The following is a 128,768-nucleotide window of genomic DNA, read 5'->3' as shown; positions in this document are numbered from 1 at the left end:
TGACCCATTTTGACATGCTGGCCCTTGAAAAGCACTGAGCTGGGAAGTAGAAAGTTGAGCTGGAAGCACAGACAGCTTATACAATAGCAAAGCTGCTCCACTACAAATGAGTCCAGTGACATGTCTGCAGTGGCACCATCCCAGCCAGACTGGTGCCATTGCTTTTTTTGCTTAATGAACGTGGATGTCCAGGCTCTCTCAGAAGCCACTGACTGCAGCTGGGAACTGGTGTGAAGGCAGTGGAGGCATGTTACTGGTTTCAGCGTGAGGGGTTTGTGCAAAACCAAGCCTGAGAGCCAGGGAGTCAGAGCCTGCATGGCTATTCCCTGTGATGTGCTGAGAACCACGGAATGGCTGTTCCCTGCTCTGTCTCATGTCCTTGCTTTGGTTGGAAAGGAAGGCAGAATACTGTATGTGTCAGCTCCTTGGCACTCATCATTCATGGAGCCTCAGCTCTGGGTTGCTGCTTCACTTCATCCTCCCGGACTGGCTTCCTTATAAAGCTAAAATGCCTCAGTGCCAGAGCTCAGGGCCAGCAGCTGGCTGGAGTCATTCGGGCAGCCTAAGACCGAGGCTGCCTGCTACCCACACTAACCTGAGCAAAACGCCTCCCAAAAACGCCTCCAGTGGGGCAGGCCAGACCTTTCACACACTTGGACTGGAGGAAGAGAAACACAGGCAGGGTTTTTTTCCGTAGATTATAAAGCAGGGAGGCTGGCCAGGCTCGCCAGTGTAACTTCCTGCATGACACAGACTGCCGTGAATTAGTTCTTGTTGAGCACTGTTGTTAGGAAAACAGTTGATCTTAAACTGATATGTCTCTGCTACAGTGGCTGGTAGGTTGTTCTAAAAACTTTTTTTTTTGTTGTGCCTTAGATTGAAGCTGCATTTCTTTAATTCCCTTCAAGTCAGTGGATCTTCTCAGGAAGGGACTGAGCCTCTGAGTTGATAGTACCAGAGGAGTCATGTTACGATCAAGCTTTCCTGATCCTTTTTTATGACAGACTGAACTGGTGAAAGTCCCTTTTGCTTTAAGGCATATTTTCCATTTCTTGACTCACATCCAAATGTCCTTATGCATCTCTGTCTTTTGGGACACTGGACCGGGACACACTATTCTAATTGTGGGAATGGGAATTTCAGATGTAGAGTGGCTTTAACCTCTTATCCAGTTGCTGCCAGTGCTAGAATGTTTAAACAGGGAACAGGAGTAAGCCTTTTACCCATAAAGTCACTGTGGAATTCATGGTCCACTGCTTGTCACTGTGGTCTGCAAGTCCAACAGGGATTCACCATTCCCAGTGCACTGTGTCAGAATAAAAGTATGATTCTGCTGTGCCAGGGCAAAGGCTCAGGCTGTGTTCTGCTGTGGCAGGGGCCAAGTAGGTGGCTGGGAAGGACACTCTTCCTGTGAGCATGGGATGTGCTGTCATTCTGAGCCCTTGTGGTTTTTCCCTTGCCTTATCCAATCCCTTTTGAAACCGTCTCTTCCAAGATGGGTGATTTCGACAGGGAGGAGGCTCAGCCCTGGCATGGCAGGTGCTGCTGGACTGTCTGGGCTCCAGTTCAGGTGCAGAAGAGTGATGGAGAAGGACACTGGTTTGTTCTGGTCCCCCAAGCCTCCCCTCAGTACCTGTTCAGGCTCTGCTGCAGACAATGCTTTCTCTGCGTGGCCCCACTGTCCCAGGGATGCCTGGGGCTCCCAGGACAGCAGGCTGTACCCATCATGGCTTCATTTTTTTCCAGGTAACCAGCTTTAGACTATTTAGCACTCCCTGCTGCAAACATATGCTCAGTACCAGCTCCACAGGGAGCAGCTCCTCTGCTGCCTCGCACTTGGCCAGGTTGCCCGTGTGCTTGTTCCTTGATCGCACATGCTGCTGTACCAGCTCTCTGATACCTAAGAACATACAGTGCCAAAAAAATGATCATGTTAGTCTTACAGGCCGATTGTCTGTAATCCTTGTTGATTGGTATTTATATTTCTCTGCTTTAAGTCTTTATCAATATGATCACATTTTTTTTGGTCATTATTTTGCATGGAATGTCTGTCGAATAGACACACCTGTTTACAAGGCCATCCTGTTTACTTTTTTAAAATGCTGGCATAACATCAGCGTGCTTGTTCTCTGGCGCTTCTCCAGGTTTCCTTGTGTTACTGAATCTCAGCATTAGTAGTTTGGATTTTTAAAAATGGATTTTATTTTTTTAGATGCAGGATACCCAAACTGTTGAATTTTCAACATTTGCCTTATGCAACTGTTGTTTAACATCCTCCTGAGTTACTGTTAGAGTGGAAAGTGTTTCACCCTCGTGACAGGAATGCTTCATCTGGCTTCCTCCCAAATACAGGAGAGAGATATTTATTGCCTTTCCTTCCTGCCCAGCTGCCCACAGGCCCACTGTTCCCAGTCTGTATCATACTTGCTGGGGGTCGTGCCTGCCGCCTGTCCTGCTGCTGCCATGGGCCAGATCACCTCTGGGAGCCATGAAGCTCAGAGTGGTGCCACCACTTCCCTGCATCTCTCTGCATCCAGCGATCAGCATGACAAACACCTGCTGCTTGTTTGTTCTCTTGTCCCGTCCCCAAGCAGCCATGTGCACACAGATGTCTTCTTTTGTTTAAACAAGCAAAACATAACACATTTGTTTGTTTTTTTAACCTATGGATCTTTTAAGTGGGTGTCATTAAGCCTTTATAGTGGAAGTGAAGTACATGAGGTGTGAGGGAAGAAGCGACCAAAAACATAGGGGGACAGAGGAGTGAGGGGAACCTCTTCAGTTCTCCACACTCCATACCACAGGTAAGGCAGGGTTTCAGTGTGGGCTGTGGGGTTGGTTTCCACCCTCCTGCTAGGACGGGATCCTTCTGCCAGAAATCTCTGGGACCAAAGGAGAAGTCTTGTGGTGGTTGGGTTGAGAGAGCCTGAGCACTATTTTATGCTAAGAAGCGTCATAAAGGGGTGAGTGCTGCCAAAGGGTGTTCAGCCAAGTTTTGCATCTGCATTGTTTCCAAAGCAGCTTCGCCTGCAGCTCACGGAGGAGAGACAAATACATGGAAACATCAGTAAAAGGTGCGTCTTAAGTGACCTCTGAAAAGCTCAGTGACTGCTTGAAAGTCAAAGGCACAAACAAAGGGTAAATGGTCAAGTCGTGGAAACAGCTCCCCAGTCTGGGTCTGTGCTTTTTCCCAGGCTCCCCACATGAGCTTGGTGGCCCCAGGAGAGGCAGAGCCTGTCTGTGTGACAGCTGGTGCTTACAAATGAATACACAGGTGCTTTCAAAAAATCCCATGGATCTCCTCCTTCCACCCAAGTGCAATAAATCTTCAACTATCTTAGACATAAAATGTTACCATTTTGTGCCTCACGGAGATGCTGTGGTGGTAAAAGCCCGTGCTCAAGAAATGGGATGTTTGTATTTGTAATACATGCCATAAAAATAGTTCAAGCTGATGTGACTCCACAGTTTATTTGTTGTCCCTTTGATACTGCAGCTCTCTGGCTGGATCCAGGAACACTGCCTTGGTGGAAACCTGCACTTAGAAATTAATAAAAACCTTCTGCAATTTCCTTAGGGGTAGCCCTGTACATGAGACTAATGCAAAGCATGCTGGCTGGCTCCTATGAAGAAGAAGCCTTTGTCCCTTTTTTTTTTTGGTGTGTGTTTTTTAAAGAAAGGAAATTACTGCATGTATTTTTCTGACTGAGATGCATATTTTCCAAAGTCAGGAGATCAAGAGCTGTAGTTCCTGCAGCAGCTATCTTATCACTGCTGCTCAGATTCTGTCACTGATTTACCTGCTTGTTGTAAGGCTTCTCCCTTTGCTACCATCATGTCTAAGCAGTCTCTGCACTGAATTAGCAGTGGTGCTAAGTCCTGCCTAGCACATCAGCTCCTTTCCTCTGAGTAAAGGCTGTGCCCCAGGGTACTTTTGCATTAAGTTTTTTATTTGCTGGCCATGCTTTGGGGCAAAGGCCATGCTTTGGGGCATTGCTGTCTATGGGTGTTATTTCAAAGCTGCAGCATTTCCCAGAATGGTCCTCTTTTGAACGCAGACCTCCTCCCTCTATGCCTGTTGCCAGGTGGCTTTGGTGGGACGTGTCTGTCTCCCACTGCCAAGTGCCAGTCTTGGGCTCTGCCCACCTTGGTGTGCAGCACGGAGCTGTGCTGCTCCCATGGGAATTTGGCTTTGAAACGTGCAGGGGATGTTTACATGGAGTTTATTTTTGGTACTGATGCAGTACTGAAGTCGGGGTCCTGCTGTGTGATATGAGAGAGACAGCTCTTGTCTCCTGCTCGGCTGCAGCAGCGTGGCAGCACTTCAAATCACTGCCCTAAGAGCTCACGGCAGTAGCTAATACAGGAATGGTTTGCATCCCCCTGAGAAAGACGTTCTGCGTAAGTGGGGCTGGGGAGCCAATTTTGGCTGTTTTGTTTTTGTACATTTAGGTTCTCATGGGCATCATAGCAGTAGAAACAGTGTCAGTCATCATCATCATCATCATTGTCATCACAGCACAGCCTGTTTTGCTCCAGTCAGCAGAACAATGCATCAGGTTGTGACTTGGTTGCACGGAGCTGTGCGGAAGCTGCCACGTGTGCAGCCCCTGCTGCAGAGCGCGGGCTGGGCAGGGAGCTGGGCAGCGCTGGGGCTGCAGGCAGGAGGAGCCAGGCAGCAGGACCTGCAGCCCTGGGCTGCTGAAGACCCCCTGCAGCTGCTGAGGAAGCAGTGACTCACAGAAAGCTTCTGTGGTTACATCCACCATTGCTCTTAAATGTTGGTATTCGCTCACACAGGGAGTAAAAGCAATAAGAAATTATAACAGTGTTCCAACCCACATTTTGAGCAGGCAGCTCCCTCTCCTTTGCCTCTTTGTCTTGCGCTCTCTGCTGTGTCTTGCTGGAGCTCGGGTGCAAGATGCTTGTCCGCACACACGCATCCAGGGAGGCCATCAACAACACTGTTTGCAGCCCCTCACCATGGCAGCTGCCCAGCTGCTGCTCTCCCCTTCTCCTGTGCCCCTTAGACCTGCCAGGCAGGTGCAGGAGGCCATGGCAGGCCTGCCACAAAATTCTCTTATCCCTCAATTTCCTTTTTCTCCCTACCCACCATGGGTCTCAGGGCACGTACTTGTGCTGCTGACTGTGCCAGTGGACAACCTCAGAAGCAGAGAAGATGCCAGGCAGGCCAGGGAGGACATCATCCCCTGCCAACCCACAATCCCAGACAGGCAAGCAAAGCCCAGCCCTGGCTGGAGCTAAACACAGCCTCATTTAATGGCAAAACAATTCCTCTTTGTGCAGCCTGTTCTCCCAGAACAATCCTCTGCTCTGACAATATCCTTTCTATGGCTTAGTCCCTGCGCAGTGACCAGCAGCGTGCTCGGCCTGACGCCTGGCAGCTCACACCCCGCTGCCCCATGGCCAAGGTACAGCACCTGGGACCCCTGCCCTGGGCAGCCTCTGCTGTGGACCCAGTGGCCACTTCAGGTCAAGGCAAAGTCTTCCCAGGAAAGTTCCCAGCACAGCCTGGAGCACTTGGGAAGGTTTTTTCTTCTACCTTTGCTCACTTCATTCAGCTGCTTGGCACTGCTGTTCTACAAGTTAGGAGGACAGCCCTGGGACACAGTTGTGGAGCGTGACATGTGGATGTCAAGTCACCAAATCTGACTGTAATCCCAACTGCCTGAGTGAAGAAGTCACCCAGTTTTGCCAAGCTGCTCTCAGGCTCCAGGCAGTCTGGGACAGGTTATCAGATATGATCAACTCCTGTGGGCTTTAAATCACAGAGATAAAATGAAATTACTTCATGTGGAAAGGGGTCTCTGGAGATGAACAGGACCAGGGCTTTCTCATCACCTGCATTTTCTCTCTTCAGGAGCATGTGCCCATGAGACAGCCTTGAAAGCTCCCTGAGAAGGGGCAATTTTCAGGTCCCTACAAGAGACAGAGCTCCCAGAGCTCCTGTGGTCTTCTGCCAAGGTGTGTTGCATGTGGGCAGTCACCAATACTCGTACAGTAACCAAGGACTCCTGTTGAGCTGCGTGTGCTGAAACCTTCAGACCTCCTGACCCTTTCCAGCCTCCTGCCAGTCCACTCTGGGCCTTCAGGTGGCCCTGCCATGCCTGCTGCCATGCAGAGACACTGAAGAATGTGCTTCTGCAGGTATTTAGTATCCTCAGACACCTTGCTGTGGCTATGGCTCTGCTTCTTTCCTGCCCTCCACCCCATGATTGGGTGGATTTGAGAAAAGCACCATTATTCTGTAAGGTTATTCTATAGGCCACAGGAACAAATAAGGATGCTTTAACAGGTCTAGAGTGAGCATGTCTGTGGAGGACCCAGGGTGTCCTGTATTGCTGGGATGATGCTGCCAGCCCGTGCAGGTTGGTGTCAGGGCTCACGCTGGAGAGGCTGCTGTGCAGCCAACGAAGAATTCTTGTCCCAGCAGGAAACAACAGTCATGTGTGCTGCCCACCCCGACTGGCAGGCAAAGTACAGCAATTAAACACGCCGGGGTGAAAGTCTGCTGTCAAAGCTCCGGTGCACCACCACACTGCTGGCAAGCTTCTGGGTGATGCTTCTACCTCCCCTTTCACCTCATGGAATGCCTTTTTCCAGGTGATGTTTTAATGTAAAACTACAGTGTCATATTACAACAGGGGTTTCAGCGGGGTCATTTCATGCCTGCTGGCTACAGAAATGTTGTGTGTTGTTTGCTGGTAGCTTGAGGGGCTTATAAGGACCTTGAATTCCAGGAATGAAGCATTTCTTTTGGCTTAAGGGGAGAGGGGAACAGTGATGGGGTAATTGGCCTTTACTGACACTACAATGTAATCAGCAGAAATAACACACAAAATTTTGCACAAGGTGAGTCACTTAATCTTGATATCAGCCGTGGAAGGAGGCAACACATCCGCCTGAACAACATACACCCAGGCATGGCCTACCTGGCCTCCTCCAGTTATTGAAATTGCGAAGTGACAGGATGGCACTTAATGGACCTTCAGGTGCCGAATAATGTAATCTCTCACCACTTTTAGTGGTTATGAAAGCTTTTTTTGATTCTCTCAGTATAGACAGAGGTGTTGAAGGAGCATTTCTTGGATGTTTTGCGATTGCAAGCATAAGCAACTTATAATTTTTTTTCCCATGGAGCCACAGAGAAGGTGTACAGCAATAATTTGTGGTTGATAGTGCTTCAGAGTCCACTCTCAGGGAAAGGGAGAAGGGTAAAACAACATTAGAGAGCCGATTTACATTCAGATCACATGCAAAATCGTTGGTTTTTCAGAAGTAAAAAGAAAAGGATGGAAGGATCTGTAAATCATCTTTTCACTCCCCAAGTCTAATAAGATGTGTAAATTTACCAACTATGTGTGTCAAATACATTACTGAAAAATTACAGGGCCAATTGTGCATGTGTTTAATTTCACTGAATTCACTTGAAGTTTTTATTTTCTTTTAGATTTTTCAAGTTGAATAATGTTGATGTTTTTCCCAAATGAAACTCTCACTATTCAATTGATCAGTATTTAAAAAAAAAATAAATTCATAGTTATAAATTCACTGAATAAGAGAAAATAAATTTACTATATAAACCAGGTATCATCCAAAAGATATTTTAGTTCCCCAGAAAACAAGGATTTTGAGAATTTCTAAATTCTCTGAAAAATGAGAAACTTGACACCTGAAGAGATTGAAACCTCCCTTTTCCCACCCAGCTGCATGGTGAGCCTAAGCCAATCTTCAAGACTGGCAAAGAAAAGGTGCAACACTGCACCAGCATCTCTCATTACATGCAGAAGAAATTCTCATTACTAATCCCTGAGGTCATAACCTCTCAATGAGCTTCATTCCTTTTCCATTGCTTAGTTCTTACAGACCTTCCCATCTGATAGTCTGGTCATCATCCGCACTGAGGATGGCTTCAGTATTTGTGCCTTCAGCCAGTTACATTAGCCCAGGTCTGCTTTCTGCACCAGGGCAGAGTGATGAGGAGAAAGAGAAGTGCACTTGGCTCTGCAAGGAGCAAGGAGAAAGCAGAAGACAAGGACCAGTGGAGGGAACAGTGAAAAGGAGGAATGTGGAGACTCCCACCCACCTCCATCTCATCTGATCCCTATGTTAAGGACCAGCAAGACCCTCACGAAAGCTTAAGTGGAAATGGTGTGTTCTCCAGGATAAGAAATGGAGGAAGGAGCTTAAACTGTTCCAAACTGGAGCCTGGTGCAGCCCAGGGTGCTGGGACCAAACACACAACAGCTAGGTTGTTTCCTGAACTGCAGGTGAAGAGTTAATGACCTGTAGGGCTTTGCCAGCTGCAGGAGTGGCTAGTGCAGGCAGGACACCCTCCTGCAGGCATGTGACAGGATCATCTCTGGTCTGGTGATCCAGACTGCAGTCAGGGTGACATGCTTGGCTGGCTGCAAACAGCTTCTCTCTCCCAGATTTCAGGTCAGATGGGCAGGATTCAAGATGGAAGCAGAGGATTACCCATCCATAAGAGATTCTCTCCCAAGACACTTTGGGAAGATCAGGCTGTACACAACAGGTCACATCACTTGTCTCCCTCACCTCTCTCGTTTTTGAGGGGTTTTCTTTACTATGTGTTCTTGTGCTACCCTGCTTTCAAAGAGGCTGGAAGGCAGAAACCCAGATCCACAACAAGTAGCAGATTAGTCAAGTTCTTGCTGGAGGCCTGTCCCTGAGGGTTAGGAGGGGACCCCACATCACCCTCTCGGACAGCATGGCACCGGATCCACTTGCCTGCAGCCAGGGTGCTCCTGCAGACCAAGGTCCTCCAGCTTCAGCTGGAGCTCCTGCCCAGGCTGCTGCAGCACTGGGAATGTTGTGGGAAGGGTGAATGCCAAGGAACTGCAGGCACTTGCTGAGCATGAGAGGTAGACAAAGGCCAACATGCAGACAAAGGGAACCCACCAAAGCTGGTGAGTGTGAAAAGAAGAACAAACGGAGGAGAGATAAAATAGTAAAATCTATTCAGTGTGTTGGAGAATTAAGGAGAGAAGCAGAAGATGCAGTAGAAAGGAAAAACTAATGAGCAAATACCACACAGAAATAATGATGGAGGCGGCAGACACAAGAGGGAAATAGAGTACGGGACCAAGAGAGGAGAAATAAATTGCATTCAGAGCAGAAGAAAATACAGTGACCTGGAAATTAATTCCAATAGCAGGAAGAGGCTGGGCTGTGCAATTTGGGGCCCATTGTTAGAGCCTGACAAGCCTGCCAGCAAGGGTGGATCCAGAAGAGAGAAGGAATGCTTGGAGAAAGCTATGAGATGCAGGATACAAGGTAGAAAAGAATCCAGTACTAGGGAGTGTGAAGGAATGCACTGATGATCTCTAATTTCATGACAAACTACACAGCAAGGTTTCCACTGAATTGGACCGCAAAACAACTAAAAATAGAGTAATGGTGCAAAAGAAAAGGAGGACAAAAGACAAAAAAATGTAAAGAGTAACAAACAAGGCTGATGCCTATACTTAGAAAGGGAGAAAAAATGATCCAGACTGCTTCAGCTCTGCCAGTCTGGTGTTAACAGTATCCAATTAAAGAGTAACACAGCACACAGGCAGGAAATGGAGGATAAAATAAAGTTTTTTTATGTCGACTAACTTGATAGTTAAAAACCCCCCTTTCTATAAAGCTATAGCCCCTGCGTGGACTCCAGGGAAGCAGCCCTGAGCTTTGGGACCAATTAGGAACCTTGGTAGAGGTTGGGGCAGAAAAAAGCACAGGAATTTTACGTGGGAAGGAGTGGTTAAGGTCAAGATGAAAGTAAAGCCTAAGGAAAGGGAGCATATCAGGACACAAAGAAGGTTACTACTAAGGTACTTTGTGGATATTTTTATAAATTGATTTCCTTAAGGACTGGCGCAAATATCAGTGTTTAGTCTTCCCTGTAATGGCTGAGAGGGAGGTGATTGCAGCCTACAAATACACTGTAGCATGAACACCAAGGCAGCAGCTGGGTGAGATAAATTACAACGTTGGCACAGGAACAAATGTTTATTAACCAGCCATGCATCAAATTAAGCTGGAAACGAGAAGTTTCCTAACAATTAGAATAATGAATTCTGAAAACGCCTTCAGACCAGACGAGCACGAGTCAAGTCCCGGCCGCTTTTTAGGATGCAGATTGGCATGGCCGTGAAGGCGCCACAGGATGGAAACACTCTAGAAACTGCATACGGTCCGAGTAGGCGTCTCTGGGTTCTGTCCTGTGTCTCCGAAAGCTCGCGGTGCCTGTTGTTGTATCTCTGGGAGTAAACAAGCCTATGAGCCGCCGATTTATGGACTTGTACGGGTCTCCCTCATGCCGTCACCACCGCCCTCGAGCCAGCCCTCCGCACCGCACTCTGACCCTGCCCCAGCCCGCATCCTTTTCCCAGCCATTTTCCATCTTCCCCTCACGCCGCTCGGCCCCGAGCCCGCCCGGCTCCCGGCGCGGCCACGGAACGGGCGGGACGCGGCGGGAGCGCCGATTGGCCCCGGCTCTGCAGGGGGCGGAGCGATGCCATTTCGGCCAATCGGCACAGGGAAGGGGGCGGGGCTTCCCCTTTAATGGCGGGGGCGGCCGTGGTGGCGGCAGAACGGGGTGCGGCTGGTGGTAAGTGCGGGTGGTCGTGGGCACGTAGGGTGCGGGGCCCGTTCTTGCCTGGAGAGGGTGGGCTGGGGATGCCTGGCCTGTCCCAGCTGTCCTTTGGGATGTTTGGGTGGGGGTATCCGAGGTTAGCGGTAGGTCGAGGCTGGTTGTTGGGATGTGCTGAGGGGGCTTTAAGAAGGTGATCGCAGAGCACGAGGGTTGTGGGGAGGCCTCAGCAGGGTTCAGCTGCTTTGGTGGCCTAAGCTTTGCTGCCAGGAACAGCGGACCCTGTGCTAGGGGAGCCATGTGCTGGCTTGGCACCTGTTAACCAGCCTTCAGGAGGAGGTTCGTGTATGTATGTCCATGTTCCCGTCACCTGGGATGGTCAGGGGAGGAGGTGTGCGGTGTCCCCTCACCACAGGGGTGGAGGGGCGCGTCGGGGGAGGCCGTGGCCTGATGGGTGGGATGGGTGTTGTGATATTGTGACGTGCCCTTGGCGGGTGATCACGCTGGGTGCGGCTGTAAAGGTTGTCACCCCCCGGAAAGGGGGTACCCGCAGTACAGTGTGGCAAGTCTACCGGTGTGCAAACCTGCCCGTGTCAGACGGAGGGACACAAGTGGAGTCCGAGTTGAGTTGTTGAAGTGGCTTGTTTTTCTAAAAACCAGCAGGGTCCTGATTGTGTGAGGAGCTGCAGTGCTCCTTGGCTCACAACCTGGTGCCACTGCCCCAGCGCACCCTCTCTGGTACCAGGGAAGGGTGCAATTCCCTTCCCGCAGTCGGGTGCTCTCCTTCGGGGCAGAGCCGCCCCTCTGTGCGAGGCTGGGATGCTTTCCCGGCCGGCCGGGGGGAAGGACTGTCCCTCCGCTCTGTGTGCCGTGGCGCAAACACCCGCCTCCGCCCCGGCAGGTCCCTGCCAGAGGCCTCGCTGGGTCCCGGCCGTGACGGGGCTGCCTCCCCACTGCTGGCCGGTGTCCCCAGCCCAGGGCTCCCCAGCTCAGGGACCGGTGGCTGCGCAGCCTCAGAGACGGGATGGGCATCGCCCTGTTGGCGTTTTGGCGGGACTGTCCCAGCTCCACAGGCAGCGGAGCAGCGCCGCGGGCTCGCTGAAAGGTGGCTGAACCCCCACACATCGCGGCGGCGGCTCGAGGCCTCTCTGGGCCCGCTGCGGCCCTTCCCAGCCGCTCAGGCCCCGCTGGGCCGCGGCCCCGCTTCCGGGCCCGGCCGCGCCACACCCGAGCCGGGCCGGGAGCCGCCCGGGCGGAGGGACCCGGCGCTCCCTCCGGCGGCAGCGGGGCCGGGGCCTGTGCCAGAGGGACTCGTGGGGGTGGCAGCAAGGCTGAGCGAGGCGCTGCCCGGCTCCTGCCGTGGGCACCGGGCTGAGAGCTGCGAATACGCTGAGCAGCCGAGGGCTGTGGTCTGCTGGGGCTTCTCTGCAGCGGGGAGAGAGCAGCCCCCGGCGGCCGGGAAGCTTTCTTCTACCCAGCTCTCGGCATCAATATAGCCATTGAGATGGCTCTTCCCTCCTCCTGCGGGCAGGGTGGCAGTACCAGGCCTCCCCCGCTGCTGCGACACAATGTCAGCTTTGAGTGCCGGCTCGTGTAGGTGCTTGGCCTCTCGCTGGCCCTCTCTCTGGAACGCGGTGGCAGGAGGAGGAGGAGGTCGTCACTGTCACCCCCCTGGTGGCAGCAGTCGCCTGGCTTCGGGCTCACCTGGCACTGGTGTGGTCGTGCACAGGGGTCTGTGCTTCCTGGGCCACGGCGGGCTCAATAACCACTGGCAGTACAGAGCTTGGTCGGTAGATCGCTTTACGTGGGCCAGTTCTTCTGTTGTAACGAAGGGGCAGTTGGGAAAGCTACTTGTTTTTTACGTTGTAACAGACTAAATGAGACAGCATAAATAGGCATTGCAACAAGAGGGGAGGCTTTGGGGGTGGCAATCTATGCCTCAGTGCCTGCTGCCTGCAGGGGGGCTGTCGGGTGCTTTCCCTGTGACTGATCGTATTGGTTCTGAAGTCCTAAAGGCAGGGAGAAGGGGGTGAATACCCCTTGCTATGCTCAGTGGGCAGCATGGGATAACACTGGGTGCTTTACTGACTAGTGCATTTCCTGAGAGCATCTCTTCCCCTCTTGGAAGCAGTGCATCCATCCTGCTGTGCTGTCCCAAGTTGACCACCTTTTCTTCTACCAGAATGCAGCCAGGGCAGATTCCTAGCTGGATGGAGCTGACCTTCCCACCAGACCTGCTGGGCAGCTTCTTGAGTATAGTTTAGAGTCAAACAGCTGGCTGAGCCCTTGGGGCTTGACTGGGATTGCTGTGCCTTATCTCTTTCCTAGGAAGCCCCTCTAGCTTGTAGGTGTGAGCTGCTGCTTATGGCCTGTTCCTATGAGAAACAGGAAGATGCCAGCTGTTGCAGCATCTACTTGCTGCATCTTGCTGTGGCGATTAAGCTGTGCCACCCACACAGCCTGGGCTTCTGTAGTCCTGGCTTGTGCTGTACTCTTATTTTTGTTTCCTGAAAGTCTGTTGGGTGGGGGGGATTATGTGGTCCTTCAGGGCAGAAGTGTAATATGAGAGAAAGCACTGTTAAAACTGAAACTTGGGGAGTAAAAGCTTACTCTGACCTAGAGGTGTCTCATACCATGTGTTAGAGATAAAAATAAGGGAGCTTATTGAAGTTGCACGATGTCTCCTTTCTGTCCTGGTGGAGAAAACTTTGCATCCTGAGGAACCTTTGAAGCTGGTGTCAGAAGCAGGTACTTGGCTGGGCACTGTCCTTGAATGTTGCAGGTGAATGCTTTCCCCTTTTCTGCTGGGGGTTACAGCACAGTCAATACTCAGCCTGAGACACTTACAGGGGACACTGGGAGTGGTGCCTGTGATGGCCCAAGAGATGCTCTGTGTTTCTGTGCTTTTGTATTGGAGTGCTGGTAGCTGTCAGATGGTGGGAGTACTTGGGCTGGAAAGTCTGGTTCTTGCCAGTCAAACAGGTGAGGCAGCTTGGGCTCTTATAGGGAGGAGACTGTCCCCAGGAGCCAGGACTCTTCCCTGCAGGAGTTGTGGGGCTGCTATTGTTCAGAGATGACAAGTTGCAGCTGCCACAGCCTGTTCCCCACCATCAGGCCTGTTGTCTGCATTCTGAGCCTTTAGTGGCTTGAGGATGGCAGAGGTGGTAACTGGGTCTGATATTTCTTGATTTCCCTTAGTGTCTCATAGGGTTGATTCTTCCCTGTGGGATGGATCAGGGTGGTGGGCTGTCGTTGGCGGCAAGTTCTCCAGCTTTGTTGCAAGGAGAGCTCTTGCCCTGTGGATAAGATCAGCTAGCTTGCTCTCATAGTTTAAGATTTGCTCTGTACACACACAGATTTTATAACTCGTGCTGCTTCTACTTAACCCTAAGAGGCTTTCCCTGTCTGTACAGGAGCAGCAGGAGAAGCAAGTGTGCTGACTTTGAGTGTCTATCTACACCTGTGTTGAGATAATCAGGCCTCATGCTTCACTATTTTTGTGCTTGGAAGGCTGTGAACCTGCTTAAAAGTGGTAACCATTAAGCCTCAGGCTTGTTGGGTTCTAGGTGCATATACTGTGCTACTGGAGTATGACATCTTCATACTGTCAGAACATCCTGCTCTCTTATTAGAAGATTGTGTGACTGCACTGCCTTCTTGGTCTGAAGGGTACAGGACCCAAAGCTGATGTCATGATAAGTTCCAGGTAGTGGCCCCTTGTCTTGTTGAGAAGTGGCTCTGGGTTCACACCTGGGCTTCTTGAATAGCCCAAATAAAGCTGTTGGAGGGAATTTGGGAGTCTTCCTTTCTGCATCTTGCTTTGTAGACTTTTAATGTACATCTTGTTTTGATGTACCTAATGAATGCACAGGCCTGAATGGGGCAGAGCACACTAATCATTACTGTATCATGATTACAGCCAGTGCTGTGAGAACAGAGGTGAAGCCTTGTATTGAGGCATTTGCATAGTGATTAAAATCAGAGATGAATGCTGTGGTACAGCCTGTCCCACCTCCAGATAGGGGTACACTGTTTCTTTGCTAGGTGGCTTTAGGAGGCTTGACCTGATTTTGGATGCAGGTGTTAGAAGTTGGCCTTGCTCAATCTAGCCTGGCCTGCCCTCTGTCACCTGCCTAGTTCTGTCCTTCCTGAGTGTGCTCTATGCACTCTAGGAGGCTGCTGGGTGCCTTCACTTTGGAGAGGGAGCTCAGCCATCTCTACTTTCTCCCTTCACCTGGTGCTCTATGAGGGAGTGACACAGATCAGTATGGTTAGCTCAGATGGGAAATACCTTATTTTCCACTTTTGTACTTATCTCACTTTGTTTCTTTTCTTCCTTTGCTTCTTTACTCCTTTGTTCCTTGCTATGTCAGATTTTCTGCCTAATGTTGCCTTTTTTGTTTCTTTCTCTGACTGGTCTCACCTCTACTGGCACCAGTTCTCTGAATATGCAGCCACCAGCTTTGAATGTGATAAGGAGTAAACCTACTCTTAACAGCTTGGGGAGGTGCTGCCCCTGAAAAAAGTATGCTGTGCATATAAACCTCTTGCTGCAAGGTGTGCTCTTGTGGGACCTTGAGGTCTGATTACATGCCTTGATTTTTGTACAAGGTTACCAGTACCCTATTGCAATGGGTGTCCTCCTTCCCCTGAAAGCTTGTGACTGTCAGTCAGAGCTTTCTGCTAATCTGGGTGTCTCCTCTTGCTTTCTCTGCTTCCAGTGAGTATGGGAAGGGGAGAGCTTAATCTGTATGTAGGATGCTATCCAAAGGCCTCAGGGTTTTACAGCCACTTTGTGAGAGAGTGGTACGGTATTAACACACACTTGGTGAAGATGAGGAAACTGCTCAGCTTCAGGCAGGACACTTTCTGCCGCTTGGATCCAGCGTGCCAGGAGCATCACCCAGCTAGTGTGACTCCTACACTGGTTGCAATGGCAGCTCTTGCAAGAGCTGTTCCATATCATGACTTTGAGGGTTTGCATCCCTTCTGTGAACACAGACCTCCTGTACTGACTTCAGAATATGCTGATGTAGAATATACGGGACCAGGTTGTTGGCCGTGTCCTTTGACACTCAGCATGAAGCAGGTGAGCCAGAGGAAGTGACAAATGGATATGATTCAAATAGGAAAACTTATCTGGTGCTGCTAGCATAAAGTTTCCTGGCAGTCTTTGTAGTTATTTTGTGGACTGAGTTCTGGGACTGGTTGTTCTCAAACTCTAGTCAGTCTGCCTCAAGTCCTCAGAGCTAAGGTGTCAGGCTAGGAGGGCTGCTTTACTGCTCTGCCCTAATCTGTTGGTATGGCTTTCCGCACTTGAAATGTAGCTCTGGTTATTCTGCCAGACTTGTCTTCTGTGGCTGGTGAGCTGGTGACAGGTATGTCTTTAGATTGATTTCTTTTGAGAAAAAACATTACTTTAGAAGTATGTGGACAATGCTGTCTTGAGTCTTCAGTGAATGGTTGAAATTATTAGCAGTAATGCAAGTGTACTTGAATACAGCTCTCCTGTTGAGTGGCCTCTGCTGCATGTGTTTGAGCTGGTGTTATAAGATGCTGTGTGTGAAATAAGTGTATACTGCCTGGTTACAGACCTCTCTCCCTTTCACTGGGCACAAAGCAGCAGAGGAGATCCAAATGCAGTTTTCTGTGCTTCACTGTACACTTCAGTCTTCGAGTGATCCCACTGCAGAGTTGATAAAAAAACAGGGTTTTGCAGCTTATGGCTGGCAGGGCTCCTTCTCCCTCTTGTCTTGCTCTGACTGCCTTGCTGCTTGTGTGTTGTTTGGGGCAGATAAAATTTCATGTTCCTCATCTTGCTGTGCATAAGCTCAGGAAAGCTTCTGGAGCTGTGACTGGCAGCTCTTGGTGGTGATGTTTTGAGGTGCTTTATATGTGTAGTACACATCCCTTTCTGTGCCTCGTCTGGGGCCACCAGAGCATGGCTTGATCAGTTCCACTCTTCTGAAGGGAAATTAGTCCATGGGCACATGGGGCTGTGTGCAGGCCTTGCTGGACCCCACAGTGACTTTCTGGAACTCCAGGCAACTGGGCAGGTGCTATGGTGGGGAGCTGGAGGAGGGAGATGCCTCTTCCTGAGAGGTTGTGGAGCTCAAAGCTGCATCAGGCAACAAGCCTTGATGCCAGCTTGTAGGTCAGGGATGTTAGTTGGTTTCACATCTGGCCAGCTGGTTATCTCCTGCCCTTTGAGGGCTGCTACTCCCTTGGAAGCACCCCAGGGGCTAGGCTGGCTTTAGCCAGTTCAGCAAGGGCAGTGTGCCAGCTCTCCCTGGGGTGGCAGCTCTGTGGCCACCTACCAGATGGTTTTGGTGTTGCCTTTAATTAAACTGGTGGGGAGATGAGGGTGTTTGCTTTTGCACTTATTACAGGACTGATTTCTGACCTGAATGCTGAGGAGTAGGAGTGCTGGATGTCTGGGGCAGAGTCTGTTGCTTGCAGATGGTTGTGTGGAGAGATATGTGCTCTGCAAAGCTGTTAACAAAGCTACCTGGGCTGAGCTCTGGTCTCTGCCAGTGTCATGGTTCTGACAGTGCTGTGGTCGGACTGGGGCTGGTCATAAAAGGCCTTGCTGTTGCTGAAGTTGCACTAATTAGCTGTATAGCTTGCTGGAAATATGCAGTGTACACATTGCTTGGTGTAAGCAAGTATTTAATCCTTGGTGTTGGTTACTGGAGCAGATTGTGGCCTGATACTCTAGTTTGCAAAGAGTGGGAACTTTTTGTCTGACATGGGGAAGTGACTCCCTGTTGCTGAGAGATGGGAGATGTGTTGCAAGGTTTCCCTGTATCATGCAGGGCGTGTTTGGGCCCCTAGGGTTCCTGTTCATTTGGGACGCTTGGACGTGTTTGCTTGATTTCTCTTCAGCTGTTCAAGGCTCAGCTTTGGGTTCCTCATCTCCTTGCCTAAGAGGGTCAGGATTTAGGAGGAGTCAGAGGAAAGTAAGTGTCCCCCATGTGCAGAGAGGACAGATCCAACCATTGAGCTGTGAATGCCTACAGTGTGTGATGTGTGGTGTAGTGTGGAGTGCGGTAAGAGCAAGAGCAGATGCTTGTCTGGATGGTGGACCCCTCTCGAAGTGCAGAGGGATGTTGTGCACAGAGGAGGTGGCAGAGGGGAGTTCAGGTTCCTGGACACTTGCTGCTCTGTGCTGGAAAACCCCTGCCTACAGCATGGAGCAATCATGGTTTAGGCAGGCTGGTGCACTTCACACCCCCCTGCTTAGTGAAGGTAACACTTGGGCTTGCCCTGCAACTCCCACTTTGCCGCTCAACTGTCAACACCCCATGGCCAGTGGCTGCCCACTGGGGGACAGAGGAGGGCAAGACGTACCTGCATTGGCTGGCTGAGCAAGGCATACTTTGTCCACTTTGGTGCAAGATGATGTAGCATACCAGTGTGGATGGATGCCAGGTCTTGCGAAGACCTGAAGATCTCAGGGATTTCCCTAGAGCTGTGGTTGCTCTGTTAGCTTAATTTAGCAGGATGTTGTTCTGCCTAGAGAAACTGTGGAAAATGCGTAAGTCCTTTCCATAAGGGCATGTAGCATAATTCTACTATTTCTGCCCCAGGTGCTTGCCCAGAGCCTGTCTTCTGGACAAGTCCAATCCTTCTCAACTTCCTGTGGCATGTGTGGCTGTAGGAGTGTTGGAGGTGCTTCACAAAACAGCAGTAAGAGGTACCTGTTTCTGTTCATGCTGGTGGGGACTTCTGTGCTAGCCCTGGATTGAAATGGGCATCTCCCACTACTTGGGGGAATAGTTGTTATGGACCCCAAATTGTTTTGAGCTGGGGTCCTAGTTGGCCAGTGGTACTGGAGCCTTTGGCCCAGGGTTAGTAAAGTGATCCAAGGTGCCTGAGCTGAAGTGTTTTGCTGCAGTGAGATGTAGCTTTGAGTTCAAAGACAGCTGATACTCTCTTCTCATCCTAGCCTGCCCAAAACAGGCAAGTATTCGGCAGGATTTTTGTCTCTGCCCTGGACCTGTAGTAAGGCTGACTCATTCACCTTGATAAGATAAACACAGCTTGAATAGTCAGGTGCCTCTGCTGGGAACTGACTCTTGAGGGCTCCTCAATCTAGCAAATAAAGGTGTAGCTGGATGCAGTGGTTGAAAGCTGAAACTAGACAGGCAAGTTTGGAGCTTGCTCTTAGCCATTAAAGCAACATAAAGCTCAGCAGCTTTCTGGACTTGTACTTACTGCATTTCCCACAGCTGAGCCTTGAGTGGCTCTTAAGGATGCAATAGCTCTGGCTACACTTGTAGCTGGCCTTTGCTGTATGTGGAGAGTGGATTATCTTGGCAGTGCCCAGAACCTTAAATATTACCTGTATCACGGTGACACTACAAGTGAGTATTACTTGCTATTAAACCCTTTGAAACCTTGGGTTGGGAGGGTGAACAGCTATATTGCTGCTGAGGTGCCCCTGATGTGTGGGGGGATCACTCCTAGCTGGGCTTTGTCCTATTGTTCCATCTGCCTCCAAGATGGTAAAAGGAACCACCTTCCATGCTTTCTGAAACACAGCAAAACTTCTTGGGCTTTGTGCATGGCTGTGCAGGCTGCTGTGGTGCCTCGTTTGGTGGAATGGGTGTTTTGGGGGATTGAGGTGAAGGAGGAGACCTCTTCCTGCCTGCTGGTCTTGCAGAGAAGTTAGGTGGCACTCCCCGGTCTGGAGGAATGCAGAGCATATGATTGTACAGGCAGAGAGCCAGCACTGCTGCTGCACCAAACTGATTTGCAGGGAGCGGTGATCCAGAATGGTGTGTGGCAGGCCCCCCTGAAGATTACTGCCAGCAAAGCCTGGCATGGAGGTGCCTGGTAGCTCTGCACAGGAAGTGTCTGCTGCCATCCTGCCTGCAGCAAAGATGACATTGAGTTCTTCCTCTTGCTGTGAAGCTAAAGGAGCAGTGCTGGTGTTGGCTGGTGAGGGCTTGAGGTGGCAGTGGCTGCTGAGTACTCAGGGACCTTACTGTGAAGAGGGGTACTCTGGCTTCAGCCTCCTGGCTGCTGGTCTGGAGGAGGCTGTGTGTTTGGTGGTGGTGGCAGCAATATACCTCCTGGGGAGACTGGACTGGGGACCCATTTCCCTGGGCTGTGTGTGGGCAGTGACTCCTCTGTACCTTTTTGCAGGGAAAGGGGTAGGTGGAATGTATGATAGCAGCTCTTGGGAATGCCTCCCTTGCAGGTGGATGAGTCAGGTGAGGCTGGGCCTGTGCTCTGCCTCCCTTCCTGCTGCTCTGGTGTCCTGTGGGCTGGGGAGAGGTTGAGGAGCACAAGGGGGATGGGTGAGGGTGTTTCAAACTTGCCTGAGAGCAAGAGCCTGGGCCCTTCCTGCTTTTCTGGAGAGCATCTGCCTGGATCACTGTCTGGTGTGTGTGTTCATAGTGAGGCTGAGCAAGTGTGGGGATTGCCAGTTCTTCTCCCTGCAGCCTTGTATTGTATGGCTTTCCCTTATCTGGAAGGGGAGTGGAAATGCCATTGCCAAGCAGGATGCACCTGGCCTCTGAGGTACTAGGTTACGTGGTAGTAGTTTCTTGTCAGGAAGGTTTTGTGCAAGGATGTGAAACCAGGAACTTTGACACCAGAAACTGATGTTTGTTTCTGAACCTATGGATTTCCTTCCTCATGTAATGGGCCGGCCAGTGATGGTGTGCTGCTTCTGTGGTGGGAATCAGTTGGCAGGAGCCCAAAGATGATAATAAAGGCACTGTTCTGTGGGGATTGTGGGCTAGCTTTGCATCTCTTCACCAGGGTCAGATGGAGCAGTGTGCTGAATAGGTATGGGTGCCAAGGCTGGTGGCAATGTCATAATGCTTGAGCTTGTACAGCAGGAGCAAGATTAAGGGGCTGGAGATACAGTGCTGAGGTTGGAAGCTTCCATAGCTGGCTTGAAATATTGGGTTCTTGCCTCTGAAAGACTGCTGACATTGGATGATGGGGTTTCCAACAGAGTTGGGGGAACAGGGCCAGGCTCTGTGAGAGATGAGGAGGCCTGTGGCTCAACTGGAAAGTGGATGCTGGTGTATGATCAGCTGAGAGCAACACTGGCCAGATACATGACTGTTTCTCTGAAACTAGACTTGGAGTTTGCTGATCTGCAGGGCTATGCGCTGTAGGCAGCCCTCCTGGGCAAACAGCTACCTGATCTTCCCTGCCTCTTTCCACAGAGATACTGCCACCACCATGGAGGGGATTGTGACTATGTATCAGGACTTCATGAAGAAAGCAGGTGAGCGTTTGGCTCTGCCCAGCTATCAGACAGGGAGTACTACATGCTTTACTGCCAGAGGCACTGGGGGATGGTCTGGCATCCCTTAAGCATCCCTGGGTCTAACTGTGTCCTGTCTTTGCCCTTACACAGATGCAGCTCTGGGGTTTTTGTGCTGCCTGTTTATGAGGCTGTCTTATCTCAGTGCCTGTGCAAGTTGTTTTGGGGCACTTGTGCTCTCCTGGGCAGAAGATTTCCAGGCTGCCCTACAGCATGGCTTCAGGCTATACTGTGCTGAGTCTAGCTGACTTCACCAGCCTCTGCTCCCAGACTGCTTTCTACTCGCACTCCTGTCCTAGAACAGGATTGCCGTGTCCTTGCCTCCACTGTGGCAGTAGCACTGCTGGCAGCAGGCTGGGGTGAGGATGCTAACTGCTCTGCACTGTGGCTCTTTCTGCAGACCCCCGCATCGCTGATTATCCACTGATGCAGTCCCCATTCCTTGTGATGGGCATCCTTCTGGGATATGTCTACTTTGTCCTATCCTTGGGTCCCCGGCTAATGGCCAACAGGAAGCCTTTAAACCTGAAGAAGTTCATGGTGCTATACAACTTCTTTCTGGTGGGACTCTCCCTTTACATAGTCTATGAGGTGAGTTGTTGGTAGCTTGGTCAGGCAGGTGTAAAGCAGCGTGTGCAAGCTGCGTGGGTGATGGGGAGCCCTTTCTCTGGCTTGTTCCCTGCCCTTCTGTGCAGAGCTCGATGTGCAGTGGGTGATGTGTTGGGCCTCACCCTGATGATGCTCTTGTTGCAGTTCCTGATGGCAGGGTGGCTTACTGGGTATACCTGGCGATGTGACCCTGTGGACTTCTCACAGGACCCCAAGGCCCTCAGGGTGAGTCCTCATCCCTCTCGTGATAAGTGGGGATGGCCTTTAGTGCTTCTGTTTGGACAGCAGGGTCACAGCTCCTGCCTTTCCTGAGGCAGAGGATTTGCAGTCTCTGAGCCTTGGTTTCATGCTGGGTAACTGTATGAAGCCCTTTGGTCACTGGGCATGTTCAGGCTGAGGTCTCTAATGTTTACCTGTTCTGTTACAGATGGTCAGTGTTGCTTGGCTCTTTGTTTTCTCCAAGTTCATTGAACTGACAGACACGGTGAGTGAGTTACTGAGAAGGCCTTGTCGCCACTTGCTGGGTGGGGAGTTGAGGCCTAGTGTATTTGGGGTAGGTGCTTTTGCAGCCCTTCCAGTCTGACAGGGTGGTGCTTCTGTCTGGCATCACTGCGAAGGAGGCCACTCTGGAATATTGCTGAGGCCATTCTTGACATGCTACAGCTCTGGAAGCTGTGGGGTGACCTAATGTGTGATGACAGTGAGTGTGGAGGGAGGGAGGGAAGCATCACTGAGATCAGACATTGCATTAGTGGCCCACCCAGCTCTAGCTGCTCCCAGGGCTGCAGGTCCTTGATGCTGTTGGGCTTTCATTGCAGGTGATCTTTGTCCTGCGGAAGAAGAATGAACAGGTCACATTCCTGCACCTTTTTCACCACTCTGTTCTGCCATGGAGCTGGTGGTGGGGAGCAAAGTTTGGTCCAGGTAAGATGGCAACTGTCTGGGTGCACAGATTGGGTGGGGTTACCCCAGCATGCTTAGAAGGGGTTTTTGGCCCTGCTGGGCTCTTAGCAGCTCTGTGTAGTGCTGATTGCTGTGGGGTATTGGCTTAAGGAAAATCTATCTTAACAGGGGGAATGGGCTCATTCCATGCCATGATCAATTCCATGGTGCACGTGGTCATGTATTTCTACTATGGGCTCTCAGCAGCAGGACCTGCCTTTCAGAAGTACCTGTGGTGGAAGAAGCACATCACAGCCATCCAGCTGGTGAGTCTGTGTGGTGGGGCAGAACATGTGCCCAATGTGAAGGGCAGACCAGCCTTGTACCTTTGAAAGGTGCAGCCAGCAGTTGTAGCTGTCCCCTCTGTAGCATATTGCTCTGCATTTTTAGTAGCTCTGCCCCACTGTAGGCCTCTGATAGCCCTACCAGCCTGCTTGGGGTGTGGGTGCTGTTCAGCCTGCTGCCCGTGGGCTGCAGCTGTGTTGGGAAGGTGAGAGGCATATGCTGCCCTGAGACTTGTGCCTGCCTCTTCCAGCTGCTGCTGACTGCCTCACCATAAGGACCTCTGCTTCAGACTGGGAAAGGAGTCTAGGTGTTTCCTTTAAAAATAAGGTCTCTAGTGGGTTCCCTGATCCTGCTCCCATGAATAACTTGTTCTTACTCTGCCTTGCTCCCAGGCACAGTTTGTGATTGTCTCCGTCCACATCTCCCAGTATTACTTCATGCCCAACTGCCAGTACCAGTTCCCCATCTTCATTCACCTTATCTGGATTTATGGGACCATCTTCTTCATCCTCTTCTCCAACTTTTGGTACCAGTCCTACACCAAGGGCAAACGATTGCCCAGGGTGGCTCAACAAGCAGCCCAGCACAACGGTAGCAGCATCCATGAAAATGGCACTGTCACCAATGGCAAGGTCAAAGCCAACTAGAGGGTAAAGTGCTCCCAGAGCCAATGAGAGCCCCGGGGCAGAGGCAGCTGGGACCTGTCCCTCTGCTCCTGGGTGCCACTAGCCAAGTCAAGTGCCTACAGACTGTTGTACCCCTGTGCCCAGTCCTGCTGTCCCCTGTCTGCATGCTCAGCCCCTCTGCTCTGAGCAGCCATGGGCCACTTCTGCTCCTGGGAGGGCTTGTGCTGTTTCTCAGTGTTGCTGAGCAGAGAGGCAGCTGCCTGCATCACAGCTGTGGGGCTGCAGTCCCATTCCAGTGTTCCCAAAGGAACTTCCCCCAAGTGCCTACATCTGGCTCTTCTGCCTAGGGGCCATTTCCTTCTGAGTAGGACCAAAAGAAGAGACCGTGTCCTGTCCTGGTGCCCTCTCCTCTTCCCTGTCTCACAAGAGCCTTTGTGGATGAGCAGATTCATCCCTGGCTGCTTGCCACTGCCAGCTCATGTGTGACTGCTCCTGCTCTACGATGCCTTGTGCCACTTTGTTCCATGCCACAGTGCTGCATGTCCCTTCTGGTCCCTGTGTGCCCAGCTTGGGAGTCCTGCCCTGGCATATCTGTGCCCAGGTGTGTCTGTGGAGAATGTAGGGGCAGTACTTATGGGACTTAAGGGCCCAGACCTGCCCAGTACAGTACACATGCCCTGTGCCTAGTACATAGCAGGGGCTGTGACAGCCTGAAAGGCTTCCCCCACATGATAAGCCCAGGTTGCCTTGTTGTTCTTGTGCCTGGGCTTGGGTGCTCAGTGTGTGCTTAAGCCACACTTACCTGATCCTCTATGGCAGCTGGTGGCTTGCTCCAGCGTGGGGAGACCAAGCTCAGCCTAGTCTTGGACCACTTCCATTCCTGTAAATTCAAGACTTGAGCAATAAGTGCCCCTAGAATCAGCTCCTGGGCTCTCCTGCTTGGGACCAGCCCTGCTCTGGCCTAACCTGAGCACAGCGGAGGGCAATTTTAGTGTGCTCAGCTGTGGTGCAAGAGTGAGCACCTCTTGCCTCTGTGGATCTGGCTGGGCCTGGGTGAAGATGTGCTCTGCTCTTCTGCAGTGCAGTGCAGCAGCTCTCCTGGCCTGGTGCCTGTCACCTGCTCTAGCTGTAACCAAAACATGCTGATGGCCTTGAGGATGAGGTGAAGGAGCCAGGCCCTGTCAGATTGGGCTGCTCTTCTATCACAAATAAACAAACAGAAGGAGAAATGGCTCTGTCCTCTTGTTTTCTTGGCTCAATGTAAGTAAAAGCTGTTCCAGGTGCTTGGTCCTACCCAGTGTGGTTGGAGGCAGGGCTTGAGAGAAGGAGCTGGTGTGGCAGGTTTGTGTGGGGGGAAGAGAGTGATAGTTGTGTGCTGATGAAGCAGATGGCAGATTGTTTCCAAGTGTTTTGGTAGAGCAGTGCTCAGGGCTGGATGTGTGTCAAGGCCTCCGTTGTGAAAGTGACTCCACCCTGTCAAAAAATGACTGGGGTGGAGCATGGGGGTGGAGCATGGGTGTGGGCTGGGCTCTGGGCCACCTGCCGAGGAGGAACTGCTGCTTTTCAGAAATCAGGGGATTTTGAGGTATGGCAGAGCAGGGAATAGAAACTCCTGAGTGGAGTGCTTGGGAAACAGCACTTTGCTGCTTACTGCATCTGCTGAAGCAAAAACTGCTGCCATCTATGAAGGCCCCTGCAGCATGGATCTGTGCAGGATGTAGGTCAGGTTGGCCAGAACAAGGTTGATTTTATTGCTGCCTTGCTTTTGCTGCAGCAGTGCATATTTGGCTTATTTGTTATCTTTCCAGCTGTCTCATTCCGGTGTCCCTTCAGAGCTGGTGGGCGTGCAGGGCTGCCTTCCCCATCACACCATGACTGGGCCCCTCCTGAGTAGAGGCCAGTCTGGGTGCTGACTCAAGCCTGGGAAGAGGAGTAGGGAGCCAGCTGGGCAGCTTGTGGCTGGGAGGAATGTGTTAGGGCAGCAGCTTCCAGATGCTGGGTTTCACAGTAGGTTTGGTTGTGGGGTGGGAAGGCTTTGGTGGATGTCCAGCCAAAGCCCTGGAACAGAGCTTGGTGTGAGAGAGCTCTGCTGATCCCACCTGGGCTGCTGTACACCTCAAGGCCATGCTCTGAAATGTAGGAAAGCATCTTCAAGTGACCTGAACTGGGGTGACTAATCTGCCTAAACTACACATGGGCATCACCCTCTTCTACAGGGCTCAGTGTCCTTGTACATATGAAGCCATAAAGTAGGATCTGGTTGCTGCACTGTTGTTGCTGCTTCTCTGGGAGTAAAGACTTGGACAAGAATTTGTTCTGGTCCACGCTGAAGTGGTGTGTAATGTTAGTTCAGTGCTCAGAAGTCAACCACTTCAGGAACTGTACGTGATGGTCCAGCTGACATGGATGTTTTCCTGTCAAGCCTCCTTGTCCCCTCCAGGTGCCTCTTGGTAAAGGCAGGACTGTCTTTGCTTTTGCTCAAAATAGTAACAATGCTTTAAACTACTTATGCTTGGTATTTTAGAATGGGCTGTTCCCTGCATGTGCTCTGCTCTCCCTTCCTCCAATTGTTCCTGTTAGCTGTGTTCTATGGGCTGGCCATGGCATTTGGTAATTAATATGCTGTCATGCTGTGAACTGAATTCACACCTTATAGGGCTGTGTTTACTGGGCCTGCTGGATCAGTGCCAATTTCCTTCTTCTGCTCCTCCTCACTCCAGGACTGTAGGGACCAGTATGGGGCCAAAGACCCTGCAACATCATTACCCTCTAGTCATGCTCAGAGGACCTTCAAGGGCTATGTAATGCCCAACTTATGGGGGTGGGATATGTGCTAAGGAGAAAGAGCCTGTCAGAGAAAGCTGAGCTGCTCTTATATGGGAGTGAAAAAGTTACAGCAACTTTGAGGCATATAAAGCCCTCCTTCCAGGTCAGGGACCAGGGGAAGGCTTAATCAGCTGTGGGCCTACAGGGCAAGCCTGTGTTAACTCCCAGCACCTAAGTTCAGGGATGTGGGGCCGGGCTCCTACAACAGCAGCACAGCTCTGGAGAAGAGCCCAACCTTGCATCTGGGTTCCTGTCTGCTTCCCCATTAGATACAGCTGCTGCCCTAGGATTTGTGTGTGAAGAGGGAGAGCTCCTTCCTTGGACCTCCTGTGATCTTTCCCAAGTGGCCAAATGGGGATGCACCAGCAGCTGGGAAGGTGCTGGGCTCAGCTGCTGTTTTTTGAGACTGTGCCCCCCAAATCAGCTGTGTGTGGTTGCACCCTCACTGGTCTTGGCACAGCACAAGTTGGTGCTTCCACTGGTCACCTCTGAAGGTTCCAGCTGGTTTAAAGCTCAGGAGGCAGAGCTGGTGCTAGGTACAGTGTGGTACTGTGCAGAGGGGAAGGTGAAAACAGTTAATAATCCACCCTCAGCTAATCACTGAGGGCTGATGGGAGGTACAGGCTTTGTGGAGCTGCTTTGGCCAAGGTGCTAATCAGCTGTGCAGTGTCCCCAGCAGCCCCTGGCAATGCTGGTGCAGCAGCTGAAGGACAGGCTTGATGGGTCTGGTGCAGCCCCACAACCTCAGACACTGTGGCTCCACTATGCAGAGCAGCATGGCTGAGCTGGCTCTTGCTCATGTCAGGTAAGGCCACAAATATGTTCCATGCAACTTGCTCCAGCACAATTCAGCCTGGAAAAAAGGCATTTTTCCAAGTGTAGGGGAGTCAAGCTCTAACAAACGTCAGCTGAGCCCTGGTGCCCCCTTCCCTGCATGAAGCCTCAGCTAGGCACCAGGGCTTCCTGTCAGCAGGAGGGGAAGACACATCAGAGTTGTTGGAAGAATATGTGACTAAGGGCTGAGCACAGGGTTGGTGGTGCTTTGCATGGCTCTTGCATGACATTGGGACTGGCTGTGGCAGTGTAAACTAACCTTTTGTTTAGCATCAGGCTTTATGCCAGTGCCAGCCCCTTTCTGGCCTTCGGGGTAATGACAGCTGTTGCTGTATGTTTCCCCTCCTCCTTTTCTTTTCCAATAACAATTCAGTACTAAGCTCACTGCAAAAGTAGCTGTTCTACTCCAGCACCCTAAGCCGGCACTGCTGGCTGCCTGGAGCTGAACAAGACAAACTGAAGGGTGCCTGCAGAGCCACAGTAAGACGATGTGGTCATGAGACAGAACACAAGAGAAACTGGGGCCACAGACACTATACTTTCAGTTGAGCCTGTGGTGGAGCTGCTGTGCTTGTAGTCAGCATCTAGAGGGGGCAGGTGACATACCTAGTGTAGCTGGGACAGAAACAGAACTGCAGCCCTTGCACAGCATCCTGCTGCTAGGCTGTGCTAGGCTCAGGCTGCCTGTAAACTGGCCCTAAAGAACAAAGGCTCCAGCCCTTGCCCAGTTCCCCAACCTCAAGGATGAGGGACTTGGGTCTGGGAGCAAGGGCTTTTTCTTCCTTCAGATTCCATTAAGAAAAAGTCAAGTTAAGCAGTTTATTAACATTTAAAATACTGTACAGTGTGTAAACCGCCTATCCCCCCTCCCCACAACAACCCAGTACTCTCAGCGGATGCTCTGGTGAATGATGCTGCTTTTGGCACTGTTTGCCTTCTCTTTCTCCTTCTTCTTTATGGGGTCCATCTCAAAACAGCGCCAGAGCCTCAGTGTTTCATCAGCAGCTGCCGAGGCCACTGTTGTACCATCAGGGCTCATGGTCAAGTTCAAGATTCTGGCAGTATGACCTGAGGATGAGGAGGGTGCAGTCAGGGCTGAGCTGATCGGCACATGGCACATTTACTTCTGTATGCTCCCACGAGCCATGCCAGCTTGCATAGCTGGTCCCCCCACTGGCTGTGGCAGCATGAATTCAGACCCAAGCATACATTCAGAACAATGGTGTTTCTTCCACAGCCCACGGGCATGCCGTGCTCCTAGCACCAGGCCCCCTGTATCAGTGATGCTGCAGGCTCCAACAAAGGATTGCAGCTGCCTTCAACCTCTAACAGCCCCCCTGCCCCAGGCCCTGTCCACCTACCTTGCAGCTCTGCGACCTTGGTCATTGTTGGATACTTCCATAGAACCAGCTGATTCTGTGCAAAGCCATGGCCTGAAACAAACTCCTTGTAGTTTGTTGACCACAGGATGGAACAGACCTGAGAAGAGGCCGTAACACAGGTAAGACAAGCTGCTTATGTTGCTGCTCACCACTCAGAGGTGAGCATGGTCCCTCTCCTTTCCCATGCCTCTGGGCCGGAGGAACCGGCAGCTCTGTGTAGGTGTGCTGCCAGAAGGTGTTTGTCTCCAAGCAGATATTCATGTCTCACCTGGGAATGGGCATCAACAGTACTGAGGCAGGCGCCAGAACACACGTTCCAGATGCGGATATGTCTGTCACTAGTGCCACCTCCGGTGGCTAGAACGTTCATCTGCCAGGGGCACCACGCCACAGCCTGAGAGAAGAGTTCAGTTTAAGACATGCAAGAGGCAACCTGCACCCAGCCAGTGCTGCACATCTGCCTTGCCCATGGCAGCCCTGTGCTCACCTTGACAGCACCCTGGTGCTGAGTGAAGGTCTGTACAGGAGCAAAGTCTCCGCCACCCCCTTGGGTGCATGGCCAGACATTCACCAGATTGTCATTGCCACCACTGGCCAGGTATCTGCCATCTAGAGACCATTTGAGTCCGCACACTTCCTGTGTGTGGCCAGCAAGGGTGGCCACATGATGCTCAGCTACTCGGACATCATGGTGATGGATATGGCCAGTCCGTGCCCCACTGCAGAGAAAAGAAAAGGTTTGCAGGGTCAGGCTGACATGTTTTCACCCAAATCCATTTTTTGTTGTTGCAAGACTACTGTACCTGCCACTGCATTTCAACCAGTGTTACCAGCAACACTGGTCTGTTGGTGTGAATGAAACAGGCACACAAGCTCTTTACAACTTCAGCACAAAGTGCAATACAGATGAGAGACCTTCTCCTCACAGTGCCAACCCAAGCCAGGACAGAAACTTCTCCCTGCCATCCCTAACCCACACCATGCATAGCTTGAGGTATAGGAATTCGTAACTGGCAACTACCCTCGACCCACTCATCTCCACCCACTGCTTTACCTGGAGAGGATGTAGCTGTTCCAGCTGAGGGTTCCTACACGGGCACAGTGGCTGGTCATGTTTCGGAGACGTTTCTGCTGCTGAATGTCCCATAGCTAGAGAAGCAAAGCAATAAGTTCTCCAGAGGAAATCCAATCCTGTTTCTATGCCCTAGGGATCTCAATGCACAGGCTCTGGCATTCAGCCATATGGGAGCAGAGAAAATTTGTATCTCATGACTATTTTGCAGAAGGTAACACCCCTTATCAGAAAACCCCCAAACCAAACCCTGTCTTGCATGCTGCACTTGTCTGCAGACAGTTCCACCCCACACCAGGCAAGACAAGTCAGGTGCATGGTATCCTTCCCCTGCTAGCCAATCTTTTGTCCTCAGGCCCCACAGTTCTGTCAATCCCTAGACAACACTTCTAGTTTTAGTCCTGCATTCACCTGGACCTCAGCACTACTTGTGCCAACAGCAAGGTAGTTTCCTTCTTTAATCCATGACACAGAGGAAATGTAAACATCTGGATGCTCCATCTGCAGTAGCTGGATAATCTCCCCAGAAGCATGATTCCACAGATAAACAGAGTTGTCCAGAGCCACTGCCAGGAAGTTCTGGGAGCTCCAGTCAATGAGATTCAGATCTACAATTTGAAAGAACAATGTAGGTCACACAATGCTTACTTAGAGAGCCCTGCCCTTCACCCATACTGATGCAGCAGGTGTGTGTGTGTGTGTACACGTGCATGCACACACGTACAAGTAAGGGGTAGCCTTCTGGGTGTCACTATGCCCAGCTCGTGGGGTCAGGTACCCTGCTCCAAGTCACCTATGCAGTGCCTTAGACCACTGTTCCTGTAAGGCTACACAGGAGCACTCTGGAAGTGGTCTGTGCTAGCCTGGGTGCATAAAATAATACAAACAGCCCAGTTACACTGTCCCAGGAACAGCCCTCTGGTGCAGAATGTTCTGGATGCCCAGCACTCAACACTGCAGCCTACTTACAGTAGTCATTGCGGATCTCTGGTGCATCCAAGATCCGGTCTGGCATCGAGGGAATGTATCTGCTATTCTTCCTGCTGGATCCAGGCGTCATTTTCTGGCTGTAGAGTACTTTCAGATTATTCTGATAGCCTGTGTGCAGAGGAACAGGTTTGTTGACCTGAGTTAGTTTCCTCCCAGCTCAGTGTTGCTCACCCAACTAGGAATCCCTTGGAGTGAAAATAAAGTCCTAAGAGATACACTCACAGGAGTGCAAGTGTACTACTAACATTACTGACAGGCTGAACTGCAGAACCAGGGTGAGCTACAATTTCCTCGTTCATGGAAACAAGTTTAACAAACACTTGGGTTTTTGTATCCCATTATGTTTAGTTACAGTTAAGCTAGAAAGTGCACAGCAGAGAGTTTGAATCTCTTACAGACCTCGTGAAGGCTTGCCACCTGCAGTACACGTGAGCAACTCACAGTCATTGCACCTTTCCTAAATAAATTCACTGTAACTGTTATGCCCTCCCTCAACCTCAGGAGCCCTAAGAAAGGAGACTCCAGTATGTATAGCTCTCAGAAGCCAGTTGACCTCTCCTGTGACCACACACAGGACCTCTGTTGCTGTTCCGCTGACCAGATCTCCCCCGCTGATTCAGCTCACACAGACCCTGTTATCATACCTTCTGGAGCATTCTGTGGTTTTCCACTGAGGCGGAGGATCTTCGCCTCTTCTACATCAAAACCATTCAGATTCACTGCCCAGGCTTTCTGTTGCTCCTACAGAGACAAATCACCCAGACTTGTGTTTCAAGTGCAATGCATTTGAAACACAACCGCCACACTGCAGTTAAAACAGACACCTAAGCCCCCTTCTCTTAGAATCAGGAGGTGTACAACTGTGCTGCAAGGGTCAGCCACAGACAGGCAGGTCAAAGCAGTTTTTCCTCAGACTTTCACCCATTGTCCTGCTCACATTTTCACACAGTGGCAAATTCAGTGTCGTTGCCAGTGGGAAAAGCCACAGCCACAAGTGACCAAATGCTTCATAAACAGATTTCAGAACACAGTGTCAAACATTCCAGAATCGTTCCCTGTGTAGACATTGTCCTAGAATAGCTGCCACCAGCAGTTTCACTTTGCATATGCCCACAGCTTTGTGTTTTTGTTGCCTGCTGTATTTTAGAGCTTCATTAGTCAAAAGCTAAATTTTGGTACCAGAAGCAGCATAGGCTAGAGTGCATGGCAGTCTCTACAGCTTCAATCTCATCCCAGGCTCCTGAAGCCCAGAGCTGGAAGTAGTGATGGCAGGGGCTTGTCAGTCCCATGTGTCTATAGTTTACTTCTCTGTAAAGGGACAGGAAGGATTAGGTGTTTGGTAGTGGTTGTTGAAGTAATTTTAACTTAGCAATATGCTCACCTTCTTGGTAGGTGATTCCTCAGCAGGGTCATTCTCTTTGGTTAGGAGGAAATTTGCCATCTCCATTTGCAAGGTGCTGCGGTTGGGAATGTAGCGATCCCCCCCAGCCTTTGTGGGGGTGTTTTGAATTTTAGATCCAGATTTACCTGCATTCACATATGAAAATATTGTCTTACATCTATTTAACAGCCTGTATTAGAGCTTTCATGAGAGCAAAGCCAGCACTCTTCCACATCACACCCACCAGACAAGTTGTAGACAAGTAGGACTCTGAGATCTCATGCTGCCCAGTCACAACTAACTTATATTTCCCCCCCTGCCCCCAAGCTCTGGTTAGGGACTGTCAGGAGACAACTCCTTGGGTCTAGAGCAATAATTCCAGAGTCCACAGATAAGGGGAGGATACAAAAACACTGTTGTAGCATGTAAAGCTGTCAGCTGACAGTCCTGCCCACACTTGTCCCAGCATGCAGCTGTGCCAGCAAGGGTCACCTGGGGGATTAGCAGTTCGCCAGCCCCAGTGCTCAGAGCTCTGCCCTCCTCATGCTGGGGAGGAGGTGGGTGATTGCCAGGAGCACAGCCCACCTCCTCCTCCCTAACCAGCAAGCCAGTGGGGCAGCGTGGCAGGGAGCCCAGAGCCTCATGGCTACAGACGAGCAGCCTGGGCAAGACTCTCGCACCCAGCCTCTGCCGCTGGTGGCCGGTGCTCACCGGGTGTCTTGGACGGCGTCTTGCTGGAGCTGTGGGAGCGATTGGCCGGCTTCATGGGTGACACGCCGACGGGGCTGGGCCCGGGGCCGCTCTCCTTGGCCTTGCGCTGCCATCGCGCAGGCGGCGCGTTCGGGATCGGCGTGTCCAGCTTCAGCAGCCCATGCAGGTCCGCCTCGAACAGGAACTGCGCCATGGTCCTGCGGGCGGGGGGCGTCAGCCGGGCCCACCGGGGACACCGGCCGGGCTGCAGCCTGCTCCGACAGGCCCCGCGGGCCTCCCCACCACCGGACCTTCTTCCAAGCCCTGAGGCCGCTCCTCGGGGTGCTCCCCACCACCGGACACCCCCCACTCTCCCCAACCGCTCCTCGGCGCGCTTTCCATCAGCCGACACCCCCTCCCTCCGCCTGTCGGGGGCCCTTTCCATCAGCCGACACCTCCTCCAGCCACAACTCGGGATTCTCTTCGCCAGCGGGCATTCTCCCTTCCCCTCGTCCGCTTCACCACAGCCTCCCCTGCTCGAAACTGCGCCTCAAGGCACCTTCCCGGCCGCCCCGGCCCCAGCTCGCTCTCACCTCCGCCGCGCCGCCGCCGCTCGCCCGCCCCGCCTGCGCCGCAGCATTTTAAAGGGCGCGCGGACGGGGCCCCGGTTGGCCGCTTCAAACCCAACGGCCGCGCGCTGCCAGGCGACGGCCGCGCGACGCAACGCGATTGGCTGAGCCGCGGGGCGGGGCGGGGCGACGGCGGGTGCACTTGGGGGCGGGATTGGGGCGGGGCGGTCCGGGAGCAGCGGAGGGGCGGTCCCGGGCTGGGCGGGGCGGTCCGGGACCAGGGGCGGGGCGGCCCGGGAGCAGCGGCGGGGCGGTCCTGGGCTGGGCGGGGCGGTCCGGGACCAGGGGCGGGGCGGTCCGGGAGCAGCGGCGGGGCGGTCCGGGAGCAGCGGAGGGGCGGTCCCGGGCTCGGCGGGGCGGTCCGGGAGCAGCGGAGGGGCGGTCCGGGAGCAGGGGCGGGGCGATCCCGGGTCAGGGACGGGGCGGTCCGGGAGCAGGGGCGGGGCGGTCCAGGAGCAGGGGCGGGGCGATCCCGGGTCAGGGACGGGGCGGTCCGGGAGCAGGGGCGGGGCGGTCCCGGGTCAGGGACGGGCCGGCGAAGGAGGGACCAGGCGGGTGTTTGAGTGGGGATGCGCGTTTATGGTGGGGCGGGGGCGGGGGCCGTCGCGGGTCCCCGCGGCTCCCAGTCGCTCATGAGCAGGTAGGACTGGTTGGCGATGTCGGTGCTGGACAGGCGGCCCCCAGCGTGCTCCGGCGGCGGGCCCGCCTCGCCCCGCGGACCGGGCAGCACCTCCAGCAGGCAGGGCAGGACGGCCTCCTCCGGCGGCTGCTTGTCCAAGGCGCTGGCCTGGGGGGACACGGAGTGGACGCGGTGGGGGCTGCCCTTCCAGCTGCCCCGGGGGGAGCTGAGCCGCCCTGCCCCAGCCCCTCACCTGGCCGTGCTTGCTGCTCTCCTGGAGGAAGTTGCCCAGAGCACGGTGCAGGTCAGGAACGGGCGGCCAGAGTTTCTGCTTCACGTTGCTGGTTACGGGGGAAGGGGCATCGAAGGTAACCCCAGACTTGGGGTGCCCTGATGCCCCCGGGCAAGGTGCCCAGGCTTGGTGCTGGGCCTCCCCGCCTGCCCCCGGCACAGCCCTTTACCTGTAGAGGGAGGGGAAGGTGCACCGCAGCCCCAGGAGCATTGCTAAGAAGAGCAGCGGCACCACCGTAACACTGGGGATGAGCCAGCCTGTATCGGAGGAGGAACGCTGGAATTGTAGCCCTTCCCAGACCCACCAACGCCGAGCCCTTTACAGCCCTGCCACCATCTGCCCGGTGCTCCCCATTTCCAGACTCTCCGTCTCCTGCTGTCAGCCGTGTGGCTCTTCTGGCCACAGCCTCCACCCCTGCCCCGTCCCTTACCTGCATCACCCATGGCATCAACCACAACAAGTTTGGACCAGGCGCTCCAGCTGCCCTGGTACCACGGCCCGCCGGGCCGGGCCCGCACCTGGGCGTGGTAGCGGGTGCCTGGCCGTAGGTCCAGGACTTCTCTCCTAGCTGCTCGTGGAACCTGCAGGACCTGCGGGGCAGAGCCGAGCTGGAGGCATGGCTGCTGTGAGGTGGCCGAGGAGCCAAGGGGAGGGTCTGGCTTGCCTGCCCCCATGCCTGGCATGTGTCAGCAGCAGAGGCGGGCAGGGCTGCGTGGGGTGTCCTGGCCAGGCCTTACCTTCCAGTCATGGCTGTTCTCCATGGCATAGCGGACCTGGTAGTCCAACTCCTCTGCCAGCACCTCCAGGGGTGGCAGCCATTGCAGGCTCAGCTGGCCCTGTGACACTGTTGCCTGCACAAGCTGTGGGGCATCTGTGAGCACTGTTGGTGTTGGGGACAGGCATGTGTCACTCCTGTGAAATGGGACGTGGGACACCATGTCCCCTGTGAGCCAGGCAAGGACTGTGGTGGCACTGGGACTCACCAGCCTGGTGCAGCCAGAAGGGCTCCTTGAAGTAGCTGAGTGTGGGCAGCATGTGGGTCCGAGTGACGTTCACCAGGACGGAGATGGCACTGCCAGCCCTGGGCTGGAAGGTGCAGGCGTGGGTGGCCTCTGTCCCCCTGCTCACCTCCTCGCACTGTTGCCATGCATCTTCCCTGTGGGAGAAGTGGGGAGCCAGTCAGTCCCACCAAAGCATTCCCACAGCCAGCATTCCTCCTGCACTTGCCCAGGAAAGCTACTGCTGCCTGAAGTCGGAGGTACAGTGTGCCCAGGGAGGGGTGGTGAGGAGGTATGAGGTTGGTGGTGGTAGGGCAGGACAGAACAGGGCATGGGCAGGTGGCCCAGTGTGGGATATTGGGACACAGCAGGACCAGTGGTCCCTGGGATGTGCCTGCCTGAGTGCCATATGGCTGCCATGCCCCTTACCTTGTGCCAGCCCCACTTGGAGGTGGCCGGTAGAAGAGCTGGTGGGAGCTGTGGGGCTCTGCAGGGTCCCAGCTCCATTCGCAGTGCACGTGCCGCAGGTCAGGAGTACTGCAGCACAGCCCGATGTCTCCTGGGCAGGCAAGAGCCAGGGAAGGAAGGGAGCTGCTTCCCCTTGGTTCCCCAAAACTTGGGTGTTGCACCTCGCCTACAACAGGACCCCACCCTCTGCAGCCCCAGGGTGCCTCCCTGCGGTTCCTGCCAGCACCCCTGCAGAGGGGATGGCTGCTCACCGGAGGAGTGGGGTGTCTCTGCAGCCACTGCCTGTGACCATGGCCCCCAGATGCCATCGAGGGACGTGCCGTCGGGCTTGCTGCGCACCTGGATGTGGTACCTCATCCCTGGCAGCAGGCCCTGGAGGACCACCCAGGTGTTGGCTTGGACCAGCCTCTGTAGAGAGGAGCCAGGCTGAGGAGCAACTGTGGCCCACAAACCCCCCTGCCCATCCCTGACCGCTCTATGTACCTGCCCCACTCCTGGGGAGGCTGCCCCGGCCCTTGGTATGTGGGTGCTGACAGTTAACTGGATGGAGGGGTCACTGGGATTCAGTGTGGTGCTGCAGGGCATCCCTGAGGAGCTGGCAGGGCAGCACTGCACCTCATAGAGGAAGAAGTTCGGGAAGTCAGCGAGTGGTGGCTGCCACGACACGCAGAGCTGCCCCGCAGCCCCAGCCCAGCGGGCCGTGATGTTTGCTGGGGGGGCAATGAGACCTGCAGGGAACATGCCAGGGTGTTTGCCCTCCTGTGGCAGCCCCGGTCTGGGCAATGCCTGGTCCTGCTGGGGGACGCCTGGAGGTGCCCCCCAAGGCTGCCTCTGTGCCCAGCATGCAGGGCTCAGGGTGTTGCTGGCCCCCGTGGCAGGCAGGGGGTCAGGGGACCCAGGTCTGGGGACTGTCCTGTTGTCACAAGGTATTGTCCAGTCAGAGGGACTCACCCACTGCATCCACGCTGAGCTCCCGCCAATACTTGGTCTGGTTTGTGGTGGCATCCAGCACGCGGAGGTGGAGCTGGGTGAAGAGCCGCACGTCCTGGCTGGGGAAGACGCAGGCATGTCGCTTCCCACCAGCCCCGTGGTACCACGTAGAGACCACACACGCTGTGGGCATACCCCTGAGGAATGGAGAGCAGGGTCTTGCAGCACCTCACGCCTGCCTCGGGCCAAGCTTGAGGAGAGGGGATGTGGGGCAAAGCACCGAGACCTCGGTGTCACCATCTCCTTTCCTGTGCCACCATCCACTGCAGGGCGCCATCCCCATGGGACTGAGGGACAGCCAAGGCCCCAGCTGTGTAGCTCCCATGGGCTCTCCATCTCCCCTTGCAGCTAGGAGCTACTGGGATGGCACAGATTGCTGTGACACCCCGACCCTGCTGCTCTCTGTGCAGCAAGGGGGAGGTTGGGCTGTGTCCCCACCATCTCCTACCTGCTGTACCAGTAGTAGAAGTGGCACATCCCAGTTGTTGTCTCCTCCTTCTCGTCCCAGAAGCAGGTGAGGTCCTCAAAGGAGCGGGAGAAACAGAGGATGTCCTCGGACACACCTGCTAGCAGTGCAGCATCTGGGAAGAGTGTGGGCATGAAGGAGCCCCTGGGCACAAACCCGTCCCCATCCCACCTGCTTCCTCCCGCCCCATGCCCGCTGGCATCCGGGACAGCCTGAGCATGGCCAGGGCACAGGTGCTCCCCACCAACTTGGCACACTGGGGAGGGACACGGCACAAATGCTGGCTGCTGGCTTGCACTGGGGCCCTGCCTGGTGCAGGGCTCCCCTCGGCCGCACCACGCCCCCCTCCTCAGTACACGAGGTCCTTGAGGACAAACAAACATCCTGAAATAGCCCTGCGGTCGGGGGGGTGCTCAGGGCCCAGCGATCAGGGGGAAGCACCCCTGCCCTGCTTCATGCCGGAAGGTGTGCGGAAGTGAGATAAGGAGGAGCAGCACCCCAGGGAAAGGGAAAGGGTCTGGGGGCTGGTGTGGGGCCATGTGGTCCTGAACGGGGGGGTGGCCCAAACCCCTGCCCAGGGACTGTCCTGGGGGCCTGTGGGTTTCTCTGCCCCCTTCAGAAAACCATGCTCCTTGTCATTGCATGGACAAACTGGAGAATCACACCCTGCAGGATCTCCATGCAAAGCGCTGGTGGCTCTGCTGACACATGGGTGTCTGCCCCTGTTGTCATGGAAGAGGGGACAGCCCCAAGATGCAGATGTGTGATGCACAGGGGTGGTCTTGCTGCCCCCAGGATTGCTTCAGCACTCCCTTCTCCCCCACTCCCTCTGCCCTGGGACCCGCTCCAGCCCTCTTCCTCTTGTTCTTCCTACTGGCATTTGCTGCCTTCCCCAGGGGTTGCCCCCAGCTTTGGGACCCCACAAGCCCGCTGCCAATGTCTACTCCATTTGCTGAGTGTATCCATTCTCTGCTACACACCCACTGCGCTGCCAGCTGAGCCCACCCTTGGTAAAGAATGGGCACAGTTCCCAAATGTCCTTGCCACCTTCTCAGTATCCTTCTTCTTGCCCTGTCTCTTCTCTTGCCTGGATCTCCCTAACCCTGTGTTTCCTTCTTCCCCCCCCACTGTCCCATCTCCCCCACTGCCCCCGCACCCGTCCTTTCCTTTTTGCCCCCCATTACCCCACCCCAGGCCTCATGCAGGCTCCATGACCTCACCCAGCTCCAAGCACCAGGAGATGAAGGGGCCAGGTCCCAGCAGCTCGGTGGCCAGGGGCCCATGGCATTGGTGGGAGGCCACCCTGGTTCTGTAGGCTACCAGAGCATCTTTGCTGAGCACAGGCCATTTCTTAGGAAGGGCAGATGCCCAGCTCGGCAGCCCACAGCAGCCATGCTTGGGCAGTGCTGCCAAGCCAGTGGAGGGCTCAGGGCACAACGATTTTGCAGAGGCAATGGGCAGAAAGAAGATGAGCCCAACCCTGACCCTCTCCCTCCTTCCGAGTCCCACTGCCCCTATGGGGGCGACTCAAAATCTGCTCCCGAGCCTGTCCTAGCCAGAGACCTGGAGTAGGGCTGGAGACACAAGCAGGAGATCAACAGGCTTTTATTCAGTTAATGCTTTTTATGGTGTTACAGAAAGTTCTAAAGGGGCTAAAGAGGCTCTCAAAGAATGCATGGAGAAGCCTGAAATGAGACAGATGGGGAGTGGCTCTGGCAGGTGCAGTGAGCCAGACTGAGGCCAGCTATCAGCTAAGATGAGGGTGCCCAGCAGCACAGTAACATCATGGCAAGGCTGGCATAGGAGCACTGGGGTCAGCCTGGAAGTGCCACTGCATTGCCCGTGGTGCAGAGCTGTGCCATCAGATGTTAACTTAACTCTCACTCAAACCCTCATCAAGTCATCCGAGAACTTCTGATGAGTGGAGAGCCCTTCTGCTACCTGAGCGGGACTGGGAGCACCAGGCTGCCATCCCCAGGGACCACCTACAGGCTGCCAAGCTCTGCTTGCAGAGAGCATGGATGTTCCTTCACTCCTAACATCACAGGGTGTCCTGCAAGTGAGAAGACCACTCCATCGCTCACCCTGAACACCCCCTGCACACCCTCCTGGAATGTCCCCTTCCCAATCCTGTAGATTTTGGCTGCTGTGAAGTGCTCGCTGCTCACACCTGGCATTCTAGCTCCTCCCTGGCCCATCCTTTGGGGGAGAAAATAGCCCCAAGGACCTACCTTGGGATGTCACTGGCTCAGGGGCTGGTGGTGGGCTTTGGAGGCTGAGCAGGATGGCAGGGAGCAGTGAGAGCTGCCAGACCTGGCACAGGCAGGCTGCCATCCTGCAACCTGTGTGCCAGGGCCACACATGCTGCACTTGGTCCTTGCCAGTGTCCTGGGAGCAGCTGCGGCTCCTCCGGGCGATACCTTTATCTGGGAAGTGGTGGCTGTGCAGCTCAGGAAGCCTGGCTGGGGGCTCCCCCCTCCCCACCACCAGCACTTCCCTGTGCCTGAAACCACTATGCCACAACCCTTCTGCTGCTGGCCGCAGCGCCAAGAGAGACTGCTCCTATCAGATACAGAGCATGTCCTGCCCTTGTGGCTACTGGCATGCTGGGAGGATGGGGTAGGAAGAAAAACAACCCCCAAGAAACCAGGGAGGCCCCTGTGTGGGGCAGGACAGGCTGTTTGGGCTGCTGTCACATGGGAGCATGGGATATGGGACAGCTAATCTGTCTCCCTTGTGTCCTGTGCCGCCTGGCACTGGCATACTCCAGGTCTGCTCTGCCAGCGGCACCGTCTCTGTGGCTGTGCTGGGAGCAGAGCTGCAGGCACAGGGGGCACTGGCAGAGCCCACAGAGGTGCTGGTGCTGGTGGTGCAGGAGCAGAGCCACCACAGTGAGGTCCCACAGTCATGCTCAACCTCATGCCAGTCCACTACCTCCGCTTGGTACCAGTGGCTGGAGGGTCTTCCACCCTGCCAGGGCACAAGACTGTTGTGCAGCCCCGGGGGGCACCAGCCAGGGCACAAGGAGTCACTTGCACATGTGTCCACAGTGCACCAAGGCCAGCAGCTGGGGACAGCACCAGGGGCACTCAGGGGAGACAGGAGCAGCCAGCCCCAACTTGCCACAGACAAATGTTAAAAAAAGCAGAAAGACCTAGGTGTGAGTAGGACTGGTGACACTGCCCCAGACACAATTCCCAGCTAGGAGCAGAGGAGGTGCAGAGGCAGTGGCACATGTCAGGCTGTTTGTGAGGGCCAGTGCCCATCACTGGTTCACTGGGGACCTCAGGGATGGGGCAGAGAGGCTGCTCACTAACAGCTGCAGTTGTCACCAAAGAGCACTGGAGGCCAGAATGGAAAATCAGAATGGTATTGACTGGGTTCAGAGACCTTCAGGAGATAAAAGACTCTTGCCCAGAAGGACAATGCCAATGCCCCTGTCTCCAGCTGGGATACCAGGCTCTGCAGGAGCTGCTCTTGCTTCTCGTGGGACTGCAGAAGATGGATGGACAGGCAGCTGGATGGCATGTCCAGGGCTGAGCAAGCTGAAGCCAGCAGAGGTGAAGCCCCCCGCTGTCAGGGTAACAAACAGCAGCAGTGCAGGTGAGGGACCGAAGCCTGGGACAGGAGCTGCTGCAGGAGGGTCAGCTCAGAGCCCAGGCAACCCTCGAGGGACGGGCAAGTGAGGGTCACCCCGGCAGCACATGTTTTAGCAGGCTGGTCAAACACAGCCATCACTTTGCCAGATGTGGGAAGTTACTTGATGGCTTGGCACAGTGCTGGGAGGTGCCAGCTGGCCAGGATGGGAAGGGTGTGGAGTTGCACAGCTCCACAGGACCCAGCTGGGGGAGCGGGGCCATCCCTTTGAAGAGCAAGCAACAGAATGGAAGCTGCAGGAACAATTTTCAAGCATGCAAGAGGCAGCTATGCAAAAGACGGACATAGTCTGTTCTCCATATCCCTTTGGGGACAGGACCAAGTCTTAAATTGTTTCTGTGGGAAAAGATCCCAACTGGATCCTAAGAAAACCCATCTCCATGGCACGATGAGACCCGGGACTTGTCTGGGAATGCTGGGAGGCTCCTGGGGATTATCAGAGGACCCCAATGGGAACAGTATTCCAAGGAGTGCCCACCACAGCAGCAGATCACTGGGCCCCCACATCCTGTTCCCCAGTGCTGTCAGTGGGGCAGAGCTGGGTCCTCACCAACACTCCTCTGGACCCGGCTGTTGCATGATCTTTATTGTCTGTAAGGCAGAGCTGACACCTCCGAAGGGCCGCTGCAGAGCAGGAGGCTGTGCACAGCCAACACTGTCCCTTTGCACCTGCTGGTGTGGCCCCATGCCATGCCAGCAGCACTGCTCACAGCCCCCTGGCACCACTTCAGGCCCAGAGCATGCTGAGAGCTGCAGGGCAGGCAGCTGTTGTGTTGCTGCTTCCTCCTCTCGCCCCAAAGCTTGAGCATTTGTGTCCATGGGCTTAGGCAGCACCCTGGCTCCCGAGGGAGGCCCCCTCCTGCCAGTTCTGCTGCAAGCACCCTGCTGCTGCTTGTCCTTGGGGGCCGTCCCAGTGTGTCCGCAGCAGTGTGGGGCTGTCGGTGGCTGGCACCATGCCAGGGAGGGGATGGCACAGTCCTGCTGTGGGGAAGGTGCTCTTGGGGAGGGGCACCGGCATTTGGCTGCTTGGCGCTGGAGCAGGACGAGCAGCCCTGTGTCCCCAGAGCACTGTTCCAGCAGGCCGGGGCCAGCGTTGCCCCTCTGAGCGGTGCCAGCGCAGCCTCACGCCTCCTCGGCGGTGGCATCAATCCCTGCATAGGTGAAGTTCTCGAACAGGGCCATGTTCACGTAGGCCTGTGGGGAACCCCAGTTAGGAGCCAGTTGTGAGCATGTCCACATCTACCTCCCATCCCCATTAGCATGCTCATGGGCACTGTGCCCTGTTGCCTCCCCACACCCAAGAAGTGATGCTGGGGTTAACCCCCACACATGGTTCTGCTGCTGGCTGTCCATCCTCGAGTCCAAGGGATGCTCCAGCATGTGGAAAAGCCCCGTGCCCCGTGGGCATCCCTCCCACTGAGCCGCTAGCACTCACCTTCCTGGCCTCTAGCATGCGGATGAGCTGCATGGAGATCTGGGCGAAGGGAGGGCGCTCGTAGGGGCGGTCGCGCCAGCACTGCCGCATCAGCTCGTACCTGGGGGCGGAGAGTCGCGGGCGGCTCAGGGCGCACAGGAGGAGAGGGGACAGAAAAGCTCTTTGAGGGAGATGGGGGAAGCAGGCGGGAAACTAAAGCCCAGGAAAGGTGTTTGGGGTGTGGGACCCCAGCCCATCCCTCAGCCACAATGCAGAGGCAACCAGGCAGAAGCTACTGAAAGCTGGTGTGAGCCCTGTGGGGCGGTGGGGTTGGCAGGACGTGGGTGCCACCATCAGCCGGGGCTCTGTAAGAGGCTCTGTCCACTTACACCTCGTCGTCGCAGTTGCGCGGCTTCTCCATGCGGTATCCCTGGGGCAGCTTCTCGTAGAGCTCGGCGCACGTCATCCCGCAGTACGGTGTCCCCCCTACAGCCAGAGACACGCAGGGGCTGAGGAGGTCACAGTCCCTAGGGTGTTTCCCCCGGGGCTCCAGGATAACCAGACCTACAGGGGCCTGAGTGAAGGCAGGGGAGAGAGAAGAGCCTTACCCAAGCTGACAATCTCCCAGAGCAGGACACCGAATGACCACCTGAAAGGGGAGGAGCCGAGGCTGTGACAGAGTGCCCAGCTGTGCCCCGCTGATGGGCACAGTGCAAAGCCCAGGGTGGAACAGGCATCCAGAGGCTGGGCGGAGCCAGCAGCTCCCCAGGGAGACGCACCAGCATCAGCTCCTGCTCTTGCAGCACCCAGAGCAACAGCATTGCCTCTCTGACTGTGCCAGAGAGGGGTGGAGGGGCCACAGCCATGCCCCAGCCCAGTGCCCTTGCCTGCAGGACTTACACATCGCTCTTGGTGGTGTACACGCTGTAGTTAAGGGACTCAATGGCCATCCAGCGAACCGGCAAACGGCCCTGGGAAAAAGGAGAGCCACCATCAGGGCTGGGGGCTGCCCCCTGGGTGGAAGACAGCTGTGATCCATGGAGATGTTTCACTCCTGCCTCACCATTGTCTTCTTCACATAGACCTCCTCCCCTCTGGAGAGGCCAAAGTCAGCAATTTTGGAGGCCAGATTTTCTCCCACCAGGATGTTTCTTGCTGCCAGGTCCCTGTGAATGAACTGAAAGGGAAGAGCAGTTAGCAGGAGCCACGCACTCCCTCCTGCTGGCCCCAGGGACCTCATGCCCCAATGGGTAACCCCCAGGCCCCAGGGGAAGGGTATTCTGAGGGGCTTGCTGGGATGTACCTGCTTCTCACTCAGGTACTGCATCCCCTTGGCCACGTCTGAAGCAAACTGGAGGAGCTGCTGGGATGTGAGGGTGGAGGCAGTGCCGTGCTCCTTGGCAAAGGCTGGGTCTGTCTCCAAGACTCGGCTTTTGCGGAGGAAGTCGAGGAGGTTTCCGTATGGAGCATACTCAATGGCAATGTACAGGTAGCCTGGGGGCAGGAGGAGGTTGGGCTATTGGGGTTCTCCCCAGCAAAAAGGAATACACAACTGGGCAGAGGCTGTGGGGCTGGGGAGAGGGTAGAATGGGACAGCCTCACCCTTGTTCTCGCAGGCACCCAGCAAGTTGATGATGTTGGGGTGATGGCCCAGTTTGCAGAGCACCTCCAGCTCCCCAGCAAAGTCCCGATGGTCATTCTCTGAAGCAAACTCTGGAAACAAAGAAGGGATGGACACCTCAGGCCTACAACAAGGGCCTTTGCTTCTCTGAAAATTACTCCTGGTGCTCCCCAGCACAAGCATGGCCCAGGACACAGTGGCAGCCCTCAGCCCACCCTGCCTGCCTCCCCCAGCACTCACCTTTCAGCATCTTGATGGCCGCATTCATTTTCAGACCGTCCTTTTTTATCATGGCCCTGATTACCTGCCCGAAGTTGCCCTCCCCAATCATGTCCTCAAACTTGATGTCTTCCCACTCCAGGATGGGGTAGCTGAGGGGCTCAGGCTGTGGCTTGGGCCGGCGTGTCAGGGTCAGGGTCCCTGAGTTGAACTGTAGGATGGTCTCTTCCCCCTGGCAGATGGGAGCAGGTGAGGTTAGAGGCACCGGGCACCTCTCTGCCCATGCGGCAGTCCCAGCAGGACAGGAGTCATGGGCAAGGGCGGGCTCCGCACCCTCTCCGTGTGGAAGTGAGGTCTGGCTGCATCCGGACTGGAGGCTATGGAACGTGACCTGGATCGGGCTGGGACGTGGGGAGCAGGGGACACGGTCCTGGTGGGGCAGGCGGCACTCACCGAGCCAGACTGGTACGTAAAGGTGCGGCGCCGGTGGAAAAAATTCTTCTTGATGAGGAAAAGCGCCAGGAGAGCAAAGAGGATGGTGAAGCAAGTGACGGACACAGAGCCAACAATGGCCAACAGCAGCTGCTGGTCTGTTCCCGCCTGCTCAGTGCTCTGGCTGCCCAGGCTGGGCGGCACGCTCAGCGCTCCTGCCAAAAGGAGGGATGGAGGGTTGTGGTCCATGGTCGAGCCCTGCCCAGCCCGCACTAGTGGCCAAGCACCATGACAGCAGCCCTCTGCCAGTACCCAGGCCCCCAATGAAGATACCATAACCACGTCCGAGGTCCCGGTGCCACAGTGGCACAGAGGGGAAAGTGTCACAGCCCAGCTCCTGACACTGAACCACTGGTTTCTGGACCTCCAACCAGCTTTGGGCCAAGCCATGATCTCCTCCCATGCTGGCTCAGCTCTGCTCCTCTAGCCCCTTGATTCACATTCCCCTCTGGCCAAGGCAGAGCCACTCTGTAGGTGCCATGCTGTCATCATGCCACGCCTGCCCCTTTAGGACTAGGAGGAACAGGTTTTCTTAAGATACCAAGTGTTTTGGTCTTGGGCTGCTGCTTCAGAGCCACTGTCACCCCAATCATTCTTTGCTGACCCAGAATCTGAGCCCAAGCTGCAGCAGAGTTGTGAGCCCCTTGCCTGCTGGGACACCCCTCTCACCATCCCCAAGGGTCTTGGCTTTCACAGGCTGGCTCCATTCCCCTGGGACGTGGGAGTTGGCACGGACACGAAACTGGTAGCTGGTGCTGGCGTTGAGGCCCCCAACGATCTTGGTGGTCTCGGCGCCGCTGTCGGTGTCGATCCACTGGGGTTCACTGGTGCCCCCCAGCTGCTGCAGCTCCACGATGTACTTGGTGATCCCCCCGTTGGGGTACTCAGGCACTTGCCAGGAGAGCCTGACAGCGGTGTCGGACACGGGCTCTGCCAAGAGCAACTGCGGGGAGGAGGGCCCTGGGATAGAGAGGGGAGAGTGTCAGTCCCAGGACGGGGCTCCTGGTGCTGCAGGGGCTCAGTTCTGCTGTGAGGACTGCACCCTGTGGCAATGGCAACCAGAGCCAGGCCAGCTTTGAGGGACCTCCAGGGACCCCTGGCCCCTGCTTGGAGGAGGTGGAGCTGCTCTCCATGTGCCACACTGAAGCAGGACTGTACCCCCAAATGTTCCCAGCCACAGAGAACATCTGAGGTCTAAATGCCTGTGTACTAACTCATGTGACATTTTATTTCTTCAGGCCTCCCTCACGCACTGAGTTCCCACCACCCTCTCCTGCTTGCCCACATCCCTAACCCCCAATCCCCAAATCATACAAAGCTCTTACAAGCAGAGAGCAGAGGAAACCTCTCATCCCTCAAGCCTGATGTCTACCGGTCCTCTCAATGTGTACAGGCTGGTGCCAAGCCTCCCCAAAGGCCTCGTGTATGCCTTTCCCCTTGGTTGTCAGAAAGCTTGGTCAGGCTGGTGCTCCAACTCCCCATGGTCTTCCACCTACTTCAGGGGTTGTGTGTGTGTGTGCCCACAGGTGGGACTGCAGGGCTCCCCAGGCCCTAGTGACCACCCAGCAAAACTACCTGGCAGCAGGGTTAAAGCAAACCAAAGGGAAATATTTTTTTTATGCAGAGTATAATTATATCAGGAACTTGTTGCTACAGGATATTGTAAAGGCAGCAAGTATAGACAAGTCTATCAGGGTTTGGGCAAGAGAGCAGATCTGTTTGTGAACAGATCTGTTTGTGACGGCCTGAATGTTATATTCAGCTTAGGATGTTTCTCAGCTGCTTGGTGCTGGAGGCTGCAGGGTCTAGTGAGGAAAGGAGGGCACATTTTCCCCAAAAAGCTGTTCATGTTCTATCAGAGATGGGATACAGGAGCAGCGGGACCTGGGGATGGTTGCTGTTACAATTATAACTGATTTATCATTGTAATTCCCTGTTATAGTTCCCTGGGTTCTGCTGGACCCACCTTTGCTGTTGATCATGACCTTATAGGGGTCAGAGGGTGGCCCCAGGCTGGTGCAGTGGTACACCAGCACCTCCAGCCTGTACTCCTTGTTAAACTCCAAGTCCCCGATGCGGGCAGAGAGCACAGAGATGGACGTGATGTTTTTCTCAGATACCAACTGCCTTGCAGAGTCAAAGAGGTGGACAATGAACCCATGTGCTGGCTCATGGTTACTTGGCAACTTCCAGTTGACATGAAGCATGTTTTTCTCTTCTACGGACCAGCCTTCAATCACAGGCTTGACTGTGGGCTCTGCAAACAAAAAGGCAGCAAAGCCTCACAGTGCATCAGCCGTGAGATTTTGCAGGCTCTGTGCTGTGCAGGGTCAGAGTCAGGATGGGGGAGATGGAGTCTCACCAAGGCAGTCGGTCACCATGATGGCTTCAGGCCCTTTTCTGCCCTCCCCACCAGCCCCTGGACGGCTCAGCTGCACCTTGACGATGTAGGCGGTCACTGGCCGGAGGTTCATGAGGGTGATGTTCTCGCTGTTGTCGACTGTTGGCCAAGAGGACATGTCAAAACCATGCCCATGATCCACAGTCTGCCCTGCCACCAGCACCCTCCTCATCACTGTGGGGGGCCTGGTGTGGAGACATCTGCCCATCCCAGACCTCACCCTCCCACACAGGTCCTAACTGTGCCCCCCAGCCCTGCAGACACATACCCACAATGGATGACCAGGCTGAATTGTCATCCTTGGGCTTGTAGAAGAGCTTGATGGAGGTGATGGGTCCATCACCAGAGAAGTAGTCCACAGGCGACACCACAAGCTGGCGACTCTGCTTGGCCAACAGCCGGGGGGCCCTCAAGGGCACTGGTGGCACTTGGGGGGAAGAAGGGAATGACACTGGTGGGACTGGGAGCAACAGGGAGCAGAGCATGGATACATCTGCCACCTCTTGGCTCCTTCCAGCTTTGTCAGGAGAGTCTTTTATAATCACCCAAACCTGCCAGCTGGCACTGCAGCCCATGATGGGAGGCACCCAGCCTGGGGCAGGGGTGGTATTGCCACACCATGCTGGCAGCCTCCCCCAGCAAGCCTGGCTTGTCCTGATTATGCCACTGCACTTTCCTCACCTCGGATATTGACCTTGACTTTCCGGCTGTCCTGGCCCCCAGTTGTGGAGACCCGGCACTCCCAGAGACCCGTGTCCGCCTTCGTCAGGTGCCGCGCCTCGAACTCGCAGGTGATCTGCTTTGGCTCGATGATGGTTTTGATGAGCTGCAGCACAGAGGGTGCTGTCAGCCTCTACACTCAGCCCCTGGCTCAGCCCCCCTGTCAGTCTGAAGCTGCCCAGCAGCTCCAGGTACTCTTGAGGGAGCTGGCAACACGGAGATGGTGGTGGGGCAAGGGCACGGAATACTACCTTGAGCACAGTGCCGTCAGCCTTGCGCAGCTCCACCCTGTCACTGGTGGGCAGTGGGTTGCCAATGGCCACGCAGCTGATGATGGGTTCTGATCCCAGGTTGAACTCCAGCTCTGAGGCCAGTTGGATGATCTGGGGGAACCGGTCTGGTACACAGAAATCAACATTAGGGCTGGCCCTGCTCCTCCCCAGGCAAAAGAAAGCCTGGCACCTTTCCTTGGACCCAGCTGCATCAGACTGTGGTGCCAAGGGAAAGGTGATGGATGCTATGGTCCAGCCCTGATCCCACCCCACCTGCTGGGCTCAGCAACACTCTCAGCACAGATAATGCTGGGATGTTGCCCTTGCAGTGTCCTGGTTTCCACAGACTTGGAGGCTATTTCTGCAGGCAAGGGGTCCTGCTGAACCAGCTGGTGAGACTGATAGCCAATGGCCCTCCCAGTCACCAGTGAGGAAGGAGCCAGCGCCCACTTGAGGGTGGGGGATGGAAACCCTTCACAGCCTTGTGCCAGTCTCACCTGACTTCTCACAGTGCTGCCCATGCCAGCCTGCAGGGCAGATGCAGCCTCTGAAGCGGTTACAGCTGCCTCCGTTTTGGCAGGCGCACCCCAGGGCACAGTCAGGGCCATAGAATCCTGGGGGACAGGCTGTGGGAAGAGGAGAGCTCGCTGCTACCCCTGGCCATGGCACAGGACCATGGAGACAGAGACAGCAAGCAGCTGATGCAGGCAGCAGTACTGCTCAGCCTGTGCCGACCCTCAGACTGGGAGAGGTTTGCACAGGTGCTGCTGCAGAGCAGCCAGGCCCTGGAGGAAGCCCAGGCTGGGAGGGAGAGCTGATGGATACCCATGTCCCTGTACCTTGGTCACAGCGGGAGCCACTCCAGCCCGAGGCGCAGGAGCAGCCGTAGGGGTCGAGCAGGCAGAAGCTCAGCCCCCGGCAGCCCTGGGCTCTCTGGCACGTCTCCTGGCAGTTGCGGCCAAACTGGCCTTCCTGGCAGGCTGGAAAAAGAAGCATGGTCTGCCCTCACCCATCATTCATCCACGCACTGCTTGTGCACGGCACAGAGCTCGCTCAGGTGCCCCAAGCCCTGGATCACCACTTGGAGGGACATGGGACCCGTGTGGGTGGTCCAGCCCTGGCCTGGAAACAGAGGGCACTGCGGGTGGGGAGGTGCTGGGGATGAAGATGCTATTTCTTGACACAGTGCTCAGGTCTGGGGGTGCAAGAGAGCCCCCACAGATGCCCTGGGCACAGCACCCAGTGCTGGGCAGGTGGAACTCACCTCTCTCACAGCGGGTGCCCATGAACCCTGGAGGGCAGATGCATTCGCCAACGTGGTCATGGCAGATGCCGCCATTCAGGCAGTCGGGACAGTCCTTCTCACAGGATGGTCCCCACTTCTTTGCAGGGCAGGCTGCAGAGAGAGCAGAGGGGGCCAGAGTGCCACCTGCCATAAGGCAGGGTACAGCTGGCTGTCCCCAACTCCCAGGCAGTCAGGGCCCTGCTCACCTCTCACGATGAGGCGGTAGAAGGCACTCCACAGAGGGCTGTCCCCCATGAATGTGGCACTGTAGACACCGTTTTCACTGACACTGACATTGGGGAGTGTCAGGATGACGTGGTCATCCTGCACCTCGCCCCGGTCCGTGGTCTGGTAGTAGGTGCCTGCAAGGGGACAGAGGGTTATCTGTGACCTCCTGTGCCCCCAGGGCCAGCACCAGGCACCAGCTGGGAGCAACTCCAGCCCTGTGCCTGCTCTTGGAACTACTTGCCATTTCTTTTCCACATAACATCTGTCTCCTTCCTCTTGAGGATCCTGGCAGAGAAGGTGGCCGCCTCGGCAACATTCACAGACTGTGTGGCCTTCACCGGGAAGAGGTGGGCTGTGGAGGAGAAGAAGGAGGAATAGGCTGCACAGCAGTCACCCCTGAGGGCACTCACACCCGAGGATAGTGTGACACCCTCAGACCAACCACACCAGGACACACCCTGGCACAGCACAGCCCAGCACCCACCATATGTTTCTGCTGGAATGTCATGACACATCTCTCTCTCAGCTCCATGCTGGACCCAGGACCCCCCAAGCCTCTGCAGGGACAGGGCTCCCTTTCTGGCCCCTTCAGCCCCTTCAGGCAGACACCAAAGAATGGAATTTGGCACCCTGCCCTCTGACCAGCCCACCATCTGCACAGGATGCTGGTGGCAGTAGTCTCGGGAGGTGACATCTGGAACAAGTGTGCATGGTGCACCCTGCCTGCTGCCAGCTGGGGAGGTGTGGAGTGCTGCAGGCAGGGACAGTGGGGCAGGTGAGGGGAATTAAGTGTGCAGGAGGCTGCACTCCAGCCCTCAGGACCAGCAGCCCAGTCATGGCTGTTTTCCTGATTCCCCAGGTGCTGCAGCAATGAACTCCTGGAGTATTAATATGAGACAGCCAGACCCCAGCCTGAGCACAAATGGGTCTATAAATACCTTAAGGCCTGGGAAACCAAGCCCTGGGCGTGCCAGGACAGACACAAAGGAGGACACAGGCGGCTGCTGGCTTTCAGAGCCTGGCAGTACTCCAGCTTGCACACACTAAAAGGAGCCACGCCGGGTTGCAGCTAAAACACATCCAGCCCTGTGTCCTGCCCCTCTGAGGCCAAGGACCAGCAGGAAGCAGCCCAAGCCACAGACGCCCAGGGAAGGGCACTGGAGGTCACACTTCGCAGTAATTTCCCAGAATCCCCTCCCCATCTATCCCTCTAGCTGGGATCTCTCTTCCATGGACTTTGCAGCCCCAGTGGAGGGCTCACAGATATGGCCCTCATTCTGTCTCACTCCACCTCACTCCCTGGAATGAGAGCTGACAGTTCTCTGGGACGCCAAACACAACGTTTTGCATTTGTGCACACTGATTTACCTGTCACTCCATCACTGCAGCCCTCCCAGACTGCATCTCTCCCCTCTCTGTCACTCCGTAGTGCATCCATCATTCCCCAGGCAGCTCAGGGACAGCAGCAAGCACAGCTGCTTGTTCAGCTCTTTGTATCCAAGACGGTGACACAGGTCCATGCCGAGACCTCGTGCCATGCCAGTGGGAACTCCCTCGTGTGACAAGGACCACTGCTATTCCTGCTTTCCCTTCTTTTGGTCAGTTATTTACCCATGCAAAGATCTCTCCTGCCACCCCCTGGATGCAAAGTTTCTCTCAAAGAACCTTTGAAAGGGAGTTTTCCCATTTTTCTTCAGGAATCTGAGCGGCCAATGTCTTCCATAACATCCTCACTGCTTTGGTCTTCCACAGCATCCTCACTGCTGCCGCCTCTGAGACTCCCACAAACAAACCTGCCTCTTTCTCAGGGACCGCATAACCACAAATTCTGCTCTTTATTACAGTTTCTGCTAATTTTCTGGTTTCTGAGTTTTCAGGCCTGTAGCTCCCTATCCAGAAGCTTTTAGGAAAGTCTGGTGTCCCACGGGCAGCAACACAGCCTTGCTCATGGCATGCCCAGCCTGGCAATGTTGCGCTGCTCCATTCTGCTGCTTATCACCTATCTCCTGCTATCAACACTTGCATTTCTCCCAACTTTTCTGTTGTGCACATGGATGCAAAAAAAAAGAAAAAAAAAATTGTTTTCTGTAGTTGTTTTTCTGAGTGTCTTTCTGCTCTGGATAGTGTAAAAAATAGTTTACCGACAGATTTAAATACTTCTGAAAGTACTCCTCAGGACCTCTTTGGGTTGCTTTACTTTGTTTTTTAAGCAATGCTTCCAAAATTTATCAAACTTCCTAACTTCTTCCCCATGCATGACCTTTTGGGAGCTGCCAACTTTCCTCTAACAGCATTCCCCACCCACTGTTTCATTGCCCTGGCCTGCTTTGGTGTGCTCTCAGGCTAAACAGGAGAGATGACACACACCAAGCCCCCCAGTGGGTTTTGTATCCAGCCCTCCTGCAAACATGTAAATTTTTTGCTTACTTTTTCCTTTATTTTCTTAACTTCTCCTCTAAACAGAGCAATGGCAGCTTCTTTGGAACTTGTGAAAGAGACACCTTTTTGGCACTTGTAATTCCCACAGGGGCTCGAACCCAGGCCCTGACCAGCTCCTCCACAGCACTATTTTGGCCTGGGTAAGTGGACCCAGGATTGGGGGCTGGCTGAGAACACCCCACCATGGGAAACACTGTCCCAAGGATGGAGCCCCAGAGCCATCACCTCCATCCATGATTTATAAACAAGGACACCTGGGGGGTACAGAAACCTCTCTGTGCTCCTCACCCCCTGCTGGTGGTCGTGCCTCCGACACCATCTCCATTTGCCTCTGCTCCGTTCCCTCAGTTCTGCCCTGCTTGCTCAGACCACCCAGCTCCATTTCCAATAGGACCACTGCCATTCTTCAGCTTGAGCCTCTTTACAAGGACACAGGCTGAGCCCTGCTCCCTGGGGGATGCCTGGGCCCCACCAGCAGCCTCTGTGCCCCAGTTTGGAGACACTCGAGCTCCTTGCTGAAGCTGTGTCTTAATACAGGCAGGGAAATTTGTACACCCTCCTATTCTCAGCCAATGGTCAACTGTTTTAGGTAGACTTTCTAAAAAAGAGCTAAAAAGCATCCTGAGGCAAACATCACAGAAAATTTCACTCCTAATAATTTTGCAAAGTCTCAAGCAGAGGGAGGGGAAGTCAGAGGGGCAGTGTGGGAGAGGGCTGCCCCAAGTGGTATCCCTGCTGCTGGTCAGCCCAGGGAGGCCCTTTCAATTTTTATGGCCCAAAATAGGAGCAGGAGATGAGCCCAGCACTGCTCTTGGCTACAGTGCAGCCTGGCAGTGCCTCTCAGCAAGTTCCACTGCTGGAGCAGCAATGTGCTGCCCTGGGATGGTGTTTGTCCAGCACCCGGGGAGGTTGCCAAAGATCTGCCCCAGAACTACCTCCTCCCCTTGAGCCTGTGGTGGGAGCACGGGCTGGCACAGCTCCGAAGGGCTGCCCCCTGCTCTGGTTAATGATTTCCAGACCCCACAACCCAAGGGCACTCAATTTCCTCTTGGACCTTGCCCTTCCGCCAGTCACCATTACAAATCCAGATGGCTCCTCCATGGGGCTCAGCCATGCTCCTCCAGCTGAACATCCCGTCCATCTCCCTTCCATCTCCACCCCACTGGTGCTGGTGGACCCCAAACCTAGCCTATGGGTCACCACTGCCCCCCCACCACCCCGGTTGGTGCTGGGATTGTGGAGCACAGGGTGGGCAGATCCCCCGTGCACCCGGCTGGCAGGCAGGGGCCTCCTGCTGTCCCCAAAAGCCACTCACCATTGTGGCTGTTGTGCACATAGACCACCTGGGCCTGCTCGGTCGGGGTGCGCCCCAGGCAGTAGAGGATCCCCACCAGGTCGGCCTTGGAGAAGCCCCTGGCCTGGACTTGGTTGCTGCGGTTGCGGTAGTTTTGGAAGCCCATTTTGGGGTGCGTCATCACGATCTTGTTCTCCCGCTCGATCTGCAGGTAGCTCACGTCACGCTCCCCCACGATGCAGGAGAGGAAGAAGTCGGAGTGGGACAGGCTCTGCACGTTGGCGATCAGGGTGATGTCCAGGATGGCCCCTGGGGTGGGGGAGCACGAGGGCGCATCACAGCTGGGCAAGAGCATGGCCACACCAGCCCTGCCTCAGGGCCAGATCCTGTCACTCAGATGTCTCCCCCTTACCAGGACATTTTTTCTACCCCCAGTCCAGTAGGCACAGCCAGCGCAAAGCGAGGTGCATTGCAGCCCCTTTGGGATGACACAAGGGGCATTTCTGCTCTCTTTTTGGAGACCCCAGCTGAATCAGCTCCCTAGCATGAGCCAAGCATGCATCAGAACGAGGGTCTCGGGGTGCCTCTTCTCCCATTTCAGGGAGAGGCAGCCAGGGGCCTCTGAGGGCTCTAAATGGCTGATCACAAAGGGATATTTCCTCCCTCCCAACCCTGCCCCGATGGCACCACTGAGCTTCCACAGCTGCCTCGTCCCACCAAGCCACCCTCAGGCAGGGGCTGCTCACTTGGGGCAGACGAAAAGGGGAGATTTACCTGCCAGGTGTGGGAAGAGAAGTAGAAGATAAACCTGGAGTCCCATGTCCTCGGCGCTTGTTCCAAATCTGGCAGAGGTCAGAAAATCCCTGGCATTTCCTGGCTACAGAGATCAGAGCTGGAGGCTGTGGCTGCCTAGGAGCTCCACGTGAGCGACAGCTCAGGACCCCTGCTCCCTGCCCGTGCCCCCCATCTCTTCTCCATGCTGCTGCTTGACTGCCAGGGCAGCTGGGATCACCTCCTCTGGTGCATAGGCTGGGCACGGAAAGAGAGATGCCCTTGTTCCTGCTGGCTCAGTGGCCAGCCAGCTGCTTAGGAGCAGGGTTTGCTGGCCAAGGGGCCACTGGGGTCCCCCGTCTGGCAACAGCTCTTCCAGGAAAAGTCACCCACCCACCCCTCCAGGGCTAGGGCTGCTTGCTCAGGGTTCCCTGAGCCATGCTGGGCCCCTAGCCCAGGCAGGAGGTGTCCCGACCCTGCTTTTTGTCCAAGGTTCAGAGTGCCTCATGCCCCAGCCCGCTCGGGCAGTGGCATCCCCATCCCCTCGGTGCAGCCCCGTGGCTGACGGCTGTGGGAAGGGCTCTCTGGAGCAGGGAAAGGAAAGGGGCCAAGGGGCCGTGGCTGGCGGCGGCGGCGGAGCCAAATCCTGTTTCCCATGCGGCGTTTCCTGCTCTCCACCCATTGTTTGGAGACGGCCCTGACTCCAGGAGCCGTCGGGAGCAGCCCTGCACAGGCTGTCCCCTGGGGAGCGGCATGTGGCGAGGCTGAGGCCGTGCACACCTCGCGACACCTCAGCCTCCTGCCGCCACGAGCCGGGGTGCGAGGCATGGCCCACCCGGGCTCCGTGTTGTGCCAGGGCCTGACTCATCCTGCAGTGGCCCATCGTGGGGACACTGTCTGGGTTGAAAGCGGCTGAGTGGGAGCACAAGCAGGGTGGCAACAAGCTGCCCAGCCCACATGGGAGCGTGGCCACTGCCCAGGGAGAAATCCCTCCGTGTTGTGGTAAACGCGTTTGGGGTGAAGTGGAAGCAGGAGAAAGCCTGGCCTTCCCTGAGTATTTTCCCATGCCCAGTGCTGGCCAGGGCACAGCACGACATGGCCTTGCTACAACCCAGCCCCAGAGGGTCTCACACCCAGCATCCCAGGGAGGCTGTGCCAGCCACCAGTAGGCTCCAGGCTCTTTGCCTGGCAAACAAAAAGTGTTCCCCAGGAAATCATCATAAGCTTCACACACCAAACCTCACACCGCCTCACAAATCAAACTGTTCCCATGTGAAAGCCAGGGCTGCCAGGGAGTGAGTCTCATGTTTTGATGTGTCCTGAGCCCATGCTGTATCTGGCCAAAAATCTAAAGCACACATGGAGAGGAAAGGGAAATCCATTCATCGTTTCCGACTATTTACAGAGTGCTCTGGGGCCGCGCGGTGCCCATGGCATGCTGAGGGAGGGACGGCAGTGAGCAGAGGCTTCCACAGCACAGCTACCCAGCTACCCCATGGCAGGAGGGGTGGAGAGGATCTGAAGAAGGTGGACGCCAGATGCAGCTGCCCCCATTTGCCTGGAAAATGAAGCTGGCTGTAGAGGCCAGTCAGGCTCAGAACTGTTAATTGCTATGTGCAACTCGTTCTGTGCTCCCCTGGCAGCTGTGGGGGAGCACATCACACAAAGCCTGAGTTACAGTGCACCCTGAAATGTCCTCTTTCAGGAGGATCCATTTGGGGATGGGATTATTTACACAGAATTTTTGCAGAATGGGAGTCATATTCACCAGGCCATACCCAGAAGATCTCAGGGATCCATTGAGGAATCTGACCTAACGTGATTTGTCTGCTTGTGTTTTTTCTAGAAGCACCTGGATAAGAGCTGTGCTGTCTATCTGTGCAGATTCCTTTGGCTGGAGGTAGGGTAGGAAACATTTCTGGGGAGTTTTGTGGGGAGTCCCAACCAGGACCTTACAGCTCCAGTTAAACATTATGTGTCTCCAGAGGAGGCACCAGAGAGATAGGTACGGCTGAGCACAGCTGAAGCAGCTCCCCACACTTGCTCTTCTGCAATGTGGAAACCTCCAGCTGCCCAATCCACAGGACATTCCAAGCACCTGAATATCTGCTGATTTCATAGGCCTCAGCTTTTTTGCTGAATCACAACAGACTAAAACCAAACAAACAAAGACTGACAAAAATACCACTTTTTGTTATCATTTGCACATTCTAATGCATGGCAGCACATACCAGAAACCATAATGCACAGATACATTTCCTGATAGGAAATGCAAACGCCCTGCAGATCCACCGACAGACTGGGCTGCCTCAGCAACATTTTCTAGCCCTGTTTCTCCGGATGCTTGTTTTGTTTTTCATGCTCAGTGGGTCCTAGGGAGGCCCCGCAAGGCTGGGCTAAGGGCTGCTCCCACCAGGCATAGGAACATCCTGGAAGTGAGGTGGTCGAGCATCCCCAGCCCACCTGGCCAGCTGGGAAGCAGGAGCTGCCTGGCTGCGTTGGCATTCAGCACATGCCCACAGGATGAAGGACAGGCTGCTGGGAAGCCCTTTCCCTGAGGAAAGGGTGGGACGTGCGGCTGTGGAGGAGACCTTTGGCAGCCCAGGGAAGAGGGGCCGCACTGTCCCAGTTGCCGACAGCTCCAAAGTGCTCTTGCTGGCAATCGGCTTCCTGTTGTGGAGCAGCTGTGGGACCAGGGAATGGGGAGCAAGGAAGAGAGCTTGGGGCTCCCTCTTGCTGCAGAGGCAAAGCCAGGAGCAGGTGCAGCCAGCACTTTCCCTGCCTGGCCTGTGGCTCTGCCAGCCTTGCCCACTCACCCGCCCCATCACCCGTGGGCACAGGAGCAGGTCTGGTGTGCCAAAAACAACCATGAGATGTTGCTTTGACATGATTTCTCAGACTTCACTGACTCCATGGCAGAGCTGGCAGGGAGCACGACTGATAAGTGACAGGTCTGCATGGGGGGTGCCGAAGGTGGTGGGGCACCCACATCCTCAGGCGCCTTCACAGACAGGTGCTGCTCGCTGAGCTGCTGCTGCTGGGCCCAGAGACCTGCCAGTTTGCTGCCTGCTTTAAACACCTTTCTGCCGGAATCCCAGCAAGACTTCTATTTTCCTGTAGGACAGTTTCCTGCTGCCTCAGCCCCAGCCTCCCTGGCCGGGGCTGGCTGTGTACCCCTGCCCCAGGTCCGTGGACCAACACCTGGACCAGGCTCAGGCTGCTCTCCTCCAACGCGACGTCTCAGGGCAGATGCCACGGGTGCCCCCTCCTCCTCCTCCTCTGGAGGCCCCCAGCACCTCCCAGTGTCCTGCTGCCACTGCGGCAGCCCCCACGGCACCCCACAGTGCGGCAGGCAGATGCTGGCTGTCCCCTGGTCACGGAGCACGGGCGGCCACACGGATGGGAGGTGATGGGGCGCGGCTGTTAATGTGTAACTGGCACCGCCACCTTTCACCGGCCCGGGAGGAGCGGGGCCGGGGCGCCAGCGGGGCCGGGGCGGCGGCCAGGCTGGATACCGGGCGCTGCCGTCTGCGGGGCCGGTGTGTGGGGACTCGGTGGAGGCCCCGAGCCGTGCGGCCGCGGCCACACCTCGCCCAGCACGGCCGGCTCTGCCGGCTTCCCAGCTTTCCCGAGACTTGTTTTTCTGGCCGGAAGTTTCCTGGAGCCAAATGGCTCCTACCTGCCGGCTCTGCTGGGTCTGCAGCCTCCTCTGCGTCTGGTCAGCGGTGATGGGACACCCCTGCAGCCTGGACCGCGAGGTAGGGGGACCGTGGGGGCTGCGGTGTGGTCAGCAGCTGGGGGTGGGCAGGGGCCCCCGCTCCTGGTCCTGCCAGCACAGCTGGGGTGTCCATGGGGCAGCAGGGCCTGGCAGGCAGCTCCTGCTCTGCACGGCTTAAGAGAAGATGAGCGATGAAAACCCATGGGAGCTAGTGGAGTTAACTGGGAGATGTGCTGTGCCAGTGGCCAACAGCCACAGGGGCGGTTCACCCATGTCCAAAGCCTGGCTGTCCTGCTCCCAGCCCTGCAGCACTCCTGCTTACAGCCTTGGGCTGAACATGTCATCTTGTCCAGCCTGTTCACCAGAGCATAGCCTGGCAAGGCATTGTCTGATCTATGGCATTTCTGACTATGGGGGGTCTCTTGGCTGCAGCCGTAACACAGCTCCCCATAAGAAGTGCATGGCAAGCAGCCATGAGATACATCCCTGAGGGCTCCCAGCCCCTCACTCCCTTCCCCAGTGCATGGTGATGCAGTGACTGGAGCCAGGGTGATGGCAAGGATGGGGCCAGGATCCCTGAGCACCCAGCAGGGAGCAAGAAACACAACTAACCCACTGGGACAAGCACTGCAGCCAGCAGCTTGGCTGCATCAGGCAGGAGCTGAGAGAATGAAGGAAAAGTGGCTGTCATGGGCCACTGACCTTTCCACTGACCTCTCAGTTATTCCACCCAAAGGTTTGCAGTGTTTTCCAAAGCCTCCCTGAGCCCAGCTGTGTTTGAGCTGGAGACAAGACACATGTGGTACCCCTGTGGCTTGGCCCCATTATAACCCAGTCCTCAGCATCCCAGGTTTTTAAGGGCATATCTGTTCCTCTACCAAGCAGGAACAGCAGGGTCTGACAGGAGATTTAGGTGGACAGGAGGATGAAAGGAGAGGTGAAAGAAATGGAAAGCCCAGCTAGCTGGAATGTAGCCAGACACAGAAACCCAGGAGTATGGACCACAGTAAACTTACAGCACAGCATCTCTGCTTGCAGGATCCAAACACAGCACTAAGCTGCTTGCCCAACCAAATTTAAATTGCTGACCTGTTCTCTGGCAGCTTCAGTTTGGATGTTTCACCCCCTCCCACTTAAAGCCCAGGCAGGAGCAACCCATGCTGGGGACTGCTCCCCAAAACTAGCTGAGTTGGGGCACCCTGTTTTACTGGTAAAACAAAAAAAAAATCCATCCATTTGGGTTGACTGATCCTTCCATCCTTCACTGCTGGTCTTTTGGAATAGTGAACTGTCCTTGGTCTGTTTTGTTTCCTAGTACTGCTACAGCCAGCCAGCAGTAAGCCATAGCTACTGACTGTGTATCCTCAGGAATGTGGGGCAGATGGAAGCAGGGGTGCACTGTCCTGCACAGGGCTCAGGGAGCTGCTCCTGACACGGGTGCCTGGTACAGGTGCCTATAGCTCTGCAGCCCAGTCAGCTTCCTGCCTGCCCTTGCATCAGGCAGGGCTCACCTGTTTCCCTGCTCCAGCTGGGAGGATGCCCCTGTGTCACACAAGAGCTCCCAGGGGGCTGGAGGTGTGGATCCGGGGGAGGAAAAGGAAGGCCCTCTGCACACTGACCCCATATGACAACTGCCCTGTAAGGAAGGACGGGGGGTGACAACCTGCTGCCTTCACACCCGCCTCATCCGTTTGGGTTTTTCCCCCAACCCTGCATGCTCCTCCTTTACTGTTGCAGTGAACTGCTCTCAGTCCTGGGCTGTCCTGCTCATCTTTCTCTGTTTATCCAGGCCTACACCAATCTGGCAGCTCATGTGTTTTCTAAACTTGTGTGTGTCTTTGCTTTTTTTAAACTCTTCAAGGGTAATTAAAACATTTGAACCCTTGGGGAGTCTCTCGCTAGAGATGCTCCCCATCATGGATAGCCCATCTCAGACAGTAGCTCTTTTCCCAGGGATGGGCCAACTGCAGTGGGAAGAGCCTTCAGCATGCTCCAAGTTCCCTTCCAAGAAACATCACCAGTTTGGATCTCTCCTTCAACTCCTTGGTCATGCCCCATCATAGGACTCTCTTGAAGCATTTCCCTTCCCTGCACTCTCTCAACCTCTCCAGCAATGCGAAGCTCACGCTGAGCCCAGCAGTCTTCTCCAACCTCGGGGCTCTGCGTCTGCTGGACCTGAGCAGCTGTGGCATCACCTACATCCACATGGACGCTTTCAAGGGCCTGGGAAACTTGCACACACTGCTTCTAAGAAACAACAGCTTGCAAGAGCTCGATGTCCCTTTCCTTTTTCCACTGAAGGCTCTTATCCACCTGGACCTGCAGCACAACGCGCTGGTCTCTGTGGACGCTTGGAGCCTGCAGCTGATGGAGACAGTCCCACAGGTCTGTCTGGAAGGGAACCCCTGGGTCTGCAACTGCAGCGTGCACCCTCTGCAGCAATGGCTGCAGCGCAGGCGAGGTGAGCGGAGGGGATGGAGGTGTCGGGCAGGGGGAACCCCGAGTCCGCTTGCTCCCACCCCAGGGCAAGCTCTGGGATGGTTTTCCAGGGACCTGTCCTACCCTGTTGAGGGACAGCAAACCAAAATGTGATGTGTCTGTTCCTTGCTTGCAGTTCCACAGATACACCAAGGATTTCTAAGAACATCAGCAGGATAATTTAGCCACTCTTGTGGGCAATGAGCTGCATGTACACTTTGGCCTCTAAATCCATCTTTATGTGTCTTTGTGGAGTAACCACATTTTCACTGCTGAGGGCTTGGCAGCTCCTTCTCTGGAGCCAGGTCAGGCTCCAACCATCTGAGCTCAGCTCCCAGTAAGAGCAGTGAGGTTTCTATAGGTATCCATGAATTTTTCCATATCCAGTTAAAAGGAGCCTGCCAATCGGAGTCATACATGGTTCCTTGGTCAGGGAATTTTCCCTTTGGTTGTTCCTACAATATGCTGAGGGCCAATGAGTCTGTAAGGCAGAGCCAGTCTTGCAACTCATCCCATCAATCCAGGAGCAAGTGGGGATCATCCCTAAACTGGAGAGGGGATGGGTGCAGACCCCCATCCCACCTTAGCGCATTTGTCTCCCAGCTGTGCAGGTGACCTGCATGTCGCCCCCGGGGCTGAGGGGCCAGGAGATCGCAGCTCTGGATTCTCGGGACCTGGGCTGCCAGATTAAGCGCCGGTTTGCTCGTGGGCTCAGCACGGCACAGCAGATCACAGTGACCGAGAACAATAGTAAGTTGTGCAGATTCAGAGGTGTCCATAAGGTCTAGCACCTTCCTCTCCTCCATCATACTGGACAGGGCCGCAGATGGAGGCTCCCTGCTCTGCCCCACAGTCCCAGAGGCTCAGGCTGCTGGGCCACGCTGGTGCAGTGGCTTGGTGGGAGGGTGGCTGACACCTGGAGGTGTTTGCTGGCTTTGTGACAGGAAAATTAACAGGTGCCATGAAGCCACATGGAGCACAGGCTCCACAGTGATGGGCATCAGTACAGGGCAGCAGTACCAGGGATCTGTCAGGCAGTTTTGCCCCCAGTGTTCACACCCCCTTGGTAGCTGGGTCTTGTGAAGAGCATTCGTGTTGCTCCTAATGAAAGTGATCCAGTGCTGGCTGCACGCCACAGGCAGGCAGAGGGCTGGAGGATGGGCATCACTGTATGTGCCACAAGGCTGACCATGTGCCTTTCCTGTGCCACAGCCACTGCACTGCCTGCCAGGAAGGGGGGAAGGAGCTGGCCATACCTGGTGGGATTCCTAGTGACAGCGATTGGCATCTCCATCCTGATCGCGCTGGCTGCCAAGTGCAAGCTTGTCCACAAGAACTTCGCCAGCTACCGCCACCGGCCACTGCCCAAAATCAGCTCCATTGGAGGCAGCCCCATGGAGGATAGCAACAGCTGGGACAGGGGCTCCTTCGGGAGCCGTTCCATACCTGATGCCGCCGACCTGCAAGCTGAGGATGATGATGGCTTCATCGAGGACAACTACATCCAGCCCAGTGAGCAGCTGCCAGCAAAGGAGGAGCGGGAGTTGCATCGTTCCAGCTGAGCTTACAAGAACTCAGCCACCACTGCTGCGGCCTCTTGCTGTCTCCCTAGTTCCACCCCTTTCCCACCTGCCCTTGGCTTTTTGTCCCACATGTTTGGGGCAGGAAGAAAGGAGCAGAGAGGAGGGGAGAGAGGGCTGGGCTGGGAATGGTGATGAAGGCTGAAGGCAGCTGGTCCCAGAGTGTCCCAGCATGACACCAGTAGGCTGCACTGTCACAGGGACACCAAAACAGCTGCTGCTTTCGCAGTCTTGCTTGGATGCTGAGGATGAAGGAGGTGGTGCCTATCGCACCCAGGGAGCCCAGTGCAATGGGAAGAGAAGCCTGCCCTGGTGCTGCCTGCGGGGTCTTGGGCACTGGCCCCACTGCCCCATGGCACCAGACCCAGCCCTGCTCAGTCCCTCAATGCGTTGTCATTCTGAGGTGTGATTAAAGCATGATTTATCCCTGCCTCTGCCTGCAGTGGTTTGTTGGGACTCTCCCAGTGGCAGTGCTGGGAGGAGACCCCCCAGCCCCACAGCTGGGGTGTGGCTTTTTTTGCATGTGCTTTCAGGGACCATAAATACATTCCTCTAAGTGTGGCAGTGAGAGACTACGTCTGTGGCACAACGAGTGCTCTTGTCCAAACAAATATTTCACCTGCTGTGGTGCAGGCAGTCCTTGTGCATAATCAGTGTTTCTGTGCATGTTTCTCCAGTGCTGAGTCCCACCACAGCCCTTCTTTCATTTCTCTCTTGCCTCTTCAGGAAGACAAGCTAAAAGACACTTTGCCCTTTCGGCTCTGCAGAGCTGAGCGAACCTGTCAGTGGTGCCAGTTGCAGTGCCAGGCATGTGCGCTGGGGCGAGACGACCCTCTCCCCCAGCACCCATTACAGAGTCCCACATGCCTCTTTAACTGTGGAGTAGTGTGAATGCGATAATTTTTACATTCCTGTCATCTTTGTGGTACGATGAACAGCACGTGAGACACAGGTAACTGCAAGTTATTTCTGCTGGAGTCGGTTCTGCCTTCATAGGTTACGCTGGAGTTAAAAGCAGGAAGCAGCAGTGGCATTCACCTTTAGTAAGTGATTCATAAGGCTGGTACCAACTGGTTGGGAAGATTTCCCAGGGCGCAGCCCAGTTGTTACCATCTCTGATAGCTTGGGAGTCTCTTCGTCATGCTCCAGAGCATGAGGTATCAACACAAGACAGCATTTCTCAAAGCTCTGCCACACAGCTAATTCCCCCACCTCCTTCAAATCTCTATTTCACTGCTAACTGCCTTTCTCCACTCACTAAAACATTTACAGTGTATAAAAAAAGTAAATAATGCACATTTATTGTGTAATAAATGTGGATGTAAATGAGGATGTAAATGAGGATGTAAATGAGGATGTAAACCAAAGGGGACAAATGGGTCAGGCACTGGATGAGTGATACAGGCCAGAGATCAAATGTGCCACTTGAAGCCATGAGCAGGAGGAAAACCTGCTGGCTTCTTTTGGTGGTCAGACAGCTTTTGCTCTTAAATGCCGTATTTCTAAACTGAGCTTTACGTCTTCAGTTACTGTCTCATTGTTTGCCTTCTGGGCTCATCAGCTACCCATGAAAATACATTATATACTGTAATTTTTGGAAATTTCTTATATCTTTTGGGTAAGAAATTTAAATCTGAGTGCTGGGAAAATGCATTTCAGTTATCTTTTGGAGGGTATTTTCTGGACTTTTCAACATGCTTTTCAATCACATGAATTCGTGCTAGATGCAGTCTTTTCTTTTTAGTCTTGGGGATGTCTTAAAAGAAATTAAAAATCCAAGTGGGAACGGCCTCAGGCTGGGCCAGGGGAGGGTTAGATTGGATCTCAGGGAAAGTGTCCGGTCCTGGCACAGTGGTGGAGTCCCCATCCCTGGAGAGATTTCAAAGCAAAGTGTGGATGTGGCCCTTGGAGACATGGGGCAGTGGTGGCCTTGGCAGTGCTGGGGAGCGGTTTGACTTGAAAATCTTGAAGCTCTTTCCCAACCTAAACCTCTCCATAGTTCCGTGGCAGTGGCTGGGATCGAGCAGAGCAGCAGGACACGGAGGTGCTCGGGGCTGTGGCAGGGCAGCATGGGCAGCACAGGGCAGGGCGGGGCAGTGCCAGCAGGGCAAGGCAGAGCAGGCCAGGGCAGAGCAGCACACGGCTGCTGCCGCCTGCGGCCGCTGCGGGCCCGGCCGGGAGCGCGGGCGGTGCCTTCAAGGGGCGGGGGCGGCGGCGGGGCCGGGCGGCCGCGGTCGCCCCCCGGCTCCCGGAGCTCGCCCGGCGCCGGCCGTGGTGCGGATCGTGACCGTGCAGACGAAGCCCTACGGCGACCAGAAGCCGGGCAGCATTGGGCTGCGCAAGCGGGTGACGGTGTTCCAGAGCAATGCCAACTACAGCGAGAACTTCATCCAGAGCGTGCTGGCCACCGTGCCGCCCGCCGAGCGCCAGGACGCCACGCTCGAGGTGGGGGGCGACGGCCGCTTCTGCATGAAGGACGGCATCCAGCTCATCGCCCGCATCGCCGCCGCCACCGGGGTGAGCAGCGGGCGCTCCGCGGCTCCGGGATGCCCTCCCCGGCCGCCGGCAGCGGGGCCGCGCAGCGGCGGCGGAAATCGCTGGCGCTCGGCGGGTCCGCGGCGGGGAAGGAACGCGGGGAGGGACAGATGAGCTGACGGGGCTGGCGGGGGACAGCTCGCGGTGCAGGTAGGAAAAGCCCCCCGGGGAGCCTCTCCCTGCCTGCGGGAGCGAGTGGATATTGGCCAGGGCGGAGGGATGGAAGCAAACACGACTTTGCTCTACTTCCTTCTTCTTCCTTCTGGCTATCGCTGGGTTTTCCAGCTAAACCACAAAGCAAGGGCACAGCGTGGAGGCGGTGAGGTGTTGGGAGGGAGCAGCGCTCCCTTCCACAGCACTGGAATGCATCTCACTGCGGGGGGATTCCTCCGTGGGTTCGTCCTGCTCCTGTCACTTGGTAGCCCAAGGGAATCCCAGCAGGGAATGTGATGTTGGTCGGAAGAGGTGTGCTGAAGTCGAGTTTGCAAAGGGAGGCTTTTCCCTACATTTGCTCTTTTCCAAACGTAAAATATTCTCTTCCCCTGGGACACCAACACCAGTAGCAAACGTTCTTTCTCATGGACCATGAAGGAGAGAGGGGCTGAGGGTGCTTGGTGCTTAGGGTAGAACCTCAGAGTAAGCTATTTCAAATTCTGAGGTGCCCCAGTACCTGTAAATATCTCACTTCTTCGGAAAAAAACAATGATAATTTGGGATTGCTGCCTTCTTAGGGCATAAAGGAGCAAATAACTGGTTTGGGATTTTTTAAAAGCCATGTAGAAATTTGTCTTTTGTGATGTGTGGCAGCTGTTCAACTTTGATTCCATCTGCCAGCATCCCTGGATGCTGTGTGCACCTCTGAAAGTGATGGATAGAGCAGCCTTCCCTGATGGAAAAGCAGCAGGCATTGGTTTATTAATTTGTTCTAGGAAGGGGTTGGAGTTGGAATATGCAGCATTCCTGAGTGCACACACAGCAGGATCCCTGTGGATCACTGTGAATAAGCAGCCTGGGAAACTTGTTCCCTGGGATGAAGTGTTAGTTTGTGCAGGTTTTTGGATGTGCACCCAGGGCCTGGTGGGATGTGGCAGCATTCCAGCGCCGAGTTTTCCATCGTTGACACTTCAGCTCCATCCCAGAAGCAGAGGCTTGGGGGTAAAGCCGTGCTGGGCTCTGATGAGGTGTTTTGGGAAGCGTGGAGGGCCGGGAATGTCTCGGATCCTCCCCTGGATCGTGCAGTCACTCACGTGCAGTCACTCACGTGCAGTCACTCACGTCCAGGTGAGCTCGCTGCCAGAGCTGCAGCAGCAGGTCCCAAGGGCTGCCCTTGCCAGCAGGAATTTGTCTTGGAGCATTTTGTCCACGGGAATTCCAAGTGCTAGGACAGAATTGGCTCTAAAGTCAGAAAATGTTCTGAAAAGTCAGGGAAAATGGGAGGTGGAGGAGAGAAAGGTGTGGAAGAAGATGTGGGTAGTAAATGAGCAGCAGGTAAAGCCTGGTGTCATAGGTTAGCAAGCATAGTCCCGGAAGGGATGTCCTTGCTAAGGGGTGCTTACAGTTTCCTCTGGGAACTGATAGAACCTATCAGCTGGCCAGTTTGAATACGGACAATTCTCTAAGCCACTTAAAGTTGTGAGCGCCTCTGTGATCCACACTTAAGAACAGACAAACTCCCCCTCCAAGCTCTCTCTCGTTTCCGGCGCTGGCACAGGTGGCTGCGGGGCCCGTGTGGGGGCCAGCGGGCCCGGCCAGGCCCTGCTTGGGCCAGGCCGGGCCGGGCCACGGCCATCCTGGAGCCATGGACCTGTTCCAGCCGTGGAACCCCCCCCACTGCCTTGCCATGGGCAGCCGGAGCGGCTCGGCTCTCCCCCCTCTCCACTGCGATAAGAAAAATTCAACATTCCAGCTGCAAAGCTGCAAGGCTGAGGTGAGATTAACCCTTTTACTGCTGTGAAGAGCTGAAAACCTGAGGGAAGAGAGAGAGGAGATGCTTAAAGCTGAAATTCTGTTGTGAAGCTATGATATATCAGAGTATCCTGTTGTAATTTCATGAAGATATGGGGGGTGGAGTGTTCAGCTCGTGAGCAAAAGCACCTGCGCTGAGATAGGCAGATGCTGACGCAGCTGTAATTTCATGAGAAGTTTGGACAGGGAGAGATGGACCAGATGAGGACTTTTGCTCCAAACGGGAAAGGAGAAAACCTCAGTTCCTAGAGATGCTCCCAGAGATAGTCTTAACGATGAAGATGAGGAAGACCCTTTGCTCCCAGGGAAGGAGAAGGGCCTCTGGTTTTGTTTCTGAATGGCTCAGCCTTAAAATTGTACCCCAAAAAACTTCCAAGAGTGGACCCTCGAAAGCAGTTGCGGGGAAGCCAGTTGCTATCTGTGTGTGACCTTGAACAAGCTGCAAGTCGGGGGAAGGGACTCACATGCGAGCAGAGACTCCTCTTCCTAAATGGACTGAACAGTATTTGGAAGTGGGCGGCTGTCTCGTTGTGATACTGTTTTCATAGCACGAGCAAGAAGAGACGTCTCTTTCTAAATGGACTGAACAAGGTTATTATGGAAGTGATAAACAGACTGAACATCTTAAGGGTTGTCTTTTCACATTGTCAGTGGGAGAAGGGAGGAAGGTGGGGGGAGGAGGAGAGTTCTGAAGGTGTGGTATAATTTTTTTTTCCCCTTCTTTTAGGTCTGTTAATAAACTTCTTTATATTCTTTCAAGTTTGGTGCCTGCTTTGCATTTCTCCTAAATCTTATCTCACAGAAGATACAGAGTAATGAGTATTTTGGACCAAACCACTACACCTGGCTATGTAACCAGAGATCCAGGGGGTTGATCTACGGAGGGCAAAGCCCCTGGAAACTTGATTCCAGATATTTGCTACATTTTAGCAGTGCTGCCCTAAAGAAAGCAGTGCAAGAACTGCATTGCCAAAATCCCGAGTAGCAAAATCCTCTGGTCCCAAGAAATGAGGTGACTAAAACCAGAGGGTTTCTTTAGCAAATGCAAACCACTGGGTTTTAATAAATTTTGATGTGTTTGCCTTGTTTTGGAGTGCTTAAGGGATGCTTGGTTTGTGGGGTTTCTCTGTAATTGCAAGTATCAGTTCCCTGGTGGTTACCACAGTGTAGTTGAGTAAAAGTCTCTGAAAATCCTCTTTCTTCGTAGTACATATGAAGTGACTGGAAGTTCCCTGTCCTTCAAAGAGAAGGATGGACAACTTCATTCCTGGTAAGAAAGTGCCCTGCAGAACAGGAACAGCACATGGAAACTTGTTCCTGCAACTGTGGGTTTGTCCAAGTGCTGGGACTCTTGAACATCTCATGATTGCAGCCAAGTCTGGGGGAAAACTCAGTGGCCTCATCCTGAGAAAAGCTGAATAATGCCAAGAAAACTGCTGGAAAAGTGCATTTCTGGTCCTGGGGGTTACGATGTGATTGAGGAATGCTTTAAAATCACGTGGTGTTAAGATCTGGTTGAATGGTACTCTCCAGCCACGGGAGAGACCTGAGCACCACAGCTGATGATCTTTAGTTTTACAACATGAAAGGAAAGGATGCTAAAATGAGTTTGAATTTTGTCTCCACCTGGAATGGTTCATATGCTGCAACGAAGTATTTCTTTTTGACTAGCAACAACTCAGTTTGTAGTTGTGAGATTAAGGGGTGTTTATCTTATTTTTAAGTTTGCGTTTCTGTAAGTAAACTGAAATCGAGGTTATTTGCCAGTCCCATTGGACATCCAGTGTAGCCTACCAGCTTTGTTTTGGTCTGTGTGCCAGCTTTCCTTGACATTATTGCCACATGGTGAGTCTGACTCTTTAATGGCACAAATAAGATCTTCACAGGTCCTGTTGGAGCATCACTGAGCAGTAGAATCGTGGCCGGGCAATAATTTTATGTCAAAAATGACAGAAACTGTAAATCCAGGTGTGATCATAGAACCAGCCCCAGGCTGATTCAGTGACATTGTCACCTGCTGTTCCCCAAATTTACTGTGCCCTTGGTTCTGTGAAAAACGAGCTTCACTCTTTGTAAAATTTGAAGGAAAGTTTAATAAAAGGGACAATTAGGAGACAACAGCACAAAGGGTGTTACGGCCGGGTGCTTGGGCAGAGAGCCAAAGGCACAACTCTACATCCAAAAGATCGGCTTTAAAAGTCCATCGCTTATTTCCTATTCATCACCGTCATGCACCATTCATTAATTCTTTGGAGTTGCTGAGTATCATCTTATCGGTCTTATTTTTTCCTTGGCTTCAATCCGTCTGGTTTCGGGTTCTTTTCTTCTGATAAGGTTTTCCAGGAATGTGAAGACCCCCCCCATCCTTGCCAAACTGGCCGCACGAACTGCAGCCATTCTACAGCATTACATTACAGAACCCAGGCAAAGCTTTTCTCACATTAAGGAACATGAAAAAAACAACATCGCAATCCATTCCTAACAATTCTGGAACGTGCAAAAAGCCAACATCACAATACCGTTCAGAACAGAGGGACCAGAGGTGATGCGGCCCGCCCGTGGAGGGATCCGCGGCTATGCGCATGCGCAGGCGGAGTGATCCGCCAGGAGGGACTATTTGTGATGCGACCCTGCCCGCGGAGGGATCACCCGTGATGCGTCCCCCCGCGCATGCGCACTGATCCGCGCACCCCCGGCCATCTCCGCACGCGCAAGGATCCGCGCACGCGCAGCTGCCAAAACGAGCTTCACTGCAGAGTTTGAAGGAAAGTTGAAGAAAAGGGACCGTTTCATCAAAGTTTCATAAAATCAGGAGACAACAGCCAAAAGGGCGCTACGGCCGGGAGCTTCGGCAGAGAGACAAAGGCGCACCTTTACAGCCAAAAGATCACCTTTAACAGCGAGCTCCCCCCGCCAGCTCCCAATCCCAGCTCACCTTCCCGGGCAGGGTTTCTTTCGGACCGGGGCTGCATTTCCATCCCCCGCTCTGCGAGTCACCAGGTGCGCTAGGAACGAGCCGATCCCGCTCTCCGAGACACAAGGGCTTGCTCCAGGAGACTGTTCCTGTTCCTCTGTTCCAGCCACTCTGCTCTCCCCAAAACACCATTTCCTCGGAGCTCCTCTGAAACTGCATTTCCATGGAGACCGAGGGCTCCAGAAGCTGCGGAATCGTGCAATGGGGTTTTTTTGGGAAGGGACCTTAAGCTCTTGCAGTTCCACCTCTGTCATGAGAATTTCAGGGCTCTAAGACTCACAGAACGATTTGGGCTTGGAAGGACCTTAAAGCTCATCCAGTGCCAGCGCTGCCACGGGCAGGGACACCTCCCACTGTCCCGGGCTGCTCCCAGCCCCAGTGTCCAGCCTGGCCTGGAACATTCCAGGGGATCCAGGAGCAAATCCCCCCTCTCTGGGCAGACAGAATGAGCTAAACCTGGCTATTCCTGAGGGAGTGGTGGGAGCACAGCCGAGTGCTGCATTCCTGATTCCCACTGGGAATCTCCATGTCCTTCCTGCTGTGGGATCCAGGAGTTGCAGTCGGATTTTTGTGTTTTGTGCTGCATTCCCAGCACAGCAGAACCTGCCACCCTCGGAAACACTCTCTTTGTTTAAAAGCAGAGGCATCCAAGCTATTTTATATTTCCCAGCTTTCCAGGGTGGATTCATTCAAACCTGTTGTCAACAGAGCAGTCCCATGACACAGGCAAGGCTGGGCCCTATTTAAATTGCTGCTGACACTTTAGATATCCATAGCCTCATCCTGTAAGGTGGTTTTAAATTTGAATTTAGGCTTCATTCAGTATAAACTGTAGGCTCAATCCTTAGGGATATTTTGCTGTTAAGTTCAACAGTAGTTTTTAAGTATCAGCTGTCAGTGTATATGATGAATGTTTATCATTTAGTGATACAAGTACTGAACATTTTGCCTGCACAGCACATTGGGTAAGAGTTTTCCAATAAAGAGAACTCTCTTTCACCTCTGCTTTCTCTTGTGCCAGGTCTCTCAGCACGTGATGCCCCTCAAGGAGCAGGAAGAGTGGATTTACAGCTGTGTGCACTCCCTTGTATGTTAAACTTCCCAGTGCCAGGCTTGGGAGCAGCCACACTGAACCAGGAACGGCTTTAGGCAGCTTTTAGGCAATTTATAGTCTTGTCCTTCTCAAACAGCTGGCATACCTTTATACTTGTTGATGATCTTGGCACGAAAACACTGAGGCACAATAAAAATTAGTGCTGTTCAGTAATCCAGCTGTTAATAGAACTGTGCTTCATAAAGGCTGCTCTCCCTAGATCTGCTCTTGTTTTCCATACCATGGGTTGTGGTTCCATCGCAGGCTGGAACTGCCTCACTGAGGAAAAACTTTGTTGAATGGGTTCCTAATTAAACATTCTTGTGGTTTGGATGTGAGAAGTGTAAAGGGGTGAGGCTCATTTTATTTTGTCACCTGATAAAGGATTTGCTTCTTTCCCTTTTTTTTTGTCATTTGCTGATAATCCTCATCTTCCACTTGTTCTGTAATTACTGCGTGATTTTATACTCTTTTATATAAAATAAAGTCTACCTTTTCATATGCAATAAGGAAATAACATCATTTGAGAAAAACGGAGGTTTGTCTTGGGCTCTTGACTGTTAACAGCAATTAATTCTTCCCAGGTGGCTGAAATAAGAAGACTGAAGTGCCCCAAGTTTAGGCTGCAACAGCAGTGAAAACCAGCTTTGAGGTACTAAAACCATTCAGCTTATTCTATTTTTCTGGTTTCTCTAAATATCTGTTAATGTGGAAAAAAATGATGACCCTGGCCCCTGGATGCTTAAAAAGTTGTTTGAGTTTAAAATAGCCATTAAATGTATGTGACCTCATGTGTGAGGGCAGCAAGTAGTGTTGCAAAGCTATTTTCATCTGCCCTAACTCCTGCTCTCTGCTGTTCCTCTGCTGTAATCTTACACTGGGCAAGAAAATGCCAGTGGCAAAATGAGAGCTGGGCTCTGATTTACACACTGCAGCCATTGGTGCTGGGGCAGGATTCCTGGTGAGCTTCTAGCTTTCCATATTTTTTCCTTAGCGAGTACCACAGGTATTGTTTTCATTTTCAGAACAGTCTAAAAGAAGTGGAGGCCCCAAAACATATTTGGTGATTTTTAGCTGTGACTGAGCTCTGCCAGTGCTGCCTCAGGCAAGGTGTGGGTAAATCAGAAATTCCCAGCTCCTTGCCTAAGAAGGAGTCGGGAAATAATGAGACACTCCGTGTGGAATAGACACTACAAACTGAGCAGTGCATTATTTACGTTTCTTTTGTTTGTAAAATCAGCCTTTTTAGATGTGGCAGAAATTCATATGCAACTCTCTCTGCCTTTTAGGAAAGGAATGGTTAAAGCTGAGAGGAGGGCTTAGCTGAGAAATCGCTGCACATGAAAGAGTTGGGTTTGCTGCAGGTAAAAAACATGGCACAGCAATACACAGAGAACCTCCTTTATTTTCTGATCCTGCTGCTGCTAGGAAGGGTTTCACGATGCAGTTTCTTAAGCGGGGACTTAGTAGGTAAACTCTCCATAGCAGGTTCTACCTTTCCTGCCCTGGAGGAGGTGAGATTAGAGATCTTGGTTGTATGTGCAGAGTCTTTTCCATTTTGCTCCAAATCCAGGTATCACCAAGACAGAAAAATTTCAGCTTCTCTTTTTAAGGATGAACAGAGGTAGCAGCTTATTTTCTTGGAGGGGAGACATTTAGGAGAAAAAATATCTGTAAGAGGTAATTTGAATTTCTGGAATGTTCCCATTCTTTTGAGAACTAGAGCTATGGCAAAATTCAGCTTCTTCAAGGCGCTGCTAATGCTGACCTTCCCTGACCCCGCTACTGGAGCACTGGGGGGCTCCTGCTTGTGTGGGGTGGTCACTTGAGGTCAGGGCCTCTCTGTAAGGCCTGTGGGGACATCCTGCTGGTGGCCATAGGGACAGGAGCACCAGGGGCAGCTGGTGTGGCTCAGTCTGGAGCAAAGGAGGCTCCAGGGGGACCTTGTGGCTCTGCACTACTCCCTGACAGGAGGGGGCAGCCGGGGGGGTTGGGCTCTGCTCGCAGGGAACAGGGACAGGAGGAGAGCCCAGGCTTATTCGTCCAGGATGTTACCAGTCCCTCAGCGCTCTGGCTGGATGGCTTGTCTACTTTGACCCTGCTGATAGGCCCACCCATATATTTTTTAACCAAGCAGACATGGCAGGTTTTCTTGTGTGTGTCTGTGTGTATTCTTCTGCTCCCTCTCTCAGGCAGCTGCAGTGTAAGTGGGGTGAAACCTGGCAACTCATGTTTGGGGGGAAATACATCTGGCAGGCAGAGCTGGGAATACAAGGGGTCAGAGCAGAAAAGGAGGATCCTTCTCCAGGTGTCCACCCAGGAAGCTGCTGTGCTGTCAGGTTTTTGCAGGCGGGGCTGAGGCTGGCCGGGACCAGGAGCAGGCATGCAGGCAGACTGGTTCCAGGCTCGTGTCAGGCAGCAGCTGCTGCCACGAGGCTCAGCCCTGCCACAGGGTGAAACAGCTTCTCTGTAAACAAACCAGCCAGCACTGACATATTCAGGAGGCTTTGTGTGCTCCATGTGAACGTATTTCAGGGGCACGGCCAGGTCTCAGGTTCACAGAGCAGTGGTAAGGGGATCTGGATATGTCAGGGTTCTTAAGCAGAGGGAGATTAACATGCAGCTGGAGGTGGGAGTTGTGTATCAGGAAAGAAGTACATGCATTTTTGGGGCTGTGGTGGCATTGTCACACTAATTGGTGATCTGAAACCACAGCCATACAAGGGACCCTGGGCTGTTGGGATTACTCTGCAAAGCCCTGACACCTCCCGCTCTGCAGAGAGGCCTGCGCTCAAGTATCAGCCTTCAACACAATCAGCTTCTCTAACACTTTATTATGTGTTCCCACACACAACACAGGAACCAAGAAACAAACCAGCACCTGTGCTGCAGAGGTGAGTCAGTGATTGGGCAGCACAGGCTGTCCCTCTGGGCAGCTGGACACCCAGCCACCATCTTCAGGCACAGCCTGTTCTCAGCCATTATCTCCTTGGGTTGCTGTTGTGGCCCACAGTCAGTCACCCTTTTCTGGCACAATTCACAGGCACTTGGGGCACATTTTGAAGGGGCTATGGGGGGGACAGGATTCACATTGACATGCAGGCAGCACAGAGCTGCAAGCTGGGCACAGTCAGGCCTCTTCACAGAAATGCCCAGATGTGCAAAACAGCTGGTGTGCAGGCAGCTGTGGCCCGTCAGCACGTGCGGGCTGGGGGAGCTGGCAGTCACTGCTGGAGCACTGGTGCTGGCAGAGGGGGTGCAGCCTGGCATAAGTGCACATGCACTGACACAGACGTGCAGAGCAGCAGCAATGGTGATGGTGCAAAACCATTCAGCTCTAGCCTGTCCCCTCCTGCGTAGGCACAGGGGTCCCTGGTGGACCTGGGGCCAAACAGCCCAGAGGGGAAGAACAGCTCAGCTTTGAAGAGATTTAGTACAGGAGTATCTCAGCTCACCACCACTGTCTGAGCTCTTGGGCAGATTAAGGGAGGAGATGCAGAGAGAAGAGGAAACAGCAGTTTAATAAAATCTACAGATGATGTGAAAGTGGCAGAGGAAAATGTAGAAATAAGAGATACAGAGAGAAAAGCCCAAATGATTTACCTGTACATTGGGGGAAACAATCCAAGGCTTCAGGCAAAGGAAAGTTGGCAGGAGCAGGGCAAGAGCAGGTGAATACAGGTGTGGTCTCATGAGATCCCACTGCATTGAGGATGGTTGGTGTGGAGCTGTGAAGGGATGAAGCCCTCACTGTCCAGCATGTACCTGGGGGGACTCACTGATGGTGAACTCTGCCTCCAGGTGTAACACAGAAAGTGATTTGTGCTGTTAGTAAGGGAATCAGCTACCATCCTCTTCCAAAAGAATTTCATACCAGGCTCCAAAAAATAATAGCTCAGTCTTGTTCCGTTGCAGAGGAAACTTGGCAAATAATGAGCAAAACCAACATCTGGGGCAGAGCAGCTCAGGTGAGGGAGAAATGGGAGGAGACAGGAAGATGAAGAATCACAAAATCACAGAATAGTCTGAGCTGGAAGGTGCCCAGAAGGAACATAGAGTCCAACTCTTAAGGGAATGGCCCACATGGGGTTCAAACCCATGACCATGGTAGTAGCACCTTGCTCTGACCAACTGGGCTAAGAGGAAGAGAAGGTCATGCCACAAGCATCTTCAGCAGGAGGTTGGGATCTATGTCTATGGAAAGGACAGTGAAAGGGTTAATGGGTCTAGGAAGGAAATGAGAATTTTGACAGGTAAATTAGCCTTAAGTCACGGGAAAAGTTCCTGGGGTTAATTGTTAGTCTGCCTCTGGGAGAGACACCTTGGTGATAAAAACAAGACACCTCGTAGAGATAAAACACAAAAAAAGCTCCAGGTAAGGTCCAGGTGACAGTAGAAGAACTTTTCTGCCCTGCAGCAGCTGCAGCGCTTGGGAGACAGAAACAGCATGGGAACAAGCAGGGACTGGGATGAGCTGCAGGGCTCCTGGCAGCAGAGGTGCCTCTGCTTGGGAAACTCCTGTGGGAGGGCATGGCGCTCCCCGGTTGCAGAGAGCAGCCCCAGCCCCAACATTTGGGCATCCCATCACCATCCCCCAGCAACTGCACTTTGCTGTTTGTGGCTCATGTAGCTGGAGCACTCTGGCATGATAACAGAGCCCCAACACTCAGTCCAGCACAGATAACCCATCAGGGCCTTGACGCCAGCACTCCTTGATCACCCCTTTGATAAACCACAGGTAGCGATGGGCTGCAGAAATGTAACACTGGAACAGATCCTGGCATTGCAAACACGAACAGCATTTCATGTGAGGTCCAGCCATGCTGCAGCTCTGCCATACGCAATCCCATGCAAATCCCACACTCAATCCCACAGACACACAGGTGATTTCTTGGGAGCAGCTCCTGCAGCCATACCTCCCACCAGGCTCCCTTATGCCTGCTGACACACAGAATATTTCCTGCAATTCACAAGCTGCTAGAGGCTCTACTTCACTCAGGAGCTGGAAGCTCTGCACAGAGCACAGGTTGGTTTTATACCACCCACAATCACAGCCTCTCCTGCCAGGAGAATGTGTGACACAGTTCCAGCAACTGCAGGAACCAAGCAAGTACTGGGGTCCCCAGGGGTACAGGACAGGCTCACCTTCGCTCTGTAACATGGGTCACAGCTGGGCAGGCAGCAGCTGCCACAGAAGGCTTTGTGAAGATAAAATGCCAGCCAGGTCAGAGCCCGTCCAAGCACCCCGAGTCTCTGCTGTGCCACCAGCCTGGGGTAAAGCAAATGCCAGTCATCTCCAACAGGAACACGGGGCACACTGCAGCTCTTGCCCTTCCTTGGGAAAGGCCATCACTGACAGGTTGTATCCGCTAAGGCTCATGCAGAGGTGTCCTGGGTCAGATCAGGTTGGCCATGCTGGAAGTGGGAGGAAGCCGCCTGTTCCCAGCGAGGCGGCCAGAGATGGTGAAGATGCGGATCTCTCCGGTCTCCAGGCTCCGAGGGGCAGCCCGGCGGCAGGAGGTGCACAGCAGGTATAGCAGCAGGCAGAGGAGGATGGCACTGCCAGCAGTCAGGAGGATAACCCCGCTGGTGAACATGCTGGCCAGCGGCCGTGCGGGGCTGAGCTGCATGGTGGTGGTGGAGAGGATGGTGAGCACCACCCCGCAGACCAGCAGCACCAGGGCGCTCAGCAGCAGCACCAGGCAGTCCGAGAAGCCCCCACTCTTCAGGAGCTCGATCTGATCCCGGCTGCGGATGCAGTTCATGTCCTGGATTGCAGAGCTCAGCAGCTGCTTCAGCAGCACGAGCAGGGCCAGGAGGCAGAGTGTGGTGCCCACGGCGAGCCGCCACTCTCCAGACCGGCTGCTAGTGCTGTACAGCAGGATGATGCCCCCAATCCCGCAGGCCAGGATCAGCACCACGGCCATGCCATAGCACAGGATGGACTTTTTGGGATCCTGGAACCACCAGAGCTCCACATGCTCTTCCAAGATATTCCTCTGGATATGGTCCACATCTGCAGGGGTGCGGGGGCTGCTCAGCTCTGCCAGCTCTGGCATGATGGGCAGCTGGGTAAGGAGGGCACAGTGGTGGTACAGATGAATTTACACCCTTACAGCAAATGGAGGGTCAAGGCAGCAGCGATGGTGAAGGCAGCTGCATTTCTCCAGCAGTGATGTCTCTGTCTCATTGTTTGGATCCTGATGGAGTTTCCTTCTGCAGTGGTGCCACCTGGAGAGCTATGGTCTATGTGCTGGGGTTGAGCCCACCACCCAGGCTGGGCTGTGAAGCATGATGGAGCATTCCCAGAGCAGCACCATAGGGGAACAACCAGGGCTGTGTCCTTCCTTTCCTGTGTCTTTCATCTGAAATAGTCAAGAAGAGAAGATATCATTAAACAGAGACCCTGCTCCCCTGTACCAAATAATGCCCTGCCAAACCCTGGGCCGTGGTTGCTCCAGGCTGGCCTGCAGACCTTACTGCACTTTCCTCACAAAAGCCGCGTGTGCTGGAGAACAAATCAGCCACTCGTCTTCCCGGGAGACCTCCACGCGCTGTGGGGAACCCCGGCCTGCCCCAAGGGTGAGTCTCCTTTCTCCCCAAAGCTGTGTGTCCCGCTCAGAGGCTGCTGGCACATTGCTGCCCGCAGGACTCTGCCTGCAGCTGGTGCTGGCAGCAGGGCAGGGACGAAGCAGAGGCAGGTCCCTCCTGGGATAAAGCCCCATTCACAGCTCTAGCTTCACATGCTCCCTCATCAGCATCAGCCTCTTGTCACCAACTGGCTCTGCTGCCCTGAACGGGAGGTGGGGGTCAGGACCAGGGTTTAACCCTTCCACTCCAGTGGCTGAGAAGAGTGAGAGCTGCCATAATTGCATGTTCTCAGCCCTGTCCCTATCCCTGCCCTGCCAGTGGTTTCCCCACAAAAGTCCCCTACAGAAATATGGTAGCTACATCTCCAGTGGTCTCAGCACTTCCTTGGAAAGAGCCTTCAGACAGCTGGCACCCTGCGATTTTGCTCTCCTCACTGCTGGTCTGTGAAGCACTTTGCCACTGGAGGGGAGTATGGGAAGGGCAGTGGTGGCTCCGCGGTGCTGTGCCTAGCTGGGCTCCCTTGGGCACAGCACCTTGTATGAGCTCACAGCCTGTGGTTCCCAGGCTTGTGTCCCCACTATCCTGGCCCCCCTCAATGCTTCTTTGGGTACAATTTTAGACCAAGAGTGGAAACAACTTGCATTTCTCTCATATAATGTTCCTCCCTGGCATGTGAGTGCTCCAGCCAGTCCCACAGCACCACAGAGACCTTCCAGAACAGCTAGTACCCAAACCAAGGAGAGGTGTTGGGGAGGACAGCACGGGAACGTGTCAGGTATGGCTGAGCCCGGGAGACATGGGGCAGACCCTGGAGACCCAAGACCTCCTACTCATGGATAACGCACCCTTGACCACCACAGGCACACACATGAACTGCTCTGAGTCCTGCAGGAGCCCATGTCAGGGACAGGAACTGACGCAGGTCCCTTGTGTCAGAGCTGTGTCACTTCTCCTGGGTGGGGGGACGGCCACCCTGCCTGCTAGAAATGGCTCTCAGGAGCCCATCAGCCCATGTCAAACACACTCTGTTTGTACCCTGCTCTGCTCGGCGCTGGGACTCGGGGCTCATTACACACAGGCAGGGACAATTTATGACCTGCACACATGGCAGCTCTGCACACACCAGGGATCTTTCCTCCCATCGCTCTCCCTGTCTCTGCTCTCCACAGACTGCATCCCCTTATGGCAATGCCTTTGCTGCCAGCAAACACCTCATAACCCCCTCCATCAGGGCCCAGCCAGCATGGGGCGGGGGGAGAGGGAGGACTATTGTGTGGGGAGTGCCCGAACCAGACACCGCCTGACAGTGTCAGGCCAAGCTCCTCCTGAGTCACTCCCCGGCTGTGATGGAGCATGAGGTCACTTTGGACGTGGCTCGGGGCCTGCTGCCAGCGGCAGCACGTGTCCAGGAAGTCTGTGACCACGGCGGGTTTGCAGGCCCGGGAGCCACCCGCCCTGGGAGCCGCACAGGGCTACTCCTGCCCGGCTGCTGCTGCTGCTGCTTGGAGTGCCCGGGCAGCGATGGGCTGCGGCACAGAAACCCGGGCTCCAGAGGGGGGACCCTTGCTGGGAGGCCCGTGGGAGACCTACAGCTCCTGGCTAGAGCCAGAACAATCAGAAAGCATAAATTAGAGAGAGAAAAGAGCTGTGGTTGAGCATGTTGGTTTGTGCCTGCTGGGACACACTTTGATTTTGCATTGGACAGCAGATACCTTGTGCTGTCCGCGTGTGCCCAGGACACGAGTCCCCAGGAAGGCGAGGATGTCACGGAGCACTATTAAAGTAGAGAGGAGTGACGAGACATTGAGTCTGGAGTTGTTTCCTCAGCCCATGCAAATCAGCTTGGTGCTAAACACTGCTCCCTCCTGCCTTTCCTTCTCCAAGCACAGAGGGGCCTTATCTCCTCCTTACCGGGTGAGTCTAGTAGATAGCAGGCTTGTAGATTAGATTGAGATTTTGGACTAAGGGAACATAAAGCTTGGAGAAGTGCAAAGTCTGTGTCCTTCTGCTGCTTGACCCAAATTATGCACACAAGTTGCGAGTCAAACAGTAAACGAAAAGATCTCAACGGCATAAACCACAAGGAGGGAAAATGTGATCAAAAACCAAGCCACAGCACTGCATTCTCATGTTACTTTTTAAAATTTAACCATTTTAGTTTTTTATTTACTCAGAAGAAGGTCAGGGAGCAAAAGAAAACCTTAGGAGCATCTGGCCAAGGAACAAAATTAGGTATCACCTCTACAAGTATGTATTTCCCAGTGTTATATTAACCTCTATTAAACAAATTATTTGGAGAGTTTCCCAGAGTTACATTAACCTCTATTAAACAAATTATTTGCAGAGGCAAAGGTTTCCACTGAAGTGTGCTTTCATGTTTCCTTGTGTCTGTTTGAAAATGTTCTGGGAATATAACCTTTGCTCTAAAACCATCCACACTTGCTTCTCTAGACCATGAGGGTTTGTGCTGCTAATAACAGTATTTTTACTCCTAGAATCACAGAATAATTAAGGTGGGATGGGACCTTGTGAAGTTACCTGCTTAAAGCAGAGTTCACCTAAAAGTCAGACTGAGCAGGTCAGGGCCCCATTCATTTAGGTGCCGATGGCAGATCCACAGCCCCTCAGGGATCATTCCGGAGTTAAATCACCCTCACCATGAAAACATTCCTCCTTAAATCTAGTTACAGTTTCTCATTCTTCTGAAGAAGGTGGTTGCCTTCCACCGTCTTCAGAAAACTCTGTCTTTATATGTTAAACCAAAGCAGACCTACCCTGAGCTGTCACCCACCACTCCTTGGAGAAGGGATGAACCTAGATCTCACAGCACCTTTGCTGATCTGCTTTCTTGGCATCATGCAGCACATCGGTTTGCACAGATCAGACTGAGAGAAAGGAAGAATACAGATGCCTGCTCTGCCATGAGGGAGGACATCCATCCAAAGCTGTTGTCCCTTCCATTGGTGTTCTTTGGGCTACCTGGTCTCCGTGGTCTGGTACAGACCATAACAAGCCAGTTGGCCCATCAGATTTGTGTATTTGATAGTGTGGATCACAGGTCATTAATCTCTACATTTACTCACTACTGAAGCCAGCACCTTCTGTGCTGCCATGTCTGTACGCAAGAGAAAAAGGAGGCGAGGACTGGCCCAGCCACACAGTGCTTTAAGTCCAAAGGGCACATTTCAGGAAAAAATAACATGCTGTCCTTCCCCACTGCTGGCTGGCAGCTGTGGAGGAAGAACAGGAAAGCACTGGGAATGCAGGAAAACAAAAATATTCATGTTTTTCCTTTTTCATTGTGGTTTTTTTTTTTCCCTACTCTGGCAATTTTTAACTGGAAATTGAGGGTCATCGTCAATGTGCTTCTGGCCACTCTTGGCTGCAGGTGTGGAATACCTGTGGAATACTGGCTGATCGCCTCAGAATGACACATGCATATATTTATTTACCTATGAACTTTTAGTGCCTGACTGTGTGATATCTGACAGACAGACCATGGACTGTATGTGAATTAAGACTTATTTCAGAGCCACATACAATTCAGCTCTTGAAATATTCCTCACTTCCCTCCTCTCCTCAAACCCAGGGTACCCCTTGAAACAGCGCTTACCCATAGGGTTCAGGAGGGGAAGTCTGGGGATGAGGCAGGCTCCTGCAGTACTTCCTTGTATTTCCAGCCTTGGAAGGGTTTTATGCAGCTTTTATGTGGACTTCGTGAGCATCACGGAGACTGAAAGAGTCCAACAAGATTTGCTGTAAAATAACAATACATAAAATGATTTACAGGAGTAACGTGGATGAGAGCCAACAGAGCTTCACAATCTCAAACAAATCCAAGCCATCTCAGCCCCCTGCTTTCCCAGTCTATCACAGCTTATTTGCTTCTTGGCCTTGTCTGGCCATAGACTGTTTGGACTTGCCACCACTCTGTGCCTCACAAAAATCTTTAGTCCAGAATAGGCATAAACATTTTCCCATAAATTCATGTAATTTTTTCAACTTCCAATGCTTTAGGAAGCATTTCTTTACCAAGAGAGTCAGCCCTGAACTGTTACGTCCCTTCCAACTGAAACAGTACATTCTATTCTGTCTATTGTATTCTAGTCTATTGTATTCTGTCTATTCGATTGTATTTCAATAGAAAAGGACCTAAAGAGATCATCTAGTCCAACTGCCTGAACAATTCAGGGCTGAACAAGTTCAAGAATGTTTTTTAGGGCATTGCCCAGAAGCCTCTTCAATACTGACCGGCTTGGGGTATCAACCAATTCTCTAGGAAGTGTGTTGCAGTGTTTGACCACCTTCTCAGTGAAGAAATGCTTCCTAAGCATATTTGATTCTAACTCCCTATAGGCTCAAAGAGAATGAAGCTCATGTATCTTGTTTTATGCCTGAATCACTGCCAATGTACAAACCAGAAGCTCTGAATGTCATGGTGTTCAAGGCCTGTCTGTGCCCCTGGGAGCATGTGGGAAGGTTTCTTCTCCGAGAACTCAGGACTGGGGATAGAGGAACCTGCAATGGGAGTAATGGGGCTTTTATGTGGCATCTATCTGTCTCACCCAAAATCCTAGCAGGACATCCACACTTCTTTGCCTGCCACGCCAACCACCGATTCCCAATGCTCCTTTCCTGGGCTGCTCAAAATCCATGCAAACCTGTGCAGTTTAATCTGCACCTCTGGGGAGAGCCCACCCTCTCTCCCCAGACAGATGGATAATGCTTTCCCAGAAGTGAGCATCTGTCCCACCAGTGCTCCTGCCATGAGACACCATTTGGGAAACCCCAGGGAAGCCCTGGATGATGGTGGACTGTCCTTTCTTTTCCCCAAGCCCAGGGGCTCTGGGGTTAAGGATGGTGGAGGGCTTGTTGTAGCAGGGTCAGTGTGCAGCTGCCTTTCACACAGATCTAGACAGTTTTGGCACGCTCCATTGTAAAATGCCATGTTCCCTTTCCTCTCTGTATGCACAACAGGTATCCATTATCCTGACCCCGCAGAGCCTGTCCTGATGCACCTCTGCCAAGGGTGGCCTGGGAATTCCAAGGGAACAAAAAACTCCCAAGCCTTACGTGCTGAGAGGAAACAGCGGTGCAAGGAACGAATTGGAGTCAAGAAGCAGGGTCTCTTAAGAAATAAGTCTGAAGCAGCCTCAAACCTGTCAGCAGCTGCTGCTGAAGCTCCTTCCCGCACAGCTCCCAGGGAGGAGGGATCACTCACCTGCGGAAGACACTGCCCGTATGCGACAGCCCAGCGCACTTCCCTGCTCCTGGCTGGCAGCAGTGGTTTTTCCTGGTTTTCCTTCCACTGGATCCAGCTAACGAGGGAGCCCACGAGGAAAATCTCTTCCCTTCCTCCTGCAAGTGCCTGCCAAGACCCAGGTGAGGCTCCCCTTCCTGGTGCCGCGGCAGCACCGAGGTCCGGCTGCAGCCGTCACCGCCTGCCCGGGCAGGTGCATTCCCCAGCTGGGTGGCGTCTCAGCAAACCTGCTGCTGCTCTTGGAGACGCTCCAGAGCCGCGCCGGTGTGCAGGTGCTACCCCTCCCTCCCTCCTCGGGCAGGATCTGGCCTCTGGCCACACACCGATCCTGGAAGGTGCCTCATTTCTTCCCAGCTGGAGGTGAAGGGGTGCCAGAGCCAGGGAGCAGCTCCCAGGCAGCAGGGTGAGAAGAAGCCTGCAGCCAGGCTGGCAGTGCTAGGAGACATTTGATACATTCAGCAAATATTTAGTATTCAATAAAGTAGCTCCTGCCCTACTGTATAGGTTAGGGCCATCCAGTCATATTGGGGCTTGATCTTTCTACGGCAGTAGTTCAGGCAGGCACTCAGGTCAGGGAAGATGTCATTGTGATGCTATCTTCCCATCAAAAGAGAGCTACAGAAGCCCCCTCGCTGGGAGACAGCAGCACCAGCAGAGTTTACCATGCTGCAGAAGAGCATATTTCCTGGTAGTCCATTGGAGAAAAAAAAAAAGAGTAATTTTGAGAGGAATTAGGGAAACAGAAAAGGATTCATTCGAGAGTTGAAGAATTAAAAAAGGGAGTAGCAGGAATGTTGAAGTTCATAGGGGAATGTCCCCTCCTTTCTGGCTGGGTTTCATGATAGCAGAAGGGATCATTACTGTTAGTCTGAGCAGCTGGAAAATCTCCAGGGAAATGCAGGAAGAAGAGAATGGGACTGAACAACAGCTCTTGCCTGGCTAACGGAAAGGGAGGCTCAGTTTTTAAGTCACGTGCTTGCTTTTTATCAGGCTGTGAGAAGGGAAGCTTAGGATATGCTAATCAAATAGAAACCAAATAGTGTGACAGCTTCAGGAATTTGTCTGAGAAAAATGTGATAGATCTTTTGAGACTTGTAAAATATCATCAGTCCAAAGGTTGTTGTCCCAAACATAAAAAAACCAAATGGAATGTGATGGGTTTTACTATACAAACACCTTTGAACAATGAGCTTGACCCTATACAGAAAAACCTGGTCTTTTAGTTGGCCTAGTTAGCAAAGAAATCATCTAAGGGGAAACCTTATTCAGATAGCCATACACTCGTTTTAAATAGTGGGCTGTAGATTTATAAGAGCATGAGATGCTTACCAGCTCCTTTAGGGAGGTACCAAAAGGAGAAACATAACAATGCAAATCAAGAGAGAATGAAAGGGGAAAATGTTTTTGCACCCTGAGAGAATTTTGAAGACCATTAGCACACAAACCATAATCCAGTTACAACTTAACTATAAAACATTTATAGAGTATATGCATGGAAGTTTGACCTTGGTCTGATTTTCTCAGTATAGGAGGGGCTTGTACATCTATTTTGCTTCGAGCAGGTCTGATGAACTTTAGTTGTAACACTCTGCTGTGCCTGATGTTTAATGCTCCCCTGTACGAGCACTGTTTTAGCTGCCCGTTAGCCACTAAGATCAAGTTCAAAATCCTCTTCAGCCTAGTCTGGCAGCTGAAGCTATCTGGGCTTCATCTGACAGGCTTTGTATTGCCTTTAAAATTTTTCTAACAAGAGTGACATAGGGGCATATTTTTAAGCTTACCAGTCACCATTTAGAAATAATTTTCTACCTGTATATGCATATTAGGAAAAAATTCTTCTTTTTCAGAGAGGTTGATTGCAGTTCTCTAAACCACAACTATTAAAGCAGTGTGTTGTATGATTCTAGCACTCAATTTGTCCTGACAGAGAGAGGGGAAAATTATACCACACCAGAGCCTAGCAAATTAAAATGGGTGTGTCCTGAAAATTTTAGAGGGAACTAGTTTCTAAAATATTTACTAATTACATTAATTACATCCTCTTTCTGTACAGGAAGTATCAAGATGATTATATGGGGAGGGGAAGAGGAAGAAAGGGTGTTAAGCTAGCCCATTAACAAACTATTAACTTCTTCCTTTTGCTCCTGTGAAACCTATGCTCCATACAGTTTAAAGATGCAAAATGGAAAAAAAAAAATAGACTAAAGAAACTTAATTCCACATTCAGGGACAAAGCACTCAGCTGAAATCTCCAAAGTCATTGGAGCTCACGGAACCATCTATTTTGCCATGGTATTACCCTGGAAATGAGTCTAGTATTCCTGATGGCAATGCAGCTTACATGTTACCCAGCCCTGGCACCACCTTCTTCTGTATAGTATTATTAGAACTATATAAAAGCACGCATCACTTTTCCACAATTCAGGATAGGAAATGAACCAGCGATGTACTGGCTGTTACAGTACCATATCATTCCATGCTCAACCAGTAGCTTAAACTTCTGATATATGTGAAATACTCCTCAGTGGGACAGCGTGCCATGCACTGACAACAAAAGATGAAAAATATAGGGGATTTCCCCCCCTCATTATTAAAGAAATGACTCCCTGCCTTTTTCTGTGTATGAGTACTTTGCAGAGTGACTTATTAGGAGAATTTCACTGAAAAACTGAACTAAAGGGATTGTGGATGTTGGAAAAAAGACAAACAAAAATCAATTAATCAAAGTTATAGGAGTTATGACATAAGATTTCAACTTCATTCCAGATTTTGGGAGCCTGAAACTGGGCTGACTTTTTTTGTCCTGCTGAAATTATTGTAGCAGATGAGGCAACACATCTCTAGACAGGAGGCAGATGCTTGAGCAAGGGTTCTAGCCCGGGTGTACTTGAGTCAAAGGTTGCCCTCACAAGGGTTGTTAATCTGTGACTGGATACCTGCTTGGAATAACAATGACATCTGTCTTAAGAGCAGCAGTCCTTTGTATGGACATGGACAATTTAATACTGGAAAATAAAAGGCTGATGTTGAATTTTGCAGCACAATTACACCAAACTAGAATTCTAGCAGAAAAGGCTTACAGTTTGACCAGCTCTTCTGAATTAGGACACATTAGTTTTCAAGAGAAAGATGAGTACCTAGCATGAAGGCACAAAGATTAATTTTACACTAACACAATTTTTTTTTTTTTCTCTTGGCTCCCAAGTCATGAAAAGGGCAGATTTCAGGAAAGTAGAAGAAGTGTTCAGAACACTGATTGCTGCACAAATGCTTCTAGTGGAAGAGTGTAGGACCATGTAAGTCTAATCTATGCTGTTGCATTTCTGATCTTGCCAGGAGGATATAATAAGGCATCCTTGAACCACATCAGTGTTGCTCTGTGTTGTGGTGTCTTTCCAGATTCAGTTCAGGAAGATTTCTGACCAAGAGAGACTGAACCTGGACAGTTCACGACTTGTCCCTTCTCCTGGATTTGGTCTCGCAGATATTGAATTTCGAGCTGCTGCATTTCTATGATTTTTTCACTTTCCATCTCTGGATTCAACCTTAGGACAGCTGGGCTGGACAGAAGTTCACTGGAGGGAGCTAGAATATAAAATAGAGAGGACTTAGCACTGTAACAAAGGTCCAGCTCATACAGTTCTTTGGCATGAACAAGGGAAGGCATCTTTCAGGGCTGAAGGAGTAGATCTAAACAGTAAGAATCTGCAGGAATTAGCAGCTTCTACAGTTAACATTAGAATATAACAGGTACCACCAGGCAGACAAGCTAGAATGAAACACAGTAATAGAATTGCTCACCAAGGACAAAAAGGGCTTCTGCAATGAGTACTGACAATATGGAAAATATACAAGAACTATTCACCTGTGTCTTCAATTGCCTTTTTGTCCTTGTTTAATTTCAGTGCTGACCGGAGGTCGTGCACTTGGGCATGGGCCACCCTTAGCTCTTGCCGCAAGTCATTGATTTCCTTAATCAGACTCACATTTTCCTGCAAAAACAACATGCTCTGTAAGGAAAAGCACAGGTACTATCTGGCTGAGCAATATGTATCTTCATATCTTTGAGAAAGACACCAGACAGTATAGAATCAATATCACAAGCAGAAGGTGCTGGGCAGTCAGTAGAGTACAGAACATTTCAGGTGAGACCACAGTAGATGTGACACAGAACATGACAGTATTCGAACCACGTTAGCTCAAAAAACTATTATTTGTTTTGTTTTTCTGACTTCAGCTGCACTCCAAGCTATCATCTTCCTTGCCAAGTCCAAAGGGAAGCTCAGGGCCTTCCTAAATTGATCCAATTAATTCAGAATTAATGCGAAGAATTCCCATCTCTCCCTCCAGTGTGTATTATTTTGCTTTTCATTTGTCACTATGTATTTGTTCACTCAAATGATCTTTATCTCCTTGCAATTATTCAAGGCCCTCCTCATTAGTTCTGACAGACATCACTTTTCCACACTCCTTCCAAATTGAGAAATATATAAAGCATTTGGAGATTTGAGATACCTACTGCTAACATGCTGTCATAAGGAAAAGTTAGCAATGTATTCATCTTTTGTTCTGTTTTCAGCCGGTTTTCAGCCCATAAAAGTTCAATCCTCTAAGTTTTTAGTAGCCTACCGTGAAGCATCTTGCTGAAGAGCTGTGAAAGTGCCAGTAAATGTAATTTACCCATTGTTGCAACAGGTTCAAAGACTTCTGCAAAACCAGTATGGGCTAATACTAGTGAAGGATGATAAAACTGCTGCTCATGATTCAGAAACAGGAGCACCTTTAACTAAATATTTTTTTTCTGTATTCAAGGGAATGAAGTGGAATTGTGTATTTACCTCTTACAAGACAGTGAATACCTTACCACATCAATAACTAAGGCAAATGTTAAACATCTGCCATCATAGTTGAACTAAGAATAGCTATTTCAGCTACCTGTGGTGGTTTTTTTAGAACTTTTGGAACACAGCACCATTCCAACCCCTGAAACTTCATCATATGTAGCAATATTTTAAAAAGATGGCAAAAAGGCATGCTTAGGGTACCTCACATAATACCTGTCTCAAGCAGTAGGGAACCCACTAAAACAACAGGAGATAAGAACAAGGATTAATGAAATATTTCCATGAAAAAGGTGTCTTCAAATCTTGTTTTTACTTTTGTTTTAATGATAATTTTGGCTGACAGAGATAATTATGTTGCCATAAAAGATTGTGCAAAAGCATATGACTCAGTTCCTTCAAGTATGCTTGTAAAAGTATTGGCACCACACAACTGCAGACTGGTCAATAGCAAAGTACAAAGCTCACTGCACCTCTCTGTATGTGGCTGCACTCAAGGAGTTCAGGTTGGCAGCAATAGCTCAGGGCACGTGTGTGGCAAGATTATCAATACTTCACACTAAGGCAAGTACAGCAGCTGTGCTTTACTTCCTCCTCAGCTGAAAATCACTGACTGGAGGAAGAGTGGCAGATTCATTAAGATCTGAACTTGTTGGGCAGGAAGAGTCGCTCTTGCAGTGGTTATGCTGGACTATAAATGCAGCAGGAGTTGGTGTGCTCAGGCAGCTCTGGAACTGTAATATTTTGTTGAGTCTGACTTGTTTAATTCAAGCCTTTAAATACAGATGACATTTGACTCTATGCATTTATTCCAGAGCTTGATCCTGAAAGAACACATGAAGAAGGTAACTTCCAGTAATCAGTCAAGGTAATTTTCTTTTGACCAGCTTTCAGGGATAGGGCACAGCATTTCCATTTAGGTGTACTTTAGTCATGAGCACCTTCATAGGTTCGGTCCAAGTGATTGCCTGCTGCTATCAAATGAAGATCTTGCTTTTGGTCTATCAGAAAATATAATACAGAGTATCTTGTATGAGGCAATCTGGGCTATGTAGAAATGTCTTGTTTGGTTTGCTTGGTGCTAAAAGGCTGTTGGTTGACACTGATAATATTTTTCTGAAGAGGCCTTCTCTCCAGACAGATTAGCCTTTAATTCAATATTTGCATTCTGACAGAATGCTTGCACTGCAATGCAATGTCACAGAATGGATTAAAATAAATGTTCATGGGAAAACTCATTGTCATGGGATGTTGTGGCAAAGAACTAATTGTTTCAGAAAAAGGACTGATCAAATGCATGGATGATGAGGCCATCAGGTACAATGGCACATGACATGGATGCCATCTACAGCCTAGGAAGTCACTACAGTGCTGACTGTCAGAGACAGGTAGGACATATAGAAACTTCATCCTATATGGGCTTCAGTTTAAGCAGCACTACTTCAAGGTTATTCAGTGTCTCTGGTTTTATGTATCCAAAGAAGCCATTACCAATACAGAATGCTGGAGGAAAAACTAATAGTTGAATTACAGGCGACTTGTCAACTGGTAAAAATAATTAAAATTATCTTGACAGTTCTAATCATCTGTTGCAGCAGTCACTAGTGGAGTGTACCTATGAATAATCTCCCAGAGAGGAAGGAATAGCTCTGAAAATGTAAGCACAACTGAGGAATAATAAAAATACAGAGCTAGAAGACTGTCAACATGTCATTTGCTTTTTCAAAGCAAATCCTGACAGAACTTTGTCCAGTCTTAAAAGCCCCCTGTGAAAGACTGGAAGACCATGATAATTCCTGATGGCTGTAAAAATCTCATTAATCTACTGGACTTCAGAGAACTGCTTTTTCTTTGAAGAAACCAGGCTGGTTAGAATCTTTGATATCTTCATCTTCCAGATGTTTTATTAATTTGGTTTTAATCATCATTTCATGTTAGGCTTACTGATCCAAGACATCAAGTATTATCATTATGAACACCATCTGTCACCCTATTCCAGCAAGGAAAATCTTCAGGTTATTTTCTGAAGCTATCTCCTTTTGTGCCAAAGGAAACAGCTAACTCACAGAAAGAGTAAAAAAATTAAAACGAGGCAGGGAAGAAGATTGCTGCTGTCTAGCCCTGACGAAGCAAATTATGACTAAATAGCAAACAAGAGATGACTTAGGAGGGGACTGAGATTTAATGATCCTGAGGAAGCATAATAAAGTAACAATGGAGAAAGGGCTAGTGAGGGGAAAAGGAAATGCTGACTGAGCAGGAGGAGATCATAGTAAGAAGAGACTAGAAAAGCTGTCCTCCTAGGATGTCTGCTGTGGGGCTCTAGGTCCTCCCACTTCAGATGAAAACAAATTGGATCTTTGACCCCAGCAGTCATGAGATTACAAGGATTCTGAACAAGAGATCTTAGTCCAAATAGACATATCCCCCATGTATTTCTGAACTTCCTTGAAAAATTTGGATGTGAAAAGCAAAAAGTTCTTCTGAATTCAGACCAGTAGGCATGAGACTATGTGGACAATTTTTTTTTTTCCCCTCCAAAATTAATTCCTGAACATTACCACATAGCAGATACAGCTTGACACCCAAACAAGGGCAAATTGACTATGATGGCAACTACAAATACTGTTTGAAATAAAAAATAAGTACAGTAATTTCCTTAAAAACATCCATGCAACGGAAGTTCCCTATCTCCTCTTAGGGAGTGGGAGATAAAGAAAAGGATCCACAAAACAGCAGCCATTTCTGACTTCAGAGATCTTGCTCTTTTTGTTCAGAAAATTTAATGGAGGCACTTGAAAAATGTAGGAATGTTTGAAACGAAAGCCAACCAAAACTATTTCAAAGTCCTAAGAAACCGTAACAGCAAGGTTACTAAAATCTCCTTTGTGCAGCCACTTCCTTTGTTCCCCCTCCATACCACAAGGAAAGGCTTTTTACCTGCAAGATGCGCATGTAAGCAGTGTGCTGCATTTCCTTATCCTTCATCACCCTCTTCCTTAAAACTGCCAAATTCCTCTCGTGATACTCTTGCTGTTTCTCGTACTGCTGCTGCAAATCTGCATCTACTGCTTGAACCTCCACCTGAGAGGGCACAGCATGTTGCCTCAGTAATTACACCACCAGACAAAGCATGGACAAGGAGAAGGCAAAGGTCCTGACTCACCAGGTCTGATTGATGCACGTACTTGGTGTAGAGTTCACGGATACGATCTTTCATTTTTTTGGAATCATCAATGAAGCTCACACAATTATGAAGATCTGACTTAAATCGTTTGATGAGGGTTTCCATATTTTGCTTCTGCAAGAATGATGTAGTCACAGTCTTACTTGGTTCATCAGAACACTCCATCATGTGCAATTTTCTAGAAAGTCTAGTGGAACTGGTATAAACTCTCATATACTTCCTTCCACTTCATTAAAAAAAAATTAATTAAAAACTCACTGGGGATGTGAGCACTACATGTTGAATAGCAGTAGCAGTTGAATCTATGTTGAATAGATTTTAGCAGTAATAATAAGCCAAGATACTTGCACTAGGTAATATCAATGCCAGCATCCAGAGATGACATCTGAAAACCAGTGGCTCGTTATGCTATCACCCACTGTCCTTTCCCAAACACAGAATCATAGAGTATGCTGAGTTGGAAGAGACCCACCAGGATCATTGAGTCCAACTCAGCCCTACACAGGACATTCCCAGGAGCCACATCATGTGCCTGAGAGCATTGTCCAAATGCTGTCCTACCTTCTTATTTAGAAACAACACACCAACAGTTAAGAAGAGAAGGCAAGGGACAAAACATATCAGACACATGCACAGCTTGCTGATTTCACATCAAGATTGCCTTCTCATTCTCTCTTGGTTTCTGCCAGGCCTCTCTACCTACTTCCACTCATGCACTGCCTGCTAAGCTCCTCCACCTTCACCTGCACTCCCTTTTCCTCCCTCATGTCTGATATGTTGTCAAACAAGGGGTCCTTGACTCCTCCATTAATGAGACCATCCTTTATATCATCCAACTAATGCCTAGGTGGTATCTTACATGCTGCTCCTGTTTAGGCCAAGCGTCCCCAGATTTTAGGCTTGGGCAGGAACAAGTAGTTCAGCATTTGCCTCACTGTTCTGTTAAACTCAGGACAATGTGTGTTGACACATAAATAACTGGATTTTTTTTTTTTTTTTTTAAATATGAACGATCTAAGATGGTTGCAGGCTTGGGAGTTTTCTTTCTTTGTCCCCACTGACCAGAGGCTCTCTTGGTCCTTGGACACAGCACCCTTGAAGTAACTGTTTGCTCAGATGAATGCTTCACCAGTGTTCTGTCTCCACCAATGTCATTCTGTGGGACCTGCATGATGGGGGTACCCCATACCTTCTCCATCTCTCTGTGCACCTCACGAGCAGTTGCTTTCTGTTTCTGTTGCAGTTGTGTGATGTTCATCTTCAGCTCTGTGCTCTCCTTGCGGAATTGTTCCAGCTCATCCTCCATCTGAAAGGAAGCAGGAGGAGGAAATCAGGGCTAAAAGGAGACGTGAAAAAATAACACATAACAGGAAAACCAGAAACTGGAAATACAGACTTGAGGGAATAGGTCCCCCTTCAGCTTGAATGACAATATGAGAAACGTCAGTTTTGTAACAACACTGCCCTCTGTCAGAATATACAGAAACCACATGAATGAATGTGCAAATCCCTGTTGAGTCACAGTGATTTAAATTATGTGATGCCCCTTCATTTCCTTGAGCTGAACTGGAGCTCTACTGTTCCATCTGAATAAAAATGGATGAGATGGAAATGAACAGTAAATACTGGAAAGAGTAAGGGCAACAATAACTAGAACCTGATACTGAAAAGAAACAAATGGATTGAAAACTATGGGTACATATGTAGAACAAAAACCAAGAAGGGTACTACCGCATTTACTTATGGCACAAGATGGTGACCAGAAAAGACAACAGCGATTTCATCTTGCTAGTCTGGAGTACATACAAATTGTTCATTAGTTTGAATTTTATTTAAAAGACTATGTCACCATAGTCCTAGTTTGGCTGAGCTAAGGATACATCTGTGCAGAGATCATAGCAAGTTTCTATCATAAATAAGTTCCCTCAATGAATTTTCTGCATGCTAAGTATGAATACATTCAAATTTCCCATGTATCAACTGATTAATATAATTTGTCTATGTACCTAACCCCTAAGCAGAGTTATGTTTGCATAAATCTGCAACATTTCTGAGAGAAGAAATTTACTCTCTTCCACCAGATCAATAAAAGCAGTATCTTGCAAATGCTTCAGGGCACATGGAGGGCAACCACATAAGGATAAGATCTATTTTTAAGCAAAATCTAGAATTAAATACAGGAACTATGTTGATTACTGGTAGAAGTGATAGAAAATGAAATAGCTATTGTGTGCAGATATTTTTATTAGCTGCAAGGATATTGAATCAGTACTGTGTATCTTTGAATGAAGTCAAGGAACAAACAGGGTGGAATCTTTCATCGACTTGTTGGGTCATCTTCGTATTCAGACAATGGGCTTAGTAGCAGAGGCCAAATGAGAGCGTTACTCACCTCATCGATCTGTTTCTTCATTGTCTCAATATGATTTTCACGTGACTCTATTTGCTTCTTAAACTCCTCTATTCTGTAACTCAGCACAAAATTGAAATTTTGCAGTTCCTGATTTTTCATTTTTAGATCATATATATGCTTCTCCTGGAAGAAATGGGTACAGAGATCCAAATCAGACCCAGCACTCTCAAACAGATCTCTAGGACAAGGCACAAACATGGAAAAGGCAAAACCAGCAGTCACAGATCTTGTGGAAGACTGAACTTCAGCTGCAAATCTACAGATTAGATGGGAGGGAGGAAATAATGCTGAACCATCTACAGATCCCAGAACAGGGGATGAGAAAGTCAACATCCTGAACTTGAGCTCTCCAAGAAAAGCTTAGAATGCCAATTAAATACCGAAATCCCAAACTGGAGATCACAAATTCCGTAAGCTGAAACTGAGTTTCCAGTCACGTGATACTGCCACAACAAATACTATTAAAATAAATATCTCTATTTCATTAAGGGAGGTGATTTTGACCTCATCAAATTGTCCAGTTTCTCACCTTCTCTAGGATAGTGTCTGTTCTCTCTTTAACCTCTGTCTTTAGTGCCGTGATTTCCTTCTCCAGTGATTTAATGATGTCTTGCAGCTTCTGCTGTTCCAGCCTCATTTCCTCAATATCCCTGTTTCGGTCCTTGAGCTCTTTCTGTAGGCTGTTCAACTAGAGAGGCAAACAAGTAAGAACTTCACAGTCTCCAAAAGCTGTGCACAACCTGGCCATCCTATTCTGTGGGATACCTTGTGGTGTGGGACACCTTGTGGTGTGGGATACCTTGTGGTGTGGGACAAAGGATATCAAACTAAGATATGATGAAGGAGCATCACATCAGTTAAAAGCCTGTAACTCAAAAGGGGGTTGAATATCCATTTTTGCTTTTTCTGTATATTTTGACAAGAATACCTACTGCACTACAAGGAAGCAAGGAAATTGCATCCAGAAGCAAGAAGGGTATGGATATTATATCTGAGCATCACCTGCAAATAATACTCAATCCATGGAAAATTCTTATAAGGTGAACATTTGCCATACATCTCTAAAGACAGAAGACTGGAAGGGTGCCCAGTTCATAGCTCTTGGGTACCCTCAAAATCCCTGCCTTAGTACTAAGATCTGTGAAGCCAAGAAACTTGGAACCAATGAATGGTGCTGGACAAATTGTAAGGACACAGGAAGAAATTCCTGAGGTCTAAAAGTCAAAGAAGCTAAAGACAGTACCATGATAGCAGAGGGTATGAAAAGAACCTCTCTGTCTCCAGATAAACACTGAAGAAAATGAAAAAGAAAAAATGTCCCTCTAACATCCTTAGGCAAATGTAATACCCAGACAGTAAAAGAGGTAAAAGATTTTATGCCTCCTTAAAAATCCTAGTAAAGCCAATAAAAATTATTATGCAAACAAAACATGGGGATTATTGCATCAAATGAAGCAGTATAAGGATTTTACTAATAAAGCAAAGCATTAGATCTTAGAAAAATCAAAAGGTTTGTTTCTTTCCTGTCATAGGATGAACAGTATTATTTACAGTTTAAAACTATGTAGATAAGACAAAGTGTACTAATAAAAACACACCTCCTTTATCATCTATCTCTAATCATATCATCAATACAATCAGCAGACAGCTTCTTCTTCTGTCCAAATATTCTAAACACTCAAACTAATCTAAGAATGGGCTACTGTTCTCATATGAAATGCCACATATTCACAGACTAGATTAATGGAATAAATTGACATGCCATTAATCACATTCAATCCTCAGTTACAGGTCTTCTTGTGCAGGTCTGATACTAGCACAGAATAAAAGATACCCTTTTATTCAAGACTCCTATTTCTCCTTTCAGTTGTATGTTGGACTCCTTTTCTTCCAAGAGCTCTCTCTCATACTTGTCTTTGATTTCCAAGATTTCTTTGTCTGCATCTTCATAAATTTGTTTCTCCATTTCTTCTTGTGCTTGAATCTGCTTCTTCATATTCTTCTTTGCCTGGAGTTAAGGAAAACAAAACTTAGAGAAGGCAATAGTAAGAGACCAATAAAGGAGAGAAATAAAAGGTTATTTATAACTGTGTTTCTTCTTGGAGAATCTATATTTAGTGGAATATTCAATTGCAGCAATATCATCTAAGATAACTTCTTAGTGGATTAAAGTAACTTTAGAAACTGATAACATACACATTAAAAGTTCTCCTTTTTTAAAATTTTTTTTTAATATATAATTCTTAAGACTTGAATGCTTCAAGTTAGGAATCTGGCCCAGATACTAACATCAGCAAACTTGTTCTGGCTGCAGAACAAACCAGTATCACTTAGGATCTTTTAAAATTGCTGTTTCTCATGCATTAGGACCAATAAACACCTGGGTTTGCCTCAGTCTCTGTATGCCTCTCTTCTTACATTCTCTTCAAATTGGTATTGCAACACAGGGCTGCAAACAGTAATGGTGATAGGATTTACTGACTCTAAATATGTAAGTATCAGTTATCTGGCTGGCATGTGTCAAGCCAAGTCTTTGACCACAGGAATTTTTGAAGTATTCAGGACATTTATCTTTGTTCCCCAAATTATGCAGGTAAGAACCTCAAGGGCTCAGGAATGTAATTCACCATTTTCAAAATGTTATCTCTTCACTAGAACAACATGATTGAATCTTTCTTTCTTGAATTACAGTAAATGTATCATCTAAGTCACATTAATAAACAGGAATTCTGGGATGTAGGAGAAATGGAGATGAAGTTGAGAAAGCCCAAGGATATTAATCTTAGCAAGTTACTCAAGGTATGAAACCCTGAAAAGTTGGTGACTCAGCTGGGTCTTCCTTTTTACTATTCTACCTGTCAAAATATTTTCCCATGGTTACAAGCAGATTAGGGTTTGCATGGAAGATGCCAGCCTCTCCTGTCCTAGGGAATATTTTATCACAGTTGAAGATAAACTTGGTCAACAAATCAAACGACAAATCAAGCCTCCTACCTCTTCCAGCAGAACAGCTTTATCTTTAAGTTTTTTCTCATAATGTTCTTTTAACTCTGCCACAGCCTTGCTTTTGCTTTCCTCCAAATTGTGCAATTGTTTCTCGTATTCCTCCTCCATCTTCTGGGATTTCACCTGCAGCTCCTGGTATTTCTCATTTTCCATTAAGAGTTTCTGACTACTGTCAGATTCTGTTAACAGGAAACATGGAATGGATAAAACTAATAGAAAAGAGGGATGAATCCTATCCTTCTGCGGCTGTCTTATTCTTTACTGTCTTTTTGGCAGCTGGTTGCAATAAATTACAAGCAGAAGTATTTCATCACTTTCTTCATCAGATATACAGGGGCTTTAGACTCTGTAGCCATACATAATTGACAACTGATTTAGGCATTTCCTTGGGATGACAACCATGGCAGAGCTGTATAAGCTCAACTGCTACAAAGTATGAGTTGGCAGTGGACTCATTTATGGGGGGGACTTGCTCTTTGGTACTAATTTGCAGTATTTTTATCTTGATTACAAATCTGAAATTTGTAATCCAGGTTTTCTCCAGGCTGTGTGCACCTCTTTGCTGAACTGAATGACTGCACTGTTCTTGCACAGTGAGCTATTAACAAAATGAAGAAATTACTAATCTCAAGAACCAAACCTCTAAGATACAGGGCCCATGTGCATGTTCTCATCATCACACGTGTGTGGTGCAGTTTAGACAACCATTTGGTCTGCACCAAATACCTACATGACATACATTCGTTTTTCTTTATACCTTTACTCTAGTAATGCCTCCCTGTCACATCATTTGCTATCAATAAAGCATTTCCCCTGTTTCTAGCTACAAACACTTGTTAGAGTCTAACCTAGCCGTTGCACCTCCCTAGCCTGTTGATCCATCAGCTCAGACAGTTGAACCTGGTGTTGTAGCTCCTGTTTTTCTTTCTCTTCCTGTAAAATCTGGGGGAAAAAAAAAAAAAGAAAAATATATTTTAATTTGAAACTAGGCAAAGTAATGTCCAAAATGTTTGTGTGCTTGCCCCTGGTGAGGAATACATACACAACAGAAATATGTGTGAAATCTCTCACCAAAACTGAGATGCCGTATGTCACTAAAACAAGTTTTCCCAGATATTAGTTTGATTTGACAAGTTAAGGTAATGAAAACTAAGGAAAAGCAGCAAACAAAGTTCATATAATACAGGGTACTGATCCTAATCTAACAAGAAAAGTTTGTGAGTGACAAAAGCCTCCACTCCTTTATGTATGTCTGCTTGAGGAGAATTTGTGGTTCCATAAATTATTGTCCAGATATTAAAGTTCAAGCTGCTCCCTGTCTCACTTGAAGCAACCTTGAGGTCCTAAAATGCTGACATTTGCATAGTATGACATAAAGCTGAGCATGAGTGAATTTTGAATGCCATTTGCTTGGAATGTCAGACTGCCACTACAAATTACTTAACTTTCTACAAAAGCACAAAGAACTGGAGCAAGAAAACAGCTGAGAAATTTTCCAGAGAAGCTAGGAATTGTAACACAGTTACAATATTTTCACTTTCTTCTTGTAACAACTGCATGGGTCTTGCATAAGCAGAAATATTCCATTTGTCTGATGGATACAACCAGAAAGGTTAGCCCCAAGTCTAAAGCTGTCATTCAGTTTAATCCTAACATGTACTGATACTTGGACAGGAAGTACCATTTGCCTGCCTAGAGAACTTTTATTCACCTTCAAAGGCACTTGCTTGCAATAATCAACAAGTCTAAAGAATTTTCAGTGTAGCTGAGATTATTATAACTTTATAGCTAAGCACTACTTATCAGAAGACCTGAAAACCTCAGAAAAAACCCAGCAGAGATAAAACAGAGGTAGAGGGATCCACAAGAATTGAAATGGCTTTCTTGTACAAGGTTAGGTTCTACAAAAGAGAGGAAAAATAGAAAGGTTGAAACTCAGGTTATTTAGATGAAAAAACCACGGTGAGACAAGCCAAAGAGTCTGAAAAAATACTTGAAGAAAACATTAAAATGAATAATTAAACCTCCTCAAAAAATAACTATCAAAAACCGGCTAGAGCAACTGTAGGGCCAAAAGACAAGAAAGGCATAAAAAGAGCACTTCAAAATTACAAGCCTGTAAAATATTACAACTAATAAGTAACTTGGCAAGCTTTCATACTGAACTCTTTTATGTGGAGTCAAACAGAAATACTGCTTGAAGGGACTATGCACAACTCAACAAAATAAGCACTAAAAAATCACCAGAACAGGACAATATTCACCCAAAAGCTCAAAAAGAACATGAGGTTGACAGGATTGAATCATGTGTATATAATCTCTTACTTCAAGTTGTTTTACTGACAGAGAAATTACTACTGGATCCCTTGCCTTCTACATCTAAAAGAAGTCCAGAAATATAACAAATTACAGGTCAGAAATCCAGTGTGTGCTCCAGACAGATGGACAGAATAGCATTATCAGACACAGACAAATAAGATGCTGGGAAGAATTATCACAGCCTTTGCTTTTCAGGGGAGTCCTGCTTCACAACCACAAAGAAGTCAATAAGCACACAAACAGAAGACATCCAGGGAATATATTTTATTTTCAAAATATATTTTTATTTTCAAAAAATATACAAGAAACCTCAGCAGATGTTCTTAAAAAGTTCTAAGCAGACAGGACATGAAGAAGGCAGCATTAAGGCAACCTTATACACAAAGGAGCTTTTAAGGCACAGTCCCATTTCTATTACTGATCCTCAGTCTCAGGCAGTATTTACTGTGCTGTTTTTATGTGAAGATACTTACAGGCCACCTAGGACAATTCTTGCATCCCCTTGTACCTATAAGATACTTGACTCAAAGGTACTTTCATGCTTTACAAATATCAAGAACATCTTTACTGGAAAGGAATAACTTCAGATGCTGTATGGCATTTCTATATACGTAATGCAAGCTTGAGTTCAACTCTTCAGTGAAAGATATCTTAGTATTTGGTTCTGCAATATGAATCATACCTGGTGTTTGGTTTTAAGGGAGTCTACTTCCTGAGCGAAATTCTCTTCCAATGCTTTTATTTTTCCTTCACAGTACATGTCCTTGAGACGTAGCTCGTAATCACTTTCTGTCTGCAGATCTTTCACACAAATCTGCAGGTCTAGTATTGCCTGAGTCTGTTAGGACATGGACGAGAAAACAGTTTTAAGAGAGAGAATATTTGCCATCGGCAACAGCTTGTTAAGGATGTTTTATTTACGTGCATGTATTTATGAACAACAGCCTTTACAGAGAATCTTCAGACAGACCAAGAAGTTCCAGAAGTAAGGTTCCTTTGCTATCTTACAAGACAGTTTATAAAAATGCATCTTCTTACTTCTCTACTCCATTAAAAGTGCTTTCAAGAGACTGGGGAAAGTATTAGAGAAAAGTCTAAACCTTTCTCCACACTCCCTGTTTGTATAATGCTGCTTGCATATTGACAAGCTGCTGCAGCAACTTGCTGTAACCTCTTTGACCAAAGCCATGCAAGCCATATAGGACTGGCTGGTAACAAGCATCATGCAAATGCAGTTCACAGAAATCCTATGGCTGATGTTTGCGAGTTGCTCCTCCTACCTTCTCGTCTATATCTGATCTCATGATCAACACCTCCTCAGCATACTGAAGTTCCTGTTCCCCTTTTAGTCCCCCACCTTCTTTATCATGCACTTTCCAGATAAATATACAGCCATCCTCTGAAGCAGTCAGTAGAAATTGGTCATCATTTGTTATTGTCATCTTAGAAGGAAGAGACAACAAAATAATAGACGAGACATCGAAGAATGGAGACACGGTTTTATTTTACACCACATTTTTCTCCCCACCCACATACTCCCTTCATTTCTACCACAGAAAGTCAACAGCTGAAATAGTAACATAGCCCCACTACCAACTTTTTGATTATATCCTCTACTTCTGTTCCACCCTGGTTGAAACAACAAAGGGAAGGGAAAGAATATGTGTAGACACTGGATCTGCTTCTGGTCTCAAAGCCAGAGAAGATTTTTAAAAACCTGAAACGGAAAAGACCTTCTAGACAATTACAGCTCAGGCAATTTATATTACAATTCCAAAGGTCTCCAGAGTTTTTCTTTGAGAAGTTGCATGAGCAACAGGTGGCTAAATTTTTTCTTTTGAAACTACAACTAGGCTCACCAAGAACTATCTAGTAATAACTGCTGTCACCTCCTCCAGACCTCCTGTGGCTGCCTGATCTGGCATAGAGTACCTGGGAGATGATGCAGCTTGCAAATGAGGTGAAAGTGGAGTTACAGTAACTGAAGTTCGTATTCTAATGTTGGACTGTGCAAGGATAAGTCAAGGTGCTGTACTTGACAGTGATACTTAAAACGCCAAAATTATGACCAGTTTTAAAAACACAGAACATGTGGCTTCCTGGAGCATGGGGACCTACCAAAGCACACTGAGGGAGCTGGCAGAAGTGCTCACCAAGCCCTTTCAGTCATTTGGCAGCAGTACTGGCTCACTAGGGAAGTCTCAGCTGTCTGGGAATGGGCAAATGTGATGCCCATCTACAAGTGAAAGTGGTGGAATCACCATCCCTGGAGGTATTTAAGAGACGTGTAGATGTGGTGCTTGGGAACATGGTTTAGTGCGGACTTGGCAGTGCTGGGTGAACTGTTGGATTTGATGATCTAAAAGCTCTTTTCCAACCTAAACAATTCTATGACAAAATTACCTTCCTCTTTCCACAAGGAGCTGTATCAAAGTTCTTCATCCAATATGCCATGTTTTGTAACCTGGTGCAAGCCAATTTTTAGCCAACAGCTTATTCCCTGACATATCTAGAGACAGGACTACTATGAATACTGCAATATTCATTCTCCATGTGCAGACTCAGCCTTAATTTTAATGTATTATGCTATGAATTGGGAAGGAGAATCAGCCCTAAAGGAGCTGTGTGCGGCTGGTACCACAGGCAAAAAAAAGAACTCTGTGCTACCTTTGTAACAGCACCTGCATGGGCCTGGTACTCATTGAAACCCTTCTTCAGAGTTAATGGGTACTTCATAGCTCGAATTGTCCCCAGGGATGTACCAACAAATATCATGCTCCCGGAACGAGAGACAGCGACAGTCGTATAAACAACATCATAAGCAGGCACTTCTTGCTGGATCTAAAAAATAAACCAACAACACAAACCACCACACAAAACCCTCACATTACATTAAGTATTTGATTATGCATTGCATGAGTAATTGTTATACCTCTGCCTGCAGCAAATGATGCAGTTAAAAGAATCTATATGCCTATAGAAGTATAGCCTGAACAGTAATTAGTATCAAGCTTTATACATTAAAAAAAAAATAGATTTAAAAGAAATATTTAGATATAAAACTCCTGTATTTATTATAGATATGCAGTATTAAAATTTCAAGCCAAGCTGGTGTGATCTGAAAGATGTAATGGTTATTACATACAATTTACTACTTTTCTGAAAGAAAAAGGCTTGTAGATACAGTGGTAGATGTGATACACTTGTATTTCAGCAGAACAGTTGATACAATATTGCCTATTTAGTTTGTTAACTGGATTAGAAAATTTCTAGGTAAATCCAAGTAAAATTACAAAAATATAAAACTACAACAAAATCTCAGGTTTCATTGTAAAGGACATAAGAACACAAAACTGTCAGTAAATATCATAGCTCTCAGAACCAGACCGATTCCTATTTACCAAATGGATGCTAAGGAAACCAAAGCACCAGTACCCTCCCCAGAGAATTTAACAAAATCCAGAGTGCTTGTTAGCTCACCGAAGACTCTGAAATCTCTTTGAGAGTTTGGTCAGATCCAACAGCAAAGATAATTTTGGCATCATAAGTCAGGGAAATGCTGCTGTAGATGCAGGTCTTGAGCACACATTCTGACTCCTTTTTACCTGTCAACAAGTTCCACTCATACACAGCACCATGTGTGTCACAGGAGACAAATTTAGTGTCATCTGCACTCCATTTAATTGCATGAACCTGCAAAAGCAAAACACACCACGGAGCTTGATGTGTAGGTTATAGATATACAGCATGGACTCACTGTACTGGTAAATCTGTGACAACTTCAGAATCATACTTCAAAGTCTTACTGCAAAACCTCTAGATGTTTCTCAACCAATTCTATTTTAGCATAAAAAAAACAACAGTAAGAACTACTTTATGAACACACTGTCAGGAAAAAGTTCATTGCAATACTGAGTAGATTTTATTTTTGTAATTTATTACTGGGATATTTTATTTTGTTCAGCCAGCTGCCAATCCTTCACCTCCAGTTTAAGGACAGACTTTTCAGATGTATCTAGTGCATGAACACTTTGCCTTCTGACCAAAGAAAATGGGGTTTTCTATTTCTGTTGTTACTTTTTGGGGCAATTTCAAGATCCAAAATTGTACTTTACCTATTCAAAGTGCATATTATCAACTAGTTAATATGTTAATAAGTTGTACTGTATAAGATTTGTTTACTAACCTTCCCAGTATGTCCTTTCAGATTAGTAACATTCTCAAAGGTGATGCTGGAATAAATTTGAATCACATTTCCGTTAACTGCAGCAAAAAGATGGCCTCCATTACTGAATGAGCACTACAAAAAGAACATAACCACCCATTACTGTAGATGGAATGGATAAAAACATTCCTGCATTGAATTTCAATTACATCCTTTAATATCAAATTGTTACATGAAAAGAAAACTCCATGACATAATTAGCCACTTATAGTTTTCTTAATCAATGCTTTGCCCTGTAAAATTCAGTTTTTGAGTATTTCTGAGCAAATTATCCCTTCTGCTGCTTCCCAAGTCCACAGTTACACATAAGCCTCTGGGCCCGTTCTCCAATAGTCAGAATCCATTTCTCGATGCTTTGATATAGGATATCCTATATCCTCCGAGGATATATTGGAGAAGTTTCTGTTTTCTGTCACGTTCTTCACCACTCTGCTCCCCATAACTGCCCAATTTCATTTTTGTACCACTCCTTACCTCTCTACATTTTTTCACAGCAAACTCCTTGAAAATACGCATGTCCTCGTACAGCAGACTTATGAATCGTAGTTTGTCAGAAAACCCAACCAAACAGAAAAGGCCAGTAGGATGAAGTGATACTGTGTATGCTTCCTCCTGATACTCCTTACACAGCTCCAAAGTGCTGAAAGAGAAAACCATTGAGCAGTATGGAATAGGACAAACTCCCGATTGCACACCTGACAGGATATTATCTGGCCCAGCAAGGACATCTGCAGCTACAGTCTGACTCTGCCTTGTCCTTAAGGAAGTGTGTTGTTATTCAGTTAAGTAATCATCACACAGATGTTACAGGAAACAAAAGTAAATTTGACTTTCTGATTCACAGAGAAGTGTGGAAGGTGCAAGAGCAAATCCTTGTGTACTGGAATACAATGAAGAAGGCAAATGAATTGCTGATTGCAATCCTACACAAACATCTCTTGAGATTTGTTTTTCTCTCCAGGGAACCTCAACAGCTGGAGTAATTTTTCTTAAGAACTATGGCTAAGAAGAAGGAGATGGGACAACAGTATCATAAGACAAAGCTGAATGGAACTTTCCTGAAGAGTTTTTTCCAAAACACAAGAAGTCTGACACAAAAATAGCTTAATATAAAAAGGTTTGTATTCTTTTGGCACCTGTTCTAAAGGCACTGCATATTCACACTCCCCAAATCATGTCAGTAATACCATTTACATCCCACACCACACAAGAATTTTACCAGAACAACACTCTCATTCATATGAAATTGCTGCTGTTGCCTGCTAAACACAATATACAAAAAAGTGAGAGGTAATAACAAATCCAAACAACTCGTTACTTCGTCTTGTAATTCCAGATGCGAACAGATCTATCCAGGGAACACGTAGCAAGAATGGGTTTCCAAGTACACATGTCCAGACCAGTGATTGAATTAGAATGCAATGGGAAATTCATATATGCAAAATAAGATGTCTTCTCCTGAGAAGGAATGAGAACATAAGGAAATCACAAATATTTCATTGCAGGCAGTAAGTCAGATAAAAATAATCTATCATGGGTCTTTGCGTACAGTTGTAGAATAGATTTGAGGGAACCACTTAATCCTTTCACTGCACTGGTCTGAACATAACAATGTTAAAAACCTAACTGTGTTAGTTTTAAGTTTATAATTAATCATCAGGAAAAGTGGTGCAGGGCAGAGCAGTGAGAGCATATTGTATGTAAAAAAAGGCAAGTTAGATAAATAAATAAACCTGCAAGAATTCAGTTAACACCTTCTGGTCATGCAGATATTTAAAAAAAGTCAAGCGCTGAGTGATAGAAAACTTCACCAGGATGTCTAGCTACCACATGCTGGAAGTGAAGCACCAATAAAATTTTAGGCTGCATGTGGAAACAGGACCCCTAGCTACAAGCCCTCTTCCTGTGAAGATCTTTCCATATGCCTGTACACAGGTTAGGTGCTCAATTCCATGTAAGTCTATTTCATGATAATACATTTTTCACTTGTCTTTGTATTATTTAACTCCTACAGAGTAGGGAAGGTTTTTTATTGTGTGTGTATTTCACAAAGAGGTTTCACTTCTAGCTAAGACTTCAACAACTATCATTTTACAGTCAAATGAGATTCCCATGGCTGTTCCAGCTTTACCATTGCATTAAAGTTTCTGCATATTACAGTGGAGCACAAAGCACTAGAGTTACATTGAGGATATCTCAGTTCAAGCCTCAGTGAAGTGGTTCAGCAGTGACAGGCACCCTTAAATGGTCTTAAGTGTCCTCTATCATTCTGCTGAATAGCATCAGGTATTCGCATGGGGGGATGCTTGAGCAAGGGGCTACAGAAATACCACTCTCAGAGATGCACACCCAGCACTTCTTCATATCTTGAGCTTTAAGGGTTCATTTGAAGGATTTTATGAGCATGCATCGTAGAAAACAACACTGAGTAGCCTCCGTCGTTACAATACTGGGCATGAAAGCTGTGAATGTGAACTGCACTTACCCTTATAAGTTTGGTGGAGAACATGGTAAACATGTAGAGCTGATTTTTATTTGTGCTAACGACCATCGTTTCCTCAGAGGGACTGAAGCATATACATGTAATGTCCTGTCTGCCTGACTTTTTTGGCTCAGTGCTGAACAGGTCCTGAGGAAGCTGCACAAGAAAGGCATCCTGTGGGTTGTGCCAGGTTTCCATGTTTTGGTAGTAGGCATGCACACACACAAACTTTCCTTGTAATGCTCCTCTAATAAACACATACATAATACCAGCAAGACAGCTTGGATATTTAATAGCACATAACTACTACAAGGCAGGAAATAGAGGACAAGACGACAACCTAACAGTATCTATAACATTACGGATGAAATGTTATATCAGAGAACATCAGAGGACATTTCAGCAGTAATCTGAAGTACTGCACTAAACAAGAATTAAAATGGTAGTAGAAAAATATCAAGACAAAAACTAACAAGTGTCAGAATGAGGACTGCCTAAAAATTGTGATTTCAGAAAAACAGTTCTTTGTAATGTATCATTAAGGTAGATAAGTCTTATTAGAGGGTCCCATGCATAGGGAAGATCTGACCTTTTAGAACCAGAATATGAAGTCTTGACCAGCTCATTAATGTTCTTATTCAGGGATTGCAGTAAATCAATGCATACAGTTTGCTATAGAACAGTTAGAAGGATTATTTAAGAGTAAGAGTGCACCAGTCTCATGACAGCTGTAATAAATACCTGAGGGGAGAAGAGCTTCTTCTTGGAAAAAAACCAAGCAGCCTAGTTCTTCAAAACTGATGTAAGCTACTTCTTAGTCTCAAAAGCCTCCACAAATAAAAGTTTCTTAAAGGTTTCCTGAAGTTTAGCAGCCCCAAAGCACATTTTACATGTGGGAAGGGAACATACATAACTACCTTGCAAAAGGTCATCAATCACTGACTTTCAGTGTGACCTTTGGCAACTCCTTTCGACATCACCAGGACAGTTAGCTAATGCTTACAATGCAATTTAGCAATGTGCTATTATTAATAACTGAATCAGAAGCACTCACAGTTCTCTAAACAAGGCTCCGCTGAATAATTGCTTAGAAAAGCTTGTTTCCTCCTTACCCAGACTTCTTGACTCTCCTCATAGCCCTCCTTTTCCTCGTTCTTCTCAAACAGAAGAACAACTCCTGGGCTAGGTGAACATGCAAACCCTTTGGAATATGCTGCAACTGCAGATATTTGAGGCAGAGAATGCTGTTGTAAACCATTATCTTCAAAGGCCAGGCCACTAGAAACACCAGAAATGCAATTAGGAAATACATGAAGACTTAAAAATAAAGAAGCACAAATCAAAAAAGGCTAGGCAGCAGTCAACATCATAAACTGGAGAAGAAGGAAGTAACTCATCTGCAGGCAAAAGCATGGAACTGTTACTAATAATATTTAACAGATTTACCTCTCATATTCTTTTGTTGTTGTATCTTCTTTTAGTTCCTTGGGTGGTTTTCTGTACTCCAAACTCATTTCCCAGTGCAGCTGTCCAGTTTCAAACAAGCTAAGTTTGCCTTTATCAGTGCCACATATAACTTCCTCCTCGGACAGCCAGGCATGGCACAAGTAGTTTTCTGGCTCTCCCCTTTGTAAATTCATCTGCTTTAAATATCCTTCACTATACTTGAAAAGTTTAAAAAAGCCATTTCCAGTGATACAAACCTGGGTATTGTCTTGAGGATTAAAGCTCACCTATGGAACAAAAAAGAGATGAAGTTTTCAACTTGAACATAGTTTTCAACTATGTTCAAAAATATGCAAGTATTATACCTGATCTGAAGACTTTCTATACCAGATACAGGAAAACAAACAAAGGAAGGTGGTTCATAGAAACACACAGGAATACCAAAGAGACCAAGAATTAACCATCACAACTACATATTGCAGTTTTTCACCTTTCAAAAGTGTGTCTATCAAAATTAAATTACAAAAGGAAGGCCAAAATACCTCTTTACTACTATTAGCAAGTTTTTCCAGTAGCAAGCTTCCTGAAAAGCGGGACCAGAAGACACACAGAAAACTGCAGGAAGGAAAAGGTGCACTGAGAACTTCCAAGAAGTGTGTTGCAACTACGGAGCACAGCCAACATATTTAGTGTATGCTTTTGCAGGGATATGAGGGGCACATTGCACACTCACTGGCCTGTTGTACTGGCCCCGTAACATAGATCTCATGTGATATAAGAGAATCTCATGTGATACAACAGATACAAATGTGAGAATGTCCATTATGGGTCAATGCAAAACTTTATTTAGCCTAGTGTCCTGTTGCTGAGGGTGGCCAACAGCAGATGGCAAGAGAGGTCAGAAAAACCATGAAATCTACAGTGTGGAGCCCTCTCCTCCTTTTGCCCTGGATAAAAGCCATGTGGCAACGGGAAAATGCACTGTGCACATGTCCTGAAGGATGAACGTATGTCCAACCTCGCACCTGCTACTTGTTGAACTAAAGTTTGATCCTTTTATGCACCCTTTTGAAAAGTGAAGTATGCTCCCGAAGAACCAGTCAACTGTGAACGGGAGTGTTCATAATGAGCCGCCGAGACGCCGGCACAGCCCGGGTTTGGAAGTTTTGGAAGCAGGCGGAGGTGGTGGAGCCGTTACCTGGCAGGGGCCATCGCCCGCGGCCGGGACGCGGACGGACGCCGCCAGCTGCTGCTTCTCCCACAGCCAGAAGGTGAGGTGTCCCTCGGGGGGGGCCGTGGCGGCCGCCAGGAACTGGCTGTCGGGGGAGAAGGCGAGGGACACCACCTGCCGCGCCGGCAGCTCGGCGGCGGCCAGCACCCTCCGCCGCCGCGCCCGCTCCGCCGCCAGCTCATAGACCGCCAGCACCGGCTGCTCCCCCGCCGCCTCCGACAGCGCCAGGAACCGCCGGCTGGTGCTGACGGCCAGCGCCTGAACGCCCCGGCTCTTCTCCGTGCCTGCGGGGAGCAGAGCGGTCAGGGCGGGCCGCGATCGGGGCCGGGATCAGGGTTGGGACCGGGGTCGGTGCTACCTGAGATGAAGTTGTGCCACTTGTGCTCGAGGTGCAGCCGCAGGCAGCCCGCCCCCGCGGCGTGCAGCACCACCCGCTCCTCCAAGAAGCAGACACCGCCGGCCACCCGCGGCCGGCAGCCGAACACGGCCACGGGCAGCACGGCCGCTCCCGCCATGCTGCCGCCGCCGCCGTCGCCGTGGTGACCGCGGCCCCGGCGGCCCCGGAAGCGGCGGCGCACGCGGCCGGAAGTGGCGGCGGCGGCAGCGATGGCGGCAGCGGTGGCGCGGCGTGGGTCCTTCTCGGACTCCGGCTCGGACTCGGAGGACTCCTCGCTCTCGGACTCGGAGGTGAGCCCGTGGCCGCGGTGGCGGGACCGGTGGGGAAGGGCCGCCCGGTGCCGGCGGCGCGGAGTGACCGAACTCTCTCACAGCTCCAGGAGGCCTTCGCGAGGGGCGCGCTGAAGCCGGGGCTCAACGTGGTGCTGGAGGAGCGGCCGAAGCGGCGCAATGACACGGTGAGCGGGGATGCGCGGGCTGCGGCGTGGGAACCCCGGCCCGGGCCCGCGGGCCCAGCGCCAGGTGCGGGGCGCAGGAGGCGCGGCGGGGCCGCGGGAGTCGGGGCCGGGCGGGCTCCGGTGCCCTGCACTGCTGGGGATTTCGGGTTTCTCCCGGCGGCCCCGAGAGCAGCCCGCGGTGTGGCGCGGATACTGAGCCGGGCCAGCCGCGCGGACCGGTCCGTGCGGTGCTGTACAGAGCTGTGCTCCTTTCACAGGACGGCCTGAAGCAGTGCCTGGCCGAATTCAGGCAGCAGCTCGCGTGGGTGGAAAGGCTGGACGTGACTCTGGGCCCGGTCGCGGACCCCGTCTCTCAGAGTGCTTCTACGTCTGCTGCCGTTGACCCTGAGAACGATTTCCAGAGAGAGATGAGTTTGTAAGTGTCAAAGAGAAATTTCATGTAGTGTCCCAGCGTGCTGCTTTGGGTTTGGAGTTATGTTTCACTAGTGTGCTACCGCCTGCTATACTGGCTGTCATGGTGGCACTCTTGGGCTATGTTATTTTGCATTCGATGGCTCTGAATGTTTTCCAGAATAACTACGAATTAGTGCTAGTATATTTAGCTGCCGTGTGACTGAAAATAAAGAATTTCCCTCTTCATAGCAGACTTTGATCCTTTGCTGAGAAGTTTATTTTAAAAGCTCCTTGATAGCAGGACTTTAACACAAGATATGGATTTTTCTTTGTGGGTTTGTTTTGGTGTTCTTACAGTTCTCTTGTTTTGCTTAGCCTTTTATATTCCAACGTGTAAAACTTTAACTGGAAATAAGGTAAATGTATATGTGCAAGATATAAGTGTTAATATTGTACTGCCACCTGAGCTGCTTTCAGTAGCACTGGACATGGACAGAATGTTGATATAATTCTGGACCCATGCTTGTCAGATCCCAGTATCAGCCTGCTTGTGTGAGCAGTTTGTGTCAGCACTGTGAGGTGCCTGACACGCAGGTACAGGGCTGGTGCAGTGACAGAGTCAGTGTGGTGACAGGGCTGGTGCAGTGCCAGGGCTGGTGCAGTGCCAGGGCTGGTGCAGTGCCAGTGCCGGTGTGGTGACAGGGCTGGTGCAGTGCCAGGGCTGGTGCAGTGCCAGTGCCGGTGCAGTGCCAGGGCTGGTGCAGTGCCAGTGCCAGTGCGGTGACAGGGCTGGTGCAGTGACAGGGCTGGTGCAGTGCCAGTGCCGGTGCAGTGCCAGGGCTGGTGCAGTGCCAGTGCCAGTGCGGTGACAGGGCTGGTGCAGTGACAGGGCTGGTGCAGTGACAGAGTGGTGTGGGGACAGAGTCAGTGCAGTGACAGAGCCGCTGCAGTGACAGCTGTGCTGTGCTCTCTCCCAGCTACCGGCAGGCGCAGGCAGCTGTCCTGGAAGCCCTCCCTAGGCTGCATAAGCTCCAAGTTCCTACGAGGAGGCCGGATGATTACTTTGCAGAGATGGCCAAATCAGACCAACAGATGCAGAAGGTACGTGCAATGAATGTCTTTCTTTCCTGTGTAACGTGTGTGTTTTAGCCTGTGGTAGGGAGTAAATTTAAGGTGTAATGTGTGAATACTGGCCTTAATCTCTTTTCTGATTCCTGTGACAGTGACTGTGTTTGAAACTTTGTGACAGGAGATTTCTTTCTGTTTAGGCATTTCAGTGCAATGTGGGGATTTTTATAACAGGTTGGATGATAAATTAGAAAAGGAGATTTTTTCTTAGTATGTGTAACAGTGGATGTAAACTTTCCTGTGTTTTTGCTCTTTGTCATAAGACTTGCACTTGACTGTGGCTTTAATGCAATCTTTTTTTCCTATTTAAGTATCACCTTTTGTTTCTTGTCAGTGTGTTCTCGTTTTCTGTGATTTTAAACTGTATGTTATTGAATGAATCTGTCTTGGAGAATCAGACTGGTGTAGGAAATAAGACTTTCACACACTTGCTTCTTGACTGTAGTCTTTGCTCAAAATGGAACTCTGTTTTTTGGTTTAGATTTGGAAAAAAGACTACATTGTATAAGTTAAACAAACATGAGCTGGAGTCTAGTTTAAAGGTTCATGTATGACTGGGTCACTTTTGCTTTCTGATGGAACCTTTCTAGAGAAGATGAAAAACAATAATTAGGTCGTGCTAAGGCTTAAGTCAATCCTGCACATTACTGTTCTCTTCTTTTGCTGACTTCCATTTGAAGAACAGTTCTTATCTCCCAGTGGAGTCACACACTGAATTATGAAGATGTGTTGAAATCTTTGTAATCCTTCGTAATGCAGCATCCTTAGAAAAATGTTTGTGAACAAGGAGGGAATGGAAAAGATGTTTTCTACAGGATTGTTGACTTTTCTTCAGTGCTTTACTTTTAATAATGACAAGAAAGAAACAAGCAAGTCTTCTTTATACACCCAAATAGACTGGCAAGATACTCTCAGTTCCATTAGAGCCCATTATAAGGCTTTGTCTTCTCTTGTGTGAGTTTTGTCTTTTTAGCCAGATTTTGGCTACAGATCAGTTCAGGAATTTCTGTGATTGTTCCTTGAGCTGAAAGGATGTTATGCCTATAGGCATTATCTGATTGAGAGATGTTTTCTTTTTTTACACTCATAGATAGCTCACAAATCCTGACTTTGGGACTGTACAGTAATCATAAAATTACCTTTTTTTCTTTTGTGTTACTGATAAATTTTGTTTTTTCTATTCCCTTACCAGATTCGACAGAAGCTTAAGAGTAAACAGGAAGCAATGGAAAGGTCTGAGAAAGCAAAACAACTCCGTGCAATGAGAAAATATGGCAAGAAGGTGAGGAGCAACAAAAGGGACATGTACAAAAGGATCTGTGACAAGAATTTAGAGCCTGAGTGAGGAATTGGAAAAGTGAGACCACAGGAGCCAGACAGGAGTCTGGCTAAAACATACAGAATCTGTCTAGTCTTCTGTCTAGCTGTTCTGAAGGAAAACAGAGCAAAAGATAGGATACCTTAAAAAAAAGTATGGGATACTGCAAGAAACAACACTAACATTCTGCTTCTAATCTCAGGTGCAAGTTGAGATTCTGCAGAGGAGACAAAAAGAGAAGAAAAATATGTTGAATGCAGTCAAGAAATACCAGAAAGGTAAAGTCAACTTGTCTAAGAGAGCAAATGTGTAATGGCAGTATTGGTGTGTGAGCAGTGTAGGGCAATGTGATGTGGTCACTACGTCCCTACTTCTCGGCCCTGAGCTTGGCCAGCTGCTGCTGTGCGGAATCGTGTGCCAGTGGCAGTGAAAAGCCTCCCAAGCAGCTGTTCTTCAGTGAGGGTGACCTGTTGCTATTACTTGTTTAGATTGAAAATTAGTATTTTCTGAGGTGTAGCTGTGATGTCTTCACTCTTGCAGGTCTCTCTGACAAGCTGGACTTTCTAGATGAAGAGCAGACATCGTCTCAGGGGAATAAGAAAGGCAATGCAAGTCAACGGACAAAGAAGGGGTGAGACCAGAAACAAAAGATAGTTAAACACAGAATGTCTGATTTTTTCAGTCTTCTCAGGGGATAATTTTGGGGAACAAGAAAACTGTTCTGCTTAGTGTTAAAGTAAGTCCAAGGTGGCTTTCTGCCCCTAAAGAGAAGAAAACTATGGCCAAAATGGAACAGAGACTGAAATGTGCTAATTTCTGCATCATCTTTGTTATGAGGGGAAAGGTTTATGATGGTTGATGGGAGACCATGAATATATATGTCTGTTTCGAGAGCTTTCTACAACAAGGAATATAGGCAGTGATGCTGGTTGGTTGTTTTTCAGACCAAATGCCAAAAGACGATACAAAAATCAGAAGTTTGGTTTTGGTGGGAAGAAGAAGGGCTCAAAATGGAACACAAAGGAGAGTTTTAATGATGTATCCAGCTTCCAATCAAAAGTGGCTCACAACAAAGGCCCAGGGAAAGGAGGAAGAGGAGGAAAAGGAGGGAAAAAAGCCCTTAATGTAAGTAAAATGTTTCATGAAAATAATCCTGGTTGGCTAGGAAGCCAGGCCATGTCTGGCAGGGAGAGATGAGCACATGATGGGTGCCTCCAGCATCTGGAAGTGATGCCTATCTTTGGGAGCTAAGCATAATTCAGTTACTAACAGAGTTGAGGACTGGTTTGGTATCAGCAGGAAAATGAGAAGGGGAATTAAAAAGTGCTGTTTGCTACCGGTATGCCAAAACCTCCCTCTCCAGATGTACTGACAAATATTCTCTCCTGGGTATCCTCCCCAAGCTATAGAGCTAGAACAAAGATGGAGAACATGAAAATAAAGATCTGAATCTGTCCTATTTTTTGCAGAAGAGACCTGGAAAGAGAGCAAGGCAGAAAATGAAGAACCGAGCCCGTTAAGAGGACTATGCTCCCCAGTGTGGTTCCTGTGTTTCTTTGTGTTGCAAGATGTGTTTCTGCTGTCATGAAGCAACTAACTCTGGAGCAAGCTGGATGCTTTACAATGGCAAGGAAAAGAAGTCAGTGGAAACCAGTGCCTTATCACTAATTTCTTTTTACTGTGTGTTTTGTTGAAGGATTGTTTTCTACTTAAATCTTTGGTGTGTGAATGCATTAAATGGTTTGCACAGAACTATGTGTAACTCATATTTAGCTGTTCTGTGAATGGTGGCTGAAGCCTGCCCTTTGTTCCCTTCATTCTGACAGCTTTTTCCACCACTACTGTTAAGATGAAGCTGGTGACCTTGAGTTCTGGGTCATGTTGCCGATGTCGAAAGAAGTCTGAAAATTTTTGAGATGTTAGAGTGGTTTTTTAGACTATTTGTGTAGATGGGTATAGAAACAGCAGTGAGACGAATACAGAGCCTTGCAGATAGATTTATTTGTGTCACTGTTGTCAGGTTGCAAATCTGGACAGATTGAGGTTTTCTTTTTTCTATTGTCTCTCACCAGAAATCTGCCAGACTGGCTAGATAATGAGCAGGGCCTAACACACTAGATGTCATTAACATTCTATCTGTGGCTTTCCCCCCATAGTAGTCCTTAAGACTTCTCTCCCCGTGGCGCAGGGTAGCCATGGATCGTAATCTCAGTTATCCGGCGTGGGAAGTAGAATCTGCGGTCAGTACGGTCCAAAGGAACCTGGGAAACAAAAATGACAAACCGTCATGTGTTTTTACTAAAATTAATAGTAGTAGTCCCTCCTGAGGAGAGTGATGCACAGAGTTCTGCTGCTGAGAAATGTCCAAATGACGGAAGAGCAGGGTACCACTGTGCTGTTCACTGCTTTGTCATGGTCAAACCTGCTGAAAAAGGAAAACTTAACAAATTAAACAACATCATGAGTCCTGACTCTAAACATTGAACTTGCTCCCCTACACACAATTTTAGTTGCATCTTCCCTGCCAGACTAATTCTACCAGCAGTTCCTTAATATCATAGAGCCCGGCGGGGATGTCTGTCTCTACCCTTGTCATGAGTAACTAGTTTACTTGATGTGTAATATGAGAAGTCAGTGAAGACTGTCTTATTTTCTTATTTATCTTAGTTTTCTTTATAACAGGCCAAAATTTGCCTTTCTCAAAACACTAATCTACAAAGTCAGTGATCATCTGTTTGTCAGATATGATTGATGTCTCAGCTTGTTAATCATATTTCTTTTCTTCCTGTTTATTCACACTTCCCCAGATGAATCCTCGCTGGTGTATCTGCTTTGGGTATACTTATGTGATTATTAATTTTATGGTTCTGCTTGCAATTTGTTCGAAAGACGCTGTGCAGCAGCATGTTTCTTTTCACAGTACTTCTGTACATTACTTCACATTGCTCACTACACCATTTCTCATGGCTGAATGCTTTAATAAACAGCCCTGAGTACACCTGTGGCATTTGGCAGTGCACTGTCACTGTCACCGTAGATGTTTTGCATTCGGGTTTCTCAGGGGAAGTGTACTGCTTCTCTGTTCACAAGTCTGTGCCAGTGTGAAGAGTCCTCTTAGGTGTAAACTTTAAAAATTTGTTACCTGTGAACGGCTCTGCTCATTCCTAATAATTCTTGTTTTCCTTGTTTGTCACAAATTGTTTTCCTGCATGAGTATTTTTCAGTGTGACAGGCTTAACATCTCTGAATCCTGTAAAGAGCTGAATCTTTAAGCACCCTACTCACCAAAGGTGTTGTGTTCCAGCCAATTTCTTGGCTTTCAGTTTGTGGCTCTGAATATTTCTTTCTTGGCACCAGTACTGCACGGTGAAGAAGATTCAGGAATTCATCTGTTGTTTTACGAGACACAGATACAAATGAAAGAAAGCGTGTTTAAAAATCAGTCACCTGTGCACCTGTGTTAAAATGTGTTAGAATCTTAACGCTCTCCAAGCCATAACAAGAAAGCCAAGGTAGAGGCAGCCTCTGTGCTGCTGTGATGATATTGTCAGAGTGCATGGTGATGTTTCTACTTGAATATCTCCTGAAGAAGTTTCAAGATTTGCCTGACAATACTGTCCTGTTAGTTCTGGTATCCCTGTCTACTGTACTGCACCATCTTACTTTTCCTACACCACATCTAGTACAAACCAGTGCTCCATGACAGCTCTTGACTTTTTCAGTTGCCTGCAGTCTTTCCCTGGTTTGGTTTTCTACCCTCCTCAGTCCTTGACTAGAACAGGCCAACCTTACCTGACCCATCAAGATTTTTAGGCAAAATTAGCATTTTAGAAATAAGGGAGCAACTGTTAAATGGGTTCTCGTTACAGTACTCAAAGACTGGGCAGCCATTTCAGCAGTTTAACCTGTGTGGTGGTTAGGTAGACTCTGCAATGCCAGGCAACACGTACATATAGAACATGCTTCTAGGTATTTTTGTTTTCCCCTTAGATTCTCAAGCAAAATTTTATAGTATGAATATAAGGAATTAAATGTATTTTACAGCATATATTTATTTTAATTAAAAACAAAAATAAAAGCATAATTGCATGAATGCAAACTTGTGCTGAAAATGGAAAGTAACGGGAAAGGGCCTTAAGGTGGAAAAAAACCTGCTTTACAAACAACAATCATAAAAGCATTTAACTTACTTATATGATCACAGAGGCGTTTACACATACATGGTATTTTAGACTGATTACAATTATTAAATCTTACGTGTTAATTTTCTTACGTAATTATCACAAGGTTTTGAGAGACTTCTTACCATCTGTTGGCTCATGTACGTTTTCATGCCAAGACATTGGCTTCCTAGCAACCATGTGAACTGGAAAGAAATGAGGCAGGTGATTTACTTCTATGTGAACTTGGCATCACAGCCAGGTGTAGAATATGTATTATTGAACTGCATGTGAATAGAAGATAATGAGTTACAAATACTGACTAATGGCAACTTGTAGGAAGGGAATGGCGTTAAGTGTGCTAAAGGCCCTTTTACAGGATGCTGCCTTTGCTCACCACATCAGAGTCCCGCCCCACCCAAGGGGTGGCCTGCAGAGTGCCGAGTCTCAGGAAATTATTTTCCTTTGTTGATTTATTGCAAAACCTAGACCTGAAAGAATACTCACATCACCTGTCTGTACTAGCACAAACTGTGAATTGGCAGGGAGGAAGCAGACCAGGAGCTGAAGGAACATGGTATAGTGTTGGGGTCCTCTACCCCATCTTGGCTCTGTATTTACACAGAATTTGTAGGTTCCACATCCTAAATAGTTGCCTCACTTCTATGTGGTTACTAAAGGCACCATCTGGGCAAATGGGTCATGTCTCCGTTCTGAGTGTGCAGACCAGTTCATCAGGCAACAGGAAGGACCACCAGTTGCCCTTTGCAGCTTTACCCCTCTCACTGGCCACTGCTGCCGTGCTTGGGTGAAGCTGCTTGTCTCCGGCGTGCAGCTGAGCGCTGCGGGCCTGCCTTCGCCCTCCCTGCTCCCCTCACCGCTTGTCTTGCCCGGCGCTTTACGCCAGTTCCCTGTGGCCGCGAGGCCTCACCGGGCTGGAGGGGGTTCACGGTGTACTTCGTGAAGACCAGCTGCCACTGCCGCTCCTTGTTGGCCCGCTCGCTGTGGAAGCGGTTCTGCAGCGCGTCCGGCGGTCCCCTGTCGCTGCTGCGATCGGCCATGGCCGCGCCGGCGCCGCGCGTCCCGCGCCCATGGCAACGCCCACGTGTTGCCGGCGAGGCCGCTGATTGGTCCACCCGGCGCTCCGCCTCGCGCCCCTTTCTTCGCGCCTGCTATTGGCCGTCGAGTTAAAGCCCCGGCGCTGATTGGCGGCGGCGCACGCGGCGCGTTTGAACGGCCGGCGGGGCGATGGAGGCGGCGGAGCTGCGCTGCACGGCGGCCGTGGAGCAGCCGCTGCCGGGGGGACTCGCTCCGCGCCGCCGTGTGATGCGGGATGCGACCGTGCTGCTGGGCCGCAACGAGCTGCGGCAGCCCGTGCTGCGGGTGGCCGGCGGCAGCGGCGCGGCGGCGGCGGTGCTGAGCTTCGCGCTGGTCGGTGACGCCGTGAGGCTCTTCACGCGGTTCGCGGGCGAGGGGCGGGCGGCGGTGCGCGTGGGGCCGGACGGCGCCCAGGTGCTGCTGTCCGACTGTCCCCCGGACGCTCTGCGCCGCTTCCTCCGCCTCCTGCGGCTCAAGGTGGCCGCCGGGTCGCGGGACGAGCCGCGCCGTCCCCGCCTGCTGGACCGGCCGCCGCCGTCCTTCTCCGTCATCAGCCCGGTGCAGGAGCGGGACCTGCTGTGCGGCCCCGGCCGCCGCCGCGCCGGCGAAGAGCCGGGGGAACGCCCGGCGGAGGTGAGTTCCGGGGCGAGGGGGCCGCCCCGGGTAGCGGCCCTGCCCTCACAGCGCACCCCCGCCTGTCCCGCAGGTGCCCCGCGCGGAGAGGCGGCCCCCGGCGAGGCTCTCGGCGGAGCAGGAGGCGGTGTTGGGCGCCGTGAGGAGCGGGAAGAGCATCTTCTTTACCGGCTCTGCAGGTGAGGGGCCCTGGAGACTCTCATCGGCTCCCCGGGGAAAGTGCTGGCCATTGACCTGTTGCTTCTCCCTCGAAGGGACTGGGAAGTCGTTCCTGCTGAAGAAAATCGTGGGCTCCCTCCCTCCGAACATCACCTACGCTACAGCCAGTACGGGAGTGGCAGCTTGTCACATCGGTGGCACTACTCTCCATGCCTTTGCAGGTGATGGCCTGCCCGACAGCAAGGGGCTGGGGGCTCTCACTCCCTTCCCAAAGAATCAGGAGCATCCTAAAGCATTACTTTTTTCTCTTCTGACAGGGATTGGCTCTGGGAAGGCACCGCTGGAACAGTGCATTCAGCTGGCAGAGAGGCCGGGGGTGCGCCAGCACTGGCTGGCCTGCCAGCACTTAATTATCGATGAGATCTCAATGGTGGATGGCAAGTTCTTTGACAAGCTGGAGGCAGTGGCAAGGTGAGCAGTTGTCAGGTCAAACAACTAGTGGAAATGAATTTCCCTGAACTTCCAGGCTGCTTCCTTTCTTTAGTTTTGTGAATGGATACAAGGCAGCTGCTGGTACAGAACTGTAAGGAAGTATGAAATCATAGTATCTGGGCAGACCTTTACCATGAGATAGGTTTTGGTCATGTCCCCTCCTCACTCACAGCTGTGGCTGTTTGGGTTGTTCTCCTCATCTTGTGAGCTAAGTGTTGTCTATAGAGCTGAGTCCAGAATATACAGCTGTGCCCAGAAGGTCTCTCTTGTAGAGGGAAGTAGCTGTAGTATGACAGCCACTAAGCAACCAAGACTGGTAAATGACCTCGGGGGTAGGTAAGCAAAGCAGGTTTAATGTCTTGCACTACTAGCATTGCTTAATTATTTGAGCTCTTCTGACACAACTGGGGATAAACATCTTTCACTGCAGGTAGTCTATGTTTGAATATACTGATAGATTAAGAAGTAGCTTCTGGGACCTGACTATGTCCAGGTTCTGGAGGACATTCAAAACTTTTCTTCCATCCCTTTCAGGGCAGTCAGAAAACGGGATGAACCTTTTGGAGGAATTCAGCTAATTATCTGTGGGGATTTCTTACAGCTACCCCCAGTCTGCAAGGCTAATGAAGAAACCAAGTTCTGCTTCCAGGTACAAAACTGTTCCTAAACTCATTCTCATACTTCACATCTGCCTCTTTCTTAACAAGAGAATGATCTTTCCAGGCAAAAAGCTGGAGAAAATGCATCCACATAAACATGGAGCTGACTGAAGTGCGGAGACAGACTGACAAGACCTTTGTCTCGCTCCTGAATGCAATCCGTTTGGGCAGGTGAGGGGAAGCTCCTCTCTCTTTGTAATCCCTGCTCCCCACTGATGGAGCAGAGGAAAGAGCAGTTTGTCACTTTTATGTGTTCCATCAGGAATGTGTAGCTGTGGGCAAAAGCTATAAATGCTTTAGTTAATGTAGACGGGTTTCATATATGCTGCTCTGGTAAGCAAAGACACTTCCTAGGGTCTCTCTGCAATTTCTATGAATTAATTCAAAGGATCCTGAGCTGGCAGTGGCCAGGACAAGGCTGGGGCACATTCTGGCTCTGCTGTCTGACTTTATGCAGGTATCTTTTTCTTTCCTCTCTGGAGGCCTGCATCTTGCACAGACTAATCCAGCTGTGTGGAGGTTACTGCTGCTCAAATCTGTTCACTTTAAAGAATAATTCCCTTTTCCTGCCTACCAGGTGCACAGAGGAGGTCACCAGACAGCTGATGCAGACGGCCGCTCACAGGTCTGAGCGTGATGGGATCCTGGCTACGCGGCTCTGCACCCATAAAGATGATGTAGAAATAACCAATGAGAGACGCTTGCACCAGCTACCAGGTGAACTCTGTGGGGAAACTGCTGGCTTTGGGGCTGAGCTCTGCGTGGATGCAATGGGGGTCCTGGGTGTCAGGTGGAACTAGTGTGTTCTGTCATGCACAACAGCACCAGTCCAAGCCCTGTGCGTTGGAGTTGAGCGGTCTGGGGAAAAAGTTCACCGTTTTTTGTTTAAAAATCCACAATGTCACTATTTGGTTTGTAACAGACAGCAATCTCATGGCTTGCTGTGAGGTAGGGGTGGATAATTTATTGCCTCCACACCCCTGCTTTTTCTTTCTATAGCATCTTAGAAAGGCCATGCTCTCTCCAGCCATGACTTGAATTAAGGGCTACTTAATTTTTTGCCTCCCTTGCTGGCCCTTGGATTCTTCCTTACTCTGCTTTAGAGATCTGGAGTTGGTAGTAAGTGAAACCGCTAAAAATGCTGTCTGCCCAGATCTTAGTTACTGCTGACCTTTGATTCCTGTGCCTTCTCATGCTCTGGAAGTTATATAGGGAAGAGAGGCAATAGTGAGCTCTCTGCTGTTAGATGTGACAAGGTTTGTGTGAGGATGTCCTAGCAGCAGAGCAAAATGGATATTAAAAGAGGAATTGCTGTTAGAAATAAATGCTGAACCTCCTGAAATGCTGTGTAGAATATGTTCAATGGTTGCAATTTCTGTCTTTCTTTCCTTAACAGGAGAAGTGCACGTGTTTGAGGCTTTGGATAGTGACCCAATGCTAGGGAAGTTAATTGATGCTCAGTGTCCTGTGGGTGGTAGAGTTGAGCTAAAGCTCGGAGCTCAGGTAAGTGTGTACATACATGTATGATAGACCAGATCAAATGGCATAAGAAAAATAAAGGAATGTCAGAGAAATGTATAGAGTAGATTAATATATAGAATGCAAATTCAATCTAGAATGGCTGTGCCAGGCCAAAAGAAGACTCCCAATCTTTGTATCTATTCTGCTTAGAATCTTACCCAGATAGAGGGTGAGTACAGGTCCATGTCCTGGGGACAGTGGTGATTGCTGTGGCTTTGACAGACATGTCCCATCAAATTTGGAAGCTTTCCAGTAGCAGAGAGCACAAGCAGTCCTTGCCTGCAGTCTCAGCTCCAGGTACAGCAGGAGTCCCAGCCTGTAAAGGTATAGCACAGCTTGCCATGTTTGCTGGACTGGGCACCTTGCTCTGAGCTAGGGCTGTCAGAGTGGAAAGGATGTGGGATTGTACTTAGTAGTAGCACTGTTTGCTTTGGAAACTTGCTCCTTAGTTGTTCCCAGAATCTATATATGCATAGGCTGGTTGGTGCCTGGGGAAGGGGAAACTGCTCCCTGGATCTGAGTTCACAGCTGTGGACAGAAATAGCTCAAGTAAAGTGTTCAGTGCTGTCAAATGATATAGTTAGGAATCCTAGGAAGGAAAGGCTGTGAAACAATTTCAATCAAATTGGAGATGGTGCTGCAATAGGCAGGATAGGATGATTTGGCCAAATCAGCCTGATGTGCTTATGCTTTCTGGCAAGAAGTTTAGCTGCAGGTGGCTGAACAGGCAGTAGAACCAGTGCATTAAAGAATTTTCTTTTTTGCTGTAGGTGATGCTAGCAAAGAATTTGGATGTGTCTCGAGGGCTGGTGAATGGGGCACGAGGTGTTGTTGCAGGATTTGAAAGTGAACAGAAGGGTAAGTAAGCCTTTTGATTTTTGTTGAAGGAAGTGGGAAAATAGCAAAACAGTTTGTCATTGGTGGCTGATGACTTCTTAATTTTGTTTACAGCTTGGTAATAATTTGAGGGAAAGCAGGGAGATCTCTGCAAGCTTGGGGCTCTCACGAGCTGTGATGTCATGCACTGCATCAGCTGTAGCTATCTGTAGGCCTCTTGTGTTCTCTCTTCTGTATTCTGTATGTAAATGTGTATGCTCATTTCAATTTCCTGTTTGTTCTGTTGAAGCAAGTTTTGATGGATTTTTGTTTGTTTTTCTCAAAGAATAATGTTCTGGTACCTGGAAAATGTATTTTTCTCTGCATCTCAACTGCTAAAATACCTGACTTAAATTCTCCTGCTTAAGTAGGTGTCAAACATAATTTCAGGACATGCTATATACTGTCTGTGGATTTAGGTTTGGTTTAGGCAGAAAAAAGGTGTTCTTAAGCTGCTGACATCCTGGCTGTTGAGCGTCAGGAACACATCCCTGTTTCTTTCCTGCTCCCATTCCTACAGGGCTGCCTAAAGTGAGGTTTCTCTGTGGGGTCACGCAGCTCATAAAAATGGAGAAATGGGTCTTCAAAGGACCCTCAGGAATTCATCTGAGTCGTCAGCAATTGCCTTTAAAATTGGCATGGGCCATTTCCATTCACAAGAGCCAGGTGGGTGTCAGCTGTCTTTAGACTTTTACACCATTATAAACATTATTTCCTGGGTGAGCTTGCATTGCTGGTGAAACAGGAGGGAAAGCTGAAAGGCCCTTATTGGAGGGGAACTCTAGAATATGTGTCTAGCTGCAGAGGGATAGCATCTCTTCTGCTTGTGATGCTTGCCTGTAGGGTCACAGATGGGCTGTCAGTACTACTGGGGTTTCTGTAAGGGCACTGCCATCTGCAGAGTTGGTGTTGGACTATAAAGCAGCATTATTTACCACTGTGGGCTGATGACAGTAGTGTTTCCCTGAGAGTCACCAGCATTAGGGACCCTGAGCTCTGCAGCATAACTGAGGAAGCTGCTGGTGCCACAGCTGTGCTCTTTGGGCTGGACTCGCCCTCTGGCGCTGTGCTGTGGGGATTTTTTCAATATAACTTTCAATGTAACAGTGTAATGTTTTAAAAGTTCCTTCCTTTCCAGAAGACTTCATGATTGGTCTTAGAGGCCTGCGAGTTTGTTCCCCTGCCACAGTTTAAACCAGGCCATTCTGTAAATTCTGCTGCACCTGGGACAACCCATGAGACAGGGCTGGCCAGGCCTTACCCAAACTCTCTCAGATCTGCCTGAGGACTGCTTGAGAATGGTGCCTGCTCCAGTTAACTACTAGGAGTGAAACCAGCAGGATTTCTTTCCCTGCTGTGTTGATTAGATGGGATTTATGGAGTTTCACACAACAAGAGGCTCATTGGAGTCAGTTAGTGGATCCTACTATCTACTAGCAATTTCCTGACAGTGGAAAACTGCCTTTGCTTTCTACTGATTCCCTTTTTTAAAATCAAAACCTTATACCAAAGATGGTACCCTGTACAGACTCACGGGTTAGGTTAGTGTTAGTACAGCACAATGTTCTTGTTTGTTTGCTCTGTAACAAAGCTCTTTGTGCCTTTGCTAGGGCATGTCTTTAGATTGTGTGGAAATCTCCCTGTCTCGTGTCTTTGAAAGTGGGCAGGCTTATGTAGCCCTCTCCCGAGCCCGAAGCCTTGCAGGTCTCCGTGTTCTGGATTTTGACCCAAAAGTAGTGAGAGCTGATCCTGCTGTGCTGCAATTCTACAGACAGCTGAGACGTCATCAGCTTCTGAGCCAGGTAAAGAAAAATCTCACACTAGCAAAGCCTGCCTTGCGCAACCAGGATAGACATGTTCGCACCGAGATGTTTCTTTTTCTTCCTAAGCAAGATCAACACTTGCAGTGGCAAGAGAGATGAAACTGCAGAGCAGCTCTTGGTGACAAAATATCTACTGTAGTGTTGGGGTTGTGTAACACTTGCTGGGCCCTCTGGGTGAAAGGATGGGTTGGGATTCTTTGATCCTCCTCTTGCAGGAAGGAATGAAAGAGAAGTGAGCACAAAATAAATCTGTTGCCTTTTTTTTTTTCTTCGTACTCCCCAAAGGATTCACTACACACCAATTCAGATGCTGATGAGAAGGAGAACTGGAAGTGCAACTGAGAATGCTCTGCTGGTCTCTGTGAGGTGTCAGCACAGACTGCTGAGATGCAGCGATCTTGTTGTGTATATTTGATGACATAGACAAAGTCAAAGGAAATTTTTTAGATGTTTGCTTCATTCAGATAACTCTGGACATGTAGAACTATCCCATCTCATGCCTTTGGAATTTGGAAGGCTTCTGAAGACCCCTTCTGAGCCCACAGCCTTGAGTACTCCTGTGTCACAAAAGCAACTCTAGTAAACAAAATGACTGAACACGGATGTGCCTGAGAGACGTTTCTACAGTTCTCTCCTGCCTGCTAATTGTGTTTTATTCTCTGCACATACAGACTGAAACCTGTGTGCCTTTCTTCAAGTATACCACTGCTGAGAGATGGAAAGTGTGTGCCTCCTTTGCTTGCATGGACTGTTCACAGAAGCTGCTGACACAAGGGAAAGCAGTGCTAAATATCTGGAATACTTGATTCTCCTGCAAGAGAAGAGCTGTTCTTGCTGCCTGACACCAGGAGGCTTTGCATAACTCCTTCCACAAGCAGAACTGTCAGAGTTGCACACTGCCTGTTATGCTGATACATAGCATTTTTATTAGGGTGTTGCATACAATAAGATGTGATTTTTTTTTTTTTTTAACCTTTTGAGATGAGCTGTCACTATCTAAAAATAGGAGGAAGTCCTACATCTTATACCCATAATTATGGAACTATAAGAACTGCGAAGATTCATTACTCCATGAGCAAGAAGGGGGTGAGAGGAGATGGGTGCTGGTGGGACTCCCTCTTGTTTAAACATGTGAGGTTCCCATTCAGATGGGAGTTTCTCCTGGAAAAAATGTGTCGGACTAATAAGGTGGAACTTGAATGTGCAATAGAGAATAATGATTAAGGACATGTGAAGTGAGCTGTAACTTCACTTGTTTCAGTAAAAGCAGAGATGAGCAGAACTAATATACTGCCCTCTTAATAGAGGAGAAGTTTTGGTCTTTGTATTTTAGCACTTTGCTTAAAGCTAAAGTAACTTGTATATTTTATGATGTTTTACATATGGGAATAACATAAAATAACATCCAGCTGGAACTTGTCTCTTGCAGGGGAATGTCTCTAAAAAAGCCTCTGCAGTGTAAGCAAGTTGAAGGCCATTTCTTGGCAGCTGCTCTCCTTAAAGCCAGGAAAGGATGTTGACTAGCCAGTGGTTAACATAACAGAAAACAGACTTTGATAAGATTTCAAAATTTATTTTTAAGTGTATTTTTTAGTGGATTTTTGTTTTGTTTGTGTGTTTGTTGTGTTGTTTTTTTCTGGGCTTGAGAAGGTAGAGTCTTGGAGGAAGCAATAGTCTAAGACAGAAGTGTGACTATTATTCAGAGAGGTCCTTAATGTATCAGCACATTGTTCCTTCAAAGGAGTTTGGTGGGGAATGGATTAAAGTACCTGGAGGTGGAGCTGGAGCCTATGGAAGGCAAATCCCAAACCATGTGCTTGGCCAGGGGGCTGGTTTCAGTTAATACTCCTGTGGGCTTTTAAAGATGGGATGCTGCAGTGTGAGGGCTGTGTGTTGCATTGGAGGTTTAAGTGTGGGATCCGAAATGCCCAGGATGTTAAAGTGAGTTTTACTGTTGGGGTAGACAGCCATGAAGAATATGCCAGGCGTGCCCAGTCATACAAAATGCATTGATTTATTGACTGATTAGGTAAGAGTGATGAGATAATGCAGGTTCAAATCCTTTAATACCTCTTAAAAAGTTCCTGTACCCCTGTAATTGCAAGATAATTTAGAGTGTAAGAGAGGTGAATATGTACAATGCAAATAAACTTTTAATTGTGATTTTGTGAGGCAACTTACTTAACTGCAGCTTTCATGGATTTAGTGACTGAAATCTTTCCAGTTGTATGTGGGGGGTTGGTGCCAATTTGAGATAAAATGCTAAACAGAATTTAAAGATGAAAAGGTTAATCAATATTTCATTTAGTATTAAATCTACATGAAATATTGTGGATGCCTTCTCAGTGATGGAACTGTGGGAGCAGAATAGCTGTGGCTTTTGAAGGGTTGGCATTGGTTCTGAGGCCAAAAGGTGTCCATCTGTGTAAATTTTGGATGTTCTCACTTCCAGCTAAAGCAGATACAGGAACGGGTGCTGAGTTTGAAGGCTGCTATTTAAATCCTAAAAGAAGCAGTCAGGACAAATCTGAGCTGTCAGGCTCTCTCATGGCTCCCCTTTGGTTGGGTTTATGATGAGGCCTTTTTTTAACAGAATAATGCTTCCCTTGATACAATAATTATCCCTTCTTCCACATTCTCCATAGCATATTAATTTTTCTTGCAGAGGTACTGTCTAGAGCTAGAACTCAGTACATCACCATGGGATTAAAAAAAAAAAAACCACAAGTTTTTATTGTGGTGATTGTACTGGAAGAACAGAGCTGCTCCTCTTCCTCTCTTCGTTAAGTCAGTCAAATGAAGAAGAATCTGAAGACTGAGTAGCTTTTTACATGAGGCTGCCTGAGGCCATCAGCTTTCACCTGCTGAGACAAGGTGGGCTCAGCGGGTTGGGTTTTTGCAGGAACAATTTCCGTGAAACTGTCAGAGCAAGCACCTGTGCCATCCTCATCTTGCACAGCCGAGAGCTCGTGCTTCCCCCCTGCCCTGCGTGGATCTTCTCCACAGGCTCTGCTCCTTCGGGAAAAGTCTGCACTGCCATGGTTTCTCTGGGGACCGCAGAGGGACCTGGAGCATCTCCTCCCCTCCAGCCTGGGTGCTCCGAGGTACTCATTTCTCCTGCGGTTTTCCTCACACCCTGCAGTTTCCCCCCTCAGTCTGTTGTTCCAGTGGTTCAGCTGTGCTGGCACTGGCCAGAACTGGCCAGGCTGGGCACAGGGCAGCCCTGACTGCTCCTCACAGAGATTCCCACCAACACCTGGGCTCGGACAGCTGAAACACCGGGAGCCAGGAGTGGGAGCACCCTTCGAAATGCCCCACTACCCTCGCCTGCAGAGTGTACGCTGGATGTCCTGGGATGAGAGGAAAGGCTGGAGGCTCTCTGGTGAGGGGAGAGGCAGGAGCTGGCCCCTGGTGAAGCTGGAGCCCAGGTGACAGAACAGGCTCTATGAGGGCACTTGGCTGAGCAGCGATGGCTTGGTCCTATCCCTGTGGAAAAAGAGGGATTCCATTACTCTGCTCCCATAAATATGGGGAATGAATATTCTCTCTCTTCACAAACTGAAGAGAAAGCATTTAAGCATTTAAACGTCTGTCTTAACTGCAGCTATCATTAAGTGAATTAAACTAAGAGTTTGATTCATAATTGGCATTTCTGTTACCACAAAGTACAGCCATTCTCTTTTCAAATACATTAAACCATAAGAAACTGCTCTATACCAGCTAAAGCTCCATAATGCATTTATGTGTTACTGGAAGCATAGTTCACAAACAGAATGTTACTAAAACCTTACCAGCTTCCAGTTTAAATCTTTTTATGGTGATTTAACACCCTTCTTGTTCTTTATGTGACATTTTCATTATAATTAAACATGAATGTGTCCTCACAGCCTGTGCCCACAAGTCCTGTGAGCACAGGAAAGGCAGCAATAGTCCTGTAGGTCTCGGGTGCTGTAATAAGATTGTGTCCAGGAATTAGACTTTCATATCCAGAATTGCTCTGAATACATCAAAAAAATGCTACTCTTAAGTAATGGAAATATAGTACATTATTGGTTGTGCTATGAATGCTAATAATGTCATTTTTCTTGCAGATATTACAAGTTTCTCATTTTATATTAGGCCACTCTGTGACATATAATTGTCTTCTTGCTGTTAAATCTAAGCAGTTCTGTTATTAGCATGAGAAAAGACCTGAATTGCTAGAGATTGCATTTAGATGTGTAAAATTTCTATTTTGCTGTTTCCTATATGATTATTTTATGCTTCTTTCTATTACAAATCATAAGATGTTGGATGGAATATTTTAGCTGAGCTACTGACTAGTATATAATTTATGAACTCTGGTTATAGAGGCAAAATAAGTTGATAACTCTAAGAGTAGTTTTTCACTTACAAATATTGAATACTGCACTATCTGAATTTTTTTTCTTGTGAATTTGTTATGGTGTTGGTACAGGGGGCTGTCAGATGTTCCAAAGAACATGAGAGCTCTTCTGGGGTGGCAGCTGGGCAGGCACCAACAGCTTCCTAATGGGGACTGGGTTCCAAGGTAACACATGTTTTTACTAAATTGTTTATTACAATATTTCTGCAATGAGAACTATGATAAAAATGCCTCTGAGAAATTTGTTTAAGATTTTTTAATTAAGATTTTTTTTTTTAATGCTATGGAGTTCGTAATATTTTTTTCACCCTCTTATTTCTCAAAATGTATGTTTTTTGTCAACAGGTAGGTGAATGTATACACAAACCACATCTTCCATCTACTCTTCTTAAGCCACTGGGCTATCTATATATCAGCTTTCTATAGGACACAGAATTCTTTTCCCCCCCAAATTATTATAAATACCCTGAGAATTACAGGGGGATTTGCACAGACTTTCAGTTGGAGGTTAGGAGTTGGTCCAGGTCTTTAACGATTCTGAATGCTGTTTTGTTTATTGAAAGATCTGTGACTCCCTCTAATCAAATATCAGGTTAGAGAGGGTATGACATATTTGAAGACAATGCTAGACATTAAAGTAAAAACATAAGTAAAAGTTATTAAGGTTATTCCAGTAGCTAATAATTCACAAAAGTGAGGCATCACATATCTTTTAGTATTTCCAAGTGAAGGCTGGACAGACTTACTGAATGTAATAAATCAAATATGGAAAAAATTTATGTGAATTAATGAGAATAACTTGGATTAAAAAACAACTTCTAAAGCTTTCATCTGGGAAGAGAGTATGTAGTGATCAGCCTGTTTTAAAGTTGTTCCATAAAAACATTCCACGTAAGTTACTTTCTTGTTTGTGTTGAATTATTAGAACATCTCGTAATGAAATATTTGACCATAATAACACCAGGTACTTTCAACTGACACTTGGCAATACAAAGTAAATTTTAAAAACAGATCTTGAATCTTGAACAATGAGCTAGTAATTAATTGCCAGAATGTCAATGCATAATGCATGACACCGAAGATGTTACCAGATCTAATTTAGTAATAAAGAAGGAAGCTTTGAAATTGGGTTTTACCTGCTCTCTCTCCAGATGAGAGAGATTTTGTGTCTTGGGTGACTTTATGATGTGTATCCCATGTCGCTGCCCTATGCCCAGAAATTAATTTTTGTGCCTTTCTATGCCTTTAAACTGAGCCTGAGAGGGGGAAGGAAAAACTGAACAAAACTTTTTCAAAGCAGCTTGCAGCTTGTTCAAGGTCACACAGAGACAGAGACTTTTTTTCAGCTGTAGCAGGAGAGCGAGAGGGAAGGGAAGCACACAGTTTGCTTTTCTTTCCAGCCAGTTTTCGGCAGTTTTTTTTCTCAGCTCCTTTTCCTCCGGAGAGTTGAACATTTTTTTTTCCTGGGACTCTGTTTTTTCCTTTTCTCTCTGCTGGACTGTTTCAACATCAGAATACATTGGGAGGACTTTCCACCAAGGCCTTGGCCGTGGAGGTGGGCCCACCACCCCATCCCAGCTCCAAGGAGGGGAAGAGAGAGATCTACGGAAGGACTCTGAAATTTTCCCAGGTTTCTCTCAGCAGAGTGGGAGGTTTTATTATTTAGCATCATTATCCCTTTTCCTGTGTGTTTGTTAAATAAATAGTTTTTATCGCTTTCACTTTCCTTTGAGGAAAATTTATTTTTCCCGAACCTGGTGGGGGGAGGGGTGGTTGTGACCTTCCTTCTCTGAGGATATACTTCTAGATTTGGTCAAACCAGAACACCTTGCAATAACCTTAACCCTTTTACCAGTGATGGTAGCAAGCTATGGCTATTTTAACATAAAATCCCCACTTAAAATAGAACACATCAGATGATTCAGTCATGTCAAAATGACAAACTTTAATAAAATGTTGTCCCATTGTCTTCATTAGCCATAATTATTGCTGTCAGTTAAACTTTGGGACAAATACTACATGTCTTCATTTTGTTTTAAAAATAAAGGATAAAAATGGCTCTGTAGAAACAATTTTAAGTTCATGTTAGAGGTAAAGTCATATTTTTG

At 49.8% G+C, this 128,768-nt stretch overlaps 11 protein-coding genes across 24 annotated transcripts; 5 read left to right on the top strand and 6 right to left on the bottom strand.

Moving 5' to 3' along the window:
* Window positions 1–10,559: 10,559 nt before the first annotated feature.
* Window positions 10,560–24,597, top strand: ELOVL1 (ELOVL fatty acid elongase 1). 6 transcript variants are annotated; one of them, XM_042030464.1, is made up of 8 exons: window positions 10,560–10,636; window positions 20,806–20,867; window positions 21,307–21,497; window positions 21,660–21,740; window positions 21,943–21,999; window positions 22,334–22,439; window positions 22,587–22,723; window positions 23,135–24,597. In XM_042030464.1, exons 2-8 carry the CDS (start codon window positions 20,822–20,824, stop codon window positions 23,387–23,389), a joined length of 873 nt encoding a protein of 290 aa, XP_041886398.1. In that variant the 5' UTR covers window positions 10,560–10,636; window positions 20,806–20,821; the 3' UTR covers window positions 23,390–24,597. The 6 variants fall into 6 exon arrangements, with proteins under 6 accessions (XP_041886398.1, XP_041886400.1, XP_041886401.1 ...); XM_042030466.1 differs by lacking the exon at window positions 10,560–10,636 and adding an exon at window positions 10,820–10,957; XM_042030467.1 differs by lacking the exon at window positions 10,560–10,636 and adding an exon at window positions 11,700–11,723.
* A 3,236-nt stretch (window positions 24,598–27,833) lies between these two features.
* CDC20 (cell division cycle 20) lies at window positions 27,834–33,236 on the bottom strand. The gene is made up of 11 exons (XM_042030460.1): window positions 33,137–33,236; window positions 32,565–32,761; window positions 31,854–31,999; window positions 31,117–31,213; window positions 30,452–30,580; window positions 29,894–30,090; window positions 29,465–29,559; window positions 28,898–29,129; window positions 28,679–28,804; window positions 28,390–28,507; window positions 27,834–28,096 (listed from the first exon to the last, which is right to left on the bottom strand). Exons 1-11 carry the CDS (start codon window positions 33,181–33,183, stop codon window positions 27,918–27,920), a joined length of 1,563 nt encoding a protein of 520 aa, XP_041886394.1. The 5' UTR covers window positions 33,184–33,236; the 3' UTR covers window positions 27,834–27,917.
* Window positions 33,237–33,646: 410 nt separating this feature from the next.
* On the bottom strand, window positions 33,647–41,134 carry MPL (MPL proto-oncogene, thrombopoietin receptor). 4 transcript variants are annotated; one of them, XM_042030440.1, is made up of 12 exons: window positions 36,988–37,075; window positions 36,766–36,897; window positions 36,501–36,676; window positions 36,033–36,277; window positions 35,801–35,957; window positions 35,511–35,640; window positions 35,067–35,239; window positions 34,821–34,963; window positions 34,514–34,673; window positions 34,253–34,340; window positions 34,045–34,132; window positions 33,647–33,959 (listed from the first exon to the last, which is right to left on the bottom strand). In XM_042030440.1, exons 2-12 carry the CDS (start codon window positions 36,873–36,875, stop codon window positions 33,750–33,752), a joined length of 1,680 nt encoding a protein of 559 aa, XP_041886374.1. In that variant the 5' UTR covers window positions 36,876–36,897; window positions 36,988–37,075; the 3' UTR covers window positions 33,647–33,749. The 4 variants fall into 4 exon arrangements, with proteins under 4 accessions (XP_041886374.1, XP_041886372.1, XP_041886373.1 ...); XM_042030438.1 differs by lacking the exon at window positions 36,766–36,897 and adding an exon at window positions 39,237–41,134 and having other exon boundaries at window positions 33,651–33,959; window positions 36,988–37,120; XM_042030439.1 differs by lacking the exon at window positions 36,766–36,897 and adding an exon at window positions 39,237–41,134 and having other exon boundaries at window positions 33,651–33,959; window positions 36,988–37,102.
* A 99-nt stretch (window positions 41,135–41,233) lies between these two features.
* TIE1 (tyrosine kinase with immunoglobulin like and EGF like domains 1) lies at window positions 41,234–54,368 on the bottom strand. Of its 2 annotated transcripts, none has more exons than XM_042030429.1 (23): window positions 53,822–54,368; window positions 53,069–53,356; window positions 49,556–49,666; window positions 49,293–49,448; window positions 49,066–49,197; window positions 48,641–48,781; window positions 48,299–48,427; window positions 47,781–47,926; window positions 47,491–47,635; window positions 47,078–47,236; window positions 46,771–46,908; window positions 46,375–46,665; window positions 45,078–45,368; window positions 44,250–44,563; window positions 43,938–44,148; window positions 43,679–43,789; window positions 43,380–43,570; window positions 43,140–43,253; window positions 42,977–43,047; window positions 42,685–42,725; window positions 42,466–42,562; window positions 42,098–42,197; window positions 41,234–41,856 (listed from the first exon to the last, which is right to left on the bottom strand). In XM_042030429.1, the coding sequence occupies exons 1-23, from the start codon at window positions 53,865–53,867 to the stop codon at window positions 41,785–41,787; spliced, it is 3,495 nt and encodes a 1,164-aa protein (XP_041886363.1). In that variant the 5' UTR covers window positions 53,868–54,368; the 3' UTR covers window positions 41,234–41,784. The 2 variants fall into 2 exon arrangements, with proteins under 2 accessions (XP_041886363.1, XP_041886364.1); XM_042030430.1 differs by having other exon boundaries at window positions 44,370–44,563; window positions 53,822–54,366.
* A 2,914-nt stretch (window positions 54,369–57,282) lies between these two features.
* On the top strand, window positions 57,283–62,023 carry CUNH1orf210 (chromosome unknown C1orf210 homolog). The gene is made up of 4 exons (XM_042030453.1): window positions 57,283–57,576; window positions 59,490–59,997; window positions 60,618–60,764; window positions 61,227–62,023. Exons 1-4 carry the CDS (start codon window positions 57,487–57,489, stop codon window positions 61,574–61,576), a joined length of 1,095 nt encoding a protein of 364 aa, XP_041886387.1. The 5' UTR covers window positions 57,283–57,486; the 3' UTR covers window positions 61,577–62,023.
* Window positions 62,024–63,381: 1,358 nt separating this feature from the next.
* Window positions 63,382–70,698, top strand: LOC121665750. Of its 2 annotated transcripts, none has more exons than XM_042030451.1 (2): window positions 63,382–64,279; window positions 70,090–70,173. In XM_042030451.1, the coding sequence occupies exon 1, from the start codon at window positions 63,491–63,493 to the stop codon at window positions 64,241–64,243; it is 753 nt and encodes a 250-aa protein (XP_041886385.1). In that variant the 5' UTR covers window positions 63,382–63,490; the 3' UTR covers window positions 64,244–64,279; window positions 70,090–70,173. The 2 variants fall into 2 exon arrangements, with proteins under 2 accessions (XP_041886385.1, XP_041886386.1); XM_042030452.1 differs by having other exon boundaries at window positions 63,389–64,111; window positions 70,090–70,698.
* Window positions 70,699–72,975: 2,277 nt separating this feature from the next.
* TMEM125 (transmembrane protein 125) lies at window positions 72,976–82,466 on the bottom strand. 2 transcript variants are annotated; one of them, XM_042030455.1, is made up of 3 exons: window positions 81,974–82,466; window positions 80,366–80,508; window positions 72,976–76,526 (listed from the first exon to the last, which is right to left on the bottom strand). In XM_042030455.1, exon 3 carries the CDS (start codon window positions 76,218–76,220, stop codon window positions 75,558–75,560), a length of 663 nt encoding a protein of 220 aa, XP_041886389.1. In that variant the 5' UTR covers window positions 76,221–76,526; window positions 80,366–80,508; window positions 81,974–82,466; the 3' UTR covers window positions 72,976–75,557. The 2 variants fall into 2 exon arrangements, with proteins under 2 accessions (XP_041886389.1, XP_041886390.1); XM_042030456.1 differs by lacking the exons at window positions 80,366–80,508; window positions 81,974–82,466 and adding an exon at window positions 76,637–77,029.
* Window positions 82,467–84,975: 2,509 nt separating this feature from the next.
* On the bottom strand, window positions 84,976–107,712 carry CFAP57 (cilia and flagella associated protein 57). Of its 2 annotated transcripts, XM_042030427.1 has the most exons (22): window positions 107,521–107,712; window positions 107,130–107,446; window positions 105,932–106,218; window positions 105,598–105,763; window positions 104,489–104,641; window positions 103,322–103,461; window positions 102,478–102,643; window positions 101,965–102,078; window positions 101,259–101,471; window positions 100,446–100,619; window positions 99,059–99,220; window positions 98,461–98,616; window positions 96,308–96,401; window positions 95,448–95,638; window positions 94,288–94,461; window positions 92,983–93,141; window positions 92,433–92,576; window positions 91,230–91,346; window positions 90,020–90,154; window positions 89,794–89,937; window positions 85,878–86,004; window positions 84,976–85,597 (listed from the first exon to the last, which is right to left on the bottom strand). In XM_042030427.1, exons 1-22 carry the CDS (start codon window positions 107,675–107,677, stop codon window positions 85,419–85,421), a joined length of 3,669 nt encoding a protein of 1,222 aa, XP_041886361.1. In that variant the 5' UTR covers window positions 107,678–107,712; the 3' UTR covers window positions 84,976–85,418. The 2 variants fall into 2 exon arrangements, with proteins under 2 accessions (XP_041886361.1, XP_041886362.1); XM_042030428.1 differs by lacking the exon at window positions 89,794–89,937.
* Window positions 107,713–107,738: 26 nt separating this feature from the next.
* Window positions 107,739–112,607, top strand: EBNA1BP2 (EBNA1 binding protein 2). Its single transcript, XM_042030447.1, has 9 exons — window positions 107,739–107,849; window positions 107,933–108,016; window positions 108,274–108,431; window positions 109,387–109,510; window positions 110,730–110,819; window positions 111,058–111,133; window positions 111,396–111,486; window positions 111,800–111,980; window positions 112,325–112,607. The coding sequence occupies exons 1-9, from the start codon at window positions 107,769–107,771 to the stop codon at window positions 112,373–112,375; spliced, it is 936 nt and encodes a 311-aa protein (XP_041886381.1). The 5' UTR covers window positions 107,739–107,768; the 3' UTR covers window positions 112,376–112,607.
* Window positions 112,608–112,834: 227 nt separating this feature from the next.
* FAM183A (family with sequence similarity 183 member A) lies at window positions 112,835–116,118 on the bottom strand. Of its 2 annotated transcripts, XM_042030457.1 has the most exons (4): window positions 115,947–116,118; window positions 115,162–115,221; window positions 114,141–114,244; window positions 112,835–113,116 (listed from the first exon to the last, which is right to left on the bottom strand). In XM_042030457.1, the coding sequence occupies exons 1-4, from the start codon at window positions 116,074–116,076 to the stop codon at window positions 113,018–113,020; spliced, it is 393 nt and encodes a 130-aa protein (XP_041886391.1). In that variant the 5' UTR covers window positions 116,077–116,118; the 3' UTR covers window positions 112,835–113,017. The 2 variants fall into 2 exon arrangements, with proteins under 2 accessions (XP_041886391.1, XP_041886392.1); XM_042030458.1 differs by lacking the exon at window positions 115,162–115,221 and having other exon boundaries at window positions 115,947–116,112.
* A 117-nt stretch (window positions 116,119–116,235) lies between these two features.
* On the top strand, window positions 116,236–124,602 carry PIF1 (PIF1 5'-to-3' DNA helicase). Its single transcript, XM_042030459.1, has 11 exons — window positions 116,236–116,746; window positions 116,820–117,126; window positions 117,223–117,376; window positions 117,932–118,046; window positions 118,121–118,227; window positions 118,634–118,773; window positions 119,453–119,559; window positions 120,348–120,435; window positions 120,974–121,119; window positions 122,064–122,255; window positions 122,562–124,602. The coding sequence occupies exons 1-11, from the start codon at window positions 116,264–116,266 to the stop codon at window positions 122,616–122,618; spliced, it is 1,896 nt and encodes a 631-aa protein (XP_041886393.1). The 5' UTR covers window positions 116,236–116,263; the 3' UTR covers window positions 122,619–124,602.
* Window positions 124,603–128,768: the final 4,166 nt, after the last annotated feature.

This window comes from Corvus kubaryi, unplaced genomic scaffold (genome assembly GCF_017639235.1).
Source record: "Corvus kubaryi isolate FWS band 111438036 unplaced genomic scaffold, C.kubaryi_AGA036_p1.0 37334, whole genome shotgun sequence".
NCBI classification, from domain to species: Eukaryota; Metazoa; Chordata; class Aves; order Passeriformes; family Corvidae; genus Corvus; species Corvus kubaryi.
This window is presented reverse-complemented; position numbering and strand designations above follow the sequence as displayed.

Excerpts from the sequence above, each read along its gene's own strand:
- EBNA1BP2 (XM_042030447.1), top strand. The coding sequence starts at position 107,769 with ATGGCGGCAGCGGTGGCGCGGCGTGGGTCCTTCTCGGACTCCGGCTCG. Across the intron at positions 107,850-107,932 it reads CCTCGCTCTCGGACTCGGAG|CTCCAGGAGGCCTTCGCGAG; the intron begins GTGAGCCCGTGG and ends ACTCTCTCACAG. Across the intron at positions 111,134-111,395 it reads AGTCAAGAAATACCAGAAAG|GTCTCTCTGACAAGCTGGAC; the intron begins GTAAAGTCAACT and ends TCACTCTTGCAG.
- TIE1 (XM_042030429.1), bottom strand. The coding sequence starts at position 53,867 with ATGGGACTCCAGGTTTATCTTCTACTTCTCTTCCCACACCTGGCAG. Across the intron at positions 44,564-45,077 it reads AGCCAAGACCCTTGGGGATG|GAGCGCTGAGCGTGCCGCCC; the intron begins GTGAGAGGGGTG and ends TCCTTTTGGCAG. Across the intron at positions 43,571-43,678 it reads GGGTGCCTGCGAGAACAAGG|GCTACCTGTACATTGCCATT; the intron begins GTGAGGCTGTCC and ends TCCTGCCCCCAG.
- TMEM125 (XM_042030455.1), bottom strand. The coding sequence starts at position 76,220 with ATGCCAGAGCTGGCAGAGCTGAGCAGCCCCCGCACCCCTGCAGATGTG.
- ELOVL1 (XM_042030463.1), top strand. The coding sequence starts at position 18,265 with ATGTGTGGCTGTAGGAGTGTTGGAGGTGCTTCACAAAACAGCAGTAAG. Across the intron at positions 20,868-21,306 it reads GGACTTCATGAAGAAAGCAG|ACCCCCGCATCGCTGATTAT; the intron begins GTGAGCGTTTGG and ends CTCTTTCTGCAG. Across the intron at positions 22,440-22,586 it reads GGGAGCAAAGTTTGGTCCAG|GGGGAATGGGCTCATTCCAT; the intron begins GTAAGATGGCAA and ends CTATCTTAACAG.
- CUNH1orf210 (XM_042030453.1), top strand. The coding sequence starts at position 57,487 with ATGGCTCCTACCTGCCGGCTCTGCTGGGTCTGCAGCCTCCTCTGCGTC. Across the intron at positions 59,998-60,617 it reads ATGGCTGCAGCGCAGGCGAG|CTGTGCAGGTGACCTGCATG; the intron begins GTGAGCGGAGGG and ends TTTGTCTCCCAG. Across the intron at positions 60,765-61,226 it reads CACAGTGACCGAGAACAATA|CCACTGCACTGCCTGCCAGG; the intron begins GTAAGTTGTGCA and ends CCTGTGCCACAG.
- PIF1 (XM_042030459.1), top strand. The coding sequence starts at position 116,264 with ATGGAGGCGGCGGAGCTGCGCTGCACGGCGGCCGTGGAGCAGCCGCTG. Across the intron at positions 116,747-116,819 it reads CGGGGGAACGCCCGGCGGAG|GTGCCCCGCGCGGAGAGGCG; the intron begins GTGAGTTCCGGG and ends CCTGTCCCGCAG. Across the intron at positions 120,436-120,973 it reads ATTTGAAAGTGAACAGAAGG|GGCTGCCTAAAGTGAGGTTT; the intron begins GTAAGTAAGCCT and ends CCATTCCTACAG.
- CDC20 (XM_042030460.1), bottom strand. The coding sequence starts at position 33,183 with ATGCTGCGGCGCAGGCGGGGCGGGCGAGCGGCGGCGGCGCGGCGGAG. Across the intron at positions 30,581-31,116 it reads ACCACAGAATGCTCCAGAAG|GCTATCAGAATAATCTGAAA; the intron begins GTATGATAACAG and ends CTCTGCACACAG. Across the intron at positions 29,130-29,464 it reads AACAGCTACATCCTCTCCAG|TGGGGCACGGACTGGCCATA; the intron begins GTAAAGCAGTGG and ends TTTTCTCTGCAG.
- FAM183A (XM_042030457.1), bottom strand. The coding sequence starts at position 116,076 with ATGGCCGATCGCAGCAGCGACAGGGGACCGCCGGACGCGCTGCAGAAC. Across the intron at positions 114,245-115,161 it reads CGTACATGAGCCAACAGATG|ATGAATTCCTGAATCTTCTT; the intron begins GTAAGAAGTCTC and ends GTAAAACAACAG. Across the intron at positions 113,117-114,140 it reads GCTGGAACACAACACCTTTG|GTTCCTTTGGACCGTACTGA; the intron begins GTGAGTAGGGTG and ends TTTGTTTCCCAG.
- LOC121665750 (XM_042030451.1), top strand. The coding sequence starts at position 63,491 with ATGTGGCCCTTGGAGACATGGGGCAGTGGTGGCCTTGGCAGTGCTGGG.
- MPL (XM_042030438.1), bottom strand. The coding sequence starts at position 39,339 with ATGGCAGCCTGCCTGTGCCAGGTCTGGCAGCTCTCACTGCTCCCTGCC. Across the intron at positions 37,121-39,236 it reads TGAGCCAGTGACATCCCAAG|ATGCTGCACTGCTAGCAGGT; the intron begins GTAGGTCCTTGG and ends CACTCTTCCCAG. Across the intron at positions 35,958-36,032 it reads CCTCCCCAGGAGTGGGGCAG|AGGCTGGTCCAAGCCAACAC; the intron begins GTACATAGAGCG and ends TCCTCTCTACAG.
- CFAP57 (XM_042030427.1), bottom strand. The coding sequence starts at position 107,677 with ATGGCGGGAGCGGCCGTGCTGCCCGTGGCCGTGTTCGGCTGCCGGCCG. Across the intron at positions 107,447-107,520 it reads GTGGCACAACTTCATCTCAG|GCACGGAGAAGAGCCGGGGC; the intron begins GTAGCACCGACC and ends TGCTCCCCGCAG. Across the intron at positions 95,639-96,307 it reads TAGGGAGGTGCAACGGCTAG|AATCTGACAGTAGTCAGAAA; the intron begins GTTAGACTCTAA and ends TCCTGTTAACAG.